Consider the following 144179-nt stretch of genomic DNA (forward strand, 5'->3'; position numbering starts at 1 on the left):
GGCAGGCATAGACGGTCTCTTTTTCTTCCACATCAGAGTCTAGGGTAGGAGCATAAGCACTCACTACAGTTGCTGTTTGGTTGTTGGTCAAGGCCAAGCGGATGGTCATGAGGCGCTCACTGATCCCCACAGGAAGCTCAGAGAGGTGCCTGATGAGCTGATTCTTAATGGCAAAACCAACCCCATGGATCCTAGGCTCATCAGCATGTTTTCCTTTCCAGAAGAAAGTGTAACCTCCCTTCTCCTCCTTCAGTTGCCCTTCATCCACCCGCCGGGTTTCTGAAAGGGCTGCTATGTCAATCCGACATCTTCGTAGTTCTCTAGCGATGATGGCAGTCTGTCTCTCAGGTCTATCACTGGAGGTGCAGTCCCTCAGTGTGCGCACATTCCAGGCTCCAAAGTTTATTTGCTTGTGTTTCTGACCACAGTATGGTGTTCCCTCTGGACGCGGTAATCCAGTTGGGTGGTGTAAGGCAAGCTATTTTTAGGGCACCTTTTCTAGCCCCTTCCCCATGAGGGGTGAGCAGAGTGGATCCTAAATAGGGCTGCTCAGTCATGGGTGCAGCTGCCGAGGGGCTCCTTTGCCTTGGTCCAGGAGCCCGGTGACTGTATCTGGCACCCACCGCCTAATGTGCCAGCTCATGACTAGGGGCTTCCAGATTACACAATCCTGCCCCCGTCACCATTTGCTGATTGCCATAGGACTTTAATCCTGGATGGTAGGGTGGAATCCCTTTCTGTAGAGGACGCTTGTGCGTGATGCTGTTTAACGTGGGGAGGCTGGTGCACGGACAGCCACCACACGGTCCTTGGCAGGTCTGGGGCAAAAATCCAATGGCATGGAAACCAAGACGACTGGGGACCCAGCTCTGCTGCAGCCTTCATCCGCCTTCCCAGCTGTTGTGATGCTCCCCACAAGTCAGCCACCATCATCCGCCTGTTCCGCCGTTGAGGACTTTTGATTTTCTGTCGGGGTGTGCTCCCTTAGCCGTGCCTGAAAAGGCTGACCCACACGGCAGTGGGGCTATTTACCCATAACTGGGGCTGTGGCTGGCGGGGTCAGGGCATATCCACCCTAAGGTGGGCCTGCACACTGCGCCTCTGGGGCCCACTGCTGCTCCGAGATCCCCCACAGTTTAGCCTGAGCCCGCAAGGACCCAGTTACTATGTGTGGCCATGAGGAGGCACTGTAGGAGTCTTGGCAGTGGAGAGGCTATGTACCAGCAAGAGGAGACTTACGCACTCGGCTCCTCTTTTCGCCCTTGATAGGGGGCTAGCTGGTGGCAGAAGCTGAAAGCAGGAAGTAGCAAGCAGAAGCGGCATGTAGCATGCACTAACTACAAGCACTACTACTAGCACTACTACCTCAGTACTACTGCACTGACGCATCACACACACCCTGTGCTACACACCCTACGCTACACACACACACACGCGCCATTTCTTACTTTCTTGCTTTTGAGATTTTTCCCTCTTTCCTTTTTTATTTTTGAGAGAGAATGATGAAAGGGTAAGATTTGAATATATCTGTGTAAAGGAAAATGCTGTCACCCCCAGGCCTTTGTTCTCTCTGATTTTTGTTGATCTTTCTTCATTTCACATTTACCAACTTATAATCATGTAGATATTTAGTGTGGACACATCATTTACCAATTAAGTAACTAAGTAACTTACTACAACTAAATAAATAAACAAACAAGCAAATAAACAAAATTCACTACTTTGTACCTCATGGTACTAACCTATGACCTATATTAACCTACTGTATGTCTACTTATTCTTCAGGTGTGAATCTTAAAACTTATTATTCAGTAACTGTGACAGATTAACAGGAAAATTGTGTGGCCGGTCCTGTGAGAATCCCAAAATTGTGGTTAATTTTCCTTTTGCTTTAACAGCAGCATTCAAAAACTGATACTTTCTTTTTTAAGCTAAGGTGATTTTGGGAAAGCAAATCTGTAATGTTACGGCTTAAAAGGAAATCTTGGCTGTCCGTGTCCATCACTCAGAGCTTATCAGGCCTAACACCATCTCTAGTCCTGAGGTCACATGTCCACAACAGTGTGCCTGTATGTGGCACACTATAGCAGATGCAAAAGTGTGGATTGACTCTGAAAACATCCAGCTGAGGCACCTGCGAAGCTAGTCTGGTTGCTAGGCAACATTCTCTCTCTCTCTCTCTCTCTCTCTCTCTCTCTCTCTCTCTCTCTCAATTATTCTTTCTGTATGCTGGGCTGCTCTGCACATGCTCTATTTACAAACCTGGCAATAATGCTTAGTCTGTTTTTTCTCCCTCAATAATGTGTGTGTGTGTGAGAGTGGGAGAATTAGAGAGAGGTGTGTGAAGAATGTGAAGAAGTGTGTGAGCATACTGGGTGAATATAGTACCTGTATTAGTGTAATTAAGATAACACATCTGGTGTGGGAAGTATATGGGAAGGTGAGAGAGAGAGAGAGAGAGAGAGAGAGAGAGAGAGCGCAGCCCAGGCCTAAAATAACTCTGGTGCCTTTTTTAGAATCAGTGCAGTGGGTGTGACCGCTAGTAAAGCTTCTCTTCTAACCTGGAAGTACAGTCCATTGCTTCATCACCACATATAATTTTTAAAATTCCAATTCAAACTATAGGTTCCTTTAAACGTACACAACCACAATACACACACACACACACACACACGTTTGTCTCACTACCCTTGTGAGGACCTTCCACTGACAATTATTATTGCAGTTAATTAATGCTGTGCCTACACATAAACCTAACCTTAACCTCAGTAATGAAAAGGAATCTTTTTTTTTTAAACACAACAACAGCAATTTCCTTGTGGGAACCATCCAAATGTCCCCACAAGGTCAAAATTCCATCCATCCATCCATCCATCCATCCATTATCAGTAACTGTTTATCCTGTGCAGGTTCACAGGCAAGCTGGAGCTTATCCCAGCTGACTATGGGTGAGAGGCGGGGTACACCCTGGACAAATCGCCAGACACATAGGGCTGGGCAGGGCAGGGCTGACACATAGAGACAAACAACCATTCACATTCACACCTACGGTCAATTTAGAGCCACCAATTAACCTAACCTGCATGTCTTTGGACTGTGGGGGAAACCGGAGCACCCGGAGGAAACCCATGCAGACACTGGGTGAACATGCAAACTCCACACAGAAAGGCCCTTGTCGGCCGTTGGGCTCAAACCCAGGACCTTCTTGCTGTGAGGTGACAGTGCTAACCACTACACCACCGTAATTGTCAGATTTTACTATCCTTGTGGGGACATTTGGTCCTCAGTAGTATATAAACACACGCACACCTAATCCTCATACTGGTATACTGGTACATCATGTTGTGGAGGTAGTATAATATTTTTCATATTATACTACCTCCACAACATGATGTACCAGTATGAGGATTAGGGGTGTGTGTGTGTGTGTGTGTGGTTTTTTTATATACTACTGAGGACCAAATGTCCCCACAAGGATAGTAAACCACACACATGACAACACAAGATTATTTTAAATTGAATGTAATATATAAATAAAAAGTGCTAATTTAAGTACTTCTTAAAGCCTCAGCTGTTCAGACATCTAGGGGAAGTTAATTCCATCACCTTAGGCTCCAGAACAGAGAAGATGTAAGCTTGATGCATGCTTTCCGTGTAGCCTGAGAGATGGTGGGATCAGTTGAGCAGTGCTAGAGGATGGGAAGGAGCATGGAGCAGTGCAGGGGTGAGAAGTGCTTTAAGAACAAAGGGTGCTGGTCCATTTTGGCTTTGTAGGGAAGCATCAGTGTTTTACATCTGATGAAGGCAGCTCCAGGAAGCCAGTGGAGGGAATGTAGCAATGAGGTGGTGTGGGAGAACTTGGGAAGGTTGAAAACAAGTCGTGCAGCTGTGTGTGCACACCCACACACACATTCTGGCTTGGTCCTATACTGTACACACGTGTATCAGATATAATAGGAGTTAATGATAACACTGACACACAAACCACAGATGTTTCAACATTTTGACATTTTGGTAAATCAATGTGAAGATTGTGCTTCCTACTGAGGTACTAAATGTATAAATACATTTCTTTTTAGTTAGAGACTCATCTGGCAGCTTCATAGAGAGCCAACTTTTGCCAACATTGTCTGTGTTATCAACTTTGTAGCAGGCTCTCTCTCTCTCTCTCTCTCTCTCTCTGTCTCTCTCTCTCTCTCTCTCTCATACACACACACCCTTACAATTAGAACTACAAAGAGAAACTGGAAAAGAAAAGAACAAAAGTGAATTAACAGGTATGAATTGCTTCTCATTTTTTTCTTTTCACTGAGTGTCCAGACTTATCTATGTGTGTGTGTGTGTGTGTGTGTGTGTGTGTGTGTGTGTGTGTGTGTGTGTTTTTGCTCATTCCAGATGTTCTGATTGATCATGCTTGGGTTGGTTTGGCACAGAGAGAATGCATTTGGAGAAAGGGAGGCCAGCGTATTGTGTGCAGCCGTTCATTTTTAAAGACAGCTGGCACAGAAACACACAGGAAGGAAATAGTGGTGCAAAAACTTTTACTGTTTCCTCCCTCTTTCTTTTCCCCTCCCTTATATATTCATCCTCTCTCTCTCTCTCTCTCTCTCTCTCTCTCTCTCTCTCTCTCTCTGTCTCCCTGGTTCTGTTCTGCAGGAAGTGCATACTGAATGGACTCTATTGAGTGACCAGCTCTGCCCCAACAACAGTTGTCAGGGAGAAGAACCCCTGTGAGCATGGACCCCAACCACCCCATTATCCCCCCCCCCCCCCACACACAACCCCACACACCCCTCCCATGCCCTTAACACTGTCCAGAAGAAATGAAAGCAAAAAAAAAAGTTCAGAATAAACCATGTCTGAAGAGGATTGATTGAAAAGCATAGAACTGAATAGCGCAGGCTGCCATCAGACGGAACATCAGGACTGAAAAAGTGATCCATGCTGTGTCTGAATTCACTCATACACTATTTACTATATTCTGTATACTATTTTGTACAGAGCATTATAGTCAGAGAGACAAAGACAACATGACAGAAATTGCAATATACAGAATTATTAAAATAGATTTTCTGCATTATACACACAGTTAACTTTAGTGCTCCTTCAAAATATTTACTTCGATTTATATGTGAGCATAGTGACTCCCTTATCCATCTTAAATAAATTATGAGTTGAAAGAAATCACTCTGCTTTGCGGTGCTTCCGTGTGGAAGTAGTGTACATCAGCTGTACAGTTGATTTACTGTGCACTATGGGGAAATATCCCAGGAAATGATTTTGGGCAACTTCAAAATTACTGACACAAATGACCAACAATGTATTGTCATATAATAAGAAAGAACTTCTGACACAGCAGAAGGAACAATAACATGAACAATACCATTAGAACAAGGGGATGAAAAGAAGTCATTTGTGTTCCGGTTGTAAATATTCAGCTCCATGTTGCTAGAGAATGTTATCAGCACCTTCTGATTCGAGAATTCATCCACACTCTAGTATGATTATTGTAATCAATACACATCTATTCAAAGAAAACTTATTTGACTATCATTTGGGTGTGATGTCATAGCTCACATCACATGTGTGCTGCTTAACATTCCAGTACCCAGAATGTAAAACGTCTTTTGGTGTCACTGTACAGGAAGGAGAATTGCATGGATAAAATGTATAGATTTATAGATAATGTAGGCTTGTCTGAGTGTGTGTTTGGGTGCTCGCAGCATAGTGCGACATCCACTGTGTGCTGACAAATTCCATCTCCACTGATGTTTTCTGTGTGCTGGAGATGTGATCTTTTTTCCAGTTATATGTCTTTTCTGACAGGACATTTTGTCTCTTTTATTTCTCTGCAGCTCTCCCACCCACACATATGTCGTACTATGCTTGTAAGGACCTTCCACTGGCATAATTATTGATGCAGCTACAGTGGTGCTTGAAAGTTTGTGAACCCTTTAGAATTTTCTGTATTTCTGCATAAATATGACCTAAAAGATCATCAGATTTTCACACAAGTCCTAAAAGTAGATAAAGAAAACCCAGTTAAACAAATGAGACAAAAATATTATACTTGGTCATTTATTTATTGAGGAAAATTATCCAATATTACATATCTGTGAGTGGCAAAAGTATGTGAACCTTTGCTTTCAGTATCTGGTGTGACCCCCTTGTGCAGCAATAACTGCAACAAAACGTTTCCGGTAACTGTTGATCAGTCCTGCACACCGGCTTGGAGGAATTTTAGCCCGTTCCTCCGTACAGAACAGCTTCAACTCTGTATGTAGTGAAAATTCATTATGTCTGATTATTATAACTATTCTTTAAGTTCATTTCTTAAGACACGTATTTTTTAGTATGTTACCTCGTTTGTTGACAGTTTCGGCGAACACTTCCGCCTTCTTCAAAACAGTCACCAGATGTCGAGTGGTGATGTGCCTTATCAGCTGATGTTACTCTATGAAATCTATGAAGAGAATAGATATCAGCGTTGGATTTTAGAGGCAGTGGAGATACGAAAGCGGGCGCAGAGGACGATGAACCGGGATGAGGGAGCGTACGCGCTGTCACACACCTGGAGCGCAGTCCTGGGGCAGCGACCTGACAGCAGGAGGCGTGGACTACCTGTCAAATTGGGCGGGACGTTCACGCCTCCATAGAGTAACATCAGCTGATAAGGCACGTCACCACTCGACATCTGGGCCCTGTAGGCTACTACGAAGCGGGTTTTCTGGCTTACCAGGGTAACTTCGAGAGTAACTTGATCACGTGCAGCGTAACTTCCCGAAAGTTGGCTATGTTCAAACCAAGGTATGTTGCCATGGCAATTTACGCTGCATCTCAAACCTGCTCGTCTCAGGTTATGTTCTTGGTTAACCCGAGGTTTCCGATTAACCACACCCTTTTTAAACACCACCTCTCCACCGACATTTCCTCTAGAGACAATGCCAGCGTGCCTGGATGACCCGTGCGATATCGGAGCGCAGAGTAGAGATGGGATTTATGGCTCTTTGATGGGATCCGCATCTTTGTGATCCGTTCTTTGAAAAGAGCCGTTCAAAAGACTGGCTCATTTGGCTCTTTTTAAATATTTTAGTGCTGTCAAAGTTAACGCGATAATAACGCATTAACGCGATCTCAATTTAACGCGATTAAAAAAAAATAGTGCCGTTAACGCAAATTCTAATTTGGCCCTGCGAGTCACCCGTAGGCCTAGTTCCTGCTGAGGCTTGTCGCGCGCTGCGTTTAACTGTACCAACAGGTTTACCGTCCAAACGAGTTCACATGGGATTAGCTTTCACAGGTGAGACTGGAAAAATACTTTTCCTTCAGTCTTCAGTTTCTCAGCTCATCTCCACCGGGTAGGTGTATAGTTATAAGCAGTGAGCATTAGATAATACAGTGCCACACTATGATGAATGTTTTTGAACGTTTTTATTTTTGTCATCTGTTTTTTTTCTTCTTTTATGGCAAAAACTTCTCTTCAAAAGAAACTAATGAAGAGTAAAATAAAACATTTTTTTTTATTTTCACAGTGATATGCACTTTATTTTTCATCCCTTGGTTTTCTCATCTAATATGGAAGTTATGGATGTCAGTGGCTGTGACAAGACGTGTTATGCTCTGCAATAAAAAAAAAAAAACATTGGTACAAAGCAAGCCCATTCACTTTTTTATGCTGATAAGAGAATTACAATGGTTTTTCATGTGACAAAAATGTGCGATTAAATTGCGATTAATCGCGAGTTAACTGACAGTCGCGACATTAATCGCGATTAAATATTTTAATCGCTTGACAGCACTAAAATATTTATTCAGTTTTAAGAAGACAGCGTCTAAAGAAGCCAGATCCCTCTGCTTAGACAGTGACATCAATATTTCTGGACATACCTTTTATATAATGCAACCTAGACTTACATTATTGTAACCCCTAAACGCTCATAAATAACCATTAAAAAACAATGAGGGCTTCAATGAATGTCCATGCAGAACGGCTTTTCTGTAAAAAAAAAAAAGAACCCACTCAAGAACATAGTTACCAAGAACGCAAGAATATTTTATAGAAAAACACTTGTTTTACAAAAATATTTAAGTCTGAGATACAAAATACAACTACAATAAATATAACACAAGAACATTTTAATAGAAAAAAACAAAAACTTTCTATATTAAAAATATTGAAAATTGTAACAAAAATAGATACAACTAAACAGTCAGATAAATAGATAAAGTTATAACAAGAACACAAGATTATTTTAATAGGAAAAAACAAACTATTAATGCAAAAAAATATTATTAGAAAAATAGATACAACTAGACAAACAGATAAATAAATAAAATACACAAAAATAGAACAAACAAAATGACGATAGAATAAATTAAATGAACGTCCGTGCAAAGTAGTTTTCCCACAATATTATCATTAATATCACACAACAACGTTATAAACTATATACAAAACAATTTGAACTATTAGGCAAACAGATAAAACTTGAATAAATAAAAGACAAATGAATGCTTGCTTACACACACACACACACACACACACCATTATGAATGATGTTTTTATATTTCATTTTCACCTGTTGCCAGGTGCGTTTGGCACTGCTGTTGCCTCTGAAATGTTCACAGGACATACACCAACTTAGTCAAAGGGACTGAACAGTCAGTGATCCTAATTCATGTGACTCTGTGCACATATCAGCTTAAGTAGGCTACTCCATGAATTTACCATACCAAATTTTATTCAGGATTTTTCGGACATTAAAACAAGCTATATATGACTGGGGCCACGTCGAAGGACCATTTTCTGTGACTTGTGATTGATCATGAAGCTTTCTCTCATCCTATACTTCTGTTCTGGAACATGTAGAAGGGAGAATGTACTTACGCATTTACCCGATCGGCAATTCATTGCCAACATGCTTGCCGCTCCTTATTGGCAGCCGCTGTGTTAGATTTTGCTCTTAATGTTGTTTTGAACTCCTCGTAGCTTTGCATTATGACAGCGCATTCTTCCTCCGTGAAGTACGGCGACCGTGCCATTGTGAACAGTGGTGATTTGCCCTGATAACCTCCCCTTTAACGTGAACGCGCATTAACCCTGATTAGGTTAAACCAGGTTCAACAAATCAACTTCATAACTGGCGTCATAGTACCGTTTAACCCCAAACAAGATAACCAGGTTTTGTCAACCCTGGTTTAGCGGGGGAACCCTGGGTTACTTCTGGGTAGGTTAACCTCCGTTCGTAGTACAGGGCCCTGGTGACTGTTTTGAAGAAGGCGGAAGTGTTCGCCGAAACTGTCAACAAACGAGGTAACATACTAAAAAATACGTGTCTTAAGAAACGAACTTAAAGAATAGCTTCAACTCTGGGATGTTGGTGGGTTTCCTCACATGAACTGCTCACTTCAGGTCCTTCCACAACATTTTGATTGGATTAAGGTCAGGACTTTGACTTGGCCATTCCAAAACATAAACTTTATTCTTCTTTAACCATTCTTTGGTAGAATGACTTGTGTGCTTAGGGTCGTTTTCTTGCTGCATGACCCACCTTCTCTTGAGATTCAGTTCATGGACAGATGTCCTGACATTTTCCTTTAGAATTCGCTGGTATAATTCAGAATTCATTGTTCCATCAATGATGACAAGCCATCCTGGCCCAGATGCAGCAAAACAGGCCCAAACCATGATACTACCACCACCATGTTTCACAGATGGGATAAGGTTCTTGTGCTGGAATGCAGTGTTTTCCTTTCTCCAAACATAACGCTTCTCATTTAAACCAAAAAGTTCTATTTTGGTCTCATCCATCCACAAAACATTTTTCCAATAGCCTTTTGGCTTGTTCACATGATCTTTAGCAAACTGCAGATGAGCAGCAATGTTCTTTTTGGAGAGCAGTGGCTTTCTCCTTGCAACCCTGCTATGCACACCATTGTTGTTCAGTGTTCTCCTGATGGTGGACTCATGAACATTAACATTAGCCAATGTGAGAGAGGCCTTTAGTTGCTTAGAAGTTATCCTGGGGTCCTTTGTGATCTCGCTATTACACGCCTTGCTCTTGGAGTGATCTTTGTTGGTTGACCACTCCTGGGGAAGGTAATAATGGTCTTGAATTTCCTCCATTTGTACACAATCTGTCTGATTGTGGATTGGTGGAGTCCAAACTCTTTAGGGATGGGTTTGTAACCTTTTCCAGCCTGATGAGCATCAACAACGCTTTTTCTGAGGTCCTCAGAAATCTCCTTTGTTCGTGCCATGATACACTTCTACAAACATGTGTTGTGAAGATCAGACTTTGATAGATCCCTGTTCTTTAAATAAAACAGGGTGCCCACTCACACCTGATTGTCATCCCATTGATTGAAAACACCTGACTTTAATTTCACCTTCAAATGAACTGCTAATCCTAGAGGTTCACATACTTTTGCCACTCACAAATATGTAATATTGGATCATTTTCCTCAATAAATAAATGACCAAGTATAATATTTTTGTCTCATTTGTTTAACTGGGTTCTCTTTATCTACTTTTAGGACTTGTGTGAAAATCTGATGATGTTTTAGATCATATTTATGCAGAAATATAGAAAATTCTAAAGGGTTCACAAGCTTTCAAGCACCACTGTAATTAATTTTATGTTACACCTAAATCTAACCATAACCTTAAAGGAGAACTGAAGGCAATTTTTTTATTATCAAAATTCTATTTATCTCATTTTATTAAATATAGGAATGCATTTTTGATAGCTATTTTGTCACTGCTATAGCAAGTTATGAGTGTTTGAAATATGCTCTGTAATATATCAGTCCATATGTCAAAGCAATGGCCGTAAACGAGATTCGTTGAGACCTGTGTGAGACATCGTAGGACAGAAGTAAAACGTACAGCGGAAATCAAAGTGACCAACATCTGCCAACGTTGTCAAAAGACGCACACGCCCTCTTTCGAAGGCTGACGTAATCAAGCTGGAAGTTTTGTTTGTTTTGATAGCAATCAGGAAAGTTTGAAAAAAGTAGGCAGTAATCGTCATTTAAACTCATTTTTGTGCAATATTATGTTTGGAAAACAGTCTTCAAAATGGTGGCACTAACACCTGGCTGACACTTCACGTTTCGAAGTCTCGCACAAGTCTCGTGAAGATCGCGTGGATAAGTGGTCCGCTTGCCGTGGACCAAAAGAACTAAATTCAACATGGCTAAAAACCAAATAGGCCAATAAGTATAATATTTAATTGCAATTAGTTGCCAATACAAGCCACGATATAAGGTTACTAAAACCGAAAACGTAATTGAATAACACGTTAATTAAGAAATAAAGCAAGTTTAAAACTGACTTCAGTTCCCCTTTAACCTAAATAACTGCAAGCAAACATTTGGCAGTTTCTTATGTACCCAAATGTGCCCACAAGATATGGTAATATCTGGCACTTTTGACCTTATGGGGACATTTGGTCCCCATGCCCACATACACAAACACACACAACCTGATACCTGTCTCCATCTTTCCCTTCGGCAGCACGAGAGGCAGGTTGCACATGTGGAAGTGGTCTTGTCAGTCATAATGACTCCTAATTTCACAGCAAATAAGTCGACAGCACTTTCTTTGAATCACACTCCATTTGCCAGCAGCAATAAAAACAACAGCATTCTTTCCAGTCAAACTGGGCTTGAATAGTTCCTGTTATCTACCGAACTGCCACTGAACTGGAGAACGAACCAAATCAAAGTCTTTACCTTTTAGGGTGAATGGCTGTATTTTAAAAAACGCACGCATACCACGGACTGCATTCCTCTTTATTAATGAGTGAGCTACTTGTCTTCTTGAAGCTTCATTCCTTCTGTTATCTCTTCCTATTTCTCACAAACAGTCAGGGCAGAGAGCTCATTAATCCATTTCCCTTCGTTTCACTGAATTAAAACACACAGAGCTAAGTTTGGCCTGTTCAGTTCATAGATTAAGTATTGTATTTAGCAAGACCCTAATGAAATGTCTATACTAAGACACTTTAGGTATAAGCACTCATTGGAAACTGCAATAGAAAGACCCGGTATGTTTCCAGACTGAAGTGCTTCACCTGCTAAAGCTTCACATCTACAATATTTTCATGCCTTCCTCAGCCTTCCTATTTAATCTCTTCATCTTTTATCTCAGTTTGACGTTTGTGTGCTGTTTTGGTTGATACAGCTGATGATTTGCTTTGGTCTTTCTAAATAGTTCACAGACGCATGGCACACCAACAGGGCAGAAACAGAAACAAAGTACATCTGCATGCTGGAAGTGAGATTACTGCACATCACTCACTGTGTTGCATTTTCATCATTCAAATGGCAAGCAGAAAAGATGCCTAATCGTGACATTTTATGGAGATCTTTGGTAAAAGGGTGTATTGATATGCATAGGTGTTGCATCTCTTGCTTGCAAGAACTGAATCAAGTTGCCAACTCAACTAAACTGTTGCATTTTTTTATGTTGTGCTTTTCCTGGTTTGTACTGCAGCTACTTTCAGTTGTTTTTCTTTTTGGTGTTTCACCCTTCAGTCTCCTCTTCAGGAGGAGAAATGCATGCTCAGTGGGGTTAAGGTCTGGTGATTGACTTGGCCAGTCTAAAACCTTCCACTTTTTTCCTCCTGAAGTCCTTTGTTGTGTTGGCAGTGTGCTTTGGCTCATTGTCTTGCTGCATGATGATGTTCCTCCCAATTAGATTGGATGCATTTCTCTGTAAGTTGGCAGACAGAATGTTTCTGTAGACTCATTCTGCTGCTACCATCATGAGTTACATCATCAATAAAGATTAGTGAACCAGTTCCAGAAGTAGCCATGCAAGCCCAAGTCATGACACTCCACCTCCACCGCTTGGTCTCATACGTTTTGGATGATAAGCAGGTCCTTTCTTTCTCTACACTTTGGCCTTTCCATCTCTTTGGTAAAGGTTAATTCTGGTTCCAGAACTTTTGTGCCTCATCTCTGTATTTCTTTATGAATTCCGATCTGATTTTCTGATTCTTACTGCTGATGAGTGATTTGCATCTTGTAGTATGGCCTCTATATTTCTGCTCTCAAAGTTTTCTTCGAATGATAGACTGTGTCACTGACTGTTGAGATTGGGTTTCTTCACAGCTCTCACAATGTTTCTGTCATCAACTGCTGTCATTTTCCTTGGCTGACCTGTTCATTGTCTGGCTGTTAGTACACCACTGGTTTCTTTCTTTTTCAGGACAGTCCGAATTGTTGTATTGGCTATGCTGAATGCCTGTGCAATGCGGCTCTGTTTCCTTTCTCAGATTCAAGATGGTTTGCTTTTCTCCCATAGACAGCTCTCTGGTCTTCATGTTGGTTTGTCATTTTTAAAAACAAATGCAGTCTTCACAGGCAAAACCCAGGGCTCAAACCAAGAATAGACAACTACAGATAATAATAGTTTAAACAATCAATCTAACAGGGCACACCTGGGAAATTAGAAACATGTTCCAATATTTCTGATTACTTGAATAATGGGTGGGGTCAAACAAAAGATGCCAAAAGAATTGGCCTTGCATTCCAATACTTTCATAAGGGACTATATACTTATCTATTAATTGATCAGCTGTTTTTTTCTTGCAGCACTGACTGTAAGTTAAAGTAACAAAACTATTTTCATTTAAAAAAATTAACATCCATCCATCCATTATCTGTAGCCGCTTATCCTGTTCTACAGGGTTGCAGGCAAGCTGGAGCCTATCCCAGCTGACTATGGGCGAGAGGCGGGGTACAACCTGGACAAGTCGCCAGGTTAAAAATTAACATTTTTTCACATTTTCTTTTCAGGCCAGTCAGAGGTATGCAGGAATATTGGGCATACTGTATGTGATATCAGTAATCTCATGTAAAAATCAGATTGAGGAATGTTCTTTAATCCAGCTACTTGCTGTACTCCACCAAATGGCACCAGCTTTTAATGTCTGTGTGGTTATTATTATTATTAAAATAACATAGCTAGCATATTAAGCATTTTATACATACTATTTTAACATAGTTGCATTTTTTATTGTAAATGGAATGTTGTGTAATTCATGTTGCTGGGAAGATGCTATTACCAATCATTTCCTCCCCAATTTGGTCACCTGCCACTTCCTACCCACCAACCAGCACTTAACAGCTACCAACCAGGAAAGGTGAAGGCTATCACGTGCTTTCTGATATACACAAAGCAAGCCACCTACATCTTTTGAAACTGTTGCTTATTTTGCTGCTTATAGGGCCCATCTACCCTCTTCTGCATACATGAGCTCACAATAGGCTAGTGCCAATGTGATAGACAGAGTTGGCTATTCATCCCATCCAGAGATCACACCCAATTTTGAATTCTTTGCTCCTGGCTATGGATAGCCATGGCATCACTGGGATTTGACTTTATAACCTCTGGACAATAGGGCAAATACTCTTCTGTTGCTGCACTCGGGAACCACGCCCATTGATCTTTGTCATTAGTTAATTAATTATAGACAGATCTTTAGTATCACAAAGGAACACATTTTCAAACTATCCATCCATCCGTTATCCGTAACCACTTATCCTGTGCAGGGTCGCGGACAAGCTGGAGTCTATCCCAGCTGACTATGGGCGAGAGGCGGGGTACACCCTGGACAAGTCGCCAGGTCATTGCAGGGCTGACACATAGAGACAAACAAGCATTCACACTCACATTCACACCTATGGTCAATTTAGAGCCACCATTTAGCCTAACCTGCATGTTTTTGGACTGTGGAGGAAACCCATGCAAACTCCACACAGAAAGGCCTCCATTGGCCACTGGACTCAAACCCAGAACCTTCTTGCTGTGAGGCAACAGTGCTAACCACTATACCACCGTGCCACCCGTCTTCAAACAATGTTGAGTTTAATGCTAAGGATAGCTTTGACTGAGCTCTGGGTTAGACTGCATTCATAAAGTGGACTGCCCAGCACTGAATGTGTGCAAACACACAATATAACTATAAAATGCAATTTACTAAAATTTATCTACAGTTATATCCCAAATTTGCAATAAGTACAAGGCCACTGTAGTGGCTTCACTTTTCATTCTTACTGAGAGCTTTGTTACATCTTACCAACTGCTTTTTTTGTTGTTGAAAAGGCACACGGGTCACTATTTCAGACCCCCCACAAGCATACTATTTATTCCACAAAGTAAATGCTTGAGTCAGGAGAATGTCTAAACAGTCTGAAGACAGGCATGGACCAAAGCTCATTCCTGCAACCCCACCACACACACACACACACACACACACACACTACACTCTAAAGGTTAGCTGCTTGACTGTATACACACAGAGAGGTGGAGAAGCTTTTAGCCTTGGAGTCAGACATTTAGATAATTGTTGTGCTGTGCTGATAGCCTGATGTGTGGCACGACTCTTAGCAAGTTATTCCACATAGCTGACATTTTCAGCATGCAAAACTACACTCCTCCATGATTGTTTCTCTGCTTTCTTTGTGTGTGTGTGTGTGTGTGTGTGTGTGTGTGTGTGTGTGTGTGTTGTGGACACCTGTCCCTGATCCTCACTCTTCTTCACGGTTGTCCCACACACTAATTGCTGATTTGGCATAGTTATTCTGAAAACATTCCAAGGTCCAGTTACAGGAGAAGACCATACACACACACACACACACACACACACACACACAAGGACACGTTACATATACAGCGTTTAACCATATACCACAGTTTGAAAGCATGCAGTCATTTCATTTCTTTGATCACATCATGATTTACTTATGTGACTTTAATAAACATTTGACTATTTTTGTTATGATTTAGTAGTACAATAACTAAGAAAGACTCTGTGTTTTTGTTAAGCAAAGTGGGAGGTTTCGTTTGAGCTTGGTCTGGGTCGGGGTCAAGCTTCACTGGCTCTTGGAGACTCCAATAAAACCACAAAGCCCTCAATTGTCATATAAAAATGGGAATAATCAGCATATATCCTTCCAATTCAAACTATAGGTTCCTTTAAAAGTGCACAACCACAGTGTACACACACACACACACACACACACACACACACAGAGCCTTAAACTGTTGAACTGCTCTACTAAACACTCGTATAATTCTTCTAGGCTTATGCGAAACAGTCGTACTCATCTCCTAATGTCCAGGACACAGAGCTCACATTCTGCCAAGCTGGAAGGCTCTGTGCTGCAGCATTTTTGAAAGTCATCACTTGCAGACCCAGTAAACACACACACTCACACACATACACTGCTCTCAACAAGGTGGGGAGTCCCCCATCCTCATCCCAGCACTCCAACAAAGAGCCAAGGCTCTGCACAGGACTCCAGACTGACGTTATGTTTGACACATTGCTCCTTTCGCAGCCTCTCCCTCTCACTTTCTTGTCATTTTTCACTCCCCCTGCTCCCCCATCCCACTTTTCCTCTCTGCGTCATAAGCGTTGGTGTCTGCTGTCGGCTTTTTAATAGGGCTGAAAAATGTCGCTGGAGTGCCGTCAAACGCCACAGACTAACGGTAAACAGCCTGTCTGGTCAGGGCCTAGCTCCAGCCAAACTTATTCACACACACACACACACACACACACACACACACACACACACACACATCACATACATACCGCTGAAGTACCATGTTTTTACTTTATTAAATTTAGTAAAGAATAAATACTGTGATCCTGCTCTAGCTGTAACCACAGTGAAACTATTAATTATGCTCAGGCCTCCTAGTTTCAGCCTGTTACTGAAACCCCCAGATAAATGTGTGTGTGTCTCTCTGTGTGTGTGTGTGTGTGTGTGTGTGTGTACGCACGCACACTCTAGACCACTGCGTACTACAAAGTTAACCAAGAAAATTACAGAGGAGCCTGGCAAGACATGAGCCCAGCACATACGATGCGCGCGTGCACACGCGCACACACACACACAAATGAAATGAGTTATCTCTGTTTTTAGGTTTGTTTATGCAGTGGGCCATTTTGGTCTGTTTCTCTGGTCAGAAAATTATTTAAATGCATTGACTGAGGACACAAACCCCAAAAAAGAGTACCCCCCCACCATGGTACGTGCACATGCGCGTACACACACACACACACACACACACACACACACACTGGACAGCTCCTATGAAATCCACAGGCCAGAATAGAAATACTATAAAACAGATTAGAAGCTCACCACAGTGATGCAGTGGCTGGTACTTTAAAAAATCTAACCATACAATAAACACACACACACACACACACACACCTGGTTTTATCATGACATTTACACCAGCTTCAGCTGTTACCACCAGAACATTCATGTAGTACTTTCCATTCACTTTACACACTCAAATGATGTGAATTCAAACCTGATTATGATGAAAGCAAAATTGCGACATTCATTAAAGCAGGTTCTGCTACAAAGGTCCAAGAGTTAACTGATGATGAGACTCAGATTAATGTTGCTTTTTTTTTAAATTACCATATTAGAGATAGAGATTTGTTGCAGTTAACATTGATCTGACGGATTTTTCTTTTTTCACACTCATACAGTTGTCTCAGTCTATGGGTGCCAATCAGTGGTGAAGCTTGTTGATGACTCAAATTGTGCTAACTTTACATCTGCTCCAGGTTATACACTTGTATCAGGGTTTAGTTTAGCGATTCACACAATCATTACGAACTCAACCTGAGTCTAGATTTGGTCTTTACACTCAGCATGTTGATCATAAAATGACCTACATGAAGGAGTGAGAATAAAACAGGAGTCTGGCAAACAGCTCTGCAAAAGAAACATTCATTTAACTGAAATGTTTGTGAAAGAGACCCTTACACACACACACACACACACACACACACAATGAATAAGAGTCTTCAGCACTCTGGGGAAGTACAGTATGTTACTCTACTGATAATATTTGAGACTTGAGACCCCAGGGAACCTGCAGGTCTACAGCACACACACACTCACAGAGTATACAGTACACTGATTAACCATATTTTCTCATCTATTTGTTCTGCCTTTTAACCTGTAACTTTAATTATTTTGACTATTTATTTGAGATTTTTGTGCTGTAAATGCATAATGCCCAGGCCTGGGACTGGTGCATTTTAATGAAACGAGTTGAGTCCAGTGGCAGGTAAAGCTGAAGCCTCACAAATTCAGGATCCCAGGTTTGATCCTGAGCTTAGGTAACTGAACATATTGAGTTTCTGTCCATTTTCTCCCTGTGTGGGTATTTCATCCTACCTTTCCCCATAAAATGGCAATAAATGGATTGGCTGTGCTACATTGCCCCAGGTACTAATGAGTGTGTCAATGTGTGTTATGGTGCCATTAGATAGACTGGCACCTCGTGCCCAGTGCTCCTGGGATAGACTCCAGTACTACCCTGACCAGGATAAACAGTTGCTGAAAGTGAGTGAGCAAGTCCACATTCCACATCTGACATTCCCTGGGCCCAGGGCACCTGGAGAAGTGTGGCTATATGAGATAATTTCATAAGGAATGCAGTCAATTCAATTCAGTTCAATTTTATTTGTAACAATGGACATTGTCACAAAGTAGCTTTACAGAAATATATACATTTCATAGTTAAATTTTACACATATGAATTTATCCCCAATGAACAAACCTGTCGTGATGGTAGCAAGGAAAAACTCCCTGAGATGACGTGAGGAAGAAACCTTGAGAGGAACCAGACTCAAAAGGGAACCCATCCTCATTTGGGTGACACCAAATAGTGTGATTATAAATAACTTGCTTCTATAACTGTGTGCTTTTTGGTCAAAAAGTGCAATCATGTAACCAGGAAATTCCTTATACAACCCTGATTCCAAAAAAGTTGGGGCGCTTTGTAAAATGGAAATAAAAACAGAATGCAATGATTTGCAAAGCCTTTCCAACTTATATTCAGTTGAATACAATACAAAGACAAGATATTTAATGGTCAAACTGAGAAATTTTATTTATTTATTTATTTATTTATTTTTGTAAATATACACTCATTCTGAATTTGATGCCTGCAACACGTTCCAAAGAAGTTGGAACAGGGTCATGTTTACCACTGTGTTACATAACATTTTTTAAACACTCTGAAATAATTTGGGAACTGAGGACATTGAAGTTCTTCCCCATTCTTGCTTGATATATAACTTCAGTTACTCAACAGTCTGTGGTCTCTGATGTTGTATTTTGCACTTCATAATGTGCCACACATTTTCTATGGGAGGCAGGTAGGCCAGTTTAGCACCTGCACTCTTTTACTGTGAATCCACGCTGTTGTAACTTGTGCAGAATGTGGTTTGGAATTGTCTTGCTGGAATAAGCAGGAACATCCCTGAAAAAGGCATCAGCTGGATGGCAGCATGTTGTTCTAAAATCTTTATGCATGTTTCAGCATTAATGGAGCCTTCACAGATGTACAAGTTACCCATGCCATGGGCACTAACATCACAGATGCTGGCTTTTAAACTTTGTCCTGGTAACAATCTGGGTGGTCCATTTCCTCTTTAGCCTCTTTAGCGAACACAATGTCCATGATTTCCAAAAACAATTCGAAATGTGGACTCATCAGACCACAGCACGCTTTTCCACTTCGTGTCAGTCCATAGCAGATGAGCTCAGGCCTGGAGAAGTTGTCAGTGTTTCTGGACATTATTGATATATGGTTTTTGCTTTGCATTTGTCGATGCAGCAACAAATTGTGTTTACCGACAACAGTTTTCTGAAGTGTTCCGAAGCCCATGTAACATCCTTTATACAATCATGTCAGTTTTGGTTGTCATGTCACGGGCGTTCAGTATAGGGTTTTAGTTTTGTCCCTTTCATGCTAAGATTTCTTTGGATTCTCTGAATCTTTTGATAAGACTATGGCTTGTCAGTAGTGAAATCCCAAAATTCCTTTCAGTTGTATGTTGAGTTGTTCTTAAACTGTTGGGCTATTTACAGTTTTTCACAAAGTGGTGAACCTCGCTTCATCCTTGCTTCTGAACAACTGTGATTTGCCAATTACCAATTAACCTGTAGAACAGTTTTTTTTTTTTTTAGCATTCCACAACTTTCCCAGTTTGTTGTTGCCCTTCTCCCAACTTTTTTGGAATGTATTTCAAGCATCAGGTCTATATTATAGGGGAGAGTGGGGAGACTTGGGATGGGGGGAGACTAGGGACAGTTTGTATTCACATAAATTAATTTCAACCAATCAGGTTTTAGATTACATCAGAAGTTACATGTTGCCCCTTGGAGTAACCTACTTCCTTTTGAGCCACGAAGCTGGACACCGCAGTAAGGTTTGTGCAGTTAAATATTTTTGTCAACCAAAACTTGTATTTTCTACTTTGCAGTCCACTGTCATTCTATGGTGTAATGTACACTGGTGAATTCAGGATTTGTTTGTAATTAAAGTATGTAGCCTCATGTTACCAGATATAGTATTATTTATTAAACTTACATTCTGGGGGAAAATCATTTAAGGATTCTTTTCAAAATGGCCAGATGGGGAGAGTTGGGACAGTTCATGTTACAGGTTTTTTCTTATGGTTTACAAATATAAAATTGTTTAAAGATGTTTGCTAAAATTGTGGGACTGTACCTGCATGAGGATTAAACTTATTTAATTCTTTCTTTAGAATGGAGCTGTTTGGTTTGGTCAGGTTTTGGGTAAACTGACATTTTTCAATTGCTGTACCAGCATCGTGTGTTCATACAGTTCATATGTTACAAGTTTTGATAATAAATAAAAATTAAACATGCAGGTGTAGGTTTTTTATTTTTGTTCCATATCTCCTCATTATATCCCAATCTCCCAACATAATGTTCCATATCTCCCCTCAATGTCTCATGTCTACCCACAAAAAATATGACAGAAAAAGTGAAGCCTGAAGGCCAGTATACTAGTGCATCTCAAACAATTAGAATATCACGAAAAAGTCCAATATTTTCCATCAGTTATTTAAGAAAGTGAAAATTTAACATATTCTAGACTCTTTACATGTAAACTGAAACGTTTCAAGCATTTTTCTATTTTAATTTAAAAAATTTAATTAAATATTTCATTTCGAGTTTAAGTAAAACAGTATAAATACTGCACATCTCTCGGTCTAGTTCAGTACACACAACCACAATCATGGGGAAGAAGGCTGACTTGACAGTTGTCCAGAAGACGATCATCGACACCCTCCACAAAGAGGGTAAGCCACAGAAGGTCATTGCTGAAAAAGCTGCCTGGAAAAGGTGCACAAGCAACAGGGATGACCGCAGCCTTGAGAGTCAAAAAAAGTCGATTCAAGAACTGGAGAGAGCTTCACATGGAGTGGACCGAGGCTGGTGAGAGTGCATCAAGAGCCACCACACATGGACATTTTCAGGAAAGGGGCTACAACTGTCACATTCCTAATATCAAGCCACTCCTGAACCAGAGACAACGTCAGAAGCAACTTACCTGGACTAAGGAGAGAAAGGACTGGACTGTGGCTCAGTGGTCCAAAGTCCTCTTTTCAGATGAAAGTAAATTTTGCATTTCATTTGGAAATCAAGGTCCTAGAGTCTGGAGGAAGAGTGGAGAGGCACAGAATCCAAGGTGTTTGAAGTCCAGTGTGAAGTTTCTGCAGTCTGTAATGATTTGGGGTGCCATGTCATCTGCTGGTGTTGGTCCACTGTGTTTTATCAAGTCCAAAGTCACTGCAGCCATCTACCAGGAGAGTTTAGAGCACTTCATGCTTCCATCTGCTGACAAGCTTTATGGAGATGCCAATTTCCTTTTCCAGCAGGACTTAGCACCTGCCCACAGTGCTAAAACTACTACCAAATGGTTTGCTGACCATGATATTACTGTGCTTGACTGGCCAGCCAACTTGCCTGACCTGAACCCCACAGAGAACCTATGGGCTATTGTCAAGAGGAAGATGAGAAACACCCGACCCAAAGATACAGACGAGCTGAAGGCCGCTATCAAAGCAACCTGGGCTTCAATAACACTTCAGCAGTGCCACAGACTGATCACCTCCATGCCACACCACATTGATACAGTAATTCATGGTAAAGGAGCCTCAACCAAGTATTAAGTGTATAAATGAACATACTTTTCAGAAGTTGGACATTTCTGTATTGTAAATCCTTTTTTGATTGATCCTTCGAAATATTCTAATAAGTTGAGATACTGGATTTCTGATTTTCATGAGCTATAAGCCATAATCATCAAAATAAAAAAATGGCTTGAAATATTTCACTTTAAGTGTAATGAAAATAGAATATATGAAAGTTTACCTTTTTGAACTAAATTATGAAAAACATTACCTTTTTCATGATATTCAAAATCATGATCAGCCATAACATTAAAACCACTGACAGGTGACGTGAATAACAATTATGACGGCGAGATGACTGGATCTGAGCATCTCTAAAATGGCACATCTTGTGGATTGTTCCCAGTATGCAGTGGTTAGTACCTACCAAAAGTGGTCCAACGAAGGACAACCGGTGAACTGGCAACAGGGTCATGGGTGTTGAAAGCTCACTGATTTGCAAGGGGCACGAAAGCTAGTCCATATGGTCCAATCCCACAGAAGAACTACTGTAACACAAACTGCTGAAGAAGGTAATGCTGATACCTTTCTGTTTTGGCCAGCATTAACTTTTTCAGCAGTAGATTATATCCATCCATCTATCTGTAAAATAAAGTGGAAATGTTTTTTTTTTTCAGTCTATAACAAAATCAGTAACTCCTTGGTGCACAGTGCACAGAATAAAATTTCACCATTTTTATGTAGTGTGTTTATTGAAAATCTTTTAACAGCAATGTTTTGTCAGGCACAGACGGAGTATGGAGGTGTAAGTTCACTGATATGGGTGAAGCAGAAATACAGTGGAATGTTTTCAGAGCAAAGACATGCATGAAAATAAAAGCAGGCATTCATATCAAACCGTCAGTATTCTGTGTTTGTACATGTCTCTATGTTAAAAGGTGAGAGAAACAGAATGAGGCTGAATGACCTGCTACTTTAATTCAGCAAACTTTATTTCCTCCAAAAAGTCTACATGGAATGCATTGTTGGACCAACTTCCTTTGTGAGAAAATACTGCAAAGATCACTTTCACTCCTATTTAAAATCATCAACCTATATCAAATCTACTCAATGCATGGTAATATTCTGCAAATTAAAACTGTAATTTCTGTAACTGTAAGATCTTCTAATAAGAGCTGAATGGCACTACCACATAGAGCTAAAAGAAAGGACACATTAAAGTCGAATGAATAATAGTGTGGTCATTAGACCGTATTGCTAATCATTCCAGCCAGTTCAAAAGCTGTGGGAAAAGCATGATGTCTGAAAGAGAATGTAAACATTTTCATTGGAATTGAACCCTCATCAACCCCAAAACACGTCTTGGTACTACCTCCGTCTTAGATTACAAAAGTGTCACTAAAACCAACACTGTTGTATGCACATCTAAACAAACTAAATTATAAATACAATAAATATTTGTGGGGAAAGGACCAGCATCACAGTGCTGGTGAGTGTGCAGGGCCTTCAGTAGTAGAGTACAGGGGGGTTCTGCAGGTGAACCAGAGGTTTAAGGTCATACAGAAGAGAGCCATTCAGGAGAAAGAGTGGGTTTCAATAAGTAAACACAAAACAAAACACACAGCTCTCTTTTTAAGGACAATGGCCCCTCTTGATTGGAAGAAGAAGAGATGGAAATTTCCCACTGAATGTCTTGGGTGCTGTAATCCAACAACAACAACAGTAAAGAAGTGCTTTACAGACTTTGTTTAAAGAAACACCCTGCTTATGTCTCTGCTGCTGTGGCTGTACATTCAAAACCTCTAGCAAAACATCAAACCCTCCCTTTGGGCCAGGCACTTGATGAATAGAAAATGGGCCAATCATAATAAATTTGACAGGACAGAGAAAGAGCTTTACACTCCTCAGATATTAAATCTACATGTTTTTTGTTTGTTTTAGCAGCAAGTGCATCACCTTGTCTCTTTCTTTGTCCCTTTATACATTATTGCCAGTTCATGCACAATTGTCTAAGGACACCCTGAGACACAACCAAACCTTCCCACAATGCATCGTTTGACTCACAAAGCAAGAGACAATCACATATCAGCAACACACTCTCAGATCGAAGAGGAAGAAAGAATCTGGACTCATTAACAGACGTAGAACAGAAAAGTTTGGCAGATGGAAGATTTTGGCACTTCGTACAAATATAGTGATGGAAGATACCTCGCAGTATTTCACACTTTCCTTGTAGCATAAATGAAAAAGCAATCGTAAAACACACTTTTATAAAATGGTTTGACCATATAGATTCTACTATCTTAATCGATGCCATTTGGGTTTTAACCACAAAGCATTCCTTCATATCAAAGAGCGACATACAGAACCACAGTGTTCATTCTCTGAGAAGGCTGTCTCTTCTGTAAAACTCTGTTCGTTTTCTGTAATACTTTACCAGTGTTGGAAAAATCACTGCGTTAAATTACTTTTTAAGGTCAACAAGTCAAAGGTAATTGTAGGGGAATTGTATAAATTTATGTAAAATATAAATTCTTTTTATGTTAAATTCTGGCAAGTGCTGAATTCTTTAGCTCTCAGAAGTCTGACAACTTCTTCTCCAGAGAAAAATCACATGAGGTTCCTTATATTCCAGATACTAACACTGAGATCACAGTCAACACAACATAAAACATGTGGCACTCTCATTTCATCTCAGAATTCAACTTCTGGTTCATGTCATTATGCTGGTACTTATATTGCCAAAAGTGTTTGTACATTCTTGCCACTGTAAACAAAGAGATGGAAAACAAAAGAAAATAAAGGGAAAAAAAAGCCACAAAAACAAATCCACTGGCTGAGAAAATGCTGTACCTCTGTGGTAAATAACTTACAAAATTAAACTCAACAACAACAACAACAACAAAACCCCCTTTGTTTACAGTACCAAATCCCTAGACTATAATTTTAGACCTTAAAATCATTATGTTAAGTCTATAAATAGCTTTACAAATATACATGTTAATTCAAATAAAACTTTTAGCTTTTTAAGATTAAATGTTTACATGACCTCAACAATGTATGCTCATTTGCAATGCATTGTATTTAAACTATTTTTTTTTAAATCAATTCTTTTCTCTTACATACACTGCTGTGGACTGCAATATGATACATATTTATATCTGTATATTTACAATAGAAAATTTAGATACATACAAAACGCACAATTATATTTCCTCAAATCAAATCTCACATCTGGGACTCTTCTCCTTTCAAAGAATGGCATGTCAGACGTTCTCGTGAAAAAAAAAAGTAAAAAAAAAAAGAAACTGGCCACGTTTGAAAGCAATGGTTTAAGTTTGATTCTCACACAAATCAAATATTTTCCCATCAGCTCCAAGTTGTCCTACATGGAATGACACTCGGGGTGTCACTACTGTATAATATGTCCCCATTGTTCTACTGGTTCTGTGTTTGTTCGAGAGGCACGGAATGGTTTCACCCTTCAAAATGCCAAGCATTAAAGAAAGAATAAACTGGCAGAGTAGAAAAATAGGAATTCTCTTTAAAAAAGCATGATTTTCAAAAAGCAGAATGTCAGCTTATAAACAGAAGAAGGGCACGAGGAAGAGGAAATGTGGTGATGGTAGCTTTGATGTAGTGTCGCTTTTTTCCCACTCGAACTTCGCAGTGAGCCGAGCGAATTAGTTCGGTGTGACTAGAGAACTGGAACACGCTGTGCAACACCGAGCCTCTTCTTATCTGGATGTTAATCAGGGGATTGAAGGTTGACCTGTCTTTGACCCCTGAGCACTCTCCAACTTCTTCTTAAGGGTGTTTATGTTCTCATAATGCCGTTATTATGATGGATTTTAGGGTGTTGATGTCCGCTGCCGTGTTTAAGCTGTTTACACCCGTATAATGCTGCTGCTGTCGTTGTGTTTCAAGCCTCTATGTCCGTATGACGCCGTTGCTGTGGTGGTGTTTAGGGAGACATGGCTCGTCAGGCAGGGGATCATGAGCAAACACGGAGTCATCTCCGGAGGAGCAGGTGCTGTTGGAGTCTGGACAGGTGGGCGAGTACTGCTCAAACGGTACTGAGAGATCTAAATACTCCTGCAGAGATCACACACATCCACGCATAAGCACACACAAATGCTGGGGTTTCTGTTAATACATAACAGCTGAGTATATCTCTGAGGCAATGAGTAGTAACATAATAGCAGGAGAGCGAAGGAGAGATGGAGAGAGAATATGTGGACGCTCTTACATCAGTCGATGTCATGGAGAGAACCCTGTCATGATCCTCCACCAGCTGTCTGAATGTGGGTCTCTGAGACGGAACAGCATGCCAGCACTCACGCATGATCATATACCTAGAAGTAGGACATAAGTAGCATTAATAGTACCACATTTTCACCTTTTTTCTCGGAAATTCATAACATATTTCCTCAGTACTTCAGTATAGTGTATAAATGTATTCATCCATCCATTATCCATAACCGATTATCCTGTGCAGGGTTGCAAGCAAGCTGGAGCCTATCCCAGCTGACTACGGGCGAAAGGCGGGGTACACCCTGGACAAGTCGCCAGGTCATCACAGGGCTGACACATAGACAAAAAACCACTCACACTCACATTCACACCTACGGTCAATTTAGAGTCACCAGTTAGCCTAACCTGCATCTTTGGACTGTGGGGGAAACCGGAGCACCCGGAGGAAACCCACGCGGACACGGGGAGAACATGCAAACTCCACACAGAAAGGCCCTCGCCGGCCATGGGGCTCAAACCCGGACCTTCTTGCTGTGAGGCGACAGCACTAACCACTACACCACCGTGCCGCCCTAAATGTATTCAGTGCTTCTTTTTTTTTTAAAAAAGGTGTGTGTGGTGTGACAATGTGAAATGTCAATTTAAATGTAAACAATCAACATGTAACACTTTACTGTGACTTTGAATGTACTGTATGTGTAGTGAATTTGAACACTGCGTCCGAATTATTTTGTCATGGAAATCACTGTTTAGCTTAGATAGCTTAGATCAGTAATTCTCCACTCTTCTGGCTTCATGTTAAAAATAAATAAATAAATAAATAAAAAATGGAAACCGCTGGCTTAGATAACAAGTTTGATAATTAACAAAATGCTAAAGATACATACATACAGTACATGTTTCTGTATGCTGTACCACATTTCTTTACATTTCTTTCTTTGGCTACGTTTACATTACGTCGAATCAGCGGATCATCAGATTAATATTCTTAAAACGATTCGCGTTGACACTAAAACCGTTAGCCGTGCACACAGCAACGCCAATACGCGGATACGCTCGGCTCCGCAGGCATCCTGCGCTCCAAATCACTCTGCCCTGAACAGCGAGTGCCCTCTGGAGGGTGCGCACTCCGGCCCTGCGCAGCTCACACAGCGTGCGAGTGAAGTGCACAAGCCACGATTCGGGACTGAGCCGCTGTGTGTGTGATCCCAGCGCATATCACTTACTACTTGCAAGTGGAAGGATGGCAAGCCTAAGGACAATCATAACTACACAATGGGCAGTATTTGCATCAGTATTTGCAGTATTTTCATACTTTTATACTCTTTAATGAAAGGTGATACAAGGCGGAAGTCCGTGCCGTTTTTCAGCAGTCGCGTCACATGACCAACGCCAGCGAATCAGGAGTCACAGTGACGTTGTCCAATGAGACGCCAGCTAGAGCTCAGCACAGTGTATCCGCGTATTTTGAATGTTTACACAGCACTGGAGCTGACACGATCTAGATTGAATACGTGGACGCTGGCGGATTCCCGTTTCCAGGCGGTTTAATGTAAACGGATAGTGCATCCACGATGAAAACGAGATAGATACAGTCTAGTGTAAACGTAGCCTTTGTTGAATTCTTGAATCTCACTGGTCAGAAATGTGGATTCATTTTCTAGAACAGCCCGGCTCTGACGCGACGCAAATTGCAGGCTCGTTTTATGGCACTCATAATACTGTAATATCTTATTGTTTCTATGGTAACAGTTAATTCACAGGGACTTGTCTGGCCACATAATCAAACACAACTGATTGTTGTTAATTAACAAAGTAAAGACATACAGCTTTTGCTATGTTGACGCTTTTTGCATGGCGACATTTCGTGGATGTTTTTAAAGGAGTTTCCAGTGTCAGTACTTTGTTACAGTCAGAGGCAAAGCTGTTTAAAAGCTTTCAGAGTTTTCCAAGACACAAAGGAATAAATGTATTGAGGTTTGGAGCTGAGGTGAGTGTGTTCAGAGACATACAGTTCATGAGTGCAGTTGGCAGGTTTGTCCATTCGATGGCCCTCCTTGAGCAGCTTGAAGAGCTCTTCGACAGGGATGCCAGGGTACGGTGACCCTCCCAGAGTGAAGATCTCCCATAGCAACACTCCGTACGACCAGCTGCAAGAGCACAAATGCCAAAGGTGAATATAGACTGAGTAAGAGGCAATCAGAAAGAGAATAGCTGTGGGTGGACAAGTAGACAGAGCCACAAGGACATCTTGGGCTGAGGATGATGGCTTGCTGTGTGATGTGAATATCTGGATGACTACTGGGGCCAATTTTTATGACTGTGGTTGTAGATAGATAAAATTACATTAAATCATTGAATTCATCATCTTGCATGGATAAGATGTGAAAGCATCACAAAAACTTGAAAAAACTCTGATTTTTATTTTTATCCTGCTTTTATTAATCCTCTCTCTCCCTCTCTGCGGCATTCGGTTGTTGGCGGATGTGAGAGGCCAGTTCTCAGTAAGGCTTACAATGTGTGTCTGTGATAAGAGAGGCAAGTCCATTAAAGCAGTGTGTGTGTGTGTGTGTGAGTGTGTGTGAGTGAGTGTGTTATCACAAGCTGTTCTGTTAACTCAGGGTTCTTTTGTTTGGCCCTATTTCTTCCATACCCCCACTGTGCAGTGCTAATCAAATTAGCCACGCTGAAGGACAAGGGGAGCTAAGAGCCAGTTCACGTTTGCTAGCTAAACTCTCTCTCTCTCTCTCGCTCGCTCGCACACACACACACACACACACACACACACACACACACACACACACACACAAAACATAGGAATCTCTATGAATGCTGAATAATTGGCCCATCATCTCATCAGTATCCATTCATTAGCTTTATGTCAGACTCAGATCTTATTTACACACATCAGCAGGCAACAATTCGTTGGGCGGTGCGTGCACGCACACAAGCGCGCGCGCACAGACACACACACACACACTAGAAGCAAAAATAAAGCACTTCTTTTCCCAGTATTGCAGCACATAGAGCTAATAATATGATTTCTCTACTGCAGTGTGAGTTTAGGGAAGAATGATTACATTCCATTGGGAAATATTGCAGTGTGTGTGTGTGTGTATATGTGATCCACTATTGTATCACTGTACTACAGTGTTATACTGACATACCAATCAAGTGTGACTGTGCAAACAGATGATGATGAGGAACCTGTTCTCATCTTGCACACACACACACACACACACACACACACACACACACACACACACACACACACACACACACACACACACACACAAAACATTAAAAACAAAGTTGGAATGTGTGCATCAGTGAATAACAATAAAACCCATGTGAACACACACTCGGCTGCATTTGATACTAACAGATCCAGTCACTGTGTTCAAACACCGGCATACTGGATGTTGTGAAGAAAGGATGGACTGAAGGGGAAAAATAACATCAGCGTGACATTGTCTACTCACACATCGCTCTGGTGTGTGTAGACCCGGTCAAATAGAGCCTCCGGTGCCATCCATTTAACGGGCAAACGACCCTGAAAGCATACACAGCGGATCAGAACAAGAGATGAGCTGAGCCGGCAGAGCTAACAGACGCCCAGCTAACATCAACACAGTGCTGTTCTAATCCTCTACTGTCTCATCTAATACGCTGATTCCACCACTGAGCACATTTAAACATTCCCACCAGCTAAAACCCCTCAGAACTGCTGCAGGTCAGTTGCATTGTAAACTGTGTCCTCTATTGAACTTCTCTTACTGCTCGATCACATTGACATGGCTCACTAAAGCTCACTACTGCATGCAAAATCAAAAGGAACATCAACACTTTGAATAAACTTCTTTGAGTTGGACACCTGGGCATGACAGTTTTCCAGAAGGTACCATTGTAATAATCATAGAAACAGACGACTGCGGGTTTATTTTACGCATTTTTACACAAGAACGTCATCAGTATTTGTCTTGTCAGCGTAAACAATTCGACACTGCCAGCAAAGCCAAATTACACCAATAGTAGCAAACTAAATATTGACACTTTAGTCATCTTTAACCATTTGGTCCAAGCACTTGAGAAGCTGGAATGACTCACATTGGTGGTCTTTTTGTAGTAGTCTATGTTGTGCACATCTCTGGCCAGACCAAAGTCAGCAATTTTCATCACATTATCCTCTGTCACCAGAACGTTCCTGGCCGCCAGGTCTCTATGGATACACTGCACACACACACAGAGATGGTCATCACCATTAATCATGTGTCTGCCACAAACATTGCTCAATTCTTGTGAAAGAAATTTATCGAACAGTAAAAGCTCTCTTTACAGTTGAATGCATGCTGTTATTTTCTTGCCCAGGTGCTATTTTCATGGCCACGTCTGCACTGGCGTGGTGGAGTGGTTGCAAAAGGGTGTGAAATTTTAAATCCGCCAACACAGTGGTCTTTTCAAACCCACACGGGTTCAAAAATTGCACCATGTCAGTGGCCATCAAGACTCAGCCCTGTTCCATTTCTTACACCACAGCGGTGTTGAATTCTCGAATCTGATTGGTCAGAAGGGGACTGATTTTCTGTAACAGCACAGCTCTGGCAGTTGTGCCAGCTGTAATGCAAAGCACAGGTTTATCTTAAGGCACTCATTCTAATATGTCAAGTCAAGTTTATTTGTATAACGCTTTTAACAATAGACATTGTCGCAAAGCAGCTCTACAGAAATTTAAAGACTTTAAACATGAACTAATTTTATCCCTAATCTATCCCCAATGAGTAAGCCTGTAGTGACGGTGGCAAGGAAAAACTCCTTCAGACAACATGAGGAAGAAACCTCAAGAGGAACCAGACTCAGAAGAGAACCCATCCTCATTTGGGTGATAACAGATAGTGTGATTATAAATAAATCGCTTCTACGGTATAACAGTGTCCTATAGAGTCACAAAGTATAACTGTGAAACCAGGAAATTCACTACAGTTTTATCATGAAGTCTGTTTTGTTGAAGTTATAAACTGTTCATTGATGGAAAATGATGGAAATATGTTACCATTTCTATAAAACTGCTAATTCACAGGAATTTGTATAGTACTCCATAAATAGGTTTGAAGAAGTATTGTTATTTCACAAAGAACAACAACAATTGTTCTTATGTTAACGCCTTCTATAAAGAGAAGCTTATTTAACATTAATGGAAGGAGTCTCCAGTGTCTCCAGTGTGCTTTGTAACAGTCAGTCAAGTAACAACAAGCAACTTTATTTAGTACTCTCTCGAGAAAAAGAAAATTGTACAATTACAGAGGATTTCTATAGAAAAGGAGCACAAGCCACCTGGAAGTAGTTGAGACTAATCGAGCCAGGAAGTTTGGGCCGAGCGATAACAGTTATAAATTGCAAATTGTAGAATTATTATTATTTTTTTAAAAATCAGTAAATTTCCCCATAGGAGAAAGTCTTCAGGACAGAGAATTTGGCTTTTTCCTCAATACACTGCACCCAGCATAATGCATAGGCCATTTATGACGAGATTGAGTAGAATAACTGTTTTATTCTATCCACTTTCACTGGATTTTGAGAAACAGAGGATTTTTATTTTTTGCAAATTCGATAAATAAAAACCTTATACAGGGCAGCATGGTGTTGTAGTGGTTAGCGCTGTCACCTCACAGCAAGAAGGTCCGGGTTCAAGCCCTGTGGCCGGCGAGGGCCTTTCTGTGCAGAGTTTGCATGTTCTCCCCGTGTCCGCATGGGTTTCCTCCGGGTGCTCCGGTTTCCCCCACAGTCCAAAGACATGCAGGTTAGGTTAACTGGTGACTCTAAATTGACCGTAGGTGTGAATGTGAATGGTTGTCTGTGTCTATGTGTCAGCCCTGTGATGACCTGGCGACTTGTCCAGGGTGTACCCCGCCTTTCGCCCGTAGTCAGCTGGGATAGGCTCCAGCTTGCCTGCGACCCTGTAGAACAGGATAAAGCGGCTAGAGATAATGAGATGAGATGAGAAAAACCTTATACAAAATGTCCGACAAGCCCTATTGATGGCTGCACGAATTGGCTTTGGTGTTTTATTTATTTATTTTTTGTAGAAAGTGCTGTCTTGCTGTCATGCCGAGGTATAGAACAGCTTTAGACATGTATTTAATTCTTCCTTGGACATTTCAGTTATGTAATTTTCAAGCTTTTTTTGACCAGTATAAAAAAAATTCAACAAATTTTAATGCTTAGAGATGAAGAATGTAAACAAACCGGCAAAATGACAGTAGCAATTTGTGAAAATGCTATAATAGTAATAATTCTTGAAAAATAAAAAAAAGATATGTTCTTACCATCAAATACTTTCATTCCATATTTTATTGCTTTTTTTTGTATTTTTTGGGGTTTTGTTTTTGAGTAGAGTTTTTATTTCGCCCTCGCTTGATTCAGCAACATGCTCTGCCATTTTGTTTTTTCTCTACTCATGGTATATGAGCTGATAGCCTAGTAGTAGAGTAGCCAATCAGAATGCGTGATTGCTCATATCTAGTGAATATGGGTAGAATAATATGTGATATCCTATGTGATGTGATATCCTACAGTGTTCACTGAAAGTCAGTATCAGGTCGGTAGTGTAAGATTTGATGGTACCTTCTGGGAGGCCAGGTACTCCATGCCTCTGGCTACCTGGTAGGCACAAGACACCAGGTCCTTAAAGGTGAGCGTCTCATCTGGAATCTTACAGGTGTCAAATGAGTAGTCCATACCAGGAGGCCTCCGGGCACGAAGATATTCCCTCAGGTTCCCTTTGGAGGCATATTCCACCAACACATAGAGAGGACCTACACATACGTACACATCACGACTTTTCAGCCATAAAAGACTCAGTTCAATTTCAAAGCAACTCTGTTTTATTTATATAGCGCTTTTAACTATGGAGAATGTCCCAAAGCGGCTTTAGAAAAATCCAGCTGCAGATTTTGACAAACACGTCTATATAATGGTGTGTGCATGTTATCTGTGTGAGCACTAACCATCTTGTGTGCATGCCCCAAGCAAATTGATGATGTTCTTGTGTTTGCCGATCATTTTCATCATCTCCATCTCAGACACCAGGTCAGACAGGTCCTTGTCAGTGCCATCGTCTGACAACACAACGTAAACCATTTCTTTATAAACACATAAACATGTCTGATCTGCAGTTTCTTGACATAATCATTGGCACTGTCTTTGTGTCACACATACCTTTGAGCATCTTGACTGCCACTGTGATTGGCTTGTTGGGTTTCTCTTTATCAACACCGATGGCTTCGGCCATCACAACTTGCCCGAAGCAGCCTTCACCAAGAGCTTTCCCTAGTGTTAGCCTACAGCAGCACACATACAGAGACAAAACAGAACAGTCAGCTGAATCAAATGATTAACACACAGGAAGCTTCTGAAAAAATAAAATGCACTCATTGAGTAAGATTGAAATGTGGTGCTCTATGACTCTCTGGATTTTCAGCAATAATGATAAAGCAATATTGATTTTCTAGGCAGGTAACTCACCTTGAGCGAGGAAACTCCCACTTGGGGTCTGAGGGCAGTTCTAGCTCAGAGACATTGGGCAGCATTGGTCCATCACTGGATGATAAACGGGCGATCCTGACCAGTGGAGTGTTCGAATTCATGGAGGAATTGGAGTCCAAGGACACCTGCTTAAGTGAATAAGCAGAACAGAATGTTATCGTCTCTGTCGCAGAGGGAGACAAGTGAACAGTACAAAAAAAATACAGAAGGAGAAAGTATGTAGACATAAGGTCGGGTAACAGAAAAAGATAGAGATAAAGATGAAAAGTGTAGCCTGCGGTGTGTTGGAACAAAGATGGAACGTGTCTCTCTGTGAGCTGTGTCAAACAGAAACATGGTGACTATCTGTGCTCTTCAGCCAATGCCGCACAGAGAAAAGGAGAAACTGCAGCTGCTAGCTAAGCCATAATGGACACAGAAAGACATACGGTGCATAATTTCAGGAACACACACACAAACACAATCTCACATACACTTCTACGTCACCTCATCTCCTAAGGGAATGCCTAGGGAAGCGTCAGCTCATCTGCTCATCTGTCTCCTGTTCTCTCTTCCTGTCCTCCATACTTTCTTTGCGCTTCCTGTCACATGCACTCACACTGCTATATATCTCTATATCTCTCCCCTCGAGTTGATGGATGGCCTCGCTAGAAATGAGAAGTTGATTTCAGTGATACTTCCTCCTGCTGCTTGACTCTTAGGGTATTTTTCACAGCTACCAACACCCCCCATGTTCATGGGTGCAATCAATGTTAGCGGTGTGAACATGAAAAGCTCAGACGATGATGATTCAATCTAAGTACTGTCAGAATTGCTTTTGGAGTGGATTCCACAGGGGAATATCTGACAAACAGTATGAGCATGGAACTGATAAGCTCATTGCACACACACACACACACACACACACACACACACACACACACACACACACACACACACACACGTGTTTATGAAATGATCAAACGGACAGCATCTCTAGGCACCTCATGATTCAAACTGATTTTGACTCACTGTGCCACAAAGCAATTCAAAAATTATTCTTTATGCATCATGATTTTTCATTTCAACAGTCTACATTATGGTCTTTTTTTTCCCCCAGTATGAATGTTTGCTGCTTTTAAACCATAATATGATCATTTTCATTGATCCTGAAAAAAAACCCAAAAAACACTCAGTGTTTCCTTTTTTTCATTGGGTGTGTTTAGTAAATGTATTGTTGGCATTTTTCAATAAAACCTATTTAACAGAGTGATTATTGTGTTTTGTGCATCGATACGCATCTGCTTTTTAAGAGAGAACTGCAATGCACCTAAATATTTTTTCTACAGTACACGACTTCATTCCTGGATGAATAAGACAGGGACTAGGGTAATGTTTTTTAAAGAGGTTCTTTGACATCCCCAGACAGTCGAGGCTTTTGCTCTCTCCATGCTTCTTAAACTTCGGAATACTTTGTTCAGGTGTGCTGGGAGCTGCGACAAATAAAAATGTGAACTGTTGTAGAGATAGATTACAGTATTACTGAAGTACAGAGTCCATCTATCGCTGCCTTGGTTCCAAGTGAAGTAGGGAACAGTATCTGTCTGTACAATTACTCTATTCTAACTATCAGTAGAGGGAGAGTGTGTGAAGAATGACTGGGAGAAAGTAGGAGAGACTCTGTGTGTGTTTTCATTTGCAGCTGCTGCCGTTTAAAATCTTTAAAACAACTGAGAGAGACTGGGTTGCACTGAAGGTGAAATATGATCTGCACACTGGCAGTCATGGGAGAATATGAATAATCTTCGGCTACACTACAACTATGACAAACTCCCACTCTTTCACTCTCCCACGGACAAGCAAACACACACACACACACACACACACATGCTTCATCTTCATACTTAAAATTGCATAAGTTTCAGAAAGCATCTATAGTGCAATATTTATAATGATGCAGTTACAGGGGAAAAGGACATCATGTGATTAAAGCTCAGTGAAACCATGAAAGAAATGAAAGAAAGGGAGCATTCAAGAGGGATAAACTGATCAAATCTTGTATCTACTTTCTGTTACCTGTCTCTTGAGGGGGAATTTGGACAGCTTTTGTACAGGAGGTGTGGGAAGCGTCTTTTGCGTGCTCATGCGCATGCGGCAGAGGATGATGATGATCACTGTGAGGATAAAAAGCACGCAGCCTGTTCCGTAGATTAGGAAGTCGGCGTAGTCGTCTTCTTTCTCCATCTCTACAGCTGACACAAGGCATAAAAGGTTTTTCGACATGGTGTAATGAGACCTGGCACAAATGTTACACTGTGATCTATGAGAGAGCTTCCCTATTCAATGAAACAACACTCCCTGCTTATAAAATAATAATAGATTAGAAGTTTAAAAACGTGTGTCTGCTTAAAGAATGCGTGTGACGTCTATCAATAATCTGTGCTTTGGAAAACTGATCCATTAAACCCACAGACAAGCTTATCACCTCACAAACTAATTATTGAGCCGTCACGATCCCCTACAGGTGCATCCCATAATGCTCATCTCCTAGGGTACTGCGTTACTCATGTGGCATCCCAAGCTCCCAAGAGCAGATGATAAAAAATGAGCTGAACCTTTTTAATTAAAGAAGGTAGGTGTGTGTGTGTGTGTGTGTGTGTGTGTGTGTGTGTGTGTGTGTGTGTTTGTGTGAGAGAGAGAGTTAATTCTGGGGTGGAGGCTATATATGGATGCTGTCATTTACTGCAACACCCCACAGAGGCAATAAGAGTGGAATAATGAAACAGTGACTGAACGCCATTGGCTCTTCCTGAGCGGAGAGCTCCTTCTGTAGGACTTCAGCCCTGTGAAAAACATTCTGACTTACAGCTTTATGGTAAAATAAATCGCTTTCTAATGTGTTCAATAAAAGTGTGTTGTTTACTGACAAATTAGTATAATAGTAACATTTAAGAAATCAAAGGAGAGCAATAACGGTAATTATGGAGTAATATTTACAATACGGTATTAGTCAAAAGTTTATACACCCCTACTCATTCATAGGTTTCTCTGTATCTTGACTATTTTCGACATTGTAGAACAACACTGAAGACATCAAAACTATGAAACAAGACATGGAATATATATGGAATTATGTGTTGAGGAAAAAAAAGTGTTAAAAAACTAAATATGTTTCATATTTTCAATTCTTCAAAGTAGCTCCATTTACCTTGATGACACTTTATACACTACTGGCATTATCTTAACCAGCTTCATGAGGTCGTCACCTGGAATGCTTTTCAATTAACAGCTGTGCCTCATCAAAAGTTAATTAGTGCAATTTCTTGCCTTCTAATTCTTTATTTGTCACAAAGTACTTGGGAATTAAAATATTTACAGTGGAGCACCTTATATATGGTATTATTTAATAATTAATTTAAGAAAGTGTGGGGTTGCCTCCTTTCATCCGCACACACCGACCCCCAAATATATTATATTTTACTCTATCCACATTCACTGAATATGAGCAATTGTGCACTCTGATTGGCTACTCTACTACTAGGCTATCAGCTCATATACCGTGAGTAGAGAAAAACAAAATGGCGAAGCGTGTTGCTGAACCAACCGAGGGTGAAATAAAAACTCTACCCGAAAACAAAACCCCCCAAAAATACAAAGAAAGCAGCAAAATATGGAATGAAAGTATTTGATGGTAAGAACATATCTTTTTTATTTTTCAAGAATTATTACTATTGTATTTTTCTTCATTTCGCTGGTTTGTTTACCTTCTAAGCCGAAATTATTTTATCAGACGTTTTGGATAAAGTTTTTATTTGTCGAATTTGCAAAAAATAAAAATAAAAATGCTCTGTTTCTCCAAATCCAGTGAATGTGGATAGAATAAAACAGTTATTCCACTCAATCTCATCGTACATGGCTTTTAACCAACTCACCGCTACGTGCCTCGTCGGGTATCAGTTCATGTGCGACTTGATTTCTTGGAATAACTGTTATATTATATTATATTATCTCATCTCATCTCATTATCTCTAGCCGCTTTATCCTTCTACAGGGTCGCAGGCAAGCTGGAGCCTATCCCAGCTGACTACGGGTGAAAGGCGGGGTACACCCTGGACAAGTCGCCAGGTCATTGCAGGGCTGACACATAGACACAGACAACCATTCACACTCACATTCACACCTACGGTCAATTTAGAGTCACCAATTAACCTAACCTGCATGTCGTTGGACTGTGGGGGAAACCGGAGCACCTGGAGGAAACCCATGCGGACACGGGGAGAACATGCAAACTCCACACAGAAGGGCCCTCGCCCGCCCCGGGGCTCGAACCCAGGACCTTCTTGCTGTGAGGCGACAGCGCTAACCACTACACCACCGTGCCGCCCCATATTATATTATATTATATTATATTATATTATATTATATTATATGATATTATATTATGTGAGTTTCAATTAGCTTTGCATACAAACAGCTGGTAAAAATGTCTTTCAAAGGGCTACTTTTTACTTTGAGGACTTTTACTTGAGTAAAGAAGTTGAATCAGTACTTTTACTTTTACCATAGTGTTTTTTGACTCAAATATCTGTACTTCAACTTACAGTGCCAGTCAAAAGTTTGTATACCCCTACTCATTCATCGGTTTTTCTGTATTTTGACTATTTTCTACAACCGCGATTCCAAAAAAGTTGGGACAAAGTACAAATTGTAAATAAAAACGGAATGCAATAATTTACAAATCTCAAAAACTGATATTGTATTCACAAAAGAACATAGACAACATATCAAATGTCGAAAGTGAGACATTTTGAAATTTCATGCGAAATATTGGCTCGTTTGAAATTTCATGACAGCAATACATCTCAGAAAAGTTGGGACAGGGGCAATAAGAGACTGGAAAAGTTAAAAGTACAAAAAAGGAACAGCTGGAGGACCAAATTGCAACTCATTAGGTCAATTGGCAATAGGTCATTAACATGACTGGGTATAAAAAGAGCATCTTGGAGTGGCAGCGGCTCTCAGAAGTAAAGATGGGAAGAGGATCACCAATCCCCCTAATTCTGCACCGACAAATAGTGGAGCAATATCAGAAAGGAGTTCGACAGTGTAAAATTGCAAAGAGTTTGAACATATCATCATCTACAGTGCATAATATCATCAAAAGATTCAGAGAATCTGGAAGAATCTCTGTGCGTAAGGGTCAAGGCCAGAAAACCATACTGGGTGCCCGTGATCTTCGGGCCCTTAGACGGCACTGCATCACATACAGGCATGCTTCTGTATTGGAAATCACAAAATGGGCTCAGGAATATTTCCAGAGAACATTATCTGTGAACACAATTCACCGTGCCATTCGCCGTTGCCAGCTAAAACTCTATAGTTCAAAGAAGAAGCCGTATCTAAACATGATCCAGAAGCGCATACGTCTTCTCTGGGCCAAGGCTCATTTAAAATGGACTGTGGCAAAGTGGAAAACTGTTCTGTGGTCAGACAAATCAAAATTTGAAGTTCTTTATGGAAATCAGGGACGCCGTGTCATTCGGACTAAAGAGGAGAAGGACGACCCAAGTTGTTATCAGCGCTCAGTTCAGAAGCCTGCATCTCTGATGGTATGGGGTTGCATTAGTGCGTGTGGCATGGGCAGCTTACACATCTGGAAAGACACCATCAATGCTGAAAGGTATATCCAGGTTCTAGAGCAACATATGCTCCCATCCAGACGACATCTCTTTCAGGGAAGACCTTGCATTTTCCAACATGACAATGCCAAACCACATACTGCATCAATTACAGCATCATGGCTGCGTAGAAGAAGGGTCCGGGTACTGAACTGGCCAGCCTGCAGTCCAGATCTTTCACCCATACAAAACATTTGGCGCATCATAAAACGGAAGATACGACAAAAAAGACCTAAGACAGTTGAGCAACTAGAATCCTACATTAGGCAAGAATGGGTTAACATTTGTACTTTGTCCCAACTTTTTTGGAATCGGGGTTGCACATTGTAGAACAAAACTGAAGACCTCAACACTATGAAATAATATATGGAGCGTGTATGGAATTATGTGGTAAACAAAAAAAGTGTTTAAAAACAAACCATGTTTCATATTTTAGATTCTTCAAAGTAGCCAGCGTTTGCCTTGATGACGCTTTACACACTATTGGCATTATCTTAACCAGCTTCATGAGGTCGTCACCTGGAATGCTTTTCAATTAACAGGTGCCTCATCAAAAGTTAATTAGTGCAATTTCTTGCCTTCTTGATGCATCTGAGATCAAACAGTAAACAGTAAATAATAAAAATACAGTAAATAGCCCTATTCCACAACTGTAGTAATCCATATTATGTCAAGAACCGCTCAACTAAGTAATGAGAAACAACATCCATCATTACTTTAAGACATGAAGTGTCTTAATTAATAAAAATAAAGAAAAAACATTGAACTAGAAGGTGTGTACAAACTTTTACTGGTACATATACAGTACATCTATTACATAAGACTGACACTGTTAAAGTGTCATGATGCATCAAAAAAGCAGTAGAGAAATCGAATACCAAAAGAAAGTCTCCAAGATTAGAGTGGCGAGGCCCAGAAGACAAAAAGAAAGCAGTAAGGGATCAGAAGAAGAACAGAATGTGTACCTGGTAGAACGGTAAGCCAAGCTGAGTGATGGGCATAACCTATAGAGTTCCCCGCAAGACATGTGTACTCGCCCGCATCCTCAAAGGACACGTTGGTCAGGAACAGAACCTCCAGTTCCTTATCTGTAGTGTTAATACCAGCAGTCTGGAGGAGGGAGATGAAGGGAGAGGGAGAGAAAGACAGAGAGACTCATAAACCACAAACCCCAAGAGAGAAAAAAAGAGGAGGAGACGTAGCCCATCACCTAGCAAAAGCAGTTGTCCCATCACCAACCAGCACATCACCAGGAGAGCTTCCCTACTGTCAGAGAGACGACCTGGAAGAATATAAACGAGGCTCCACCTTCTAGTGCCACCATTCCACTTGAAAACAGTGTGTTTCGTTGCTGGGTCTGTTTCTTATTTTGGTTGAGCTGAAATTGCTCCGTGGTGAGGTGGCCATTAATGCCTTTAAAGCTTCTTTGAGCTTTCTATGGTTAATACTGCCATCCATTCATCACAGAGAGCTGCCAAGTGTGTGTGTATGCGCGTACGTGTGTGTGTGTGTGTGTAAGGGATCACAAAAAGAGCAGAGGTTCAATTGTGGGCAGCAGTGTATGGGAATCCAATATGAATGTGTGTGGTTCAAATTAGCATAGCCCTTGTTGTGTTTTGCACTGATTGCATCAAAAAGATGAGGAAATGAAGATTAAGTTAACACACACAGGCACGCAGTTGAGTAAGAAATGTAAAGAAGTCAGCTTCTGCCACCACCACCCAGAAGGAGAATGTGATTAAGCGCAGCTGATTGGGTGCTTCAGTCAGTATTCGGGGAGGGGGTTTACCTGGATGGCGCACTGTGAGCCAGAAAGGGATCTCAGACTTGCCTAAAAAGTTGGAGCCTGTGCACCAGTACTGGCCTTCATCCTCCTCTGTCACATTCAACAGAGTGAGCCTAGTAACATATTCCTTATCCTTACTAGTCAGATTCTGCAGAAACACACACAGACACACGCATGCATTCGTATTACGCGACAGCACATTCACTACCACCTGGGCACGTGTATATAATGAGCTGCAATGTTCTCTCCCTCTCATACACGTTTCATTTAAAGTTCAGTGTCACAGCTCGCAGCTGATGCAGAAATCAAACTGATGTTAAGTAGAACCACATGGAAAATGCATATGTAGCTTTGATCTGTGCACAAATAACAGCACAGAGAAACACTACCTCTGCGTTTTATACACATCTGTAAGTGCTAATCAGCTTAAACACTTTCCCTCTCATTCTTCCAAACATAGCCCTCACTCATTTATTTCACTTCAATTACACATATGCTTTGTTATCCTTCTCTGTCTCTTTCTCAGTTTCCTTCTCTCCCCAGACTATGTGCCACACATGATCTGTCGCTCTGTGCTGTGGGCCGGGTAGGAGGAGGGAGAGGAGGTTTTGGGGCATGCAGATGAGGCTGTGGGGAAGGGAAAAACGGGTGCACAGCTCGCTGTAAAATACTGTTTCAATTATGTGGGAGTCGAAAATAGAGTGGCGGTCTGGCTAGCCGTCGCTCTCCCCTCCTCTGCCTGCTGACTCTGCCCTTCCCTTGCTTCCTGCGCTCATTTTTTCCATGGCTTTTTCGGGTGCCTCATCTCTCGCTCCCTCTCTTCTCCTCCTCCTCTTTTGCAGAGGTAGCAGGGCAGTGGGGAGAGTGGCTGTCTACCCACGCGACGCCAGCATGGCGGTTTGCTTAGCCCAAACCAGATGTGCACCACCTCGTTTCCCGACTCCTTCTCAAATAGGAGAGAGAGAGAGAGAGAGAGAGAGAGACAGAGAGAGAGAGAGAGAGAGACAGAGGGAGAGAAGAGGCAGAGGGAGCAGGAAAGTGTGAGAGAGAGGAGCCTATTCCTCTTTTTCCTTCTGAGGCAGGCGGCACAGGCATTACTGAATGCAACATTACGAAGATGGGTTGCATGTGAGACTCTTTACTGCATCATAATTGTCTTCGATGAACTGGCCAAGAGCCTTTTCTGTACTTCCCAGACCTACAGCCAGACAGCAGTTTACCTGAGATGATCACCAATTACATCATTTGGTTTTACAATGCACTCAAAAACACCACAGTCAGACACACAAGGAGAAAAAGAACACTTCGATGGTGGCCATGCTAACAAGATTAACCATTTTATTAACCATTTTTCATCCCCTGTGAACTAAAACGTGTGGTTTCCAACAGGAGTCATGTTGCATGGTGGTAAATCCAGATGGTGATCAGATGTCCCTAAGTGTGGCAGATGTTCTTAGCCTTCTGAGAACAGACTGTGACAGTCAGTATTGCATGATAGTAGTGTGACTGTCAGTAGTGTGTGATTCAGGAGGGTGTAATAGTGAGTAGTGTGTAATACACAGTAGTGTGTGACAGTCAGTAAGGTATGACTCAGCAGAGTGTCAGTATTGTGTGATGATCAGTTGTGCCAGTAGAGTGTGATAGTCAGTAGTTTGTGACAGTAGTATATAATGGTCAGTACTGTGTACTCAGCAGTATGTGATAGTAGTGTGTGATGGTCAGTACCGTGTGTCAATCAGTAGTATATGATGGTCGGTAGTATGTGACAGTCAGTATTGTGTGATGGTCAATAATTTATGATAATCAGTAGTTTGTGATAGTGTGGTAGTGAATAGAGTTTAATAGTCAGAATTGTGTGACAGTCAGTAGTATATGATGGTCAGTAGTATGACAGTAAATACTGTGTGATAGTCGTTAGTATGTGATGGTCAGTAGTATGACAGTCAATATTGTGTGATATTCATTAGTATGTGATGGTCAGTAGTATGACAGTCAGTACTGTGTGATGGTCATTAGTATGTGATGTTGGTAGTATGATAGTCAGTATTGTGTGATAGTAGTGTACGATGGTAGTAGTATGACAGTATTGTGTGATAGTCAGTAGTATGCGATGGTCAGTAGTATGACAGTCAGTGTTGTGTGATAGTAGTGTGTGATAGTCATTAGTATGTGATGGTCAGTAGTAAGACAGTCAGAATTGTGTGATGGTCAGTAGTATGACAGTCTATACTGTATGATAGTCAGTAGTGTTTGATAGTCATTAGTATGTGATGGTCAGTAGTATGATGGTCAGTATTGTGTGATAGTCATTAATAAGTGAAGGTCAGTAGTATGACAGTCAATACTGTATGACAGTCATTAGTATGAGATGGTCAGTAGTGTGTGATGGTCAGTAGTATGACAGTCAGTACTGTGTGATAATCAGTAGTGTTTGATAGTCAGTAGTATGATGGTCAGTATTGTGTGATAGTCAGTAGTGTTTGATAGTCAGTAGTATGATGGTCAGTATTATGTCATGGTCATTAGTATGTGATGGTCAGTAGTGTGTGATTGTCAGTACTGTGTGATAGTCAGTAGTGTTTGATAGTCAGTAGTATGATGGTCAGTATTGTGTCATGGTCATTAGTATGTGATGGTTAGTAGTGTGTGATGGTCAGTAATATGACAGTCAGTATTGTGTGATAGTAGTGTGTGATGGTCATTAGTATGACAGTCAGTATTGTGTGATGGTCATTAGTATGCGATGGTCATTAGTATGACAGTCAGTATTGTGTGATGGTCATTAGTATGCGATGGTCAGTAGTATGACAGTCAGTATTGTGTGATGGTCATTAGTATGCGATGGTCAGCAGTATGACAGTCAGTATTGTGTGATAGTCATTAGTATGTGATGGTCAGTAGTAAGACAGTCAGAATTGTGTGATGGTCAGTAGCATGACAGTCAATACTGTATGACAGTCATTAGTATGTGATAGTCAGTAGTATGATGGTCAGTATTGTGTCATGGTCATTAGTATGTGATGGTTAGTAGTGTGTGATGGTCAGTAATATGACAGTCAGTATTGTGTGATAGTAGTGTGTGATGGTCATTAGTATGCGATGGTCAGTAGTATGAAAGTCAGTATTGTGTGATAGTCATTAGTATGTGATGGTCAGTAGTAAGACAGTCAGAATTGTGTGATGGTCAGTAGCATGACAGTCAATACTGTATGACAGTCATTAGTATGTGATGGTCAGTAGTATGATGGTCAGTATTGTGTCATGGTCATTAGTATTTGATGGTCAGTAGTGTTAGATGGTCAGTAATATGACAGTCAGTATTGTGTGATAGTAGTGTGTGATGGTCATTAGTATGCGATGGTCAGTAGTATGACAGTCAGTATTGTGTGATAGTCAGTAGTGTTTGATAGTCAGTAGTATGATGGTCAGTATTGTGTGATGGTCAGTAGCATGCGATGGTCATTAGTATGACAGTCAGTATTGTGTGATGGTCATTAGTATGCGATGGTCAGTAGTATGACAGTCAGTATTGTGTGATGGTCATTAGTATGCGATGGTCAGCAGTATGACAGTCAGTATTGTGTGATAGTCATTAGTATGTGATGGTCAGTAGTAAGACAGTCAGAATTGTGTGATGGTCAGTAGCATGACAGTCAATACTGTATGACAGTCATTAGTATGTGATGGTCAGTAGTATGATGGTCAGTATTGTGTCATGGTCATTAGTATGTGATGGTCAGTAGTGTTAGATGGTCAGTAATATGATAGTCAGTATTGTGTGATAGTAGTGTGTGATGGTCATTAGTATGTGATGGTCAGCAGTATGACAGTCAGTATTGTGTGATAGTCATTAGTATGTGATGGTCAGTAGTAAGACAGTCAGAATTGTGCGATGGTCAGTAGTATGACAGTCTATACTGTATGATAGTCAGTAGTGTTTGATAGTCATTAGTATGTGATGGTCAGTAGTATAATGGTCAGTATTGTGTGATAGTTATTAGTATGTGATGGTCATTAGTATGACAGTCAATACTGTATGACAGTCATTAGTATGTGATGGTTAGTAGTGTGTGATGGTCAGTAGTATGACAGTCAGTATTGTGTGATGGTCATTAGTATACGAAGGTCAGCAGTATGACAGTCAGTAGTGTTTGATAGTCATTAGTATGTGATGGTCAGTAGTATGATGGTCAGTATTGTGTGATAGTTATTAGTATGTGATGGTCATTAGTATGACAGTCAATACTGTATGACAGTCATTAGTATGTGATGGTCAGTAGTGTGTTATGGTCAGTAGTATGACAGTCAGTACTGTGCGATAGTCAGTAGTGTTTGATAGTCAGTAGTATGATGGTCAGTATTGTGTCATGGTCATTAGTATGTGATAGTTAGTAGTGTGTGATGGTCAGTAATATGATAGTCAGTATTGTGTGATAGTAGTGTGTGATGGTCATTAGTATGCGATGGTCAGTAGTATGACAAACAGTATTGTGTCATGGTCATTAGTATGCGATGGTCAGTAGTATGACAGTCAGTATTGTGTGATGGTCATTAGTATGCGATGATCAGTAGTATGACAGTCAGTATTGTGTGATGGTCATTAGTAGGCGATGGTCAGCAGTATGACAGTGAATATTGTATGATGATGACCAGCAGTGTGTGATAGTCATTAGTATATGACGGTTAGTACAATGACAGTCAGTATTGTGTGATAGTCAGTAGTGTGTGGAAGTCAATAATGTGTGATAGTCAGTAGTGTGTGCTGTTCAGTAGTGTGTGTGCTCAGCAGGGAGATCAGGGTCGTACCTTCAGAACAGTAACATAGGGTGTTCCGTTGGGGCCGTAGCGGCTGCCATTCACCTCAATGTGTTTGAGCCACTGGATATGAGGCTGTGCATCACTGTACACCTTACAGTGGAACTCCACATCACTACCCACCACCACTGTCTGATTGGCCGGCAGACCTGCCTGCAGGATAGGCCGGTGAGGAGAACGCTCTGAATGGGTGAGAGAGGAAAAGCCAGGTAGGAGTGAACATACGTACAGAGGATATATCTGGGAAATAGAGACAGTATTCATAGATACACATGATTCTCATAAAAGATTCTGTACTAATGCCTAAAATAAACAGACTTTCACATTGATTTGCATAGGTTTTATATAATAGCCTATGTTAAAAAAAATCTTCAAATAGTTCATTCATTCATCTTCAGTAATCACTTTATCCTAAAGAATATTTTTACAGTCATTATGGTGCTGTGGTTTGAAATTTGACTGCGAGCTTCCTATAAATATCCTCCTCTACTGAGAATGGAAGAGTTTATACACTGACCCAGTACATCAAGCTGGTAAGTGTGTGTGATGGTCCCGTATTTGTTCTGCACTACGCATGTGTAGTTGCCTCTGTCTGATGGAACAGCGCTCTCCATTACCAAACTCCACTGCAGATGCCTCAACTAGTGACACAGAGGGAGGAGAAAGAAGATGTAAAACCGTATATAGAATGTACTTACAGGATGCTTCTGACAGAATGAAGCACACATGCACAAGCATGCACACACACACTTGAATGCCATGTCGACAGCCCCACTCACATGGAACATTTAACATCACCAGACTTGGTGCTGACGGATTACAAAGTGCATTTCTTAGTGTTTACACAAACCCTTAACCCCTACACTTGCACATAAATGTACACACAGGCACACATACTAACTAAGAGCTTACCACCCATTCATAATCTTCTCAGAGACTATACATTTGGACACATCTCTCTCTCTCTCTCTCTCTCTCTCTCTCTCTCTGCACGCTGAAGTTCAGAGTGGAAAAAAATGTAACTGTGTAAATATTATGGGCTGTGTTTTTGAACAGTTGCATGGTAACACCGACCGGGCTATACACATATATTCACACATGCCCTAGAAAGTTGGCAAGTGTTTATGGTGCCCCCAGCACCCTTCCTCTCTGTCGTTCCTCTCCTCCCTCCCTCGCTCTGAGTCAATGACTCTTAAGAGCCTGCTGATGGACATGCTGCATCAGAGGATGACTGTGTGAGAGAGCGGGGCTGAATGTGTGTTGGGGGTCGGAGGAGGAGGAGGATGGAGGGGTGGACTTTTGGTATCATGTGAGTTTACATTCAACTCAGTGCCTGGTTGGGGAAAAAAAAGATTAAGGAATTCTCAGCTGTTCGTTTAACAGAAAATCAGAAGAGAAGGTATGGCACAGAGAGAAGGAGCAAGAGAGAACCAGAAGAGAGGGAGATATCACTATGGTAGCTCTAGAGAGATGAAGTTACACTGCAGTGAGAGATACACGCAGGAGAAACGGAACCGCCTGGGAACAGCAGAGACACGCAACAGAATGAGGGTGACAGAGATAGAGTGAGTAAGACAGCATGAGAGAAATAGAGAAATGGAGGGCAGGTGAAAGGAATAAATGGCAAAACAAAGGGCAGCAGAAAGTTCATCTCTTTCTCCATGTCTCTGTACAAGTAGGATTTATGGCAATGTCAAGATGAAGCAAGCTCGTTCAGACAGTAGTGCAGCATAATTTGACCCACAGAGACAGGAAGCAAAAGTTCTGACCCTTGGGCTGGCCATTAAAATGACAAAACTTTGCTTCTTTCTCTCTGCTTTTCAAACCAGCGCAGAAAGTGAGGCTCTAATTGGATACGCCAAAGTCCTGGCATCAAACAAATCCGTTTACCATTTACAGACTGCCTATAATCATACCCCATTAGATGAATAGCTGATCAGTGTTCTAAAGGCCAAACTAAAGGCCACGTGCATGTATACACCCATCAGCCAATGTTGATAAACAGTCTTTTTTCACTGATGTAGAGAGATTAATAAACTCTAAGCTGTTCAGTTGGGACGTGTACCAGCAGAGGACACAAAACCTCTCCTTCGACAGTCACACTCTCAGAAAAACACCCGCTTGCACTTACTTAAATGCCTTTAAAGCAAATAAATACTTCAATTGTATGAAGCATTTATGCTAATATATGCACCCTTAATTTACATAAATGATGCATAATTAACACAGAGCTAAGGTGTCAGCCCCCCACTAACAGCCTTGTAAAAAATTAAGACACTGATGTAGACGACTTAATCTCTGCAAACTGACATGCTGATTGAGCTGTTGAGCGCATCGTCTACACACACCAACCAAGCTCACTCCTTTAGAAAAGTCAGTGTGTGTGTGTGTGTGTGTGTGTGTTGAGGGGGCTGTGACTAACCTGTAGCACTGCAGATTAGCATTTGAACAATGAGACTCTGGTAGCCATATGTGACCATGACAAAAGCCACGCCTTCCCATCAATCAGTGACTCTCAATCGCCACGGCAACACCCACACAGACCTGCCCCCTTCTGATAACTCAATAGAAGGATGAACTTTGACCCATCAGGCCTTCCAGTCCGTACAGAGTTTTGTGCACATGTGTGTTTGTGTGTGTGTGTGTGTGTGTGTGTGTGTGTGTGTGTGTGTGTAGAAAGCTGTGGGAAAGTCAACTGTTTCCACAGAGGACTAGACACTTTTAGACAATAAGACTACAGGCACTGGCTAATTTTCTTACATCTATAGCTCATTAGGCATTCTTAGCACATTTGCACACGATTAATCAAGTTGTGATCAGCACTTCTGGAAACAAAGGCCCTCAGTCCTGAGTCTTGCTCAAGTGACAGCGTAGAAGTTATCTTAAAAACATCACATCGTGATATTCGGAGATGTGTTATGATGTTAGTTCTGCCAATGTTTGCTAAACAGTTAAAAAAATAAAAATGCATTTTTTATAGTTAGTGAATGATGTGAAAGCACGTACACTACTCATGATAATCTCTGAAAAGTGTATAATGCTGTAATTTATCAATATTACACCATCATACTGCCCAACCACATACAAGAGCAAAATCAATACCCAGGTATCTAGTGGTAATATGAGATTACTCTGACATTCTTATAAACCTAAAACCATTTATTTCTGTCTTCTCACTCTTCTTGTTTTTTCCCCACTGAAGTGTGTACTGTTGTAGCAATGCTATTAACACACACTTTTTCAAATTAAAACGTAATTTTGTGAAAAATATCAGAAAAATTAAAACAATTGGGGGTTTTACGTTTTTGTTTTCAGGAGATGGTACAACCGTGCTGACCAACACGTGCACACACTTACTGAGTACACATTTATATGCATGATACTGAGGGGTTTTTCTTCATGCCTGTTGCTTTAATAAAGGCGGCAGGAAGGCATTATGTAGCTGTCAAACGGAGTCTAGAGGCCTAACCCTGACCCCATGTGGGTGTGTGTGTTGGGGTCTAAGCAATAATAAAGCTGTCAATGCCATATTCAACTCTGACCCTACAGATGAACTTATCACTAAACAGCTGGGCATCAACAATGCTGTTGCAGTGGACGTACGCACAGAAATCTCTCTGATACAACTCACAATCCACGCTGTACTTGGTACTTGATCTGTCAGGCTTATAGGAATCTTTTTATGCAAACTCTGTAAAAATCAGATAGTAAAGTAAAATTCATCTCACAGTCTCTTCCATCCATTTTGGCATATCACTACAGTGACGTGGCCGCTCTGACGGCTTCAGCCATCAAAGTCTCTGGGAACGTTACAGTAGTGGTTTGTCATTGCCTTCTACTGGATTGTTATAGAGGTTTCTCCTCTCAGGCCAAGTTTACATTAGACCGTATCTGTCTCGTTTTCTTCGAGGATGCACTGTCCGTTTACATTAAACCGCCTGGAAATGCCGGGAAACGGGAATCCGCCAGGGTCCACGTATTCAATCTAGATCGTGTCTGGTCCGGTGCTGTGTAAACATTGAGAATACGCGGATACGCTGTGCTGAGCTCTAGCTGGCGTCGTCATTGGACAACGTCACTGTGACATCCACCTTCCTGATTCGCTGGCGTTGGTCATGTGACGCAACTGCTGAAAAACGGCGCGGACTTCCGCCTTGTATCACCTTTCATTAAAGAGTATAAAAGTATGAAAATACTGCAAATACTGATGCAAATACTGCCCATTGTGTAGTTATGATTGTCTTTAGGCTTGCCATCCTTCCACTTGCAAGTGGTAAGTGATGTGTGCTGGGATCACACACACAGCGGCTCAGTCCCGAAAACGCTGCTCGTGCACTTCACTCGCGCGCTGTGTGAGCTGCGCAGGGCCGGAGTGCGCACCCTCCAGAGAGCACTCGCTGTTCAGGGTGGAGTGATTTGGAGCGCAGGATGCCTGCGGAGCCGAGCGTATCCGTGTATTGGTGCTGCTGTGTGCACGCAAATCGTGTATTGGTGTTGCTGTGTGCACACTAATCGTTTTAAAAACGTTAATCTGATGATCCGCTGATACGGTCTAATGTAAACATGGGCTCAATCATTCACACTGACAGACAATTTAGAGCCACCAATTAGCCTAATCTGCATGACTGTGGGAGAAACCGGAGCACCTGGAGGAAACCCATGCAGACACAGGGAAAACATGCACACTCCACACAGAAGGGCCCCTGTCGACCATGGGGCTCGAACCCAGAACCTTCTTGCTGTGAGGCAACAGTGCTAACCACTACAACACCGTGCCGCCCACAGTCTCTTAGGTAGGATTTAAAATGTTCATGTCTTTGAAAAAGCTTGTATGTGAGTGTATGAAGGCAGAAAAAGCAGAACAGAACAGTGAAACTGACATAAGCCAGCAACAGGTGGAGGGAGAGAGAGAGAGAGAGAGAGAGAGAGAAAAGGGGCAGATGGTCATGTTCTCTGTAAACTGTTAATAATGATACTAATCAAATGTAACTCCATACCCATACACACTCACACACATATTTCCATTATTATCTACTTCAGAATTCCTCCACACAGATCAGGGATGTACCTTAATCCCGCCCATCCTCTGCTCGCCCTTAAACTCTTTGCCGTTCTTCAGCCAGTGGATGGTGGGGGTTGGGTTCCCTGCCGCTGCACAGCGGAACTTCACCGTGTTGGCAGCAGGGACAGCCAAGAGCTTCTTCTCCATCCGTTCCGGGCGGGTCCAGTATGGTGCCTCTGATTACAAGAAACCATACATTTTGTTAAAATACTATAAAACCTACTATATTTTCTAAACTGAGTATCTGATTTAGTAACGAAAATAATTATTATTTATTTCATGGTAGGCTATGTGACACAAGTGTTCCTTCTCCATGAGTGTCCATTTGTCCATGTGTGTATGTGTTTCTTTGTGTGTAGTTAAATCACTGTGTGGGTGAATGTTTATGGAAAGTTTTCCCTGCACACTGTGGCAGTGACAGACTGGCTGTCTTATTCCAAGACTGAATAAAGGTTTGTTTGGAAAAGAAAACACACACGCACACACACACACCCTGCATGTAAATCAGTGCACGGAAACGGAGATTCAGAAGGACGTGGAAGCTTTCCTCAGTATGATTAAAGCACAGTGATAGCGCTTCCTTCATGATCTGTGATTTTGGGTGAAACCTCTTCCTGTGCTACAAGCAGCCAACTGAACGCGTTTCTACATCAAACCAACACCTGTATTTCTAAAACGCAAATCTGGTTTTGCTCACTGGATTCACTATACGTATGTGAACATGAGTGTTTGTTTATGATATACTCTACAAGTCATATATTTTACAGTTATTCCACGAAATTGAGCCATACATGAGCCAAGGCACGTAGCACTGAGTCGGCTATAAGCCATGTACGACAGATTGAGTGGAATAACTGTTTTATTCTATCCACATTCACTGAATTTTGAGAAATGGAGCATTTTTACTTTTATTTTTCTGCAAATTCAATCAATAAAAACTTGAAACAAAATGTCCAACAAAATCATTTCCGCTTAAAATGTAAACAAACTGGTGAAATGACAGTAGCAATTGGTGAAAAATGCAACAATAATAATTCTTGAAAAATACAAAAGATACGATCTTAGCATCAAATACTTTTACTCCATATTTTGTTGCTTTTTTGCATTTTTTGGGGTTTTGTTTACGTGTAGCTTTTATTTTGTCCTCGGTTGGTTCAGCAACACGCTCCGCCATTTTGTTTTTCTCTACTCACGGTATATGAGCTGATATCCTAGTAGTAGAGTAGCCAATCAGAGTGTGCGATTGCTCCAGTGAATGTGGATAGAATAACTACCAAAAGTCCATGTTTCCACGATGTGAGCATCTTTAAATACTTTTTTACTTGTTAGCTTTAAAATGTGTAGGATGTGATGTACTGTATATTGTATATACAACCCCGATTCCAAAAAAGTTGGGACAAAGTACAAATTGTAAATAAAAACGGAATGCAATGATGTGGAAGTTTCAAAATTCCATATTTTATTCAGAATAGAACATAGATGACATATCAAATGTTTAAACTGAGAAAATGTATCATTTAAAGAGAAAAATTAGGTGATTTTAAATTTCATGACAACAACACATCTCAAAAAAGTTGGGACAAGGCCATGTTTACCACTGTGAGACATCCCCTTTTCTCTTTACAACAGTCTGTAAACGTCTGGGGACTGAGGAGACAAGTTGCTCAAGTTTAGGGATAGGAATGTTAACCCATTCTTGTCTAATGTAGGATTCTAGTTGCTCAACTGTCTTAGGTCTTTTTTGTTGTATCTTCCGTTTTATGATGCGCCAAATGTTTTGTATGGGTGAAAGATCTGGACTGCAGGCTGGCCAGTTCAGTACCCGGACCCTTCTTCTACGCAGCCATGATGCTGTAATTGATGCAGTATGTGCTTTGGCATTGTCATGTTGGAAAATGCAAGGTCTTCCCTGAAAGAGATGTCGTCTGGATGGGAGCATATGTTGCTCTAGAACCTGGATATACCTTTCAGCATTGATGGTGTCTTTCCAGATGTGTAAGCTGCCCATGCCACACGCACTAATGCAACCCCATACCATCAGAGATGCAGGCTTCTGAACTCAGCGCTGTTAACAACTCGGGTCGTCCTTCTCCTCTTTAGTCCGAATGACACGGTGTCCCTGATTTCCATAAAGAAGTTCAAATTTTGATTCGTCTGACCACAGAACAGTTTTCCACTTTGCCACAGTCCATTTTAAATGAGCCTTGGCCCAGAGAAGACATCTGCACTTCTGGATCATGTTTAGATACGGCTTCTTCTTTGAACTATAGAGTTTTAGCTGGCAACGGCGGATGGCACAGTGAATTGTGTTCACAGATAATGTTCTCTGGAAATATTCCTGAGCCCATTTTGTGATTTCCAATACAGAAGCATGCCTGTATGTGATGCAGTGCCGTCTAAGGGCCCGAAGATCACGGGCACCCAGTATGGTTTTCCGGCCTTGACCCTTACGCACAGAGATTCTTCCAGATTCTCTGAATCTTTTGATGATATTATGCACTGTTGATGATGATATGTTCAAACTCTTTGCAATTTTACACTGTCGAACTCCTTTCTGATATTGCTCCACTATTTGTCGGCGCAGAATTAGGGGGATTGGTGATCCTCTTCCGATCTTTACTTCTGAGAGCCGCTGCCACTCCAAGATGCTCTTTTTATACCCAGTCATGTTAATGACCTATTGCCAATTGACCTAATGAGTTGCAATTTGGTCCTCCAGCTGTTCCTTTTTTGTATCTTTAACTTTTCCAGCCTCTTATTGCCCTGTCCCAACTTTTCTGAGATGTGTTGCTGTCATGAGATTTCAAATGAGCCAATATTTGGCATGAAATTTCAAAATGTCTCACTTTCGACATTTGATATGTTGTTTATGTTCTATTGTGAATACAATATCAGTTTTTGAGATTTGTAAATTATTGCATTCCGTTTTTATTTACAATTTGTACTTTGTCCCGACTTTTTTGGAATCGGGGTTGTATCCAGTATCAGTCCAAAGTTTGTACACCCCTACTCATTCATAGGTTTTTCTGTATTTTGACTATTTTCTACTGAAGACATCAAAGCTGTGAAATAACATATGGAACATGTATAGAATGTGGTAAACAAAAAAACCCAAAATATATTTCACATTTTAGATTCTTCAAAGTAGCCACCGTTTACCTCGATGACACTTCGCACACTATTGGCATTATCTTAACCAGCTTCATGAGGTCGTCACCTGGAATGCTTTTCAATTAACAGGTGCCTCGTCAAAAGTTAATTAGTGCAATTTCTTGCCTTCTTAATGCGTTTGAGCTCAAACAGTAAATAGTAAAAATAATTAAAATACAGTAAATAGCCCTATTCTAATCCATATTATGTCAAGAACTGCTCAGCTACGTAAAGAGAAACGTTGAATTAGAGGTGTCCAGACTTTTGAGTGGTACTGTATATATATACTGTTACTGTGCAAAAGTTGAGCATAACAGAAACATAAATGTGCTGATAATCCTATTTATTCTCTCTCTGTATCTGCCTCAAGCCAGTATGAAGCTGGTATCAGAGATCTGAGTGTGAGGGGTGATCGACATGCTGGAATTTCCTCTGGAATATAATGGGTACCAGAGTCCGACAAACACATAGCTGCATGCACGCAAGCACACACACACACACACACACACATGCACTGCTGGCACTCATATACACTTTTTAGGCAAGTCTCAGATGATTTGCTGCTGGTCAGTGGAGCGTGTTATGCAGGAGCCCAAGAAGTGGCTCAGAAGTGCCCCCCCCCCCCCCCCCCCCCTTTTGTGTGCGTGTGTGTGTGGTAGCTTGCCCTCTTTGAACACTCTTGTCGTATCCACTAAGGACAATCGGAGCTTTGAGTGGAATACTACAAGCCTGCCAAAATAAGCTCACAAAGTACAGCACGGCTGTCCAAAGACGCCCAAAATCCCCCATGAGCCCTGAGGGTGAGATGCAGACGAGATGCTCAGAACGTAAACGTGCAGACCTCAGAGAAGCAAAAGCCCACCCCTGGTTTGCCTCGTCGTAAACGAACGGTTCACTTATCAGCTGTGCAGGACAGTAACAGATACACAGTGCAGAGAGGAGCGCTGTCTCTGTAGCTGAGCATGGAGGAGGTGGATGAGGTCATCAGTCAGACTACTCACATGTTCTAAATCCAGTCTAAATTTTCACATGACGTCTAAATCTCTCTTTCCCGTTAAAACTGGATTAATGCTCATAACACTCTAAAGGGGCTTTACGTTTTCAGCTAATCTCCTCCTCGCTGCTTCCCCACCCACCAGTCACACACCGCACTCCTCCCTCACTCAGGATGGCATTTCTTTCTTTCTTTCTTTCTTTCTTTCTTTCTTTCTTTCTTTCTTTCTTTCTTTCTTTCTTTCTTTCTTTCACACATATACAAACAGCAACAACCTGAGTAAATCTTTAAATTTTCATAATAAAAAAATAACATTGGCGTTTTACTTTTCACATGACAGCTGAGTCAATTCCTCTCAGTTACACTGTTTCACTGCTTTCTCTGTATTTCCTGTTACCCTTGTGCTCCCTGTCCAATGAGCCACAGGAGCTGTCAGTAAAACTCCAATTATCTCTTTCTCTCACCCTCTCTCCCTGTCTTTCTCGGGGACACACACACACACACACACACACACACACACACACACACACACACACACACACACACACACACACACACACACACAAATTCCTAGCAGGGCCCTGTTTTTAGTAACGGGGAAAGTAGATGATGAAATGAAATGTAAGCTGAAATAGTGGATGACTGTCCCAAAGCGAGTGAAGTAAAATAAAAATAAAAAAAATAAAAGAAGAATTAAAAAAAGAAAAGATGAATTGAGGGAACACACCATTTGCATTACCTGCATCGTCTGGCTCCTCATCATAATCTTCATCATCACCAGAGGAGAGGGAATCTGAATGAGAGAGAGAGAGAGAGAGAGAGAGAGAGAGAGAGGTTGTATTACCTTGTGCACTATGGTTTTTCCTCACACAACAATGAATCTGTTCATGTTCCAGTGAATGAGAAAAACTGAACTGATAACAAATCAAAAGCAATTACTGCATACACAAACACCCAGGAACCCAGGACACCCCCCTCCATACACACACACACACACACACACACACACACACACACACACACACACACACACACACAAGTAAATGGCTGGCAGATGTTAGTAGGCACTCAGCAAAATTTCATGAGATTTTTAACAACAGCTGTATTATTTTACACACACACACACACACACACACACACACACACACACACACACACACACACACACACACACACTCCTACAGTCTCCCTCCCATATAGTACTTCTAAATGAACCTATTCAGGGGGCGGAAAAAATAACACCACCATGAAAAAGGGAGATTATTCTCTCAGTTCCTCAACAGTCATTCACACAGGTAGCGGCTTCACACGCACTCTTTACACAAACACGCTACACATCCGCCAGCTCAGACACTAACTGTCATTATTTATCAGTTAACACGACATAAATCGAGTTTACACTGATACAAAGACCATTCAGGCCCCTGAAGAACATCAGTATTCAGTTGTTTATCTTATACGCTGCCACACACACTTCTGTGTCACTATGTGGTACGTGAGACCTGGATTCAGCCTTAAGTCCTAATCCTGTCATGATTTTCAAGACTTGGACCCACTTCTTTATGACATTGGTCTCAACTCGGACTTGATTTTTGAAACTTCACCGTTGACGTGGGACTGATCTGATAACTTCTTAAACAGTAAATCATATTACTCATCTACACTACTACAGCCTAGTCCTGTTCAATAAGGTACCTCGAGACCCTTTGATAAATAAAAGGTCCAGTCAGTGATTTTACAGAGATACATTTTACGCTGTCTCCCTGCAATGTCCTGAAAAGCTCGCGGTGCTGGCGCTAAAGGAGACAGTGCTTGCGACCCTGGTGAAAAATAAATGTACTTTATTGTATTTAAAGTATATTCATATTTTCAATAGTATATTGAAAATGTACTTACACAAATTGTACTTTTTGTAAATATATAAAAAGTATACTAACATCATGCTTTCACGCTAACACTTTTAACACACTTTAAAATAATTATACTATATTACACTTTATAGAAATATATTATACTAAAATATACTTTAAGTGAAAGTTATGTGTAATTTAGCACATAAAAGTACACTAAATACACTTCAAGTTGCACTTTTCTACAATTTAATTACAATTAAAATATATTTAGTGCAAAATTAGTTGTTCCAAAATACGGTAGCATGCCTCAAGTTAACTAATCATAAACGCACTTTAAGTATATTGTTGATTAGTGTGGCTTCAAGTACATAAAAGTATGCTAAATTTTAGTACACTTAGCACATTTATTTTTCACCAGGGGATGCTTGAAAAGCAAGTCGAGACGCCTTCTTGTCCTGATTGGTTGGACGTCATCGGTCCACATTATTTGTTTCCATCCTGTTTACGGAGCCTGGGATGGCAGGGAGACGGGCGATTTTTTTTCTGTTAAGCAGGTCAGCAGTCACCAAAAGTCACACAAGGAGAACTTCACCAAATTTTACAAAAAAAGCGGTTAAACAATGTCTGACTGTAGATTTAACTCCTCCCCCTGAACCCCTGCTGATTAGGACTTGATTTGAACACAACCTGACTCACACTGCAGAGATGAGATGATACAACTTAGGTCTGTTTAGTGTTTCGTGTGTTTGTGTTAATCACAGTGGAGGTGTGGGATTAAGTGGGCAGAACAGGATATTGCTGTTTTTATGGACATTTTCTTGATGCGCTGTAATTGGTTTAGAATTTGCAGCCAGTTGTTTTTTTTTCCTCTCTGTATTGACAGAGGGCTGCAGACAAGCCGAATGGAGCTGGACTAATGCCAAACACATGTGTAAAAGAGGAAAACTCACTTCTCTCTCTCTCTCCATCTGGTTTGAATGATGAAGTGATTCCAGACAATTGCTCTCTAATTAGTTGTCAATGAGCAGCTCAGCTGGTGTCCCCGAAATCCTACTTTTACAGGACCTCAGTCTAACCCATGCTACCAATTACACACACTTATCTGGAGGCAAACACTAGCCCTTGTTTGCACAGATATTCCGTAATATTTTCGTCAAGAAGGCACCTCAATATTCTGGCTTTAGCAATTTACAGTGAACCAAATAAAGCCGGCATGAAGCCGCGCCAGTGTGTGTTTTTACACTGCGAGCTGGTGTTCTGCTACCAGAGGCATGATGCATCATATCAGAGTGTTGGCGTTAAGGGTGACGTCTCAATGTGTTGGAAATACGAATACTCCGATCATACTGGCACTGCTTTAAAAACAACGACGGGTAAACTGAGTGTTAAGGTGCTTTTGATAGCCAAACACAACCAAAGTTACTGAGCATCATGTGCAACATGTAATTACTTCTGTTAAATAATTCACATTTAAGGGAGACAGCACGGTGGTGTAGTGGTTAGCGCTGTCGCCTCACAGCAAGAAGGTCCGGGTTCGAGCCCCGTGGCCGATGAGGGCCTTTCTGTGCGGAATTTGCATGTTCTCCGTGTGGGTTTCCTCCGGGTGCTCCGGTTTCCCCCACAGTCCAAAGACATGCAGGTTAGGTTAACTGGTGGCTCTAAATTGACTGTAGGTGTGAATGTGTGTGAATGGTTGTCTGTGTCTATGTGGTGGGGTTTACATTAGACCGTATCAGCGGATCATCAGATTAACGTTTTTAAAACGATTAGCGTGCACACAGCAACGCCAATACACGATTCGCGTGCACACAGCAACGCCAATACACGGATACGCTCGGCTCCGCAGGCATCCTGCGCTCCAAATCACTCCGCCCTGAACAGCGAGTGCCCTCTGGAGGGCGCGCACTCCGGCCCTGCGCAGCTCACAAAGCGCGCGAGTGAAGTGCACGAGCAGTGATTCGGGACTGAGCCGCTGTGTGTGTGATCCTAGTGCATATCAGGCATGCACGTCACTTACCACTTGCAAGTGGAAGGATGGCAAGCCTAAAGACAATCATAACTACACAATGGGCAGTATTTGCATCAGTATTTGCAGTATTTTCATACTTTTATACTCTTTAATGAAAGGTGATACAAGGCGGAAGTCCGCGCCGTTTTTCAGCAGTCGCGTCACATGACCAACGCCACTGAATCAGGAAGGTGGATGTCACAGTGACGTTGTCCAATGACGACGCCAGCTAGAGCTCAGCACAGCGTATCCGCGTATTCTCAATGTTTACACAGCACCGGACCAGACACGATCTGGATTGAATACGTGGACCCTGGCGGATTCCCGTTTCCCGGCATTTTAATGTAAACGGACAGTGCATCCGCGAAGAAAACGAGACAGATACGGTCTAATGTAAACTTGGCCTGTGTCAGCCCTGTGATGACCTGGCGACTTGTCCAGGGTGTACCCCGCCTTTCACCCATAGTCAGCTGGGATAGGCTCCAGCTTGCCTGCGACCCTGTAGAACAGGATAAAGCGGCTACAAATAATGAGATGAGATTTTCATAAATAAAGATTTTTTTCAGTTTGTCTTAGAACTTTTTGACTTACCCTTGTGTGTGTATGTATATATATATATATATATATATATATATATATATATATATATATATATATACACACATTTATTTTTTTCTATCCACATTTGCATATGAGCAATCGCACACTCTGATTGACTATCAGCTCATATGCTGTGAGTAAAGAAAAACAAAATGGTGGCGCGTGTTGCTGAACCAACCAAGGACGAAATACAAACTCTACTCGAAAACAAAACCCCAAAAAAAGGCAACAAAAATATGGAATAAAAGTATTTGATGGTAAGAACATATCTTTTGTTATTTTTCAATAATTATTATTATTATAGCATTTTTCACAGATTGCTTCTGTCATTTTGCCAGTTTGTTTACATTCTAAGCAGAAATGATTTTGTCAGATGTTTTGTATCAAGTTTTTATTTATCGAATTTGCAAAAAATTCAAATAAAAATGCTCCGTTTCTCAAAATCCAGTGAATGTGGATAGAATAAAACAATTATTCCACTCAATCTCGTCGTACACGGCTTATAGCCAATTAAGCGTTATGCGCCTCGTCAGCTATCAGCTCATGTATGACTCAATTTCGTGGAATAACCATTAATTATATATGTTTGTGTCATTTAGAGCACAAATTGAGCTGGCTTTTCGATAGAGAAAGAAAGAAAGGTAATAAGCAAGAGAGGTATGGAGAGCAACATGTTTGTGTGAGCAGAAATATGTTGGAGGAGAAAGTGAAGAGAAGTAGGAAGCAACCTTAGACTCCGTAGACGGAGACGTTTGACTTCGCACTGGTCTCAGAAAGTAGAATGTCAATGTCAAAAATGTCTTATCCCTGTCATGCCATAGCGGCTGTCCCTTTTACACGGATGTCAATTCTGGCTCTGTTGCTACCAATCATCCCGGCTCAGAGGTGGAACAACACAGACCCCCCAAGCCACATTAGTGCATTTTATACAGAACGTGAGGAGGAATAAAGGCGTAAGAATTCCTCGTTGAACAGGCCGTGTAAAAGGGGTCATCGGCACACACATGCACACACATACATACACAGGTACACAACTATACCAATCTGTTCATTACATAATTACAATTAGAGTGTGCTTACTTTCTCTGCGATAAATACATGTTTTGTTCACAAAGCTTAAGATTGTTTAACCACCCATGAGTGTGTGTGTGTGTAAGCACATGTTTAAGGGTCTAATGTACACAGATTACATCATTTTAATATTTGCTTGCTTGCAGGAAGTGTATGTAGCCTGATTGTAGAAAATATTGAGCAACAACACCCCTCGTCTTCCCTCCCTCTCTGTCTCTCTCTCTGGGAAAAGCAGTTTATAAGGGCTGGTGCTCAGACAGTTTATTAAAAACAGAGCCTGCCATGCCTCTCTGAGAATTTACTGTCTGCATGGATAACCGTGTGTATGTCTTGTTGTTTCTGAACGCTGGAATGCATGATTACCTGTAAGTGTATTGGCAAGATTATTCCATCAGTACAGTGTGACTCAAATTTTGATTGGCTGGAAGCCACTGCCTACACACATCAATCATATCACTGCAAGCTTAAACACAATCTATATGGTCTGTTTTGAGAAAAACAGAACAATGTTGATCCTCAATTCATGACATATTAGTGCAGGGAGGGGTGAGAGGGTGAGGTGGAGGAGAGCAGGAAAAGCAAAAAGTAGTAGAAGACGGGCTGAAAGACAGAAAGATGTCCAGATATATGTGGAGTGTACTGACCAGTGACTCGGACAGTATAGTTGCCGAGCGGCGTGTTGCCATGTTCGTATCTGCAGGAGTAGACACCCGAGTCGTCGTACGAGACATTGTTGACATGCAGCGTCTTGTGGCTGAGCCGCGTGCGGTTGCCAGGTAGCACGGTGCCACCGTCTTTTTGCCACGTGACAGACATCAGGAAGTTGGGTGCATTACACTGAAGGTCCAATGAGTCCCCCACGGCCACCACATAGTCCTCTAGAAACACCTCCGTCTCCAGCTCCGTTTCAGTTTCGCTTGACCGCCAGCCTGAGGACAGAGAAAGTGAGAGATTCAAAACAGAGTTCAGTGATTGCTTGTGACTTCGTGGGGCTACAGAGTATGGAATCAATTTTGTTCCAAAATGTTCATACAATACTTTTGAAATATCAAACAAAAACGACAAATCAAAATATAAAAAAAGAAAAAAAAGTAAATTTGTTTAGACTGGCAAACAAATTATTCGTGTAATCGTGCAAAATGATCTATTACTCTTCAGAAACCTTTTATTTTTGTTCCACGTCTTTCTCAGTTTTGTTTGACGTAATTTATTTTGGTTGCGATTCCAGCTTTCTTGTTTGCACTCCCTGACTTTTTGCTTGCAGTTTTGGCACAAACTTCACATGTGGGTGGGCTGTCCAGGAATGCATTCCCATTGGCTAACTTGTGTTTGACTGACAGCTACGCTCAGCCATTCCCCGGAGGCTGTTGCGGCCATTTCCTACTCGGATTCTGGCGGACTGTTTGACGAGTGACCGATGCATTGACGGTAAACAAGGATCGAGTGGACTTCAGTGGCGACTATGATATTGAATTAATTCAACAAAGTGTAAATTCAATATCATAGTCACCACTGAAGTCCACTCGATCCTTGTTTACCGTCAATGGATCGGTCACTCGTCAAACAGTCCGCCAGAATCCGAGTAGGGAATGGCTGAGCGTAGCTGTCAGTCAAACACAAGTTAGCCAATGGGAATGCATTCCTGGACAGCCCACCCACATGTGAAGTTTGTGCCAAAACTGCAAGCAAAAAGTCAGGGAGCGCAAACGAGAAAGCTGGAATCGCAACCAAAATAAATTACATCAAACAAAACTGAGAAAGACGCGGAACAAAAATAAAAGGTTTCTGAAGAGTAATAGACTGATATTTTGCACGATTACATGAATAATTTGTTTGCCAGTCTAAAAAAATTGACTTTTTTTTCTTTTTTTGTATTTTGATTTGTCGTTTTTGTTTGATATTTCAAAAGTATTGTATGAACATTTTGGCACAAAATTGATTCCATAACAAAGCAGAAGGGAAGCAAAACTTCAAGCTGTTGTCCCACAGTCGAAGCTAAACACGCAAACCAACAGTGAGAGAAATACACATACCATCACCATGTTTAAGAAAAAATTATGTTCATAGATGACACTCAGACTAGACTAAGGTGAGTAAAATTCAGAATCACACACACACACACACACACACACACACACACACACACACACACACACACAATACATACAAGGGCCAAAAATGAAAACATTATGTATTATTCTGACCTTTTTTAATTATGTGTTCCCTTAAGATGCTAAATACCTTTATCAGATAAAACAAGAATGCTCTGAGAGCACAGTATCCCCCGCTGGCAACTCTGCCATAACTCTGGTAAAATAAGACTGAATTGAACGAAATTACAATATGCGTATTACCGACATATAACAAAGGATCCTGTCGAGTTTCATGAAATTCCTCCAAAAACTGTGAGAGGAGTTGATTTCAGAAGGTGAGTACCCTTCCCAGAACGGACGAATGGACATTGCCACGACATAATCCCACTTCAGGCCTTTCGGCCAGTGGGGGATAAAAATTGTGAGGGAAGTTGATTTCAGAAAGCAAGCACACCTTGAAAATTGCCAAAGTACAAGTTTGTTAATAATCAAGGGCAGAACTCTGGTAAAATTTGCCCAAATTAAACTTAATTTCAATATGTGTATAACTGTCATATAACAAAGCCTTCTGCCAAGTTTGGTGAAATTCCTCCACAAATTGTGAGAGGAGTTGATTTCAGAAGGAAAACACACTCTCATAAAATTGTTAAATTATAATTGTCTTAATCAAGGGCTGTAACTCTGGTAAAATATGACCGAATTTCATTAAATTAGAATATGCGTATTACAGACATATAACAAAGAATCCTGCCGAGTTTGAGGAAATTCCTCCTAAAATTCTAAGAGGGGTTGAGTTCAGAAGGTGAGTACCCTTCCTGGGATGGATGGATGAACGGACGGACATCGCCACGACATAATCCCCCTTTGGGCCTTTCAGCCAGCGGGGGATAAAAATGATGTAATATTTACACATGTTTATAATGTCTAACCATTTGGTCCACACTCATGTGCCTATATACTGTATTTCGATGTAGTAGGATATTAATTCATCTTGGTGTGTGATTGAACATTTTCGGTTTCTTGACACAGTACTAGTATTCAGTCACTTCGTTTACCTTTCAACTTTTGACAGAAAGACTCTACCTACCTACCACTGTCTACACAGCCATTCATTCCGAAAAGTCATTATGGCATGCTGCTCATTGAAAAACATGTGGTTGAATGTATGTAGATGTTTGGGGAGTAAAAACGACCATAATGTTTGGCAAGGGATAGTAAATAAATATAATAAACAGCTACTGTGTGTCCCGTGCTGGAGGAGGAGGAAGTGCAGAGTGGAGAACGGGTCCAGTGTGAGTGCTTTTTACAGGTCTGATATAGGAACCTCCTGAGAGCTGTAGCTCAGCCGTGCTGTTGCCTTTTATAAAGTCTTAGCACAACTACCTTGTCAGCCCAGAACAAAACACACACACACTCACAGTGAGGACAATGTTTCTTTGATCGGTCACTGATGAATTTTTATTGTTCTATTCTTGGATACCAAGAGATTTGGAGCAGTGAATGAGAGGCAACTGCTTTGTGTAAATGTAGTGATAAAAAAAAAAAAAACACCTTATTGTAGCTTTAATGAAAAATACACACACACACACACACACACACACACACACACACACACACACACACACACACACACACAATGTGTGTAACCAAATATAAATTCAAATTCCTTCCTAATGCAGGTTGCATTTTCAGAGTTAAGGATTTGTGTCGGATTATGCCACAGTACACACACACACACACACACACACACACACACACACACACACTCCTACATGTTTCTATCTCTTCATTCATCCCTAATCATGTGTGATCAAACAAGTGTGTTTTGTGTCTGGCTAGGGGTATGAATACAGGCACCTATGTGTTTTTGTGTGTCTACACACAAATAAATATCATTGCTGGGTTTCAGTCACGTGACTTTTCTTAGTGGTTTTACCGGAAGTGAAATAGCTGGTGGTCTAAATGGCTGCCGTAATGCAAACAACTAGCAATAACTTATCAGAGTACGCTCGTAATCTAGAAGCCACTGCTGGCTTTAGATATATTCAGAAGATTGCTATGTGCAATGGAATCGACCCCTACAGTCTGGGAAAGAAGGATTTGTCATACGATCTCGAAAACTACTCTTCAGTTGAGCTCCCCGACATCTCCAACTATCTGGTGTTGCAGACATCCTTCTACACCGCAAAACAGATGAAAGCGTGGAAGAGTATGGAGGCTTACAACTTTTTTGTCTGTGGCTGGGTGAAGGACTTTGGTATCAAGTAACTGCCGAATGAATCCTGTATTGTTTTTGCCGTGTAAGTGTAGGTTTTTAAAGCATTTCATTCATGTCTTTACAATGAAGCGCTGCAAGTTGAAGTGTAAACAAACAACAGTTGGCTTGATTCTCACTTGTGTTAGCACTTATCTCTCAGGTAAATCATTCACAAAGATCATCAGAAACCCCTTTAAAGACCTGGATCTTAGTTAAACAAGACCGAGAAGTGATCACGGCACATTGTAACTGTACGGCTGGGTAAGAATTTTGTTGCAACCTTCATGCATATAGACTTTGTGAGGAGTAAACAAAGAAACAGCTGGGGACTTTAGCGTGTCATGACAAAAAAAGTTGGGTAAAATAATGACACACAGCAAGAAAAGTACTTGGAAAACACTATTGACATAGCTGAGAAACCTTTCACCACGTGATCACTGCAAACTCAAGCATGCTTTGACTCGACTCCCTTCGATTTCAGTGAGAGGTTCAAAAGCCACCTTTCTCCACGTCTTTTTGTGAAATCCTGTGTTCGTTCACCCTTTTTATTAGTTCACGGGGAACCCTGAAGAAACTTTTATCAGTTTCACGGTTTGATCGATTCGAACAACCTAAAACAACACAAGCGTAAGGCATTTTTCATGTGAGCAATGCACCTTCTTCGTACAAACGCTTTGTCAACGGAGCTTTGGTAGACCACCAGCTAAAGTTTTGAATAACTAATGAGGCGGATGTGACATCACGTGAAACCCAGCAATTAGTGGGAGTCTGGGGGGATGGTGTGTATCCATTCGCAGATATCGGATGTAAAGTCTCAAGAGCAAATGCTGTTTTGGAAAGGGAAAAGAGAGAGAGAGAGAGAGAGAGAGAGACGGGGGTCCGGATCACTGTTCCACACTCACACAGAGAGAAAGGGAGGTGGGAGGGGAATGGCTTTCGGCTTGTTGCCTCTTTTCTTCTACCCTGTTGAGGCGTGTGTGTGTGAGTGAGAGCATGTAGGGCTGTAGAAAAGTTTAAGATGGTTGCAGCATCCAAAGACCTCCACACACACACACACACACACACACACACACACACACACACACACACACACACACACACACTCCCGCCTCACTGCACTAATTAGTAACGGAAACTACAGCATTCAACTTCCCAGTCTCTCCTCTTTGCCAAAACCTTTAAAAACACACCCCAAACACCTCGGCTCTCAGATAATTCATCTCTTTCAGACTCACTCTTTCTCTAACATACACACGCGCGCACACACACACACGCACACACATACACACGTTCTAATCAAGAACTGTGCTGTCTTAATTGTCATTCCAGAGAGAAAATGGCCTAGTTTCAGGCCTCCATGCACTGTACAGAGCAAACACTCACAACCACAACACACATGACCATATGCTGAATACAGCTGTCTTTTCTGTAATCAAACTAATAGGAGAAAATCCTCAGCTCCAAAGGAATGCCTAGTCATTTCCGCTCACTTTCTAATCTAATTACTTTTTGAATTGTGTTTACGGACGAATTATGGAGTTGTTACTGATAGCAAAGTCAACAAACCCAGTTTTGTGAAAAATGGAGTACGATTGGGCTCCTGAGTGGCACAAATCTGTGAGCTCATGTTCATGCATATGGAAGTGGGCGGATAGCGCTTTCCTCCGAATGCGTTATGCAGCAGCAGTTTGAAAAGATGTGGTCGGCTGGAGTCATGTGATAACTTTGGTCCTCCCTGGTTGGTAGCAGTCATGTGATGGGGAGAGATGTCTGGTAGGTGGGAACTGGCTATGACTAAATTAGGGAGAAAATCAAGAGGGGTGTAGGGGGGTTAATGATTCAGAACAAGTATCGCCAATACAGTTGGATTTAGATTTAATTTTATATAAATAAAATGGGTGGCACAGTGGTGCAGTGGTTAGCACCATCGCCTCACAGCAAGAAGGTCCTGGGTTCGAGCCCAGTGGCCTTTCTGTGTGGAGTTTGCATGTTCTCCCCGTGTCTGCGTGGGTTTCCTCCGGGTGCTCCGGTTTCCCCCACAATCCAAAGACATGCAGGTTAGGTTAACTGGTGACTCTAAATTGACCGTAGGTGTGAATGTGAGTGTGAATGGTTGTTTGTCTCTGTGTGTCAGCCCTGTGATGATCTGGTGACTTGTCCAGGGTGTACCCCGCCTCTCGCCCATTGTCAGCTGGGATAGGCTCCAGCTTGCCTGCGACCCTGCACAGGATAAGCGGCTACAGATAATGGATGGATGGATGGATGGATGGATGAATAAAGTGATTCAAAATGGTATGAGTGCTGACCCTGCCTTTAACCCTAACCTTTCTAACTTTTCATACTGATTAAGTAAAGCAAATTTGCAAGTGTGAGAGCATATTTAGGTTTTCCAGAAACTAAAAACTGATCAGCAGCAAGACTCATCTCATCTCATCTCATCTCATTATCTGTAGCCGCTTTATCCTGTTCTACAGGGTCGCAGGCAAGCTGGAGCCTATCCCAGCTGACTACAGGCGAAAGGCGGGGTACACCTAGCTTGGCTAACGCGACTTCAAAGCTCTCCGAGCATTTGGTCTGGCCAAGCTATTAAGCCCAACCGTTTCCCAGAGCCCGTGGTTGACCTGCCTCCCTGAAATGCCTCAGTTTGCTACTGGTCGAAGCCAGAAAAGGCTGTGACGAAGCTTAAACCAATCACATCACTCTTTCCTCTGACGTATGTGACGCGACGGGGCTAACTGGTAGATTAAACTCTTACCGAAGCCGGTCGGGAGCAAGGCGAAAACATCCTTCCTTTCAATAAATACCTCCAGGGCTGCTCTTTGCTCCGTTTTCAATGAGAACTTCCCATTGAATGCTTTCAATACAGCATCTACCGCTGTGTTAAAGGCTTGCCGCTGCTCCATGTTCGTGATGTGAATGAAGCGCTTCCGGCATAGATTCTGTAAACAATCTATTGCTTCCGGTCGCAGTTCTACTACGTCACTGCCTTGAACACGCCTCTACCCAGGGCCGTTGGAGATGCTCAAAGTTGATTGGTTCCCGATTTTTCGGGAGCTTGGAAATGCTGTAGATAGCCTGCCTGGCCAGACTAAGCTTGGAACAGGCCCTCGTGTTGCGTCACGCTTAGGATGGGCGGGCCCAGGCTAGGGTACACCCTGGACAAGTCGCCAGGTCATCACAGGGCTGACACATAGGCTACGTTTACACTAGACCGTATCTGTCTCGTTTTCTTCGCGGATGCACTGTCCATTTACATTAACCCCCCTGAAAAAGCGGGGAAACGGGAATCCGCCAGCGTCCACGTATTCAATCTAGATCGTGTCAGCTCCGGTGCTGTGTAAACATTGAGAATACGCGAATACGCTGTGCTGAGCTCTAGCTGGCGTCTCATTGGACAATGTCACTGTGACATCCACCTTCCTGATTCGCTGGCGTTGGTCATGTGACGCGACTGCTGAAAAACGGCGCAGACTTCCGCCTTGTATCACCTTTCATTAAAGAGTATAAAAGTATGAAAATACTGCAAATACTGATGCAAATACTGCCCATTGTGTAGTTATGATTGTCTTTAGGCTTGCCATCCTTCCACTTGCAAGTAATAAGTGATATGCGCTGGGATCTCACACACAGCGGCTCAGTCCCGAATCGTGGCTTGTTCACTTCACTCGCGCGCTCTGTGAGCTGCGCAGGGCCGGAGTGCGCACCCTCCAGAGGGCACTCGCTGTTCAGGGCGGAGTGATTTGGAGCGCAGGATGCCTGCGGAGCCGAGCGTATCCGCGTATTGGTGTTGCTGTGTGCACGGCTAACGGTTTTAGTGTAAACGCGAATCGTTTTAAGAACGTTAATCTGATGATCCGCTGATTCGACGTAATGTAAACGTAGCCATAGACACAGACAACCATTCACACTCACATTCACACCTACGGTCAATTTAGTCACCAGTTAACCTAACTTGCATGTCTTTGGACTGTGGGGGAAACCGGAGCACCCGGAGGAAACCCACGCAGACACGGGGAGAACATGCAAACTCCACACAGAAAGGCCACTGGGCTCGAACCCAGGACCTTCTTGCTGTGAGGCGACAGTGCTAACCACTACACCACCGTACCGCCCGCTGCAGCAAGACTCAATACAGTAATTCAAAGTCAAAGCTATTCACAAAAACACAATCCTGTAAATGTATTAAAAATTAAAAATTCACACCACTGGAGTACTAAAGGACATGAGTTTAGTAGTAATTGTTGGATGACAGATAAATTGGACACTTTCAATTGTGGTATAAAGCCTTAAATCACTTCTCATTATTTAAAATCTAACCAGTCTGAACAAACGTTTAATCAACGTGTACTGATAAACAACTAAAACCAATCTGATTCCTGACAGTCATATGCCTTATAAGCTCTGAATGTATTATTCATATAATTTACTTACAATCTGCGCAGTTCAAGCACCTTAAATAAAAAAAAAAGAGACACGTTATTGATGTATTAACGTTCCTCTACACTGATGATAAGCGCACTCTCTAGGGTCCATGGCACAGCGAGGAATCAAACCTGAATCGTAGCGGCACAGCTAACCTTAGCGATATTAAACAATGCTCTCAGTACAAACGCAACACTATTTACCCAAAATGTATTTATCCAACATGTTCAAAAAGTCTGCGTACTTTATCATTTGCTGAAATGCCTGATGATTTATTAGGTTAATGAATGCTTCTCTGAATATACTGCTTATGTGTGGTTAAGGGGAGTGGATCTCTCACCCTGATATAAAAGATCTAATGTACGAAGGATACATTAACATTTAAATCACCCAGTGAATCAATATGATGCAATTTACAGCCGTGCCAGTGCAATTCCATGTGATATAATCTGATTAACTTTGTATTCATGCAAACAGTTCGATCTTCAAACGAAGTCCCGCTTGAATGTTTCTCCAGTCTTGCCTTTCAATTTAATTTCCATCTACCACATCTGTATCATATATGTAATTACCACAGGCAGTCATTTCAACAATTCATCACAAACTGTTTACTTACTACTACTGACAGAATGCAACAACTGCACTTAGACTCCCCCCCCCATAATTGTAAAGCGACCTTGGGTATGAGAAAGGCGCTATATACATTTAACTGATTATTATTATTATTATTTACTTAAATCTCACTTATAATGGAAATCTAAGGGCAGCTGTTAGGGTTGCAGTAAGCTCTTGTATCAAACATGCAGGGCGTGTCAGCACAAAATGAGTCCAGTGTAGTGAAAGTTCATTCTGAGACGTAACTGTCAATACATTCCTCAATCTATAATGTATCCATCACTAAAATAGACGGTGTTTCAAAAAATTTGATATCATTTCACAATCTAATAACTTTGCCAATTCTCGTTCAACTGACCTCAAAGTTTAACAGCCTGTGTGGAAACAGGTCAAAGTTTTATGTTTAATGTTTTTTAAAAATATATATTTTTAGGTATAGAAATGCCATTCACTGGAAAAGAAAAGGCGTTGTATGTGTTAGAGTACGCTCGAACACAGTCGAATAAGACTGTGCAGTGTGCATTTATGAAAAATGCACCAACTGCAATGCAGATTTGGACACGGCACAAAAAGTTCAAAGAGGAAGGCTGTGTCTCAGGCAGCAAAATATTGAAAATTTGTGAAATTGTTCATGGAATCCACATACCTTTGAATTTCTCATTCAAATTTTGAGGAATAAATCTTATATTGTTCAACATTAAGCCTGTTCAGTTTCATTTGCCTAGACTATGTACGTAGTTTCTGGGATATTTACATCTCAAATCATATCAAATTTTTTGAAACACCCTGTGTTATGCTGTAAATTAAACAACCTATAAACATGACTTTGTAGGCCAAATAAATGTGTGCTATGCCTCATAATTTCAGTTTACACATCACAGTTTAGGCGGCACAAAGGTGTAGTGGTTAGAGCACTGTTGCCTCACAGCAAGAAGGTTCTGGGTTCGAGCCCAGTGGCTGACGAGGGCCTTTCTGTGCGGAGTTTGCATGTTCTCCCCGTGTCCGCGTGGGTTTCCTCCGGGTGCTCCGGTTTCCCCCACAGTCCAAAGACATGCAGGTTAGGTTAACTGGTGGCTCTAAATTGACCGAAGGTGTGAATGTGAGTGTGAGTGGTTGTTTATCTCTATGTGTCAGCCCTGTGATGACCTGGTGACTTGTCCAGGGTGTACCCCGCCTCTCGCCCATAGTCAGCTGGGATAGGCTCCAGCTTGGCCGCAACCCTGCACAGGATAAGCCTAGGTCACAACCGGACGTACGATTTTTTGGCCGTGCGATTTTTGGCGTTTCCCAAATCGCTGCGTTTTTTTTGTTCATGGAGAAAGACACACGTTGGGCTTAAGTTTGTCTTGTAACCTGAAAAAAACGTAAGCGCCCGAAGAGTTTGTTTGACATGACAAAGAACCTCTCCGGCCAGTCTACGGCTCGAAAATCAGCATGTCACACGCGCGCCCTCCGTGCGTTTCTTGCGTTTTTTGCACGTGGATCGGCCGTAGGAACACGTACGGCCGGTTGTGACCGAGGCTATAAGCGGTTAAGGATAATGGATGGATGATGATGCCTTAAACATTGTTGCAAATTTCTCTGGATTGGCTTCAGCAAATGTAACACATAACCCTTTATTTTAAAGATAATTAACTGTAGATATAGAATATCCAATTAAACAACTTTTTTTAACCAAATGGACTCATATTGTTGCAACTCTTTCATGAATCATTTGTGTATTAAGTGATAAATCTGTATCTTTGTGTATTAAGTGGTAAATCTGTATCTTCTTTCAGACATGGGATGACTCTTTCAGAGGGTAAAAACTGTTGCTATGTTACTCGAAGAAAGGCAATGTAGCTTAAAATAAACAAAAACGTACCACAGAGGTTTCTGCCTGATGGATATTACAAACCCTTTGAGAATGTGTACAGGAAGTAATGTTTGTAATGTTTTACTGCTGTCTGGGACAGTTGGATAAAACTACATACAGTAAAAGCTGTAAAAACGTCATCTGCATATTGTGCACTGTTTATATTGTATATAGCATATACTGTATATCTATATTGTATATAACAGATATTATGGATATATTGTATATAACACACTAATACTGTCACACAAACTGCTGAAAAAGTTATTACTGGCTAAAACAGAAAGGTATCAGCATTAATTTTTTCAGCAGTTTGTGCTATAGTAGAGCTCTTCTGTGGGATTGGACCATATGGACTAGCTTTCGTGCCCCATGCGAATCAGTGAGCCTTCGACACCCATAACCCTGTTGCCAGTTCACCGGTTGTCCTTCCTTGGGCCACTTTTGGTAGGTACTAACCACTGCATACCGGGAACAATCCACAAGATGTCCCATTTTGGAGACGCTCAGACCCAGTCATCTCGCCATCACAATTTGGCCCTTGTCAAAGTCATCCAGATCCTTACGCTTGCCCATTTTTCCTGATTCCAACACATCAGCTTCTAGAACTGACTGTTCTCTTGCTGCCTAATATATCCCACCCCTTGACAGGTGCCACTGTAATGCGATATTCAATGTTATTCACGTCACCTCTCAGTGGTTTTAATATTATGGCTGATCGATGTATATTACAGATATTCATCTCAGATATTGTACATGACAAATATATTTATATTGTGTAATGTCTATTGTAGGGGCGGCACGGTGGTGTAGTGGTTAGCGCTGTCGCCTCACAGCAAGAAGGTCCTGGGTTCGAGCCCCGGGGCCGGCGAGGGCCTTTCTGTGTGGAGTTTGCATGTTCTCCCCGTGTCCGCGTGGGTTTCCTCCGGGTGCTCCGGTTTCCCCCACAGTCCAAAGACATGCAGGTTAGGTTAACCGGTAACTCTAAATTGACCGTAGGTGTGAATGTGAGTATGAATGGTTGTCTGTGTCTATGTGTCAGCCCTGTGATGACCTGGCGACTTGTCCAGGGTGTACCCCGCCTTTCGCCCGTAGTCAGCTGGGATAGGCTCCAGCTTGCCTGCGACCCTGTAGAAGGATAAAGCGGCTAGAGATAATGAGATGAGATGTCTATTGTACATATGTACATATTTTCTTCTTTTTTCTGTATTGCTAGGGAGACACCAACTTCCAGAACCAAATTCCTTGTGTGTGTGTCAACAAACTTGGCCAATAAATCTGATTCTGATCAGCTTTGATAGGGCTCATGTCTGTCTCATCCGAAGGACGGTTTGCGTAACACTTACAGTTTCTAAATCCCATTATAGTACAGTCACTGAAAAGTCACTGAAAAAATCACTGAAAAAATATTCTGATGTTCTGTGTAATGTTCTCTTTTATTATGATGTGCAATGCTCTTTTGTGGATAATGCTCTTCTGTGAATAAAAAATAGCAACTTTAATATCCATCTGATTATTATTATTATTATTATTATGGTTATTATTACTACACTACACACTGCATAATGGGTGGTGGGGGGGTGGGGGGTGGGGGGTGTCGATGTCAGGGGGTCCCAAAAATATTCTGAAGTCCAAAAGGGGGTCCCCAGCCAAAAAGTTTGGGAACCACTGCATTATACAGTCCCATAAATAAAAATCTACTACTGACAGAATGCAACAACTGCACTTTGACTTTTTCTATAAGTTTTGACTCAACAAATTGGTTCCTGTTCATTTCTCAGTTCCTCCATTTTTATCTTTAATAACTGCACACACTACAGATGCATTTGATCGAAATGAAAAAGAGTTGGCTCTGGAGTGCAATGACAAGACACACACACACACGCCTCCTTCACAGGAACTGATGGGAACAGCAAAATGTAGAGGGGAAGGCAGAAACAAACACCTGCCAGCTTTCCCTTTACCTGCTTAATGTGTAATTTGAATTTTGAAAAGACTCTCAAATATCGCAAAGAAGTTTACTCACTCGCATGAGGTGATTTTTCAGACGATTCCACAAAGCAATATTTTGCAACACTGAAATGGAAACACATTTTTTTTGCATTTGCTTAAACACTATCATGGCTATTGTGGTGGATGCAGTTGAAATCCCGTGCCAAATATCAGGTCTCGGAGATCCGAATGACTATCGTGAGAGGAGAAAACCCAGCTTTAACCACAGAACAGGATTAGCAGAAACACAGAGCACTCACAATTGTGTTTTGTTGACTTAAAAAAATAATTTCTATGTTGCGCAACACTGTCATGGAAACCCGGCTAACGTAACATAAAATTTTACTTAGTATAATGCAAGTTCAAAAGACGTTTGGGGTATCAGATACAGCCTTAATGATTCACTCACAACTTTCTTTAGTGTGCATTCATATCATAAATTTTGAGAGCCGAGCAGCAATTCATCTCGCAATGTCTATACAGCCCTAGTGTGCAGAAGAAGAAGTCGCTTATTAGGGCAGCATCAATAGATCAGTATTTAGTCATTTACACATAAGTGCACTGGGACATCAGGCAAAGTGACATCTTGCCCTTTCACCTCCTGACCCTGGAGAGAGTGCATCCAATCTCACAGACCCCCCCAGCCCAATGACCCACCCTATCCCAACACACACACACACAGTGCACTGCTGGTGAAGGCTTTATTTGTAGAGAAAAGGCCTGCAGTGTAACACAAAGGAACAAGGAGTGCTGCTGAACAGTCATCAGATCACTGATCACTCCCTCGTACCGTTTCATCTCAGACAGAAAGAAACAGCATCAAAGACCCCAAACTTTCTTTCAGCTACACAATTTAATACACATAAACATGGTTTTACTCCTTAAGCTACAACTGAATGAAAATTTAATTGTTAAAATTGACAATATGACAGACAGGAAAGAGAAACCAAGCATGTGCATTTGTTAGTGTGTGTGTGTATGTGTGTTAGTTTATCTGTGTAGGGTGTGTGTGTGTATGTGGGGGTACTCTTATTGGGCAGGAACACTTCTAATCCTCTCCTTCCCTTCCCTCCAGTCTGTGACAACCAGAAGCAACTGGCAACAGCTGCTTTGAGATACACACACACACACACACACACACACACACACACACACACACACACACACACACACACACACACCTCAGCATGCACATTCATTCCCACAAACAAATGAAATTCACAATAATTCCCCTAACAGTGTGTGTACTTCATAAATACAATAGCACCTGTTAGTGTGCTGCCTGTTAACACACACCTCATTACACCACCAGAATGCATACAGGAGGAGGAATTATTAATGAACTATTCAAGCTCTGCTAAGCACACTGCCACAACCTGCAGCATGACGGAATGACACACCACATTCATCAGCTAAAACTCTGCTGTGATAGCACCATCAGTGCATCTCTGTGTATGTGTGTGTGTGTGTGTGTGTGTGTGTGTGAGTGAGAGAGAGAGAGAGAGTTTTACAGTGGAGGATGGCAAACCAGAGGGTCATTTCATGGGTGGCAGAGGTGTGTGTGTGTGTGTGTGTGTGTGTGTGTGTGTGTGTGTGTGTGTGTGTGTGTGTGTGTGTGTTGGATTTCTTACAGCACATAACTGGCCATCTGTTCATGACTGCCAGGAGCAATATAAGAGAGCTTGGGGAAATCAAGAACACAGACACACATTTTAAAAATGACTAATAGAAGAAACAGATATAACACTGGTTCATTCACCTCCTGACCCCACAGAGACGTGTCTCTGGCCATCACAATGCAGATCTAAATTCTGACACACACACACACACACACACACACACACACACACACACACACACACATATATATATATATATATATAAAACAGTGTGTGTGTGTGTGTGTGTGTGTGCGTGCATGTACACACACACAGACACACACACACAGAGTACATAATTATTAGGCAAGTTGTATTCCTGAGAATTAATTTTATTGTTGAACAAATATAGTGCTCTCAGTCAATCTAAATTGTTAATAAACCTAAAACCCGAATGTTTAACAAAGGAAAAGGGAGTTTAGGCTTTCTCAGGGGAATATATAAGTGTGCACAATCATTAGGCAACATTTAGTGTGCATAATTATTATGCAACTAAATGAAAAGCTAAAATTTTCCCATCTCACTTGTTTATTTTAATTTTTAGAGTAAGTGTAACAAATAAACAACTCAGAATTAACAAATAAACACTTTTGGCATTTCAAAAATACTCAGTAACCAAGATAGCCACCCTTCTTTTCAATAATTGCCATGAGCCTTCCATCCATGGAGTCTGTTAGATTTTTAATTTGCTGACGATTAGCTTTTTGTGCAGCAGCAACCACGGCCTCCCAAATGCTGTTCAGAGTGGTGTATCGTCTTCCCTCACTGTAAATCTCACGTTTAAGAGGGGCCCACAAGTTCTCAATAGGGTTTAAGTCAGGTGAGGAAGGGGGCCATGTCATTACTCTGTCATCTTTAAGGCCTTTGCTGGCTCGCCAAGCAGAGGAGTACTTGGATGCATGTGATGGTGCATTGTCCTGCATAAAAATCATGGCCTTCTTGGATGATGCAGACTTCTTCCTGTAACACTGCTTGAAGAATGTATCTTCTAGAAATTGGCAGTAGGTTTGGGAGTTGATTTTAAGTCCATCTTCAACCCAAAATGGTCCAACTAGCTCATCCTTAAAGGAGATACACAGAACCTTTATTTTTAAATACATTTCTGAGTGGATAGTATCTCCATCCTTGACTCTTGTATGCTGCATAAATGTGAATAAAAAATATATTTTTGAGAGTTAAAATCGACTGCAAAGTTGACATTCGAGTTGTCCCGCTCAGCCAGCCAGCCCTGAGTGCGTGACGTCACAGCAGTAACCGGTTTTAAGGCTGAGGTCTTTGACAGCTATAGACCAAAGTCAGACTCGGCAGGCAAGAGTGGTTGCAATGGCCTCTTCATTTGGATTTATTGGAGATTCTTTAGATTCCTCAGATAGTAATACATCTGACTGTGATAGTCCTGAAATTAGAGTGTGTGTACATGCTACTGCTATACATGTAGAACTGTATCAGTTCGAACCATCAGAAAGTGAATCCGATAGTAACATGTCGACCACGGAGGCCCCCACCTTACGAAATAAAGCCAGAGAACAAAGCCGTCTAGAGAATTGGATGGAATTGAACTGACAGTCTCATGTGACTCTCATTAAAACAGGATATCTGTGAAGAATCTCAGTCATCCAGGTACATAGTAATCTGTGGTTGGTAGAAGAGAGCAACTGGACTTGCTTGAAGATTCTTGAAAACGTTTCGCCTCTCATCCTAAAGGCTTCCTCAGTTCTGTCTGACTAATAGGGAGTATCCAGTATTTATCCTCTCATGGATCAACATAGAATCCGAATCAGAATGCTGATGGCTGCATTGTAGGTGGCTGATAAAAGATGTCATAGACACCCACCTCTGTTCAGTGATGGTCATTCCAGGTTGACAAAAATGAACGATCCTCTCTGGCTAAAATGTCTGCCAGAACAACAAGTCCAGTTGCTCTCTTCAACCAACCACAGATTACTATGTACCTGGATGACTGAGATTCTTCACAGATATGTTTCTACGCACTTTGGGATGAGTTCCCTTCGACTGGTGCGGGAGTATGAGAGGACTTCCAGAAAACTGGCAGACATCTTAGCCAGAGAGGATCGTTCATTTTTGTCAACCTGGAACGACCATCATTGAACAGAGGTGGGTGTCTATGACATCTTTTATCAGCCACCTACAATGCAGCCATCAGCATTCTGATTCGGATTCTATGATGATCCATGAGAGGATAAATACTGGATACTCCCTATTAGTCAGACAGAACTGAGGAAGCCTTTAGGATGAGAGGCGAAACGTTTTCAAGAATCTTCAAGCAAGTCCAGTTGCTCTCTTCAACCAACCACAGATTAAAACAGGATAGGTGTTATAACTTATGCAATGTACATGCATGCATTTTCACTGATAAAACGTAAAAGGCTAATTAAATAATCAGATGAACTGAGACAATCACATTCTGAAGCAAATTAAATAATCTTATACCGGTAACTTAAATACACAATACAAGTTACATGTATTAATCTAAATGCAGGTAAACAACGAGTGTTGTTGCTGTTATGTAACCAAATGAGAGTCGCATCTTGCCCGTCTGTGTTCTCGCTTCCTGAAGGCCGATCTTGTGGCCGACTGTTTTGAAACAATCTGACTTTCAGTTCTTTGTTCAGTTCTTTGTTCATTCGCTTCTTCCACGTAAGGGCAAGATATTGCTGCTGAGACAAGCATATCCAGTGGGGAAAAAAAGCATATCCAGCGGAGAAATCTGATGACTGGTCCACTCATTCTCCATTTTCTCCATACTGAGTACTCCACCATTACTGCTCGGCTCACACTCCAGGACAGCTGGTGCAATTGAACTTACTTTCCTTTTCTTGTAGTTTTCTTTTCCTTTCATTGTTGGTACTGCACCCTCTTTCAATACGGGCTTATAGCCAACACTCCTCAACAGATCAGAGGTTTCATACGAGTCCTCAGTAAAATGTGCAGAGCAGAGGTGAGACCACCTCATAGGCACCCAATCCGTGAATTTCTCGCAAAACGCATCCAAATCTTTGCAGTTTGAACATTCTTGGGCTATGAATGCAACATAAATCCAGCTTCTGTCGTGTTGCTGCACCTGCCAGCAACACATCTACGTGGAATGGTGATAAATTAGCTCAAAATGGAGGCTCAAAGTTGCAGTTAGCTCTGTGTTTTAGTATAGCAAAAATGATGATGAGACTGATAGCCTTCCTGCTGTGACATCACAGATGTCAAGGTCATTCACTCAGACCATTACCTACTGTATATGAATAATTTTAATCATAAAAATCACTATATTAGATTTATTGTTAACGCTTAAAACTATTCCTATGTCATTCTTGAGGTCTCAAGGCATTTATAAACAAAAAGTGAGGCCACGGTTCTGCATATCACCTTTAATAATAGCAGCCCATACCAGTACCCCTCCTCCACCTTGCTGGCGTCTGAGTCAAAGTGGTGCTGTGTGTCCATTAGTTATCCAGCCATGGGCCCATCCATCTGGTCCATCAAGAGTCACTCTCATTTCATCCGTCCATAAAACCTGTGAAAAATCTGTCTTCGGATATTTCTTGGCCCAATCTTGACGTTTCAACTTGTGAGTCTTGTTTAGTGGTGGTCGTGTTTCAGCCTTCCTTACCTTGGCTATGTCTCTGAGCACCGAACACCTTGTTCTTCTGGACACTCCAGGTAGGTTGCAGTTCTGGAATGTGGTGGCACTGGAGGATAATGGGTTCCTGGTAGCTTCATGTTTAATCTTTCTCAAGTCTTTTACGGTTAATTTTGCATCTTTTCTTCTCCACATGTTTTTTGCGATCCTGCTGACTATTTGCAACAAAACATTTGATTGTTTTGTGGTTATGTTGCAATAGCTTAACTATTTCAAGAGTGCTGCATCCCTCTGATAGGCATTTTACATTTTTTGTCTTTTCAGTATCTGTTAAATCTCTTTTTTGGCCCATTTTGCCTGAGATAAAGAAGCTGCCTAATAATTATGCACAACTTAATATAGGGTGTTAATGACTTTAGGCCACACCCACCCTCATTACACAAATAAATACCACCTGAGAATGCTTAAATCCAATTAACATTCAAGTGTATATAGCTTGGAATTGGAAAATACGCATAGAAATAATGGCAGGGTCAGAGTACTCACTTGCCTAATAATTGTGCACCCAGTGTGTGCGTGTGCATATATATATATATATATATATATATATATATATATATATATATATATATATATATATATATATAAAACAAACGTGCCCATACACACCCAACCTGAAACACAGACCTTTTGTTTCATTCTCCTGTCAGTATCCTCTCAAGCCATTTCAACTATTTCCTTGAGAGAAGCTGCTCATTAAAAGATGCACATCGATAGCACTGATAGCACGGAGCATATGTGAACGCACTGAGCCTTTCCAAAACAGAGCAAAAAGTCTTCAGCCGTAGCTGTGTGTGTGTGTGTGTGTGTGTGTGTGTGTGTGTGTGTGTGTGTGTGTATGGATGAACAGGTGTCTCTACATGATGCTCAGAAAGTCACGATGCTCATCCATAATTCAACAGCTGACCTGCAGTGAGATTTCAAACAGCATTAATGAGGTGAACACACCCCACTAATAACACAAAATATGGAACACACACACACACACACACACACACACACACATTAAGTCGAGTCAGCAAAACACAACTTTCTCGTCTTATTATTTTTTTATTGGCAGCTATATTATTGTGAAACATCAACACTCATCCAACAAAAATATCAAACTAATTTCAAAACCATGACTAAGACGTAAGGCGTGCAAACACAAAGGAAAGAAACAACACCAGAAATTAGACAGAACAAAGGTTTGGAATATTTGCACACACACAGGGCTAAAACTTAAGTCCATAATGGGGACTGGGATTAGCGTTTGATGATATGGACACACACACACACACACACACACACACACACACACACACACACACACACACACAACACAAAGATACACAAACACACCCTTATCTGTCATATAATCCTTTCCACAGCAACCACTCCATCAGGCTCGGGATTGTGTAATAAATCACTAGCTAAGACAGGCAGCGCTTACACAATAACAGCTACAAGCTCTCATTAGAACTGCCCAGACCGTTTACACACACACACACACACACACACACACACACACACACACACACACACACACACACACAATTGTGTTAAATGACAAAAGTTTGAGTGTTTGAAGTTGCATGCATTTCAGTACAGTTTACACCTAGATAATAACAGTGTAGCAGCTACGCAGGGAAAAACAGCATGTCAGAACAGATCACTTGAAATATACATCATATATCATAAGTAACCCATCAGGTAATAACATTTGGGCATTCATTAGAAAGAGAGAAACACAGATGTTCTCTTCCCCCCCTCATGCTGAGACCAAGGCCTGAGCCTTTTAGCACATTTCCAGCGTTTTAACAACCAAACCAGTTTGTAATTACACATTTCTTAATGAACACTGAAAATAATAACCATGGGGGATTTTACAAAATGTATTTCTGGCTTTTTTACCATCTGTATTCAAAGCCAACTCTTCAGCGTCTGTACACTTCATTGGATACACAAGAAAGATGAACGATGTGTTTTTATTGAATGTGTAGCTGCTAACAGAAGTCACAAAAGTATGCACATTCTTTACTTACAGTCAAAAGTCTGGATGTACACCTTCTAATTTAATGGTTTTTCTTTATTTTTATTAATTAAAAGTCACTTCAGCTCTTAAAGTAATGATGGATGTTGTTTCTCTTTACTTGGTTGAGCGGTTCTTTATATAATACGGATTCCTACAGTTGTGGAATAGGGCAATTTACTGTATTTATTATTTATTGTTTACTGTTTGATCTCAGATGCATTAAGAAGGCAAGAAATTGCACTAATTAACTTTTTATATAACGGTATACAAACTTTTGACTGGCACTGTAAGTTGAAGTACAAATATTTGAGTAAAAAAAAACACTATGGTAAAAGTAGAAGTACTGATTCAACTTCTTTACTCAAGTAAAAGTCCTCAAAGTAAAAAGTAGCCCTTTGAAAGACATTTTTACCAGCTGTTTGTATGCAAAGCTAAATGAAACTCACATAATAGAATAGAATAGAATAGAATAGAATTAACAGTTATTCCAAGAAATCGAGTCATACATGGGCTGATAGCTGACGAGGCACGTAGCGGTGAGTTGGCTAAAAGCCATGTACGATGAGATTGAGTGGAATAACTGTTTTATTCTATCCGCATTCACTGGATTTGGAGAAACAGAGCATTTTTATTTTTTGCAAATTTGATAAATAAAAACTTTATCCAAAACGTCTGACAAAATCATTTCCGCTTAGAAGGTAAACAAATCGGCGAAATGAAAAAGGGTCAATCCATGTGAAATCACCAGAGGCCTTGCCACTGACCATCTCAGATTTGCTTCATACTTTCTGGAAATATTGTCAGTGTGCCCAATAAATAGTGTACAAAATTTTAGGCTTGTACCTTCATTAGTTTCTGAGATATAGGGGCTTTAAAAAAGGGGCGTGGCCCCAATTTCACTGTTAAAATGCATGCTACAGAAAACGGACCTAACTTCCATAAGTCAGTACTTTTAAACGATTCATGCAAGATACATGAAATTTTCAAGGATTGTTCTTCAATGCCAGACACCTTTAAATACTAAAATAGAAAGTTCACAGTTCAATATTTCCCAAGTTATGGCTTGCTGAAAATCATTAAAAAAAATGTCTTCTATTGTGCTTTGGAGCAACTTTGACCCCCATATCTCCACATTAAAGCACACCAGATCTTTCAAATTTTCTTATTTATTACTCATGTTATAGTACTCTTTAGGCAACTAGGTATGTGTTCAAAAGAAATCCAACTTTCTGATTTATTAGGCTTTAAAAATTAAAAAAAAAATTTGCACGTATAATTCTAAATTTTCATTTCAGTTTTATTTGTTGGGTGTTTGACATTTTCTTGCTACTGTAACACATGAATTTCCCCGATGTGGGATGAATAAAGTGAAATCTAATCTAATCTAATTCAAATTCATATTGCAAATGTATGACAAGGTCTACCATAAAAACAATTATACCACTGGAAAGAGCTTGTTTTGATTAGCAAATGCACAAAATATGAAGTTGGTACCCTAAACCAAACTATAAATATAAATATTAAGGTATCAAGTACGGCATGTTTTACGATAGACGGAAATGCTGTTTTAAGGCACATTACAATACAATTACAAACCTACAGTGGAGGAAAAATAACAACCTTAAAAATACTTTATTTGAAGAGCTTAAACAGTGTATTGATTTGCTTTTCTACATCAGATGGAAGTTTATACTGCCTCCCAGTTGATGTAGGTGGGACATCAATGATTTTCATGACATGCACCAGAGGGACCCAACAGTTATCCTCTCTCCTGGGCCAGCTGTAAGTGTGAGAAGGACCATGAGGATGCATAAATGTTACTTATACATCTTGTTCCTCCTCTGATAATGCACGAATGTTGCCTATCCACCACTGTCTGTCATACAAACATACAACGTATTTACCAGGAATTGTATCTGCCAGAGAGACTGCTGATTTAACAGGAGTTTTATACATTACTTGTGGCTGATTCCCACTCATATCCACAATGAAGCTAGGACCACCTGACACCCTGCTGACCTGCAGCTGGTTGGACATGATTGGAACGAATGAGTGGTTGTCTCTTGTTCCGGGAATAGTAGCTGACCTTGAAAATCTTGTCTCCAATGCTTTTCCACTCTCCATAACTTCCCCTGTACCAACCCAGATGAAATGGATGTTCTTGATATGTTTTTCTGCCCACAAAAACAGATCAGTATGTGATCACTCGTGACTGCCTGTAAGCTAGCTCGAGATGCTGACTGCTTTACAGTGCCTCCAATACCATCACAGGGTGATTTACCATGAGAAGTGGCAAAGAAATGACATTCTGCCAAAAGTCCAAAATCATCTGCATGCTTTACTAGATTTGTGAAATTTTTATAGTTTTTGTATTGGGCTGCTGATTCGTCACTGAAGTAAATGACCTTTTTCAGCTGGGGATGTAAATGGCATACGTATGGTAAAACCTTTTTTAAGAATGCATGCACGGCCACTGTATCATGCTTAAGGCAGTCACTTATTATGCAGATAGAGATGCATTTCGTTACTTTTGTACCATCTTCATTCTTTGCTCTAATGTACACTGCAAATGGATGAAGGGTGCATTGGCTGTTGTCCCAGTGGTATCCCTGAGCAGAATCCTGGACACAGAATGAATAGTTTTCGGCAAAATTCAAAAGCATAATACATTCATCCTCTGACAGATTTTCTTTCAAATTCTTCAAATATCCACTCTGGTGTTTGGCAATGAAATAATGTTCTGCTAGTTTGTCTGCTTTTTCAGTTAGAGTTTCAATAAAACAGCATTTCCGTCTATCGCAAAACATGCCGTATTGATACCTTAATATTTATAGTTTGGTTTAGGGTACCAACTTCATATTTTGTGCATTTGCTAATCAAAACAAGCTCTTTCCAGTGGTATAATTGCTTTTATGGTAGACCTTGTCATACATTTGTAATATGCATTTGAATTATAGGTGCAAAATGTTTTTTTTTATTTTTAAAGCCTAATAAATCAGAAAGTTTAATTTCTTTTGAACACATACCTAGTTGCCTAAAGAGTACTATAACATGAGTAATAAATAAGAAAATTTGAAAGATCTGGTGTGCTTTAATGTGGAGATATGGGGGTCAAAGTTGCTCCAAAGCACGATAGAAGACATTTTTTTATGATTTTCAGCAAGCCATAACTTGGCAAATATTGAACTGTGAACTTTCTATTTTAGTATTTAAAGGTGTCTGGCATTGAAGAACAATTCTTGAAAATTTCATGTATCTTGCATGAATAGTTCAAAAGTACTGACTTATGGAAGTTAGGTCCATTTTCTGTAGCACGTGTTTCAACAGTGAAATTGGGGCCACACCCCTTTTTAAGCCCCTATATCTCAGAAACTAATGAAGGTACAAGCCTAAAATTTTGTACACTATTTATTGGGCACACTGACAATATTTCCAGAAAGTATGAAGCAAATCTGAGATGGTCAGTGGCGAACATTTTTCTAAATCTGGTATTTGGGGCGGAAATACCCAAAATGCGAAAAATGCGATAGTAATAATTTTTGAAAAAAAAAAAAGATACTTCTTACCATGAAATACTTTCATTCCATATTTTGCTGCTTTTTTGTATTTTTTGGGGGGTTTTGTTTTCGGGCAAAGTTTTTATTTCGCCCTCGGTTGGTTCAGCAACACGCTTTGCCATTTTGTTTTTCTCTACTCACAGTATATGAGCTGATAGCCTAGTAGTAGAGTAGCCAATCAGAGTGCACAATTGTTCATATTCAGTGAATGTGGATAGAATAAAATATAATATATTTGGGGGTCGGTGTGTGCGGATGAAAGGAGGCAACCCCACACTTTCTTAAATTAATTATTAAATAATACCATATATAAGGTGCTCCACTGCAAATATTTTAATTCCCAAGTACTTTGTGACAAATAAAGAATCCAATTTTAATTGCAGTCTATTGACGAGCAGTACAGCGTTCTAACCAACAACCCAGCTGTATATAACAATGACTTCTAGCTATTCTTACCTTACTAGGCTCCTTACGTGCTTGCTAATAACTTCTTTGAAGAAGCTGAAGAGCATACATCACATACAGCTGGAGCGTGAGGTATTTAAATTGAACAATTTGGTATGTTTACATGAAAACATTCAAATTTAAAAGTTCAAAGAAAACCTGTTGGCTTCTGTTTGCTGAATTTGAACACAGCTCATGTTTTGATTCAGAGTTAGGATTGCCAGGTTTGGTTGGTTTGAATCAGTGTTGTCTTTTCTATGTCTTATTGTCCCAAACATTTCGGTTGAACTCAGTCTTGATGTTGGGAAGATGTGTAACTATGCAAAATAAAAAATAACAATAGTTGGCAATTCCCCTCAAATGCATTAAAACTAGTAACGAGCCTGATCTGAAAATGTAAGGAGTAGAAAATAGAGATATTTGTATGGAGTAAAAGTAAAAAGTTGTCAGGAAAATAAATAAATACTCAAAGTAAAGTAGAGGTGCCTGGAAACTCTACTTAAGTAGCATAATGAAGTATTTGTACTGCGTTACTTCCCACCTCTGGTTGCTAAAAGGACCTTTTACTCGCACTTGCAATGATTAATTGATTGACTGATTATTTGAGTTGTTGTACATGTTTTTTAAGAAAAGGCCCTCAGGCACCTGACATCAGTGCTTCTTGGTTCCAGATTAGCAGCATTCTGGATCACATACAGTATGAGGGATTTTGAAATTGTTTTGAGATTAGGGACCAAAAGTGAAACAAACAGTGCGTTTACATGCACATAGAGAGAATCGAATTTCTGCCGTTGCTCGACTGAAATCGAAGTTCAGAATGCCATGTATACACCTTAATTCGGCTGAAATTGAACCGAACTTGATTTCTCGGAATCAAGCTACACGACCTAGATTATGCGATTTCTGCCGAGCTACTTAGTGCATGTATACCCTATTGAGCTACGTATTCGAGCTACTTACTTCAGCACTGCCCCTTCCGGAAGTGACGAGTGACGAGACCACAAGGGAAACACAACAGCCTCGGTCGGCATGACAACGAATCATGACAACGGCATGAATCTTTTCTTTTTGTGGCATTGTTTGCACTGTTAAAATTTAGCTCACTTACTGTATCACCAAATACATCTGTACAGCTGTTGCATAGCTGTGAATTGTGTACATAAACAAGTCATTGTATTTGTGTGTGTGTGTGTGTATATATATGTCCAACATCTGAAGAATGTCAATAAAAGCAAAACAAATGAACTTTTTGTGTGTTTATTAAGACATAAGTTAAATTGTAAGCAAAAAAAAAATATTTTTTTGTAAGCAAAAAATGGACTTTAGAAAAATATTATTGTGCAAAATAAGTTGTCTTACAAAACAGTGGTCTGCGCCGGACAGTTTGTAGCCATACAGTCTGTTAGAGCAAGCCTAACAGCTTGAACACGGAACTGCCAGTGTTGCCAGATTGGGGGTTTTAAGTGCATTTTAGCAGATTTGAACATGTTTTGGGCTGGAATACGTCAGCAGTATCTGGCAACACTATAGCTCTTCTTCATGACGACAACCGGAAGTGTACCAACACGATGGGGCGTGTAGCGCCACGTGTGGCTTGGGTGCACAATGCACCTTGCACAATAGCCCGATTTCACTTGTGCATGTAGGATTGGATTTCTCTGGCACCCCTGCTGGGACCCTTTACTCGACTACCGACAGCAGCTCGATTTGGACATGCATGTAAACGTACTGAAAGAGACAAAGACATGTCAGAAGAGGGTGAGGTCTGACCTGTGGGCTGTGCCGAGGGCAGGTGAGCGTTGTGCACTGACGGGACGATGGAGGAGAGGTAGAGGAGAAGGCAAAGTGCCATCATCCCAGCCAGGGGCCTCCGTGGCCCAGGCTCCTCACCACGGACACCAGACTCACACATCTTCCACAGTCCTACACATGATGTCAATGTAGCGCTGCCATACACACACTCATACACTCAAGCACTCTCACACAGACGTCCCCTGTCCACCTGAAACACAACACCAGAAAGATTGTATTTAAAATTCATCACCAAGAATATGAGCAAGCAAAATGAAAAGAAAACAAAAAACCCCACATAATTTACAAGATGAAAACGCCAAACTGTTATAAACGCTTAAACATTCGGAATTAAGAGCTGTTTTGCAGTTGTGGGACACATAATTAGAGAACATCAGCGTTACGGATTTGCTGATGTGGAAATGACTTTAGTGCACTGTGATGAGAAAAACAAGGTGATAATTGCCTGCACTGCATAAAAAATGAACTGATTTCAGTTTTCATGTCTCATGCAGGTTTACGCTGGTGGATTTGTTGTAAACGCTCACTTTCTCTCTCTCACACACACACACACACACACACAAGCCCTTGTTCTGCTCTGCAACATGTCTTTTGCTGGGCTAACACAAACACACTTATCTCTCTAAAGAAAACACACGTTCCCTTCACACTGGGTAGCCTCTGTGTGTGTGTGTGTGTGTGTGTGTGTGCGCGTGCATGTGTGTGTGGTTGCGCCTTGCCACATAGAAAGTTTACATTAATTATAATAAAAGGAATGTAGTCTAAAAGGAGAGCAATCATGCGTACACACACACACAGTAGGATTCTATACTCAACTGTACAGTATGTTTTCTGCTTTGAATGTCACAGAGCTATGTGTTGTCTTAAACATGAACTCCTGCTATTTTTATAACCTTGGCTTAGACGCACACACACACACACACACACACACACACACACACACACACACACACACAGATAAATACACAAGATTTATATTAATGATAAATGCAGGAATTTTTCGAGGACGACCTCAGATGACACATAAACACTCCTGTTTTTCTTTTTTTTTTGAGGAGTATAGACTATTTATTAGTCGTGCTATACTAAGGAGAGGTCTAGCCCAGAGGTAACCTATTCACTCACACACGTGTTGAGCAACAGCATATTTTCTTTGGCTGGCAGAGCCGCAGTGGTTTCAGCGCTGTAGAGTGATAGTGTATCAGGTTGTGTTGTGTGTGTGAAGGGTGTATTTGTGGAGTCTGTCTGCTCTGTGTATTTCTGGAGCGTGTCAGTCTGGAGTGTGTGTGTGAATGTGTGTGTGTGTGTGTGTGTGTGTGTGTGTGTGTGTGTGTGTGTGTGTGAATGTGTGTGCGGTTCTGGCATGGTCTCCTGGAGTCTCCTGTATCTTACAGTAACAGAAGGATCATGGGTCTTGGCTGACAAAGCGGCGTTTGCTCCAAAGACTCCCAAAGCCCCTACCACTACTATTTTCCTCAGTGCAGAAACAAAGTGCCCATATAAAGTGCTGCTCGTGAGGTGTGCAATAAAAAGGGCAGCGACAGGTTACAGCTCCAACGGCTGGATCTAGTCTCGAACACACTGCCTCTCAGTGAGGGTGAGAGACAGTAATGTAGTAGCTTTGCCTTTAAAGTTAGCAGCACAGTCTAAACACAGAGAAGTGTGGCGGAGCCTGGCAGGCCTTTATGACTGATTAACAGTAGTGCAAATCTACTGTGTAGCAATGTCTGGACTTCAGCTCAGGCCATATCTACAGTATGCAAGGGATTTACTTAGAATTTGATTTGAGCTCCAGTGAAATCCAAATCTTATTAGCTGGACTTATATGTTAATTTCTTGGCTCCCACATTTTGCATTTTCATTAGCTCTTTCTCTCCAAGTCCCTCACTGGGGTGGGGGCCGAATCAAAGAGAAATATGCATGAAAAACATGCTCATACCAGGCTAAAACAGGCAAGGCCTGCATCCTGCACTGAGATGCTAGGCTGCTGCCTGGCACAGATAAATATTTGTGCATCAATGCAGCTGTAACGATTTAGTGGTAATAACTGAAGCATTTAAAATATGTATACAAAAATTTAACTGCTTGAGTCTGGGCTCAAAATATTCTGTGATGGCTGAGGCTTTGATGTGTTTTAGAAAACCAAAGCTTGTCACAGTCATATTCAGCATTAAAAAAAAAAGAAAAGCTATAATTATTATGCAGCCCAGTCCTGCCTGGCCAGACAAGGTCTCTTATTTAACACACAGATGAAACAAGAAGAGAAAATGAGGGACAGGAAATAGAGAACACAAGACAGCGTAGGTAATCCTCCTCCTACTCGCTCCCTCCCGTAGCTTGTGTGTGTACACATGCGTATGTGCTGCACACTGTATTACAGACATCATAATCCATTTTTCACAGAACTCCATTTTTAAAAATCAAAGAGAGAACATGGCCATGAATGAGTCCACTTTTTCGAGACAGAAAAAAAAAGCCACATTTGCACAAATCACAAAGAACTCTTTCATGAAGCGGACCTATGGCTGTTCGCATTTTCAAGGAAGCGTGCCTGTCATCAGGTTGTTTAAGTGTGTCTACATACGTATTCAAACGTTACACAGAAGGGTACGTGCTACTCAACACCAAGCACAGAAAACACTCTGGACCCGGCCCTGACAAAATGAGAACGTGAACAGAGGCTGATTAAAAGCAGGATGAGCATGAAACAGACGGTCAGTGAGAGAAAGAAAAGGGTTGAATCAGTGATTGGCTCAGAGCGCTGCAAAGTTCACTGTCTGAGTTCCTCCCGGAGCAACCTGACTGACACACATTGATTTTAAGTCAAACCCATGCCTGAAGCTGCTCTTTTAAGGGCTGTCGCAGTTAGTAAATGAGAGTTGATAAAAGCGTCTTTTGTTTCTTGAACGAGGCAGGCCCAGATTTCACGTTCACATCAACAGTTAGTCTAGTAACCTATGCGGAATGAACCTGAGCTCTACATCACAGACTCTAGAGATAATCTAATGGAGTAAGTGTGTGGCTCAGTAGGAGGACATACATTAAAATGTAGTCATGTAAAAGCACCGAGGACAATCTCTCATCCCTAACTCCATTGGGAGCTCTTTGCGTAACCGGAAACTGTAGCCACCATTTGACTGTCTTCATAAAACAGGATCATATTGACTATGAAATTTAATAAGCACACACTTTGTCCATTGCATTTGGTGGGGGAAAAGGCTCGTATTGGCTAAGTGAGGTGGTATGGAGTTGAACAGTGAGTTCGCAGGTGGCTAATGATTCCCACTGGCGCCCCGTTAACACCCTGCGAGACGTTCAACCCAACATAATGAACACAATTGGTTTCAGATGTCCATTCTGTAATGGGCATAAATGGACAGAGAGAAGCTTGACTGCCTTCCGCCGTCAACCAAAAGCACATCACTGGCTTCTGGGTGACCTGACAGACAGGGATAATGCATCATAGCCCAACTGCTGGTCCTTCAGCAGAGCGGAAGTGGACATCGGTGCAAACAGAGGGGTGTTGTGATTTCTGAACTTCTCTGGGGAAAAAAAACCCCAGGCAATGACACACCATATACGGTACACGTAGGGTTTTGAATTAGCAGATACCGTGTTAAAGGTTCCACCATGGCACAGAGGTGACGTTCAAAACAGCACAGAGCAGAAATGTATGTCAGCACTGTAAGCTATTATTATTGCACAATTATTAGCCTGGTCAGTAGAGCAGGACCCGGATGTTGCCATAGCCACGAACAGCACGCACGTGTGAACAGTTTCCTGTGTTACGGCTGGAATTGGTGGGGTTTCAGTTCACAATTCTACAGAAGACTCTTCATATAAATTCATAACACCACTCTTTCATTCCTGAATAGCTTACATGATGAGATATCGTGTGTGTGTGTGTGTGTGTGTGGATGGAGAGAGGCGCTCAGGTGCGCGAGCTGAGTTGAGCTCTGTCTCCTCACAGTGCGCAGACTCGGAGCGTGCGCGTGCAGCACCTGATCCACTGGAACCTGAGCTCGCTCCTTCAGTCGCTCTGTCACAGTGATCACTGCTGCCATGTCTATACACCACACACTATAGTGCACGAGTCAGGGAGTTGGGACATGTTCGAGAGCATAGTGGAAACTATCCAGAGAAATTCCACAATACACTGCTTAGAGTTAATACCAGTGGAAGAAGAAGAAGGAGCAGAAGAACTGACTGTTTGTAGGGGAAAAGGGAGTAGGGAAGCTTTTTGGAAACAGGATAGCCTATGTTTCATTTAATTTGGCTCTGATTGGATTGTGCAGCAAAGAGCAGCTTGAACTAAAACTCAAACCGACTTGTGTGAGATGAGAAGGAGGAAAGTGAAGGAAGAAGGCAGCCACTGTCACTTACACCACAACACAAGCAGAGAGAAACAGTAAATAATAATAATAATAATAATAATAATAATAATAATAATAATAATAATAACAGCAGCAAAGATAATCAAAATAGGTTAATAATCACCCATAAACAGTAAATAATAATAATAATAATAATAATAATAATAATAATAATAATAATAGCAGAAAAGATAATCAAAATAGGTTAATAATCAGCCGGAAACAGTTAATAATAATAATAATAATAATAATAATAATAATAGCAGAAAAGATAATCAGAATAGGTTAATAATCAGCTGGAAACGGTAAATAATAATAATAATAATAATAATAATAATAATAGCAGAAAAGATAATCAGAATAGGTTAATAATCAGCTGGAAAGAGTAAATAATAATAATAATAATAATAATAATAGCAGAAAAGATAATCAGAATAGGTTAATAATCACCCGAAAACCTCCTGTGTTGCCAGTAATCCTCAGCTCTTACAAATCACTATCAGTTGCACAGCTGCTTCTTGAGAAGGTGGATAGTCCAATGGGTCCAAGATGCCAAGAAGGTCAGCCGTGTCCAGCTCTTCCTTATGGAGCAATCCACAGAAACTTCAGCTCCTCTCTCCGCGTCGCGCGCCTTTACCCGGTTTGACTGTTCGGGAGCCTCAGGACCCGCGCCTCCTCCGCCTCCTCCTCGGACCTCGAGCCAGAGGCGCGCGGCTCGGACTCAGTGCGCTGCTCCGGGTTTGGGCTGATGTGAGCTCCTCTCTCTGCTCGGCCGCTCCTCTGTGTGAAACTGCTGGACTCACGAACTCCCGCTAAACAGTTTGGAGCTCCGGACTCTAGAAGGGGAGGAGGGGGGTAAAAAAAAAAAAAAAAATTAGCCCGGCTCGGATTTCAAACCGCGTCCCCGCTGTGCGCGCCGCGCTCGCCGCCTGTCGCTCTTCTCCTACTGAGAGAGAGGCAGAGAGAGACTCTGCGCGGGGGGTGGGTCTACGCAGGGCCACGCCTACTCGTGCCAGAACACTCCATCAGGATCTCACCTCACTGTGCGCCCCCTGTCTAATGAGCCGAGACCGCCCCCCACATACACACACACACACACACACTCAGAAACCGTGAAGAGCGGCGGCAGGAAAGCAGTTAAACGCAGTCTGGGAGCCAATCAGACTCATATAAAAAAAGAAACATGGGCGCGACTTGTGTTGTTGACTAGCATTAAAAACAAAGCAACTTGATTTAGCCAGGATGTATAAAAGATGCATGAACACAGCTCATTCTATAGGCTGATGATATGATGATAACCAAATTGGTACTGGCTGTTTCATAGACAGGGTGGTAAAGTGGTTACCAAGTAGGTTCTGGGTTTGAACCTCCTGGTAAACTGTGTGGAGCTTGCATGTTCTCTTCATGTCTGTGTGGGTTTCCTCTGGGTGCTCTGGTTTCCTCCCACATCAGTCAAAAAGGATTAGGTTACCTGGCTACTCGAAATTGCCCGTAGCTGTGAATGTGAGTGGGAATGGCTGTCTGTCTTTTTCTCTCTACTCCTCTGATAGACTGGCGACCTGTCCAGGGTGCATCCCGCATCTCGCCAGTTCACCTACAACCTTCAATGGATAAGCCATATACATAACGAATGGACATGTGGCTGGGGACTGCAGTTGACTTGCTGACTTTGGGACTGCGGTTGTCGTGAACGGTTTTGCGCTCAGGTTTCCGTCGGTGGGGGGTTTATAGCATCAACGAAGCTGACTTTATGTTAGGACTGTTAATGTTATAGTCATGTTGTCTGTTGTTGCTCAAATGAGGATGGGTTCTCTTTTGAGTCTGGTTCCTCTTGAGGTTTCTTCCTCATGTCGTCTGAGGGAGTTTTTCCTTGCTACCGTCACCACAGGCTTGCTAATTGGGGATAGATTAGGGATAAAATTAGCTCATATTTTAAGTCGTTCAAATTCTGTAAAGCTGCTTTGCGACAATGTTTATTGTTAAAAGTGCTATAAAAATAAACTTGACGACTTGACATTTCATAGATTCCGTTTACTTCACCTGGTCATAAAAATGACAGTCCAATGGCCAAAAAAAGACAAGTCAAAATGAAGGTAATCTATCCACATGCCTCAAGTGACATTATCAGGTCTTGGGCTGGCAATGGAGGTGGCACAATCTAACTATGCATAGGACCATGCTGCATCTGCAAAATATCTTGATGATGCCGTTTTGATGATATCACTGTTGTTCTTTATTTCCTAATAATCAAAGGATTTAGTGCATATACTGTACTAGTAATGCCATAACGTTCAATTTGAATCCAAAACAAGGATCTTTTTCAGTGATCCGAGGTCAAAGTTGGGGTAGCAGTTTGTGTGCCAAGATTATTTTAAGGGTGGTAGCTGCAGCCCTGGAGGCCTACCCTGAACCTCAACCTCCTTTGAAGACATGCATCAGTTAACCTGCTTTCTCTAATCACTTCTATATACATTACTATGATTGCACCTCTCTTGGTGTTAGGTCAATTCACAGGGTAAACCTTAATTGCTACTTTGAATTATAACATCATACAAGAGAGAATACATAATGGGATACAACAATACACTCACCGGCCACTTTAATAGGAACCTGTTCTTGATTCTAAGATTCCTGTTCTTGGCTGGCAGGAGTGGAACCCAATGTGGTCTTCTGCTGTTGCATGCTGAGATGCTTTTCTGCTCACCATGGTTGTAAAGAGCGATTATATGAGTTACTATATCCTTCCTGGCAGCTCGAACCAATCTGGCTATTTTCCTCTGACCTCTCTTATCAACAAGGCATTTCCACCCACAGAACTGTCGCTCACTCAATGTTTTTTGCACCATTCTGTGTAAACTCTAGAGACTGTTGTGTGTGAAAGCCCCAAGAGATCAGTTTCTGAAATACTCAAACCAGTCCATCTGGCACCAACACCCATGCCACAGAGATCACAATTTTTCCCATTCTGATGTTTGAAATGAACATTAACTGAAGCTCTTGATTTGTATCTGCTTGATTTTATGCATTGTGCTGCTGTCAAGGGATTGGCTGATCAGATAACTGCATAAAACAGCAGGTGTATGGGTGTTCCTAATAAAGTGGCTAGTGAGTGTATGTAGGTAGTTAAAAAAGAGTATCAAAAGACATAATAAATATTAAATGCTGAAGGATATATTTGTCACCTAGTAACATTTTATTTAATTTTATCATATTAACCTGGAAAACATTAATGAGTTGGTCTAAGCAATGCATCTCACACACACACACACACACACACACACACACACACACAGCTTGAGATGTAGGAGCTAATAGTCAGACACCTGACAGGAAGCATGTTTTGAGTCTACAGTAGCGTTGTTTACATGGATTGTGCTTGAAATAATATTTTAACTGAAACAATATATTTACATGTTCTGGCCAACACTTCATGAGCTAAAGCTGCTACAAGGCAAAATTATTATTTCAAACGACTTTGACTGATGCAAAATCACCCTACAATCCAAGTGTGGCTTTAAGTGTAAGTGTACTGCTGAGTGTGATTGTGTTAAATTTCCTTGTACCTGGATCATAAAGATGTCATGCTTGTGGCTCGTGAAGGCTGATTAGCAGCGTGCTAAGTGCTGATGAGAGCTGTAATTCTGTAGGATAAGCACTAAACAAAGACACAATTACTGCTGGAGCTGTAAACATGTTTGCCCTGGGAGCTTTATGAGACCATAAAGAGGCAAAATTTATTTCTAATTACAGGGACCCTTGTGAGTGAGTGTGTGGAAAACAGAGAATGTGTGTGTGTGTGTGTGTCCTTCAGTAGCTGTCCATCTGTGTTTGCTCTAAACCAAAGCCCGTTGGCTCCCAAGTGTTATAATGAGTGTACAAACATCAGGGCCCAAAGAGACAGACACAGAGTCACACCAGCACCTTCACTGACTGATACATTCTTACACATTGCTTAGTATTGTGGCAGCATGGTGGTGTAGTGGTTAGCACTGTCGCATCACAGCAAGAAGGTTCTGGGTTCGAGCCCAGTGATTGATGGGGGACAGGGGCCTTTCTGTGTAGAGTTTGCATGTTCTCCCCGTGTCTGCATGGGTTTCCTCCGGGTGCTCTGGTTTCCCCCACAGTCCAAAGACATGCAGGTTAGGCTAATTGGTGGCTCTAAATTGACCGTAGGTGTGAATGTGAATGGTTGTGTGTCTTTATGTGTCAGCACTGCAATGATCTGGTGACTTGTCTAGGGTGACTTGTCCTTTGCAGGGTTGCGCCCATAGCTGGGATAGTCTCCAGCTTGGCCGCGACCCTGCACAGGATAAGCAGTTATGGATGGATGTTTAGTATTGTCTGTATTTTTTTAAAACTATTACACACATACATCGATTTATCTTCAGTCTGCAAATGAGCAACACACTCATGTAAGCACTGACAGGTTACGTGGAGCAGTTAGTGGTGACCGTTCACCTGTGTGTAGGCGCTGATGGAAGTTTTAACAGCATTCTCACACTGATGGAACCCACCAGTTCACATCCACTATTGCAGCATTAAGAGGTAAAACCAGTTAAACACTCTCTACTAAAGGGGATGGACATTACAGTAGATTATGGTGATTAAAATGATTTTGCAAGTGAGACAGGAGTTAAACAAATGGCAAGAAAATGGGTACTGGAGAAGGTGTGACTTCTGTGATTGTGTTGTGAGATGGACCATGTGTCAGGCTTTGTGATTGGATGTGTGGGGGTTTAATTGTTTATCAGGATTCATAATGTCTCAGTAGTTTCCCACTGAGTCATGACTGATTATCAAAGCAATTATTTTGTTCAGTGATTGCCACACCCCAGACCGAGTTTCACAACATCAGAATGGTTCATAATCTACGGTTTGAACCGATCCCAAATCTATAATGAGCCATTAATTTTCGCTGCAGTAAATACATGTCCAAACTGCTGCAGATTTAGTGAATCACCATAAACACACACACCCACCCACCCACACCCACATCTAAAGACCTATTATATGTTATAGAATAAATGAGAAAATAGGTCTAAATATGTATAATCATAATGTGTGTGTGTGTGTGTGTGTGTGTGTGTGTGTGTGTTGGGGTGGGGGTTAAGCTCTTATCTGTGTGCATACTTTACCTGATAACCTCAGAAGCTGATAACACCGTATTTGTTTTCCTTTACATCACTCTCTTGCTTTCTCTCTGTAGTTAGCATTAAAGGCGAAGCTCAACATCAACATCTTGCAGTTAAACCTCTTCTCAGACAATTAAAAGTTGTCAACTTATTTTTCTGTCTTGCCTTGGCATTCACTTCATAGCTGATTAGTGTGGCGCAGGATGCCAAAGAGTTTCGAAATGTCCTCATCTTTATCTTTAAGACCAGGCTGATTTTTTCCCCTTAGTATAGTCCAACAGGATGAAAGTTCACTTCAGTACATAGAAGATTCAAAAATATTTGCAGTTAGCCAATTTTGCTTACCTGTTTTTTTTTTTAAATATTCTTGCAACAACAAAATAATTACCAGAGCATGTTCATGTTACAACCTGCAAGAAAAAACACCATGCAAGGAGCTTTGAGCCAATCTGTAACTGTAACTCCTGACAATGAACTGAAGATTACTAAGATTACAGTCATAATCAGCTACTTATAGAGACATCAAAATGTTGGGTGTTTACTCAGATTTAGTGTAATTAAATGCCATATTACATTTAATATTTCATCAATGTCTTCACTGTACTGGTAAACCCAAGGGAACAGATTTCACCAAAGTAAATTCAGCAGACTTTTAGTTCTGTTGCTTACAAAACTAGCATTTTTTAAAGAAAAATTGCAAATTGACATGTTTATAAGACCTTAGCTTTTACTCTCTCTCTCTCTCTCTCTCTCTTTTTTGCATTTTTTTTCCATGATCCACTTCTTTAATACCATTTCATCTGCATTCAAAGTCTTATTATTGTTGAAAAATCAGGATCTGTTTCTAAAACAGCTATGAACCCCCATTTCCCAAGCTAGTGGAATGTATATTTCATTGATTAAGGGCTAGCTGACTTGAAAGCTCTATTCATCATTTTATGCACTCTCTGAGATACACATCCAAAAACATCTGTAGGCTCGCAAATATTTTTTTTCTGACAAAAAGCATTAAAAAAAGCCATTTATTTTTGGAATTCAGCCAAATGCCCACATAATGTTAAGATTGTCATGTATAAATATCATCATGGTGATATTTGGTCTCATTAAATGCTAACCACACACCAAGTTCTGCAATTCTCTCTGATAATACAAGGTCAACCAACAACACTTTATTATGTATTTTGGTAAAAGAAAGATGTTTATAGAACTTGATATTAGCTGCTTCTCCCTGGCAGCAGAAATGACGTAAGATTTCCCAGAACTAAGCTACTCTCATAAGCCCAAGTGCTCATAACTAAATTCTATTTGCAACCTTTTTCTCATTCCCTCTCTCTCACATTAATGAGAAGACTTATGGAGAGAGACGGAAAACACCAGGTCACCACTGACAACACATTTCTCATCATACACGCTGCACCACAGGGGCCAGCGTCATTTCACTCACACAGACTTTCAGTTTCCTCTGTGTGTGAGTCTGTGTGCACTTTTGTGCGTGTGTGTGTGTGTGTGTGTGTGTGTGTGTGTGTGTGCGTGCGTGCATGTGTGTGCGTAAAAATTTGTACTGTGAATCTGCCAGGCTGATGAGGATAGAAAACAATTAAGGGACTTACCTCCACTTACAACCATTTTGATTTAACCCAGCAACATCATAAGGTATAAAGTATTTGCAAGGGCACAAAATCAACCTGAATAGAATAATTCTACAGGGTGTTTCAAAAAATTTGATATCATTTCACAATCTAATAACTTTGTCAATTCTTGTTCAATTGACCTCAAATTTTAATAGCATCTGTGGAAACAGGTCAAAATTTTATGTTTAATGGGTTTTTAAAAAAATTTTTAGGTATAGAAATTCCATTCACTGGAAAAGAAAAGGTGTTTTGTGTGTTAGAGTACGCTCGAACATAGTCGAACAAGACTGTGCAGTGTGCATTTATGAGAGAATTCTCTAAAAATGCACCAACTGCAATGCAGATTTGGACATGGCACAAAAAGTTAAAAGAGGAAGGCTGTCTGTGCAGAGCAAAAGGATCTGGATGACCACCGGCATCGGAAGAGACAGTCGAGCGGGTTCACGAATATTGAAAATTTGTGAAATCGTTCATGGAATCCACATACCTTTGAATTTCTCATTCAAATTTAGAGGAATAAATCTTATATTGCTCAACATTAAGCCTGTTCAGTTTCATTTGCCTAGACTATGTAGTTTCTGGGACATTTACATCTCAAATAATATAAATTTTTTTAAACACCCTGTATTATAGCATATGAACCATTGAATAGTGTAGTGTCATGTATTTCACATCAGTAAATTGCTGCATTGTCTTGTGACAGTGATACAATAATGAGATACATATCGCGGTTACAAATACATATTTATTCCTTTCTTTGACACTGCATGCTATGTGCCAGAAACAACACCACGACATTTATTATGATGTGACTGCTGGGTGTCTGGTGTTCAGCAGTGAACCAGCTCTTTCACTTTACATCATTACTATATAGTTACAATTGAATATCAAACTTGATATGTCAAACAGTTGTCTGGTTACATCTCTCATGTCCATGTGTGTTGGCGCTTGGAATGGGCACCTGCAGACTAATTAGCATGCACCTGTTCCTGATTAGAGCGCAATCACAGCATATACATATAAGGACTCTCAGTAACACAGAGAATTTACGAAAGGCTTGTATTTTGTATTGCTTTTCTGGTTTCGACCTTGTTTGTGTTTTTGGATTGTGAGTATTGTATTACCTCTGATATCCTGTCTATTCCTCGCTCGACCACTGACTATTTTTTGACTCTGCTTTCGTCTCCATTTTGGATCTGTTGCTAGCATGTTTTCAGTAAAACTCTTTCTGCACTTACATCCATCTACCGTCATTACATGACAGAAACTGTTAATTGTCCAACAAGCTAGTGGACTAATAAAACTGTTTTAACTAGTTTTTATATGAAACAGTTGTGAATATTTTCCATAAAATGTGTTAGTAAATGATCCCAAGTTATTTTTTTAAAAAGCAAATTAAAAATAAGAGCTGGATAAAAAAATATCTAGCTTAGGTAAATAGAGATACAAATTTTGTTGTCCAGTGGTCAAGCATTTATGAAATATGTTACGAATATGTTACGAAAGGCTTGTAAACACTTACAGTCATGTTCCCTATAGTGGTACATGTTCATATGCTTGGACATCGTATGGTCAAAGCCATCAAAAAAAAAAAAAAAACAGGTCAATACATTACCACATTGTTTTCAGTATGGGGCTCTCTGCTATTAGAACAATACTTTATTAATTCTTATTGTTTGCCGCTGCTGGATCTGGCACTGTGGAATTAGGTTTAAACCAACTAAAGTCAGGCTCGGAGCAGGATCTTGTCTCCCTGCATCTTTAGATGTATGAGATCCTGGACTAGTGGAGAGTCTGTTGATGAAGTTTGCTGCTGATCCATATCCAAACACAGCAGCAGTGGACCCTGATCCAGGAGGCATCCATGGAATTCATACCCCCCCTGCCCTCTGGAGCTCCCTCTCCACCCCAAAGCTCTTCTCCATCTTCCCCTAATCTCCTGCTTAGACGCCCAGAATTAACACCGCATTCTGGTCTGATAAGAGTTTAATACATGCCTCCGAAGCATCTCCTATAATGCTGGTGGTCAGCAGACAGATTACACACCAGGGTTTAGCTGTCTACTGCTTTTAGCTTAAATGACCTGGTTGGGGAAAAAAGTTAAACAATTTTCCACTAGCACAAAATGTAGTTGATCAGCCAAGACACATTTGGTGTCTCCAGCATACTTTTTTTTTTTTTAAGTTTGGCACCAGAGCTACAAAGTAATGCATAAATGATCACACACTTGCCTCAAAATGTTTGTCTGGCTCAGTATTACCACATGCAGATAGATATCTTCATAAAATAGTGTAAAGCTGTCAGATCATTCAAAGAAAACAAATACAAAAATCTACTTATAAACCAGATTACTTCTAAACAGGGGCACCGCCAGAAATTTTGGGCCCCATGAAAGATTAGAATTTTGGGCCCCCCAACTTTGCCCACCCTCGTCACAATTGCAAGGAAACATCTTATTATAAATTTATTTCAAAGTGACACAGAGTGACATTTCAATTTGATCAATTACGTACGTATTTCTTCATATGTTGTAACCTCTATCCCTCTTTTATGTGTGCTGCACTTTCTCCAGCTCCTTAATTTGAAACCAGTGGTTTAGAACGTGTGAACATTCCACACACGTAACCATGTCAAACACTTGACTGGTGTCCGTTATTAGCAACACTTTAATCTAGCAAACTGTATATGGCATTCGCTCATTAAAAACTTCAATCCTAAAGCATTTATGGGTTGTATTGCTGCTTACCTCCTTCTCCAAAGGGAGGTTCAGTGGTTTGGTAGGGCGGAGGTCCCCCTGAGGCTGAATCTGTGCATATTTAGGGCACCCCATTAGTTATGAAACTGGTTATTAGCACTAGTTATTAGCACCAGCATAACGTAATATTTCATTTTGTTTATAACGCAAGTCAGTTCAGTTATTAAAATGGAAAAAATGTCACTGTACAAACTGTAAAAGTGTTCTCTTGATAGGCTAATCCAACCACGTTCATACTGTTCATTTACCATTCGCTAATATTTTGAACACACATGTGAGCAATAGCTACCTTTCTTTGGGAAAAACTGAGTGACCAGTTGCCTGCCTCTCCGGTCCCTCTCAGCTTTCAGCTGCCTTTCTTTACGTTTTTGACAGCCACTCTTCATATTTAGCGATCATAGACTGTACGCACTCCACTGCTGGCTGGCTGGCTGCATTGCACTGATCAGCACACAGATTTAACGCATCGCGCTTCTACCAGAACTGGACCGTACCATTTCGCAAAACGGGGAGGGTTAAATGACAATATGTTGAAGAACTCAAGAAATAGACAACCTTGTTCAATTAGCTCATTTTACCAGATGGAATATTGCATTGTTGTTATTTCAAAAGTCTTATTAAAATCATTAAAAGCATATTATCAGCCCCTTAAAGGGCCCCATGGCAGTGCTGGGCCCCTAGAATTGTTCTAACCTTTCCCCCCCTGGCGGCGCCCATGCTTCTAAATTTACAGTTCTGCTTTCAGATACTCCCAACCTGAACCTAACACTTGGCTGGATGGATATCAAACTATCTGGGTGAAAGTGAATCTGACTTCAAGATGGCTGCTATACAATGTACTTATGTCCATGTCTTTAAATCTAAAGTGCATAAGACTTTTTGTTAAAATGGAAAAAAAACCCCCAACATTATTTAGTCAGGAAAAGATTATTGAGTCAGATAAGAAGGACTGCTTTATACTACTGTATGACATGCCTGAGCTGCTGTGACTCACCCTGACAATCTTATAATCGTAACTGACATTCAGCACTGTGTCAACGTTAGGAATTGAAAGGAAATTTGTACGCATATATCATACGCCAGCTCAGATACATCAAACATCATCATGGCCCAGCTGAAAGAAGCTCAACTACACAGTGACTGGCAGGAGCCATCAGAATAGAGAGACTGCAAGAGTGTAATCGTGGAAACAAAAACAGAGCTGATTTTGGGTATTTGTATCATTAGCTAGTTGTTCTCTGTTGTGTCTTATTGGAGGTTTTTGAATTATATGATGTACAGTACTGTGCAAAAGTTTTAGGCACATGTAAAGAAATGCTGTCAACCAAAAATGGCTTAAAATAATGAAATGAAATGTTACAACATTAAAAAAAAAATAGCAGAAACAGCAGTAAGCCATAATAAATGAAACAAAGTCAATATTTGGTGTGAGACAACCCTTTGCTTAAAAAAAAAATAGTAGTCTCAGGTACAATGAGTGCAGTGTTATAAGGAAATGAGCTGTAGGTTTTACTGAGCATCTTGCAGAAGCAGCCACAGTTCTTCTGGACACTTTGTCCCACTCGCTTCTTAATTTTGCAGCAAAACCCAGCAGCCTTCATTATGTTTTCTTTTTTAATCTGAAAAGTGCTCTCTTATGTAATGTGCTGCTCAAATACAAACATAACATTTAATTTTGTGCTGGAAAACGAACGTTTGGAACTCTAAAATGTTTTTGTACTGACTCAATAATGTAGAAGTCATAAAATAGAAATCTATAACAAATTTTGTCGGAAGAAAAAATAGGGTGCCTAAGACTTTTGCACAGTACTGTACATTTTTGCATATCATAGTCATAGTCAAGTCGATTGACACTTCTGTTCACTCTTTGGTGTGTGTATTTATGACAGATCTGTGTATATTTATCCTCTAAACCAGGGGTTCTCAACCTTTTGCAACCTGGGCCCCACCAAAGCTGGTTCATTGCAGTTGGGGGCCCCTCTTCTCGCCCCGCCCCCCCAAACACACTCACCCGCAGTGACGCCACCCGACCTACAGCACCTTATATCGACCGATAGATAGATAGATAGATAGATAGATAGATAGATAGATAGCCCTGGGCTAGATTATTATTATTATTATTATTATTATTATTATTATTATCATCATTATTATTATTATTATTATTATTATTAGTAGTAGTAGTAGCAGTAGCAGCAGTAGTAGCATTATCCATAGTAGACTAGCAGTAAGAAAACAACAAAAACAACAAATTATTTGGGTAGAGCTGAAATGGGGAAAGCAAAAATACAGTGTGGGGTAGTAGTCTTTAAAAAGACTGTTTGGGTTTTGCGCTGTATCGATGGATTGATGATAGTAGACTAGCGAGAGTCGGCACGAGTTAACTCGGCAAGAAACCAGACTAGTGTGTGTGTGGCAAGCACTCACACGGTGGCCACAGTATGCAGACTCACTCACGTGACATTGCGTCATGTTCGCGTCACGGGCTTAAAATAACCTACACACAAGATTTTATGATAGATTGATGATAGATTTTATAATAGTATTGATTTGTATGTAATAGTCCAATGTCCTGCATTTTGACATGGGTAAATGTGTTGCATCTGCTTAGCTACTATAGCCTGTTAGCCCCAGATTTTTTTTTTCCTCCATACATGAAGCCTACTCGTGACCCCCCTGGAGTACCTCCGCGCCCCACCAGGGGGGCGCGCCCCCCCGGTTGAGAACCACTGCTCTAAACTGTTTCAGCTAGCACTAAAATAAGCCAATAGGTGTTTTGGTGTGTTTTTCTGAAGCCTATTTACCATATGCATTTAAAAACTTGGTTAAATTTGGTGAGAGTAAGACAACATAGGCTTTTGATTACTTTTATCAAATGTAATTTTTTTAATCAATCTGTGTCTTTTCTTTTGTTGCTCCGTCCCTTAACTAATACTAACATTAGCCAGCTAGTGCTTCTCTATCATCCACCCTTTATGTATGTCAGAAGATAATTCTGATAAGAGAAATAAGTGAAAGATAATTCCTGTCCTGTGAACTCAGAATCGCTATCTGTATCAAACAATGAAGCCTGGTCAAACTAATAGACTCAAACTCTGTTTTGTGACTAGCCTAGTTTAGCATAGCCAGACTTCACGCTACATCTAATGAGCAAGTGGGATAAAGAACTGTGAGTCACTAGGCCAAGAAAAAAAAAGCCCTTAGATGTCCACACAGCAAACACATGGACACACGCACACGCATGCATACAGACACGCACACAGGGAACAAACACGGGAGTCCTGTTGGTACCCAGAGATGAGCGTTAGCATTTTGTTTGCAGAGGGATTTGGGAGTAAATCTGCTTCTACATTCCTATTGAGATTCAAACTGAGCCGTGTGAAAGAGCCGGATTACTGCTCTGGCTCTAAAGACACCACTGTATACTCACTGTGCGGCTTAAGAGCCCAACACAAACCGCTGCAGTGGAATGGAGGGATTGAATTTGGCACTCTAAATGTCTTTACTCTGTGATGTATTCTGTTTTTATCGAGCCAGCAGTGTTATCTAATCACCCAAGCAAGAGACCGAGACAGATATCTTACTTAAATAGACAGAGCATGTGAGTTTGCGAGTGTGTATTTGTATTGGCACCTCGCCCCAGTAACAGAGTCCAGTAAGTGAAGGATTTATTGAATAAAGGTGTGGACTCAAGGCAATATTAGATTAGGAGCAAATTTATATGCAGTCATAAAGGTACAGAAATAATTTTAAAACAAGCACGTTTTTAAAAATATAAACTGCCTTTAAATATTTTATATACGTTTTACCATGCACTGGAAAAGCTGTGGAAATATTGCCCTTTTCTTTTGTGAAGGATTGCCAGTCTTATCCAGGAAGTCAATGACCTCATGGTTGTTGTTGTTTTTTAATATAGCTCACTGAAGTTGTTTCAGTTCTGTTTCAAGCTACTTTTGAAATATTTGTGATTATTTTGTACTAAGGACGTCAGTTTAATTGCCCTACAAACCACAGCAAACCACATCTGTTCATGAGGAGCTGCTCTGTGCTCCAGGATGTGAGCGGCGAGCATCGTGTAAGTAAAATGATGAAAGAGAGAAGCGTTACATGTCTAACGAAGGGCATTTTGTCAACAGTGCAACAGGAATATTATCCTTTAAAGGTGAACACACAAAAGAGACACCTGCACAAATTGCTTTAACATTTTATTAAGTTTCTAGATGCATGAGAAGGATGGAGAGAGAGATAGATAAATAAATAAATAAATGTCGCAGGCACCCAGTGATATGATAAATGAGAAGCTCAGTATGGAGGAGGGAAAGAGGAGGCTCCCATTGATCTGCTGTTTCCCAGTGAGCTGCTGCTGAATGTTCAGAGCCCATCAGCAGAGAGATTTACACACACACACACACACACACACACACACACACACACACACACACACACACACACACACACACAGAGGCTTCTGCTAAAGTTCCAAAGCCATTCATTTAGATAGGAATGTCATTTTGCAGAAGTATAAGTTGTTATTAAAATATATTGAGCTTTCGCTCTTGGCTCATGTTAGCTGAAGCACCCAGATTTAACAATTTTAGGGAGGTATACAGGTCTTTTTTTCAGGATGAGAATCCTATTTTTCAGAATTATTCAGGAGGATTTGTGCTTTTAAATGTGTTATTTCTTTTCAATATAGAAGCAAATGAACCAGCATCAAAATTCAGGGCACATACAGGATATGCAGGATTCACTATAATAGGTAATGCATATCTATACTTCTGCAACAATATTAATATACACTCACTGAACACTTTATTAGGGACACTATACTAATACTGGGAAGGGCCTCCCTTTCCTCTCAAAACAGCTTCAATTCTTCATGGCATGGATTCCACAAGATGTTGGAATCATCTTTTGAGAATCATCTCATTCTTTTGAGATTCTGGTCCATGTTCATATGATTGCATCATATGGTGCACCGATATACTGCTAATCTCTTGTTTTATTGCATCCCAAAAGTGTTCTATTGAATTCCAATCCTGTGACTGGGAAGGCCACTGAAGAAAACTGAACTCCTTGTCATGTTCATGAAACCAGTTTGAGATGACTTTTGCTTTGTGACATGATGCATTATCATGTTGGACATGGCCATTAGAAGATGGTAAATTGTGGCCATGAAGGGATGCACATGATCAGTAACAATACTCAAAAAGACTGTGGCATTCAAATGATGATTGATTGGTATTAACAGGCTCAAAGTGTGTCAAGAAAACATTCCTCACACCATTACACTACCCCCACCAGCCTAGACTGTTGAGGCAGGTCGGCTCCATGGATTCATGCTGTTGGTGCCAAATTGTGACCCAACCATCTGTGTGCCTCAGCAGAAATTGAGATTCATCAGACCAGGCTATGTTTTATTAGTCTTCAACTGTCCAGTTTTTTTTGAGCCTGTGTCCAGTGTAGCCTCAGCTTTCTGTTCTTGGCTGACAGAAGTGGAACCTGACATGGTCTTCTGCTGTTGTAACCCATCTGCCTAAAGGTTTGACATGTTGCACATTCTGAGATGATTTTCTGTTCACCACAATTGTACAGAGTGGTTATCTGAGTTACTGTAGCCTTTCTGTCATCTTGAACCAGACGCCATTCTCCACTGACCTCTCATCATCAAGGCATTTCCATCTACAAAACTACAGTAAACTGAAAGTTTTTTCTTTATTGCACCGTTCTGAGTAAACTCTAGAGACTCTTATGTGTGAAAATCACAGGAGATCAGCAGTTATAGAAAAACTCAAACCAGCCTGTCTGGCACCAACAATCATGCCACGGTCAAAATCACTGACATCACATTTTCCCCCTTTCTGATGGTTGATGTGAATATTAGGCGAAGCTGCTGGACCGTATCTGCATGGTTTTATACACTTCAGCCACATGATTTGCTGATTCGATAACTGCATGAATGAGTAGGTGTACAGGTGCTCAGTGAGAGTATATTGTAATAAAGTACTATAAAGCACACTTAAAGTACCCTTACTGCTGCAGGATAAGATAAGATAAGGTAAGATAAGATATTCCTTTATTGATCCCTATGAGGGGAAATTCAGGTGTTGCAGCAGCTCAAGTACAGAATAAGATATCAATAAATGTAGACTAAGTACAACCCCGATTCCAGAAAAGTTGGGACAAAGTACAAATTGTAAATAAAAACAGAATGCAATAATTTACAAATCTCAAAAACTGATAGTGTATTCACAATAGAACATAGACAACATATCAAATGTCAAAAGTGAGACATTTTGAAATTTCATGCCAAATATTGGCTCATTTGAAATTTCATGACAGCAACACATCTCAAAAAAGTTGGGACAGGGGCAATAAGAGGCTGGAAAAGTTAAAGGTACAAAAAAGGAACAGCTGGAGGACCAAATTGCAACTCATTAGGTCAATTGGCAATAGGTCATTAACATGACTGGGTATAAAAAGAGCATCTTGGAGTGGCAGCGGCTCTCAGAAATAGAGATGGGAAGAGGATCACCAATCCCCCTAATTCTGCGCCGACAAATAGTGGAGCAATATCAGAAAGGAGTTTGACAGTGTAAAATTGCAGAGTTTGAACATATCATCATCTACAGTGCATAATATCATCAAAAGATTCAGAGAATCTGGAAGAATCTCTGTGCGTAAGGGTCAAGACCAGAAAACCATACTGGGTGCCCGTGATCTTCGGGCCTTTAGATGGCACTGCATCACATACAGGCATGCTTCTGTATTGGAAATCACAAAATGGGCTCAGGAATATTTCCAGAGAACATTATCTGTGAACACAATTCACCGTGCCATTCGCCGTTGCCAGCTAAAACTCTATAGTTCAAAGAAGAAGCCGTATCTAAACATGATCCAGAAGTGCAGACGTCTTCTCTGGGCCAAGGCTCATTTAAAATGGACTGTGGCAAAGTGGAAAACTGTTCTGTGGTCAGACGAATCAAAATTTGAAGTTCTTTATGGAAATCAGGGATGCCATGTCATTCGGACTAAAGAGGAGAAGGACGACCCAAGTTGTTATCAGCGCTCAGTTCAGAAGCCTGCATCTCTGATGGTATGGGGTTGCATTAGTGCATGTGGCATGGGCAGCTTACACATCTGGAAAGACACCATTAATGCTGAAAAGTATATCCAAGTTCTAGAGCAACATATGTGCCCATCCAGACATCATCTCTTTCAGGGAAGACCTTGCATTTTCCAACATGACAATGCCAAACCACATACTGCATCAATTACAGCATCATGGCTGCGTAGAAGAAGGGTCCGGGTACTGAACTGGCCAGCCTGCATTCCAGATCTTTCACCCATAGAAAACATTTGGTGCATCATAAAACGGAAGATACGACAAAAAAGACCTAAGACAGTTGAGCAACTAGAATCCTACATTAGACAAGAATGGGTTAACATTCCTATCCCTAAACTTGAGCAACTTGTCTCCTCAGTCCCCAGACGTTTACAGACTGTTGTAAAGAGAAAAGGGGATGTCTCACAGTGGTAAACATGGCCTTGTCCCAACTTTTTTGAGATTTGTTGTTGTCATGAAATTTAAAATCACCTAATTTTTCTCTTTAAATGATACATTTTCTCAGTTTAAACATTTGATATGTCATCTATGTTCTATTCTGAATAAAATATGGAATTTTGAAACTTCCACATCATTGCATTCCATTTTTATTTACAATTTGTACTTTGTCCCAACTTTTTTGGAATCGGGGTTGTAAAAAAAATAGAATAGAACAAAAAAAAAGAATGGGTTAACATTCCTATCCCTAAACTTGAGCAACTTGTCTCCTCAGTCCCCAGACGTTTACAGACTGTTGTAAAGAGAAAAGGGGATGTCTCACAGTGGTAAACATGGCCTTGTCCCAACTTTTTTGAGATTTGTTGTTGTCATGAAATTTAAAATCACCTAATTTTTCTCTTTAAATGATACATTTTCTCAGTTTAAACATTTGATATGTCATCTATGTTCTATTCTGAATAAAATATGGAATTTTGAAACTTCCACATCATTGCATTCCATTTTTATTTACAATTTGTACTTTGTCCCAACTTTTTTGGAATCGGGGTTGTAAAAAAAATAGAATAGAACAAAATATAATAGAATAAAAATAGAACTAAATAAGGACAATTGCTCACAAAAGACAGCAACAAACAATTGGTTGTGGCACTACATCCACTAGTGGTGTCCATAAACTTGTGGTGTAGAGCTGTATGAAGTGACACAATGAAGTGAGGTAGCTGTAGGTATGGTGGGACTGTAACAATAATAGTGCAACATGTGATAAGGTACATGATAATAGTGCAGATGGGGGGGGGGGGTGCTATGGCAATAGATAAAAAGGACAAGATATACAGAAATGCTGTTGACCAAAAATGGCTTTAAAACTAATGAAATAATAGGTTTCAACATTAAAAAATACTATACACAGAAGTAAGCCATAATAAATGAAATAAAGTCAATATTTGGTGTGAGACGACCCTTTGCTTTAAATAAAAAAAAAAAACAGAACAGTAGTCTCAGGTACAATGAGTGCAGTTTTATAAGGAAATGAGCTGTAGGTTTTACTGAGCATCTTACAGAAGCAGCCACAGTTCTTCTGGACACTTTGACTGTCACACTCGCGTCTTAATTTTGCAGCAAAACCCAGCAGCCTTCATTATGTTTTCTTTTTTAATCTGAAAAGTGCTCTCTTATGTAATTTGCTGCTCAGATACAAACTTTTTTTTCTGTAACATTTAATTTTGTGCCAGAAAACAAACGTTTGGACTCTAAAATGTTTTTTTTTACCAACTCGATAATGTAGAAGTCATAAAACAGAAATCTATAACAAAGTTTGTATGAAAAAAAATAGGGTGCCTAAGCCTTTTGCATAATACTTTACATATGTGCGTTGGGTGCAATATTCCATGTACACATATTCAAAGATTTGTGAAAATGTCTTCAAATATGCCACTGTTACAATGGAACAATAGAGGTCTTAGAATGTGACATGAAATAAACGCTCAAAGCCGTGCTTATATATTTTACATAACTTTCAAACACTGCAGCAATACATTAAACAGTCGTTCCAGTTTTCTGGTATGCGTGCATGACCAGGCAGAGGCACTTCTGTGTGTACTTTGAGCTATTTTGACTACGCTGTTAAGACATAACCACAAATTACTCCCTCTGAGAAAGTCATTGCATCATTGACAAATCGAATTACACAGATGCACACCATAATTTACCAATATCTCTCCCACTCCCTCACACACTCACTCACTTTCAGTATGTGCTTTATCCTGGTCAGAGTCAAGGTGGCTCTGGAGCCCATCCTGGAAACGCTGGAAGTGCAGCAGGAATATAAGCTACACATGTCACTCCATCACACACTCATCACACAATTATTCACACCAAGGAACAATTTATCTTCACCAGGCCACCTACTGGCATGTTTTAAAAGGTGGAAGGAAACCCACATGAGGAGAACATGCACGTGTCTGAGCAGATGGTGACTCAAACTCAGAACTGAACCAGCAACTCTGTAGCTGTAAGGTGGCAATACTACGCTCATGTCACCATGCTGCTTTCTAATATCTTTACTAAAGACTTTATGAAAACATGCAAAACTATATTTCACGTACACTGTATGGCTAAATGTTTGTGGACACCTGACCATGTGCAGGCCTGTTTCAAGCTATTTGGGGGCCCTAGGCAAAGGGGGATCTGGGGCCCATAATTATCCCCCCCTCGACGAAAGGCCTTATGGCCGCCTACCCACTGAAGACTTAATAAATAAACATCACACATATTGTAATCATTCTTACGATTTTTACTTAATAAATGAACTCTTTACATTATTATAAATAATTATCAAACCCAATTAAACACAAGAATAGACAAAATATACACACACACACACACACATATATATATATATATATATATATATATATATATATAAATCAAATATGAAAATAAGACAAAGTAATATAAAATGTGCAAATAACACAACACTAAATATTTACAGTATATACACAAGTAGAAATAACTTCAAATGGTGATTAAATGATTACAAACATGAATAAGAATCTTAATAAGAACCAGTACACACAGAAAAGTGCAAAAGGTATAGAAAAACATAAAAATTTAAGAATACATAACTAGAATCATGGGCAAAATGTCTAAAACTGCTGCTTGCGGGCTTTGGCTTCAGCAAAGGCAGCCACAATACCCTCCATGTCCAAAGACCTGCGGACATCACATTCAATTGACATCAGTGCCACTTTTTTACATAAGTAGGCTATTTATGTAAAAAAGAGCTTTCTTGTGAGCCATCCCCTGTCCTACTCCATTCATGCTCACGACACACTAGCTACTTCTGATGAAAGCCATGCAGCTCGCTGAAACTAACTCTGACTATGACATTTTGATAAACACAATAAGTTAATCTGGGAGAAGCTGACAGTCTTTCACCTATTTGTGTGGCACATATTAGAATTTTTAGCCAGTCCTTGCAAGTTTGTAAGCCTGTTGTGCATGACAATGTTTACATCACTGTTATAAACACTGTCTACAAGATAACTACCATTAACGTAAGCTAGCTACCAAATTTGCTTGTCGACCCGCTTGGTATTAATGATTGTGTACATTCTCACTTACCAGTGTCTTGTTTTTTTCTGTCTTCCTCTTCCCTTTTCTTCTTTCTCTTCTGGCTCCCTGAGGGGTAATTTCGCTTCATATTTGATTTTGGGTTTTTTTTGCCGCGGAGCTCTGCAACCACTTGACTGGATGGAGATGGGCATTGAGGGGTTGACAACAGACTGTCATTGCATTTTTCGGCCAAAGCATGTAGGGAGGTGCTGTTGTGCATTAGGGGGCCCCCCTTGGAACTAGGGTATTTCAACAAGTGTCATTAGGCGCTGCGCTGCCGCGCTCAAAATGTTGTCATTGCTATTGAATACATAACCAGTCGTTCGGCAGCGGGGGCCCTTCGAGGGCTGGGGCCCTAGGCAATTGCCAAGTCTGCCTACCTTGTTGCAATGGGTCTGACCATGTGCCATGTTGAGTTTTAGTGGGGCTCTGGTCAGGGCTGTGTGAAGACCACTTGAGTACTTGAGGTCTTCCACTCCAGCTTTTGCAAATCATGTCTTCATGAACGTTGCTTTGTGCACAGGAGCATTGTCATGCTGGAACCTTCTTGGGCCTCTTCATTCCAGGAAAGGGAAACTGTAACACTACAGCATACAAAGACATTCTATACAATTGTAAGCCTCTAACTTTGTGGCAACAGTTTTGGGGAAAAAAAAATATGGGTGTGATTGTCAGGTGTTCACAAACTTTTGGACATATAGTGTAAAAATATAGTGACTTTAGCAGCTATCCTGAGACTTCTATTCCACTGAGAGTTGAGTAAAGATTGCTTTTCTGTTCTTTTCTGAAAGTATTGTTTATGGCAATCAATCATACACTGCAGATGAAGTACAGTACGTAGAAATTAGCGTTAAAAGAAAAAGAAACAGGAGTTGAACTTTAAATACAACACCCATGAGAGCAGACAATAAAACAGTGTGAACACTTCCAATAAAACAGCACCTGTGAAAGACCAGATGGTATCCGAGAGTCCACAGTAAAAAGTTAACCATTAAAAACTGGTGTATTCGTATCTGCTAGGCTGAGTTTGGAAATTGTTAATGATAATAAATGTTTCAGTTTTACATTCTTCGATAAAGTCTTGCAAGATGACATCATTATAATTAGGAGTAAATATGATTATTTGAGAGTTATCTGTTAACTGGGGCAACTCAGCTTGCACTAGGCAGAGGGTTTTTTCTGCATATAAGTGAAGGACAACTGTAAAAGCGTAAGAAAATATATCAACCTTCTTGTTCCATATTTACGTTTTAAACCCATATGTGCAGGCGTGGGAGATAGTAAAGCCACTAGAGAGGTTCACCACACCCACTACACAGATCACAAATCAGATAGAGATTATGTAAACTCATCACCCATGCGGCTCAGTCCAAATTCATCTGTCATTATTATGGATGTTTACACACTAGGATTCTTAATACGACCTAATGCTCAACACACACACACACACACACACACACACACACACACACACACACACACACACACACACACACTTACTTTATGGAAGAGATGAAAGCCTATTTTCAGCCAATTCCAGTTTCTATATTTAGCTGGTTGATTTTTTGTGGTGTTTTTTTAAGCCCCTACTGATCAGACCAACATCAAAAAGACAGCGAGAGAGAGATACAGAGAGAGAGAGAGAGAGAGAGAGAGAGATGTGTCGGATAGTGGAGTAATCTACTGCAGCAGTTGAAACAGAGGAACTCGGAGCGATGGCGCAAGATGAAAGGGGTGAAAGGAAGGGAGAGGATGATTTCTCCCGCTCTAATGAGTGTGGGGGCAGACAGGGAGCAGCCTTACACTTCTCTCCTTCATCCATTTTTACGCTCATTCATCCTCACTCCACATCACTCTGCTTCCCAACACCACTCAGTCCGTCAGGAGGGAGAAGGAGAAAATGCTTAGTTATGTGTGCAGTACTCCTCAGGATCACAAAACCTCTTCAGAACAGCTTTTCGTTAACGTGATTATTTCTTGAACCGAAAGCCTCGTTCCAGAGTGGAGGACTGTGTCACTACATGCGGTGATCAAATTGTAGATTTCAAAGGGGGCTGAACAGTCAAATGACAACAAACTCTCACTCTCAGTTGTATTGTGTCTTGCTAAAAACATAGCTATACTGGAAACTTAGCTAACCATCAATCTAGTGAAAAAAATTAATGTCTCAGGCCGTAATTGAATATTAGGAGAAATATCAAATATTTGACAGCTGCTGCCTTCACTGTCTACTTTTCTTCACCAGTCACTGGTATCACCAGCATTGGTTATCATACCATACATTGGTTTACTTTTTAACAGAGTTTTTACTGTAATCTTTTCTTTTCAACATCTTGCAATAAACTCTCCTGTGAATCAGGAATGGACACAGATCACTTCTACATGAACAGCTTCTCACTTGGAACATGTGTCTAACTGAAAAACTCCTGATTCAGCCAGTGTGATTTGGTTTGTCAATCCACGGGCGCAGATAGAGGGAGGGACGGGGGGGATTCGTCCCACCCAGATTTAAATTCACCTCGTTCGGTCCCCCCCACTTATAGGGAGGAAAAAACGTCTATGCTGTCTTTCTTTGCATAAGGCAAACCTCACGGAAAAATCAAAAGACTAATTACCATTCGGTTTATTGAGGTGCACAGCAGTACAGACATAGTTGCAACTGCGCAGACTGCACAGGTTGCGAGCTCGAGCTTGGTTGCTATGGTTACCCATAACAAGTTTGACAGGCATATCGGGGACAGCTCCTCCTAGTTCAGGACCCCAACACGGCATGATGAAGGTGCCAAAAAGCAGAAAACGATTGCATCGTTTTTTCAAAAAAAAAAAACCCCGACTGTAAGTAAACTGTGCCTTACTTTATCATATCACCTTGCAATTTTTTGATAGTCTGTTCAAAGTAATGTCGTAGTGAAAGTAAAATCGTACGGAGTAGAGATGCCTTTCTGGTAGCCTCCTTCTTTCGGTGGCAGCCTGTAGATACAGTGCTCAGAAGGCAGTTTTAATGTTTAATCTGGCGTTCCCTGCCATAATTTCAGCGAGCCTATTGTTTCATAAGGAAACTTTGCGAAGAGTTGTTGACTGACTGCCGCTCACGCAACACACAGGCATAGTTAGAAAGTCAGGATGCACTGGTTTACACTTTACACACACACACGTAGCCCAGCCTCTCGCTATGTTTAACAGTTGGAACTTAGCGGTTTTAAAACTAGTTTTGCAATTTCTGTGCGTGATGATAATGTGTAAACTTTGGATTTCCATAGGCTATGTTAAAATGTTATCATTGTCCTGGCCTGCAGGTAGTTCCTGGTGATGGCAGTGAGGGCGGTGAAATAACATGTATACACACTACCGTTCAAAAGTTTGGGGTCACCCAGAAAATTTTGTGTTTTCCATGAAAAGTCACACTTTTATTTACCACCATAAGTTGTAAAATGAATAGAAAATATAGTCAAGACATTTTTCTGGCCATTTTGAGCATTTAATCGACCCCACAAATGTGATGCTCCAGAAACTCAATCTGCTCAAAGGAAGGTCAGTTTTATAGCTTCTCTAAAGAGCCTTCAGAGGCAATGAGCAAACACATTGTACCATTAGAACACTGGAGTGATAGTTGCTGGAAATGGGCCTCTATACACCTATGGAGATATTGCACCAAAAAACAGACATTTGCAGCTAGAATAGTCATTTACCACATTAGCAATGTATAGAGTGTATTTCTGATTAGTTTAAAGTGATCTTCATTGAAAAGAACAGTGCTTTTCTTTCAAAAATAAGGACATTTCAAAGTGACCCCAAACTTTTGAACGGTAGTGTGTGTGTGTGTATATATATATATATATATATATATATATATATATATATATATATATATATATATACACACACAAAATGGAATCATTTGCTGACAGCTCAGTCCCCCCCAGTTCAAAAATCCTATCTGCGCCCGTGTCAATCTCAATTAAAACAAGCCTATTCTATTAACGATTATTAAGTGTTCTTTTAAGGCAACAGTGTATGCGTCTGCTGTATCCTGCCTTAAATCCAGCCTTATAAACTAATTCCTCCTTCCTGACCGCTGTTTAACATTCAGCCTCTCTGAGAAAAGGAAAACTCTCCATAATCCGAAAGGCTCATTCAAACCTGTGAGTCTAGATGTCTGTCATGGTGTGGCGACTTCATTTGAGCGTGCTCATGTCACTAAGCTCATCCACTGATGGTGTTAAATGAGTTGAACAGGCGTTTCAGCCGTCCCGCTAACCCCTAACCCCACCTCACCGTGCACAGGCTTAGCTTCAAATAAACTCTGTCAGGCAGAAATTGGTGGGTGGTTGACAACGAAGAAACCCAAGCCCCAAATCTCTTTCTCTGTGTCCAACAATAGTAGCAGGCACAAAGGCTGAAGGCCTCAGGAGCATGGGTCTGTATTGAGGATTAAAGCCTTTGTTGGCAAAATACAAATTACACATCTCTCTCTCTCTCTCTCTCTCTCTCTCTCTATCTATCTATCTCACTCACTGACCTTTTGTGTTTTCTCTTCTTTAAAACACTCACACTCTCACTTATTGTCTCTATTCATCTACCTGACTATCTCTGAAGTGTGTGTGTGTGTGTGTGTGTGTGTGTGTGTGAGAGAGAGAGAGAGAGAGAGAGAGAGGGAGTACTGTGGAGACAAAGTGGACATTGGTAATGACTAATGATGCAATTCTACTGTAATAAAATACATAACTATTAATGGATAGCATTAAGTCTTATTAAGTGCACGCACACACACACACACACACACACACACACACACACACACACACACACACACACACACACAATGCCATGTGAGCTCTTTTGTAAACCTTTCACCTCTTTACCAACTTGTGAGAAAGCTGCAGGTTGCCAGATTGTCTAGAGCGGTGTTTTTCCTCTCACCCTTAAGCATTAGCTGCTCTTTGAAGAACTGGCTGATGAAGACCAGGTGTGTGTATTCATGTTCGTGTGTGTGTGCGCGCGCGTGCTTGCACTTGCTACATATTGAGGATTGGAACACATTTTTAACCAACATAATTAGAGTATTTTTGGGAAGCGAGGACAGTTTGGCTGGTCCTCATTTCTTCAAAGGACTGACTGAGGGTTAAGACTTAGTTTTGGGGTTCAGATTAGAATGAGGTTTAGGTTAAAGTTAGGGTAAGGGTTGGGGTTTGGCATTTTGTTGTGATGGTTAAGGTTAGGGTAAGGGGTTAGGGAATGCATTCTGTTAATAATGGCACAGTAGTGTAGTGGTTAGCACAGTCGCCTCACAGCAAGAAGATTCTGAGTTCGAGTCCAGCGGCTGACAGGGGCCTTTCTGCGTGGAATCTGCATGTTCTCCCCGTGTCTGTGTGGGTTTCCTCCGGGTGCTCCAGTTTCCCCCACAGTCCAAAGACATGCGGTTAGATTAATGTGGGGCAGCCTTGGGCTGAAGTGCCCTTGAGCAAGGCACCTAACCCCCAACTGCTCCCCGGGTGCTGTAGCATAGCTGACCACTGCTCTGGGTATGTATGTGTGTGCTCACTGCTGTGTGTGTGTATGCGTGTGTTCACTGCTTCAGATTAGTTGAATGCAGAGAGGAATTTCACTGTGCTTGAGTATACGTGTGATAAATAAAGTTCTTGTTCAATGAGTGTCCTCACAAAGATAGAAATACAAGTGTGTGTGTGTGTGTGTGTGTGTAATACAGAAAGACTGGATAGGAACTGGGAATGTAAGCTGTATAGAAAAAAAACACCACGGACGCAAAAATATAAACACGCAGATTCATATATAAGTGACACAGTCCTTCAAGATATTTTGTGTGAACAAAATGGTCATCATTGCACATTTTGATCTTTTCAGTCTGCGTGACTAATTAGTTAAAGCCCAGAAGCACATGATCGCTGTGCCGTGGCAGGAGTGTGATGCTCATATGGAAACTGGAGAGTTTATGAACTCTGAGGACTACTGGGTTCTGGGTGGGGTTCTGATATTTATTTTTATCCTGCTTTTATTAATCCTCTCTCTCTCTCTCTCTCTCTCTAATACACACACACACACACACAAAAGCAGGTCTGTTCATGAGTGTGTGTCTGGTCACAGAGGTATGGCTGTGCGGTGAGGTGTCAGTAGTTTGTAGCCAGTTTACTTACTGCACGAAGACTCTTTAACTCACAGAGAAACCAGAATGTTTTCAGGAGTGGAGTTTCAACATCGTATAAACAAAAGCTTTTAATAGACAAGCTCATGAATTACACTTAAGCAGCAACGCACAGCACAGGCTCTGATTGCAAAAACACATGTGCACAAGCATAGACACACAGACATTTACACACACAGACAGTGGTACACAAAACTTTTCTCAAACTCCAGGAGATCAAGCACCCACATGGAAAGAAAACTCCACTTGAAAAGAAAAAAGTACACACCCATTTGATCTGTAAAGTCTCCTTTTAATATTTGGCTGCATAAAAATGTGACATTAAAGTGGTGTGTTTATCCTATCATGTTATTCCTGCAGCTGCGTAAGAAAGCATAACATTAGTGTAAGAGTGCGAAGGTGGCGTGGTGCAAGAACGCCTGAGGTGCAGACAGCCTGTTAGAGCCATGTGAAAGCTGATGTTTAATAAAGACAGAGTGTGATGTCTCTCTGTACGCACCGGTGTCTGGACTTGTTTTGACAGGAGGTTCACATCTCAAGAGGACTGTCTGTATAAGTAACCCATGTCTCAATGTCTTGGAGAGTGTGTGTGTGTGTGTGTGTGTGTGTGTGTGTGTGTGTGTGTGTGTGTGTGTGTGTGTGTGAAAAATGCCATGCATCACTCAAGCTCAAGACAAAAACAGGTTTTTCACAGCACTGTGTCGAATTCAGGTTTTACCGGCATTCATTAAGACACCCACATACCCACACCCACACATAAACACACACAAACACACACACACACACACACACACACAGTCTATTGCAGGTAGCTTGTCAGTCTCCCCCGAATCAGATCAGAAAATAACAGCACTTCTAGATCTCCATAAGTCCCATGGCCAAACTTTACAAAACAGCTGGTAGTGCTCTTTTAAAAATGCTCTCACGCAGACCCGTTGCAACAAGGTAGGCAGACTTGGCAATTGCCGAGGGCCCCAGCCCTCGAAGGGCCCCCGCTGCCAAACGACTGGTTATGTATTCAATAGCAATGACAACTTTTTGAGCGCGGCAGCGCAGTGCCTAATGACACTTGTTGAAATACTCTAGTTCCAAGGGGGGCCCCCTAATGCACAACAGCGCCTCCCTACATGCTTTGGCCGAAAAGTGCAATGACAGTCTGTTGTCAACCCCTCAATGCCCATCTCCGTCCAGTCAAGTGGTTGCAGAGCTCCGCGGCAAAAAAAACCCCAAAATCAAATATGAAGCGAAATTACCCCTCAGGGAGCCAGAGGAGAAAGAAGAAAAGGGAAGAGGAAGACAGAAAAAAACAAGACACTGGTAAGTGAGAATGTACACACTCATTAATACCAAGCGGGTCGACAAGCAAATTTGGTAGCTAGCTTACGTTAATGGTAGTTATCTTGTAGACAGTGTTTATAACAGTGATGTAAACGTTGTCATGCACAACAGGCTTACAAACTTGCAAGGACTGGCTAAAAATTCTAATATGTGCCACACAAATAGGTGAAAGACTGTCAACTTCTCCCAGATTAACTTATTGTGTTTATCAAAATGTCATAGTCAGAGTTAGTTTCAGCGAGCTGCATGGCTTTCATCAGAAGTAGCTAGTGTGTCGTGAGCATGAATGGAGTAGGACAGGGGATGGCTCACAAGAAAGCTCTTTTTTACATAAATAGCCTACTTATGTAAAAAAGTGGCACTGATGTCAATTGAATGTGATGTCCGCAGGTCTTTGGACATGGAGGGTATTGTGGCTGCCTTTGCTGAAGCCAAAGCCTGCAAGCAGCAGTTTTAGACATTTTGCCCATGATTCTAGTTGTGTATTCTTAAATTTTTATGTGTTTTTCTATACCTTTTGCACTTTTCTGTGTGTGCTGGTTCTTATTAAGATTCTTATTCATGTTTGTAATCATTTAATCACCATTTGAAGTTATTTCTACTTGTGTATATACTGTAAATATTTAGTGTTGTGTTATTTGCACATTTTATATTACTTTGTCTTATTTTCATATTTGATTATATATATATATATATATATATATATATATATATATATATATATATATATATATATATATATAGTGTGTGTGTGTATTTTGTCTATTCTTGTGTTTAATTGGGTTTGATAATTATTTATAATAATGTAAAGAGTTCATTTATTAAGTAAAAATCGTAAGAATGATTACAATATGTGTGATGTTTATTTATTAAGTCTTCAGTGGGTAGGCGGCCATAAGGCCTTTCGTCGAGGGGGGGATAATTATGGGCCCCAGATCCCCCTTTGCCTAGGGCCCCCAAATAGCTTGAAACGGGCCTGCTCTCACATATCAATTGATTACTTAAATAAATAATCTAAGCTGAACGGTGTTTCTAATAACAGTATTATTATCCACACAGTAAATGGGATAAATGTATTCATCATCCGTAACTGCTTATCCTGTGCAGGGTCACAGGCAAGCTGGAGCCTATCCCAGCTGACTATGGGTGAGAGGCGGGGTACACCCTGGACAAGTCGCCAGGTCATCGCAGGGCTGACACATAGAGACAAACAACCATTAGAGTGCATCACGGGATACATCAACTTCTGTGTGGACACCATTGTCCCAGCTAGGGCTGTCAGCTGTTACCCCAACAACAAGCCATGGGTAACGAAGGACATCAAAGCCCTCTTACAGTAAATGAGAAGAAGAGGGCTTTCAGAGCTAGCAACAAGGAGGAGGTGCGAGGAGTACAGCATGAACTGAGAGCAAAGATCAGGGAGGCCAAGGAAAAGTACAGGAGGAAGTTGGAGTGGAAACTCCAACAGAACAACATGAGAGAGGTGTGGAGTGGAATGAAGACCATCACTGGTTACAAGCCAACCAACAGTGAAGGAGTAGATGGCAATGTGGAAAGGGCGAATGAGCTGAATCTCTACTTCAACAGATTCGATGGCGTGACCCCAACCCACCACCACCACTCTTCTGCGGGATGGCTACAACCACACACTTCACATTCTCTCCCCTCCTCTGCCTCTTCTTGCCTAACCTCATCCCCATTTCAGGACCTTGCTCACACCTCCTCAACAGACCCCCTGGCTGAGCACACCCCCACAAGAAACATCTTCATCCCTCCCCCACCCGTCACCTCCACACCGATCATCAGCGAGGAGCACATGAGAAGACAGCTGAAGAGACTCCATGCAGGAAAATCAGCAGGCCCGGATGGTGTTAGCCCCAAGGCCCTGAAGACCTATGCCCTCCAGCTAAGTGGAGTACTTCACCATGTCTTCAACATGAGCCTGGGTCTTCAGAGGGTCCCCATGCTGTGGAAGATGTCATGCCTCGTCCCTGTACTGAAGTAACCACGTCCCAGTGACCTCAAAGACTACAGGCCTGTGGCATTGACATCACACATCATGAAGACCCTTGAGAGACTCATCCTGGAGCAGATCTGGCCTATGGTCCAACCACTTCTTGACCCCCTTCAGTTCACCTACCAGCCCCGTCTTGGAGTAGAGGATGCAATCATCTACCTGCTCAACAAAGTCTACGGCCACCTGGACAAGCCAGCCAGCACTGTGAGGATCATGTTTTTTTATTTCTCCAGTGCTTTTGACACCATCCTGCCAGCTCTGCTGGGTGAGAAGTTGACAGCGATGCAGGTGGATGCCCCACTGGTGTCCTGGATTGTGGATTATTTGACTGGCAGACCACAGTATGTGCGCTTGCAGTGCTGTGTGTCAGACAGAGTGATCAGCAGCACCGGGGCTCTGCAAGGGACTGTCCTTTCTCCTTTCCTTTTCACTCTCTACACCACTGATTTCAACTACTGCACAGAGACCTGCCACCTCCAGAAATTTTCTGATGACTCTGCAGTGGTTGGACGTATTACCGGTGGTGATGAGAGCGAGTACAGGACGGTGGTGGACAACTTTGTCATGTGGAGCAGGAAGAACCACCTACAGCTCAACGTGATGAAGACGAAAGAACTGGTGGTCGATCTGAAGAGGATCAGGGCTCCGGTGAGCCCTGTTAACATCCAAGGGGTCAGTGTGGATGTGGTGGAGGAATATAAGTACCTGGGGGTGTACTTGGATAATAAACTGGACTGGTCCAAAAATGTGGACACTGTATACAAAAAGGGCCAGAGCCGTTTCTATTTTCTGAGATGGCTGAGGTCCTTCAACATCTGCTGAACGATGCTGTGGATGTTCTATGAGTCTGTGGTGGCCAGCGCCATCCTGTACACTGTCGTCTGCTGGGGCAGCGGCTTGAAGGTGAAGGACACTAACAGACTCAATAAGATCATCAGGAAGGCCGGCCATGTTTTAGGCATGGAACTGGACTCTCTGACAGTGGTGTTGGAGAAGAGGACACTGTCCAAAATAAGAACAACCTTAGACTGTCTTTCCCACCCTCTACATGAGGAGCTGATCAGCCACAGGAGCACGTTCAGTAAACGGCTGATTCTTCCACGCTGCACAACTGAGAGACACAGGAAATCATTCCTACCTGCTGCAGTCAAGGTATACAATGCCAGTATATAACTGTGGTACACTGTCTTACCATGTATATGGTATCCTTAACTCAGGTGCAATATATGTATATAAAATCACTTCATTTTGCTTTTACTTAAGTTATTGAACTTATTTAAATTTATTTTATTTTTATTTATTCTTTTTTCAGATTATTTTATCTTCTATTTTTAGACATGTTTACTTCTTCTTTGATTCAGGAGCTTGGTAGCAAATTTGAATTTCCCTCTGGGGATTAATAAAGTAACTCTGATTCACACCTACGGTCAATTTAGAGCAGGGGTGTCCAAACTGATCCATAAAGGGCCATGTGGCTGCAGGTTTTCATTCCAGCCATGCAGCAGCACACCTGACTTGGCTCATTCAATCAACTGAACTGTCTTCACACAGTCAAATACTTGCAGCCACACCCACCCTTGATTAAAGGGTGGGTGTGTCAGTTGATTGAATAAGCCAAATCAGGTGTGCTATTGCATGGCTGGAATGAAAACCTGCAGCCACACGGCCCTTTATGGATCAGTTTGGACACCCCTGATTTAGAGCCACCAATTTGCCTGACCTGCATGTCTTTGGACTGTGAGGGAAACCCGCACAGACAGAACATGCAAAGTCCACACAGAAAGGACCCCGTCAGCCACTGGGCTCGAACCCAGAACCTTCTTGCTGTGAGGTGACAGTGCTAACCACTACACCACCATGCGGCCCAAGGGGAAACACAACATTACAAAACAATCTGCATTTACAAAGACAAACCAGTGGCAGGAACAAAACAATATTAAAGTACAACCCCAATTCTAAAAAAGTTGAGACAAAGTACAAATTGTAAATAAAAACGGAATGCAATGATGTGGAAGTTTCAAAATTCCATATTTTAGAATAGAACATAGATGTTAGGGTTTTGCTGGGATTCGAACCTGGTTCGCTGGCGATAATCCAGCAAACCCCCACTAGGCCACCAGGGGGATGACTCAAATGCAGAGGGTGAGGCGGAAGTAGAAAAAGTATCAAAAGGTTTATTTACAATATATACAGTCCAAAAGAAATAATCCAAAACGCTCAGAAGATGAAGGGAAAAATAAGAAATATCCAAAGTACAAAAGTCAAAACAAAAGCCAAAAAACCAGAAAAGAAAAGGCAAAAATACCAATGCTCAGAAGATCCAAAAATCAGTAAATACTAAGTCCAAAAAGTCCAAAAAGAAAAGCAAAGTGCAAAACCAAAAAGACAAAGGCAAGGAACACGGTACAGAGGAAACTAGAGCTAAACATAACAGCACAAAGACTCTGTAACAAGAGGACTGAACTCAGGGGTATAAATACACAAACTAATTAAGGACAGGGCGGGGCAGGAAACAGGCAATAAGACAAAAACAAAACACAGAACACAGTGGTGACCTCTAGAGGCCAAAACAAACATGACCAGAAAAGGAAATAACAGCGGCCTCTAGAGGCCAAAACAGTCCCAGTCCTAACAGGACCCCCCCTCTAGGAGCGTCTCCTGACGTTCCCAGGACGATCAGGATGGGCTGAATGGAAGTCCCGACAAAGTTCTTTGTCTAGTATGTCCCGAGCTGGGACCCAGCAGCGCTCCTCAGGGCCATAGCCCTCCCAGTCCACAAGATATTGGAGACCCCCGCGAACCCGGCGGGAGTCCAGCAGGTGGCGCATGGTGAAAATAGTCTGACCCTGGAAGATGCGGGGGGGGCAGGGGGTTCCTAGGGGCAGGGGCATACGTGGACGTCAGTACGGGCCACAACAGGGAAACATGGAACGTGGGGTTAATCCTTAGCGTAAGTGGTAACTGGAGCCGGTAGGAGACAGGGTTAACTCTGCGTACAACCTTGAAGGGGCCAATGTAGCGAGGAGCAAGCTTGCGGTTCTCCACCCGCAGCGGAAGGTCCTTGGTGGACAGCCAAACCCGCTGCCCAGGGCGGAAAGTGTGGGCAGGTCTCCTATGGCGGTTGGCCTTAGTCTGGTTGGTACTGGAGGTCTGGATGAGTGTCCTCCTGACCTTGCTCCAGGTCTTGCGACACCGTCTCACGTATTGGTTGACCGAGGGCACCCCAGTGTCCTCCTCCTGGTCCGGGAACAGAGGTGGCTGGAACCCGAATTGGCACTGGAACGGCGACAGCTTGGTGGCCGATGACTGCAGGGTGTTGTGGGCATACTCAGCCCATGGCAGCCAGGTGCTCCACGATGTCGGGTTATCCATAGCCAGGCCTCGCAGGGTGGTTTCCAGGTCTTGGTTGAGCCTCTCCGTCTGGCCATTGGACTGGGGGTGGAACCCAGAGGAGAGGCTGGCAGTGGCCCCGATGAGCTTGCAGAAGCCGTGCCACACTCGGGAGGAGAACTGGGGCCCCCGGTCAGAGACGATGTCCTGTGGAAGACCACAGACTCGGAAGATGTGATTAAATAGCAATTTAGCAGTGTCAAGGGCGGAAGGGAGTTTGCACAGTGGTATAAAGCGGCAGGCCTTGGAGAATCTGTCCACAATGACCAAAATGACAGTGTTACCTTGAGACTCAGGGAGACCCGTGATGAAGTCGACCGCCACGTGGGACCAGGGAAGCCGGGGAATAGGCAGAGGATGCAGGAGACCCTGGGGATGCTGTTGCGGGTTCTTGGTTCTGGTGCAGACCTCACAGGACAGGACGAATGACCTGACTTCCTTCTCGATGTTAGGCCACCAGAAGCATCTTTTCAGGAAGTCCAGGGTCCTCCGGGCTCCCGGGTGGGCGGTGAGAGGGGAAGAGTGACTCCACTGGAGAACCTTGGCCCGGGCTTGACGAGGGATGTACAGGAGGCCCGGTGGCCCCATCCCAGGATCAGGGTCCCGGCGTTGAGCTTGTCGAACGGTCTCCTCAATACCCCAGCGGACAGGAGCCACAATCTGGGATACAGGGATGATAGGCCCAACTTCACTCTCCCTGTTGTTGGGTGAGAACAGCCTGGAGAGCGCGTCCGGTTTGGTGTTCTTAGAGCCCGGGCGGTATGATAGGGTGAAATTGAAACGGCTGAAAAACAAAGCCCACCTAGCCTGTCGTGGGTTCAGCCTCTTGGCTTGCTGGAGGTACTCCAGGTTCTTATGGTCCGTCCACACCAGGAATGGATGTTGCGCTCCCTCCAGCCAGTGCCTCCACTCCTCAAGGGCTCGTTTAACCGCTAGCAGTTCCCGATCCCCCACATCATAGCGGGACTCCGCAGGGCTCAGGCGGTGGGAGAAGTAAGCGCAGGGGTGCAACTTCCCTTCCGAGCATTGGGAGAGCACCACGCCGACACCACTGTCCGAGGCGTCCACCTCCACGATGAATGGTTGGGAGGTGTCCGGGAGAACCAGAATAGGTACCGTGCAAAAGCGGTGTTTGAGGTCATTAAACGCCTTTTCCGCCTGAGGGGACCAGACATAGGAACCACCAGTCCTTTTGGTGAGGTCCGACATAGGTGCTGCTACGGAGCTGAAGTTCCTGATGAACTTGCGTTAGAAGTTAGCGAATCCTAAGAACCGCTGAACCTCCTTAACGGACTTGGGAGTAGGCCAGTTCTGGATGGCCAGGGTTTTGGCTGGGTCCATTTGGAGTTGCCCTGTTCATACGATAAGTCCCAGGAAGGAGACCTCGGGGACATGAAACTCGCATTTCTGGGCTTTAGCAAACAGATTATTCTGTAAAAGTCTCTGGAGGACTTGGCGGACATGGTGGCGGTGCTCCTGTAAGGTCTTGGAGAATATTAGGATGTCATCGAGGTAGATGAAAACGTATTGATTAATCATATCCCTCAAGACGTTGTTGATAAGGGTCTGAAAAACAGCTGGTGCATTGGTGAGTCCGAAGGGCATGACCTGGTACTCGTAGTGCCCTGACGGGGTGTTAAAGGCGGTCTGCCACTCATCTCCCTGTCGGATATGGACGAGATGGTATGCGTTCCGTAAGTCCAACTTGGTGAAGATGGTGGCACCTTGGAGCAGGTCGAATGCTGTGGACATCAGCGGAAGGGGATAGCGGTTGCGCACGGTGATCTTGTTCAGGCCCCTATAATCAATACATGGCCCGAGCCCCCTTCTTGCAGACAAAGAAGAAGCCAGCACCAGTGGGTGAGGTGGAGGGTCGAATGAACCCAAAGGCCAAGGCCTCCTTGATGTACTCCTCCATGGCCTTGCGTTCTGGCTGAGAGAGGGAAAACAGTCTGCCATGAGGAGGGGTAGTCCCAGGGAGCAAGTCGATGGCACGGTCGTAGGCACGGTGCGGAGGGAGAACGGCGGCCCTGCTCTTACTGAAAACTTCCTTGAGATCCCAGTACTCTGTGGGAACTTGAGATAACTTGGTGAGATCGGGAGGCTCGGCAGGAGACACAGGAGAGCTAGAGAGCAGACAAGAGGTATAGCAAGCAGGACCCCACTCCACAACCTGGCTAGTGACCCAGTCTATATGAGGGCTGTGGCGGGTAAGCCAAGGAAGACCTAGAATAACTGGGAACTCAGGTGAAGGAATCAGGTGCAGGGATATTTCTTCCTTGTGACCTTGAGACTGGAGGAAGACTGGAGAAGTAACTTGGGTGACTCTTCCATCACCTAACGCTTGGCCATCGAGGGCAGACACAGACAGTGGGACTTCAAGAGGCGCAGTCGGGAAATTGATGCTTTGGGCGAAGTGGATATCCATAAAGTTTCCAGCCGTCCCTGAGTCTAACAAGGCTTGACAAGAGTGGACGGACTCACCCCAGGAGATGGAGACCGGGATGTAGATTCCTTGGCCAGGGAGTCCAGGAGAGAGGGTAGGCCCCATCACAACCCTCCCTCGGCTGGACGGGGTGGTCCTTTTCCCAAGAGCTCGGGACATGATGCTCGGAAGTGACCAGGCTTGCCACAGTAGATGCAGCACTTGTCCCTCCTTCTGCGCTCCCTCTCGGCTACGGAGAGATGAGTACGGCCAACTTGCATGGGCTCTGGACAGTCACTGGAGGAGGTAGACGGGCTCCAGGTAGAGGCAGGGAGGCCGGGGAGGCTCAGGACTTGGCGGCGTTCTCTCATCCTGTGGTCAAGGCGAGTAGAAAGTGAGATCAGAGTTTCGAGGTCACTTGGGCATCCGATAGAAGCCAGACCGTCTTTGATGGGGTCAGACAGACCATGGTGGAAGGCTGACACCAGGGCAGTCTCGTTCCATCCACTTACTGCTGCGAGGGTCCGGAACGAGATGGCGTAGTCTGCAATGCTTCCCTCCTGTCGGACAGACATGAGCTTCCTGGCTGCATCTTTACTGATGTCTGCCTGATCGAAGACCCGAAGCATCTCCTCCGTAAATAGCTTGAAGTCAGAACACTCGGGTCCCTGTCTTTACCAGATGGCCGTTGCCCAAGCTCGTGCCTTACCAGCTAACAAGGTTATCACAAAGGCAATCTTGCGGCGATCCATAGTGTAGGTGGTAGGCTGGAGCTCAAAGGTGAGTTGGCACTTGGTAAGGAACTCCCGGCACTCACCGTGCTTGCCGTCATACCTCTGTGGTGCAGGAAGGCTGGGTTCGCGAGGTGAAGGCGACAGTGTGGCGGGAGGCACTGGAACGGGAGTAGGAGCCGGATCACGATGAGGAGATGCAGGCAGAGGTGTCAGCTGTGCCAGGGTTTTCCCAATTTGCTGAAGCAGTACCTCGTGGTGAGCAAGGGCCTCACGTTGGCTGGTGAGCATTTGTCCATGAGCGTCCATGGTCGCTCTGAAGCGTGTCAAAACTGCCATAATTCCCTGAAGGTTGGCCGGGTAGACAGTTGAAGCAGCCTCTGCTGAGTCAGTCATGACGGAGTCTTTCTGTTAGGGTTTTGCTGGGATTCGAACCTGGTTCACTGGCGATAATCCAGCAAACCCCCACTAGGCCACCAGGGGGATGACTCAAATGCAGAGGCGTGAGGCGGAAGTAGAAAAAGTATCAAAAGGTTTATTTACAATATATACAGTCCAAAAGAAATAATCCAAAATGCTCAGAAGATGAAGGGAAAAATAAAAAATATCCAAAGTACAAAAGTCAAAACAAAAGCCAAAAAACCAGAAAAGAAAAGGCAAAAATACCAACGCTCAGAAGATCCAAAAAACAGTAAATACTAGGTCCAAAAAGTCCAAAAAGAAAAGCAAAGTGCAAAACCAAAAAGACAAAGGCAAGGAACACGGTACAGAGGAAACTGGAGCTAAACATAACAGCACAAAGACTCCGTGACAAGAGGACTGAACTCAGGGGTATAAATACACAAACTAATTAAGGACAGGGCGGGGCAGGAAACAGGCAATAAGACAAAAACAAAACACAGAACACAGTGGTGACCTCTAGAGGCCAAAACAAACATGACCAGAAAAGGAAATAACAGCGGCCTCTAGAGGCCAAAACAGTCCCAGTCCTAACAATAGATGACATATCAAATGTTTAAACTGAGAAAATGTATCATTTAAAGAGAAAAATTAGGTGATTTTAAATTTCATGACAACAACACATCTCAAAAAAGTTGGGACAAGGCCATGTTTACCACTGTGAGACATCCCCTTTTCTCTTTACAACAGTCTGTAAACGTCTGGGGACTGAGGAGACAAGTTGCTCAAGTTTAGGGATAGGAATGTTAACCCATTCTTGTCTAATGTAGGATTCTAGTTGCTCAACTGTCTTAGGTCTTTTTTGTCATATCTTCCGTTTTATGATGCGCCAAATGTTTTCTATGGGTGAAAGATCTGGACTGCAGGCTGGCCAGTTCAGTACCCGGACCCTTCTTCTACGCAGCCATGATGCTGTAATTGATGCAGTATGTGGTTTGGCATTGTCATGTTGGAAAATGCAAGGTCTTCCCTGAAAGAGATGATGTCTGGATGGGAGCATATGTTGCTCTAGAACCTGGATATACCTTTCAGCATTGATGGTGTCTTTCCAGATGTATAAGCTGCCCATGCCACACGCACTAATGCAACCCCATACCATCAGAGATGCAGGCTTCTGAACTGAGCGCTGATAACAACTTGGGTCGTCCTTCTCCTCTTTAGTCCGAATGACACGGCGTCCCTGATTTCCATAAAGAAGTTCAAATTTTGATTCGTCTGACCACAGAACAGTTTTCCACTTTGCCACAGTCCATTTTAAATGAGCCTTGGCCCAGAGAAGACGTCTGCACTTCTGGATCATGTTTAGATACAGCTTCTTCTTTGAACTATAGAGTTTTAGCTGGCAACGGCGGATGGCACAGTGATTTGTGTTCACAGATAATGTTCTCTGGAAATATTCCTGAGCCCATTTTATGATTTCCAATACAGAAGCATGCCTGTATGTGATGCAGTGCCGTCTAAGGGCCCGAAGATCACAGGCACCCAGTATGGTTTTCCGGCCTTGACCCTTACGCACAGAGATTCTTCCAGATATTATGCACTGTAGATGATGATATGTTCAAACTCTTTGCAATTTTACAGTGTCGAACTCCTTTCTGATATTACTCCACTATTTGTCGGCGCAGAATTAGGGGGATTGGTGATCCTCTTCCCATCTTTATTTCTGAGAGCCGCTGCCACTCCAAGATGCTCTTTTTATACCCAGTCATGTTAATGACCTATTGCCAATTGACCTAATGAGTTGCAATTTGGTCCTCCAGCTGTTCCTTTTTTGTACCTTTAACTTTTCCAGCCTCTTATTGCCCCTGTCCCAACTTTTCTGAGATGTGTTGCTGTCATGAGATTTCAAATGAGCCAATATTTGGCATGAAATTTCAAAATGTCTCACTTTCGACATTTGACATGTTGTCTATGTTCTCTTGTGAATACAATATCAGTTTTTGAGATTTGCAAATCATTGCATTCCGTTTTTATTTACAATTTGTACTTTGTCCCAACTTTTTTGGAATCGGGGTTGTAGATTAAGAGAAGTCAACTTTTTTGCAGAATTTGTTTGAACAAAGAAAAATGTACATCAGTCAAACTTTCACTGACATTTTAATGTTAACTTTACATTAGCGTTTTTAATTGAACTAAATCCTGCAGCTATAGCAATGATGCTTATCCCGAAAAAATATCCCAACAAACATCCAAACATCACGCTGAACTCCTCACAAGTTATAAGCAAGTTATCCAGTTGACAGCAAATAATTTGTAAATGACTCCACAGATTAACTAGCCTTTAAATCACTGCTGGAAATTCTGCATGTCCATTATTTGTCTTTTTTTTCCCTCTCATGCCTTTCATGTGAAAATATAGCCTTAGTGGCTTGGAACACTTTGGATGGGATTGAACATGAAAGCATAATTTTTTGAAAAGTTTTCTGTTTTGTGTAAAGCTGTTGTGCTTGAGTGTAATGTCATGTCAGGTCATTTCTCAGTGCTGTAATGTTTTTTTGTTGTTTTAATAGTGTTGATTCATGTAAGAGTTTGAGCGGGTGGGTGGAGCACAGAAGTACGGCAGGCCAGAACTGAGTTGTCAAAACTCTTTATTGTGTTACTTTTCAGTCACACACAATCTCCCAGTCACCCAGACACACACACACATTAGTCGTCTGGTTCGGGAGAGAGCTCTCTTCCTCCTCTCTCTCCCTCCTTATATAGGGCGCGGTCACTGGGGAAGACACACAAACACAGGTTAATTGACGTCAGGTGAAGTGATTCTGCCACTTACCTTCCCTGACTCCACCCTCCAGTCACAGGCCAACGCTTGACCACGCACCTGCTGCCACATACCCCCACCGCCCGACTCAGGCCGGGCAGCCGTCCGGCCTGCAGCCGACTCCCCCCCCCCCTTGACGGGAGAGGAAGTCCGCCACGACCATCTGCGCCCCCGGCCTGTGGATCACCTTGAAGTTAAAGGGCTGGAGTGCCAGATACCAATGGGTGATCCGCGGGTTGGCATCCTTCATGCAGTGGAGCCACTGGAGGGGCGCGTGGTCCGAACAGAGGGTGAAAGGGCATCCCAGCAGATAGTAGCGGAGGGTGAGGACCGCCCACTTGATGGTGAGGCACTCCTTCTCTATTGTGCTGTAGCGCCCCTCACGCACTGACAGCTTCCTGCTGATGTACAGCACGGGGCGATCCTCCCCCTCCACCTCCTGGGACAAAACAGCCCCCAGCCCTCTGTCCGACGCATCCGTCTGCAACATAAAGGGGAGAGAAAAGTCAGGGGAGTGTAACAGTGGCCCCCCACACAGTGCAGCCTTCACCTCAGAGAAAGCCCGCTGGCATTGCTCCATCCACTGGACCGGATCTGGTGCCCCCTTTTTAGTGAGATCAATCAGCAGGCTGGTGGCATCCGAATAATTACTGTAGGTATAAACCTACAATAATAGCCAGCCAGCCCCAGGAACTGTCTCACCCCCTTTTTGGTCTTGGGCCTTGGGCAGGCCACAATCGCTGCCGTCTTATTAATTTGGGGACGCACCTGCCCATTGCCCAAGTGGAAGCCCAGATACCGTACTTCCATCCTCCGAATCGCACACTTCTTTGGGTTGGCCATGAGCCCCGCTCACCTCAGCGACCCAAGGATGGCCCTCAGGTGTTGTAGATGCCGCAGCCAGTCATTACTATAGATTATAATATCATCCAAGTATGCAGCCGCATAGGTGGTGTGGGGGCGGAGGACCCTGTCCATAAGCCGCTGAAACGTAGCGGGCGCCCCAAACAGCCCAAAAGGAAGTGTGACGAATTGGTGTAAGCCAAACGGTGTGGAAAAGGACGTTTTTTCTCGGGATAGTGGAGTCAAGGGGATCTGCCAATAACCCTTTGTCAAATCCAGTGTCGAATAAAAGCGAGCCGTGCCTAGTCGATCCAGCAACTCGTCAATACGAGGCATTGGGTACGCATCAAATTTAGACACCGAGCTGACTTTTCTATAGTCCACACAGAACTGGACCGACCCGTCGGCCTTGGGGACCAAGACCACCGGGCTGCTCCAGTCACTGGGGGACTCCTCAACAATGCCCATTTTGAGCATGGCCTCGAGTTCTTCCCGAACCACCTTTTTTTTGTGTTCAGGTAGCCTGTAGGGTCGGCTGCGCACTACCATCCCCAGGGGTGTCTCAATGTGGTGTTCTATGAGGCGGGTGCAGCTGGGCAGGGGCGAGAACATGTCCGAAAATTCGGTCTGCAACTGGGCAACCTCCGTGAGTTGGGTCGGGGAGAGGTGGTCTCCACAGGGGACCGGAGAGGTACGCAATGTCAATGTTCCCTTTTGAACCTCTGGCCCCAGCTCCGCCTTCTCTGGAACCAATGCCACCAATGCCACGGGGACCTCCTCATTCCAGAGTTTGAGTAGGTTGAGGTGGTAAATCTGTAGTGTCCCACCCCTGTCCATTTGTCTCACCTCATAGTCAACGTCCCCGACTCGCCGTGTGACCTCAAAGGGTCCTTGCCACTTGGCGATCGATTTGGAGCTCGACGTGGGCAACAGTACGAGTACTTTATCTCCTGGTGCGAACTCCCTAAGGCGCGTACCCCTGTCGTACAAGCGGATTTGCCATTCTTGGGCCTGCCGCAAATTCTCCTGGGTTAGGTCTCGCACTTCGAATAACAGGGGTTCGAGCCATTTATCCCAATTGCGTGCATCCTCACTTACGAATTTTTAAATTATATTCTTGAGTGTGCGGTTGAACCTTTTGACTAAACCGTCCGTTTGTGGGTGATAAACGCTGGTGCAGATCGGCTTAATTCCCAATAACCCATACAGTTTGCTCAGTGTGCGTGACATAAACGAAGTGCCTTGATCAGTCAGAATCTCCTTGGGGATTCCGACTCGGGAGATGACGTGGAAGAGTGCTTCGGCAATACTGCATGCTGAGATATTGCGAAGAGGCACTGCTTCCGGGTATCGCGTTGCATAGTCCAGCAGGACTAAAATAAAGCGATACCCTCGTGTTGACCGATCTAATGGCCCGACGAGATTCATCCCAATTCTTTCAAATGGGGTCTCGATTAATGGTAGAGGGTGCAAAGGCGCTTTTGGAATGGCCGCTGGATTTACTAACTGGCATTCGTGGCATGCCGTACACCACCTACGGACATCGCCGTGAATCCCTGGTCAATAGAACCAGGCCATTATTCGGGCTAGTGTCTTATCCTGCCCCAAGTGTCCAGCCATGGGATCAAAGTGAGCCGCCTGAAATACTAATTCCCGGCGGCTCTTTGGGATCAAAGGTTGCGTGATCTGCTCTTTAGTCTAAGTGTCCTGCGTCACTCAGTATAATCTATCTTTCATAATAGAGAAATAGGGGAAGGACGGTGTGGCGTTTGGCTGGAGCGTTTGGCCATCGATTACTCTCACTTGGTCAAACGCATGCCGCAGAGTCTTGTCTCGCGACTGCTCTAACAGGAAATCTGTGAGGGATCCCTGAGAGAGGGAGGAGAAGCCTGCTGCTCCTCACTCTGACACGGAGATGACGTAGACGGCTCTGTGACAGCTGCTCCCGCCAATGCCACACCGGGACCTCCCCCGCTGAACTACGGCAGGACCCACTCTTCACTAAATGAGTCATTAACTCCCCAAATCCTGGCCAATCAGTCCCCAAAATTATCAAGTGGGTAAGGCGAGGATTAACCACCACCTTTACACTAAATTTCTCCCCTCGAAATAGAATGTGGACCGACACTAAAGGGTAGTTGTGAACATCCCCGTGTACACGCACAACACCTTCACCAATTGTGCTCCCCCCAATGCCTCATCTTGCACCAGGCTTTGGTGGATTGAAGTCTGATTACAGCCAGAGTCCACCAAAGCCTGATACGTATCCCCTTGGACACTCACCAGTATGCAATATGCTCTAGCCCGATTGAGGGCGGTTCCTGACGTGTCGGGGATCCGGACCACCGCGCCCACCTCCTTTGCCGAGCACTGATGCTGGAGGTGCCCCGGCTCCCCGCAGCACCAGCAAACCGGCCCGGGCTTTCTCTCTGCACCAGCACTCTGGGGCTCACTCACCTGAGGGGGGGGAGAGACAGACACGGAAGCGGGAAACAGGAGGGCACCACGGGTGTGGCGGGCCAGCTGTGAGGGAGCTGGCCCCCGCCTCCGCGGTGGGGGAACGGGGCGAGGATGAGACACAGAAGGGGGGGGAAGAGAGAGAGAGGAGAGAAGCAAAGAGGGGATCTGTGATTCTGCCGTGGGAACAGCCGCCAAATGATCCTCCGCCAACTCGATGGCCTGATCCAGCGACGCCGGGCGATGGCACTGGACCCACTCCGCGGTCCCTTTGGGAAGTTGTGCGATGAACTGCTCCAGTGCCACCAGATCAATGACTCCCTCGGCGTCACGGTTGTCAGCCCTCAGCCACCGACCGGCAGGCGTCCCGGAGTTGCTGGCCAAACACGAATGGGCTGCCAACCTCCTCTTGGCACAGAGCGCGGAAGTGCTGTTGATGTTGTTCGGGGGTGTGTCCCACACGCTGGAGGACAGCCCGGTGCAGGTCCACGTAGACCAGCCGGCTGCCGGCGGGGAGCTGTAGTGTGGACAGCTGCACCTCGCCCATTAGCAGGAGGAGGAGGCGCGCCGTGTGCTATTCCATCGGCCAGCCCCAGGCCTCTGCTGCTTGTTCGAATAGCGCGAGGAAGGCCTCGGGGTCGTCATGCGGGCCCATCTTCATTAGGGTGAGGTGGTGAGGTGGAGAGGGCCCGCGGCGGTGGAGGTGGTGGACCCCGCCGACGCGAGGAGGTGCCGGAACGCCTGACGATCTTCCTGTTGCGCCAGCACCAGGGCCTCAAACCTTTGCTCTAGCTCCTTTTGGAGGTCGACCAACGCCTGATGCTGGCTCTGTTGGGCTGTGGTGAGGGCGTGGACCAGGTCTGCGAAGGGGGAGGACTCCATGGGGCTGTTCTCCTCTGTGCTCCGTCCTGGGTTTCAGCACCACTGTAAGAGTTTGAGCGGGTGGGTGGAGCACAGAAGTACGGCAGGCCAGAACTGAGTTGTCAAAACTCTTTATTGTGTTACTTTTCAGTCACACACAATCTCCCAGACACACACACACATTAGTTGTCTGATTCAGGAGAGAGCTCTCTCCCTCCTTATATGGGGCACGGTCACTGGGGAAGACACACAAACACAGGTTAATTGACGTCAGGTGCAGTGATTCTGCCACTTACCTTCCCTGACTCCGCCCTCCGGTCACAGACCGACACTTGACCATGCCCCCGCTGCCACAATTCAATCTTCGCTGTTTAATTTCCATCCATCCATCCAGAAATTATTTATATTGCTTACCTGTCAGGTCACAGGGGAAGCTGGAGCTAATCCAGAGGTGGGGTACAGCCTGCACAGGTTGCCAATCCATCGTAGGGCTCTGTTTAAGTTCTTTTTTTTGTTTGTTTCAGATGTATTTAACAGAGACGATGCACATTGATAAACCTAAAAGTAAATGCACCAGAATTACCCAAAAGGCTATTTTATATCTGCTGTCACTCAAGTGATCTTAAGAAGTTAAGCTGTAAAAGAAGACATAAAACATACTGTGCAAAAATATACAGTGCCGTCCACAATTATTGGCACCCATTGTAAAGATTAGTAAAAAAGGTTTGAAAAATCTACCTTTTGGTGAAGAAGCTTCATCTCATCAAAAAATAATTATTTTCAGCAAAAACACAAGTGGGGGCGGCACAGTGGTGTAGTGGTTAGCGCTGTCGCCTCACAGCAAGAAGGTCCTGGGTTCGAGCCCCGGGGCTGGCGAGGGCCTTTCTGTGTGGAGTTTGCATGTTCTCCCCGTGTCCGTGTGGGTTTCCTCCGGGTGCTCCGGTTTCCCCCACAGTCCAAAGACATGCAGGTTAGGTTAACTGGTGACTCTAAATTGACCGTAGGTGTGAATGTGAGTATGAATGGTTGTCTGTGTCTATGTGTCAGCCCTGTGATGACCTGGCGACTTGTCCAGGGTGTACCCCGCCTTTTGCCCGTAGTCAGCTGGGATAGGCTCCAGCTTGCCTGCGACCCTGTAGAAGGATAAAGCGGCTAGAGATAATGAGATGAGATGATAAATAAATTACCAAGTATAATATTTTGTAATATTTTGAGAAAAATAATATAATATTATATTATATTATATTATAATATTATAATATTTATAATATTATATTATATTATATAATTATTAATTATTATTAATTATTATATAATATATATTATATTATATTATATTATATTATATTATATTATATTATATTATAATAATACTATATATATTATATTATAATAATATAATATTTTGTAATATTTTGAGAAAAACACAAGTGCCATTGTTATTGGCACCCTTGGAAATGATAGTGAACAGATGAAGCATGTGTCCCATTTAACTTGTACATGTTTGAGTTAATTGGAGTGTAACTTTCAAGCTGTAATCCATGACTTCCTGATTAACTGGGGCACAAATATGAGGTGACATAGAGGCCAAATTCCCTTAGTCATCTATCAACATGGGAAAGATAAAAGAACACACAAACCAAATGAGGGAGAAGTGTGTTGAGCTTCATAAGTCAGAATGGTTATAAAAAAAAAGTTACTTGCCTAAAAATGTCCATTTCTACTGTTAGGGCAAAAAAAAAAGTGGACACCAACTGGAACTGTTATAAACTTGCCTGGAAGAGGACCCAGGTTTATTTTGCCCCCATGTACAGTGAGGAGGAGGAGGGTAAGAGGCAAAAAAAAAAAAAATCCCCAAGGATCACCATTGGTGAATTGCAAGAAAAAATACATTGGGGTTCCCAAGTATCCAAAACCACTACTAGACACCACCTCCATGCCAACAGATTATTTGGAAGGTTTGCCAGAGAAAAGCCTTTAATCTCAGTTAAACACAAATGTAAGCGCCTGAAGTTTGCGAAATGCTACTAGAACTTTGACTGGAACCATATTCTGTGGTCTGATGTAACAAAAATGGAGCTTTTTTGGTAATAAACACTCAAGGTGGATTTGGCATAAAAAGAAGGATGGCTATAATGAAAAAACCCAATCCCAACTGTAAATAGGGTGGCAGTTCTCTGATGTTTTGGGGCTGTTTTTCCACCCAAGGCCCTGGAAACCTTGTTAGGGTACAGGGCATCATGGACTCCATGAAATACCAGGACATTTTAAATCAAAATCTGGCTGCCTCTGCTAGGAAACTAAAACTGGGTCATTAATGACAATAAAAAAAGCTTTGACCTTGACCATTAGATCACAAGAGAGGGCCTCGGTCCCTGGATGATGTGGAGAGATTGTGTAAAGAGGAATGATCTCAGATGCCCTACTCTGTATCTCCAACCTTATAAAATGTTATAGGAGAGACTCAGTGCTGTTTTACTGGCAAAGGGAGGTTGTAGAAAGTATTAAATTCAGGGGCACTAATAAAAGTAGGACATGTGTTTTTGTTGAAAATAATTATTTCTTGAAGAGGGATTTGGTTTTCTCTGAATAAATTTCAATTAAAGGTTGGATTTTTCTCATTTTTTCAGTGTGAGATGAAGCTACTTCACCAAAAGGTGGATTTTTTTCCCTCATTACTAATCTTTAAAGGGGTGCCAATAATATTGGAGGGCACTGTATGTATACAATATACAAATTCTTATAGTATTTTGCCTTTAGTTGTTTGTTTTCTGGCAAATAATTTTTCCTGATGAACTTTTGGCTGTTACTTTCTGTTTGTGTGAGTGAATTTTCATTCTGTCTACTGCAAACAAATTAACAACTGTGATCAAAACTGTGTTTAGTTTAGGCATTGTCATGGTGTGTAGTTCTACCTCGTATTTTTAAACTGTGATAACAATGGGAACCAGCAAAATGGCTGAAGAGAGTCACAATATTCAGCAGTCACACTATACATCTATGTCTAGGCGTGTAAAAGGTAGGCCTATGGTTAATTAGGCTGTATCTGCTGTAGTTTTCTAAATCGGTTATGAGGCAGTTAAAGGTGTGTCATCACAATAAAGCTCAATTAAGATTCAAAGGAATAGTCACACTGTCCCTGCATCAGTGTAATATGTAACATTAGGACTTGCTGGGGGCGGCACAGTGGTGTAGTGGTTAGCACTGTCGCCTTACAGCAAGAAGGTTCTGGGTTCGAGCCCAGTGGCTGATGGGGACCTTTCTGTGTGGAGTTTGCATGTTCTCCCCGTGTCTGTGTGGGTTTCTTCCAGGTGCTCTGGTTTCCCCCACAGTCCAAAGCATCCAGGTTAGGCTAATTGGTGGCTCTAAAATTGACCGTAGGTGTGAATGTGAGTGTGAATGGTTGTCTGTCTCTGTGTCAACCCTGCGATAACCTGGCGACTTGTCCAGGGTGTACCCCGCCTCTCGCCCATAATCAGCTGGGATGGGCTCCAGCTTGCCTGCGACCCTGTAAAACAGGATAAGCGGCTACAGATAATGGATGGATGGACTTGCTGGTGTTGCCTGGAAAATATACACCAGGGTGTTGTAATGCTCTTACCACACCAAAATGTTGTTGTTGTCATTCTTTTTTAATAACAGCATATTCCAAAGTGTTTTATTCTCACTTATACAGTGTCTTGCAAAAGTATTCATTCCCATTGGTGTTTGTCCTCTTTTGTCACATTACAAGCTGGAATTACTTTTTTTATTTTATTTTTATTTTTAATTTCTGGGGGGTTAGCGCCATTTGATTTACACAACATGCCTACCACTCCAAAGGTGCAAATTGAAAAAAAAACAGAAATCTGGAGTGTGCACAGGTATTCACCCCTCCCAAAGTCAATACTTTGTCGAGCCACCTTTTGCTGCAATTACAGCTGCAAGTCTCTTGAGGTATCTCTCTATTAGCTTAGCACATCTAGCCACTGGGATTTTTGCCCATTCCTCAAGGCAAAACTGCTTCAACTCCTTCAAGTTAGATGGTGTACAGATGGTGTAGCCTTGGTGTACAGCAATCTTCAAGTTATGCCACAGATTCTCAATTGGATTGAGGCCTGCACTTTGACTAGGCCATTCCAAGACATTTAAATGTTTCCCTTTAAACCACTCCAGTATAGCTTTAGCAGTATGTTTAGGGTCATTGTCCTGCTGGAACGTGAACCTTCTTCCCAGTCTCAAACCTCTGGCTGACTCAAACAGGTTTTCCTCCAGAAGTGCCCTGTATTTAGTGCCATCCATCTTTCCATCAGTCCTGACCAGCTTTCCTGTCCCTGCAGATGGAAAATATCCCCACAGCGTGATGCTGCCACCACCATGCTTCACTGGAGGAATGGTGTTCTCAGGGTGTTGGGTTTGCACCACACATGGCATTTCCCATGATGGACAAAAAGATCAATTTTAGTCTCATTTGACCAAAGAATCTTCTTCCATGTGTTTAGGGAGTCTGCCACATGCTGTTGGCCAAACTCCAAATGCGTTTTCTTAAGCGATGTTTTTTTCTGGCCACTATTTCATAAAGTGCCACTCTGTGGAGTGTACGACTTAAAGTGGTCCTATGGACAGATACTCCCATCTCTGCTGTAGATCTTTGCAGCTCCTTCAGTATTATTTTTGGTGTCTTTGTTGTATCTCTGATTTATCCCCTCCTTGCCTGGTCTGTGAGTTTTGGTGGGCGGCCTTCTCTTGTCAGGTTTGTAGTGGCGCCATATTCTTTCCACTTTCCTAAGATGGATTTAATGGTGCTCTGTGGGATATTCAAAGTTTGGGTTATTTTTTACAACCCAACCCTGATCTATACTTCTCCACAACTTTGTCTCTGACCTGTTTGGAGTGTTTCTTGGTTTTCATGTTGCTTACTTAGTAGTGTAGCAGAGTTGGGTTCTTCCAGAACAGGTTGATTTATACAGATATCATGTGACAGATCATGTGACACTTTGATTGCACACAGGTGGATCTTAATCAACTAATTATGTGACTTATGAAGTGAATTGGTTGGACCAGCTCTTATTTAGGGGTTTCATATGAAAGAGGGTCAATACCTATGCACAATCCAGATTTCTGTTTTTTCATCTTAATTATTGTTTGTGTCACAATAAAACAACATTTTTCACTTTTAAAATGGTAGGCATGTTGTGTAAATCAAAAGGTGCTAACCCCCTGAAAATCCATTTTAATTCCAGCTTGTAATGTGACAAAACAGGACAAACACCAAGGGGGATGAATACTTTTGCAATACACTGTACATCATCAGTTTGCCAACATTGGAAATTTTTTGACATAGTATCATTTACACATGTTGAATGTCTTACACTATAACTGCTATAAAAAGTGTCTGTTTTCTTTTTGAAGTTAATAAGCCAAAAAAAAAAAATACAGCTTGTCATGTTACGGAGAAACCACAAAGCACTCGAGGCTCCTTCCAAAAACGTTAAATAAATGTCTCTGCACAGAAAACATCACCATATACTAGACAAAGCATTGATATAAACCTGTAATTTGTCTTGCAGTGGGAACTACTGCTGTTATAGAAAGTATATCAACACCGTCTGACCAATCACAATAGAGAATTCAATAGTGCTGTTGTCTAAATTAATCAGTCCAGGTTTTTAAACTAGCAGAAAGTGGGGAAGGAGTAGCTGAGTGCCAAAGTCACAGTCATACCCAACATTGCCATGATACACACATGTCATGCACATAGAAATATGTGCAGTACATCATCACTACAAAGTTTTTGACTTGTGACATACATAAAATAAAAGCACTGTGTACACATCCCACTTTGCATACCTTTTCTAAGACAAGCGCTGACAAGGTGCTTAAAGACGACCATTATGCAGTGACACACCTACCCAATTCTGACCAGGAGGAATTGGAGAGTTTTGTGCATATAATCATATTTTATCAAAAATCCATTGCTAGCTTTAACACTGAGAACTATGTTGAAAGATGCTTTGTAAATACTGTTGTGTTGTGACTATCTCAGCCATCACAAATACTGAAAGATTCATTTTTCATTCTATTGTAAACTTGGTTTGATGGACAACCCCAAATCAGAAAAAGTTGGGATGGTATGGAAAATCTCATCTCATCTCATTATCTCTAGCCGCTTTATCCTTCTACAGGGTCGCAGGCAAGCTGGAGCCTATCCCAGCTGACTACGGGCGAAAGGCGGGGTACACCCTGGACAAGTCGCCAGGGGTATGGAAAATGCAAATTAAAAAAAAAAGTGAAAGCAGTGATTTCTAAATTTACTTTGACTTGTATTTCATTGCACACGGTATGAACCCAAGATATTTCATATTTTTTCTCATTTCATTTCTTCATACTGTATATGCTCATTCTAGTGTTTCAGACCTGCAATACATTCCAAAAAAGTTGGAATGGGGGCAATTTAAGGTGAGTAATGAGGTAAAACAATTAAATAATGATGTGATTTGAAACAGGTGATGTCAACAGGTTATTGTAATCATGATTTGGTACAAAATAAGTATCCAGGAAAGGAGCACAGAAGGGCCAAGGTTCTGCAGTTTGTCAACAAATGTCTGAGAAAATTACTGAAATGTTTAAAAACAACGTTCATGTTGTGGTCAGACGAATCAGTATTCCAGCTCTTTTTTTTTTTGGAAGAAATGGATGCCATGTGTGCCAGACCAAAAATGAACAGAATCATTCAGACTGTTAGCAGCAACAAGTCCAAAAGCCAGGGTCTGTCATAGTATGGGGTTGTGTCAGTGCCCTTGGCAAAGGTAACTTGCACTTCTGTGATGGCAGAATTAATGCAAAAAAGTGCATTGAGATTTTGGAGCAACATACTGTATGCTGCCTTCAAGACAACATCTTTCCTAGGGATATTTCAACAAGGCAATGCAGAACCATATTCTGCACACATTACAAAGGCATGGCTGTGGAAGAAGAGGGTGCCTGTCCTCTCTGTCCCCAATAGAGAATGTGTGGAGAATTTTGAAATGAAAAAATGCGACAACATGACCCCTTACTGCTGCACACATTCAGATGTTTTTTGGAGGAAGAATGGGACAAAATAACACCTGAAACACTTCATCACTTGTTTAGGGATTGAAGACATCTTTTAAGTGTTGTGAGAAGGAATGGCAGCATTATAAAGTGGTAAATACTTTACCTTCGCAACTTTTTTGAAACGTGTTGCAAGAATTAAAAATTGAAATGTGTTTATATTAAAAAAAACAACAACCTATAAAATTCATGAAGTAAAACATCAAACAATGTGCTGTTGTATTGTTTTAAGTACAATACAGGTCAAATATTATTTACAAATCATTGTTTCTAGTTTTAATTAAAATTTCAACATACCATCCCAACTTTTTCTGATTTGGGGTTATAATTTTAGGCCTTTGTCTTTACAAATAGCACATGACACAGACCAGCACACAACACCTTTGGTGAGTGAATACTTAACATTTTTTAAGAAATGTTGACTTTTTCAGTATCCTCAAAGGGGACTGCTGAGCAACCAGTACTGTCTCCCAACGAACATCACTGTGCCTTAATTTTGTACCTCAGCAAAATATATGTATATAATGTTCATTTCAGTTCCAGGAAGTTCAAGGGGGGTGAATACTTATGCAAGCCACTATATGCAAAGTAGCAGATTACATTCTGTTACAAACAAATAATTATATAATGCAGTATAAATATTTACAAGGTGACACATAGGTCCACAGTAATATATCCACACCTGTGTATATATGTACGTGCAAAAAATGCATTTCTCCCCTTGCACTTTCTTAAACTCAGCAGCAGCAGAAGAAGAGCACCATTGTTCCTGCCAGCACCTCAGGCTGCAGGGGAGAGAGAATAGCCATCAATCAAACTTTAAGCTGCTGTCTCTCTCTCACACTCTCTCTCACTCTAGGTTCACTGCAGGAACAGTGCAGACGTTCATGAGCAGGTGCCTAAAAACCAGCTGTGAGAAATAATTACCATGCCACCGAACCCAGCTCCACTTACTGCCTTTCCACACATGCACTCCCCCCACATCTCTCACTCCTTCACTTCATCCCCCTCTCTCCTATCATCTCCCCAAAGATAGAGAAAGAGGGACCCTCTTAAACAACTCTTCTATGGAGTGTACTGAAGTACTCTGTCTTTTAAGGATTTACTTATCTGTGCATGTGTGTGCCTCTGAAGTGTTTTAAGTACATGCATATGTGTGTATCTTTGTGAGTACATGCACGAATCCATATGTGAGAGATTCTGTCGGAATGTTGACTACTGTGTGTGTGTGTGTGTGTGTTGTGTAAACTAAGATTCATATCACTATGGGAGTATTGCATTGCTAGAGCTGTTACATACTATAGCACATGTGTGCGCCATTTACTGAAATATCATGTCCCTGTTGGGAGGACAGGAGATAAAGATAGATAAATGAACAGAGAGAGAGAGAGAGAGAGAGCGAGAGATGTGCACAGCATACATTAATGCTTTGATTTCTTCATGTTTATTCTGAGTGTCTATCCATTTTTTTCAGTAAGATTCCCCTCTGGTTTGCCCAAAAACACGCTAAACGAAAGAAGAAAAACAATATTTAATGCTTGCTGGATGTGCACCTTGAAGCATGAGGAAAGTGGAGCAAATTGTGCCCCAGAGAAATTATGCACAGATATTTATTTGCAGTATACATTTTGAATTCATCTCATCTCATTATCTGTAGCTGCTTTATCCTTCAACAGGGTCGCAGGCAAGTTGGAGCCTATTCCAGCTGACTACGGGCGAAAGGCGGGGTACACCCTGGACAAGTCACCAGGTCATCACAGGGTCACATTTTGAGTTCAGACATGAAATTCTACTAGGCCTCTAGACGTTTGCATGGTGTGTGTGTGTGTGTGTGTGTGTGTGTGTGTGTGTGTGTGTGTACAGAATGTCCCTATAACAAGGATAGGAATATCTGACAGTATTAGCATTTTTGGCTGTATGTTGGGGGGGTGCA

General features: G+C 42.0%; 1 protein-coding gene across 4 annotated transcripts; it reads right to left on the reverse strand.

Annotated features, from left to right (window-relative positions):
* Window positions 1-22728: 22728 nt before the first annotated feature.
* Window positions 22729-92507, reverse strand: fgfr3 (fibroblast growth factor receptor 3). Of its 4 annotated transcripts, none has more exons than XM_060925706.1 (18): window positions 91985-92507; window positions 87120-87351; window positions 61432-61716; window positions 55995-56048; window positions 51118-51287; window positions 46567-46690; window positions 46041-46231; window positions 40414-40558; window positions 35847-36022; window positions 33771-33919; window positions 33465-33586; window positions 33254-33364; window positions 32871-33061; window positions 30357-30479; window positions 29732-29802; window positions 28262-28399; window positions 26245-26350; window positions 22729-26090 (listed from the first exon to the last, which is right to left on the reverse strand). In XM_060925706.1, exons 2-18 carry the CDS (start codon window positions 87259-87261, stop codon window positions 25926-25928), a joined length of 2463 nt encoding a protein of 820 aa, XP_060781689.1. In that variant the 5' UTR covers window positions 87262-87351; window positions 91985-92507; the 3' UTR covers window positions 22729-25925. The 4 variants fall into 4 exon arrangements, with proteins under 4 accessions (XP_060781689.1, XP_060781688.1, XP_060781686.1 ...); XM_060925705.1 differs by having other exon boundaries at window positions 33771-33916; window positions 55983-56048; XM_060925703.1 differs by having other exon boundaries at window positions 55983-56048.
* Between the last annotated feature and the right edge of the window lie 51672 nt (window positions 92508-144179).

This window comes from Neoarius graeffei, chromosome 7 (genome assembly GCF_027579695.1).
Source record: "Neoarius graeffei isolate fNeoGra1 chromosome 7, fNeoGra1.pri, whole genome shotgun sequence".
NCBI classification, from domain to species: domain Eukaryota; kingdom Metazoa; phylum Chordata; class Actinopteri; order Siluriformes; family Ariidae; genus Neoarius; species Neoarius graeffei.

Excerpts from the sequence above, each read along its gene's own strand:
- fgfr3 (XM_060925703.1), bottom strand. The coding sequence starts at position 87,261 with ATGTGTGAGTCTGGTGTCCGTGGTGAGGAGCCTGGGCCACGGAGGCCC. Across the intron at positions 29,803-30,356 it reads ACTACAAAAAGACCACCAAT|GGTCGTTTGCCCGTTAAATG; the intron begins GTGAGTCATTCC and ends GTATGCTTTCAG. Across the intron at positions 26,351-28,261 it reads GCCAACTGCACTCATGAACT|GTATATGATCATGCGTGAGT; the intron begins GTATGTCTCTGA and ends TCCTACTTCTAG.